The following is a 144,179-nucleotide window of genomic DNA, read 5'->3' as shown; positions in this document are numbered from 1 at the left end:
ATCGCACGCTGGTGTTCCAAGATGCGCATTTTTACACTATGAATAGTGCTGCCAATGTACTTAAGTCCACAGGGACACAAGAGGCAGTAAACTACATGAGTGGTGGTACAGGTGATACATTTATCTATGGGTTTAGGTCTTTTAATCCCATCAATAGTGTAGCTCAGGGTTCTTTTACTGTTACAACAAGCTTTACATTTCCCACATGGGAAAAAACCTTTCATATCTTTCAGAACACCTTTAGAGTGACTTACAGGTGGTAGGTAGCTCTGAACCAGTTTATCCCTCAAAGACCGTGATTTACGGAAAGTAATCAATGGCACTGCCGGGATATCTTTACCCATTACGGAATCAGTTTGCAATATATGCCAATTCATTATTCTCCTCAAAATATTGGCATCATCTGAGAAGGTTGTTATCATCCGAAGTTTGCTACCTTCTAAGTTAGTACCTTTTTTGCTGTTAGTCTGGATGTCATTTCGGATCAACAGATCCTTCCTCTTAATATTGTTGACTCTCACTAATGCTGCATTAAGAACTTCCTGACTATAGCCCCTAGTTAAAAATCTTGTCATACAATTTGAAGCAGCAGACAAAAAATCAGCCTCTCTGGAGCAATTTCGTTTAAGCCGGAGAAGTTCCCCATAGGGTATACTGTTTATCAGCTTGGGGGGGTGATTGCTACTGCCATGTAAGATTGAATTACCGGCAGTTGGTTTCCGATATAATTCCGTTCCAAGGTTGCCATCCCTCACCTGCACCTTCAGGTCTAGATAGTTGACTTCCGTGGTGCTAATTTCATATGTGAACCCAAGATTAAGATTATTCTTGTTGAGTTCAGAAATGAAATCCTTTGCTTGTTCAATTGAACCTCTCCAAACTATAAAAAGATCGTCGATGTAACGGTGCCACACAACTATGTGTTCGGCCCATTTTTGTCTCTCGTCACTAAGGGCCACCTGCTCCTCCCACCAGCCTACAAAAAGATTCGCATAGCTGGGGGCGAAGCAGGTGCCCATAGCTGTTCCAGAGATTTGTTTAAACAATTGCCCCTGAATTAGGAAAATGTTATTATGGAGACAGAATTCGATGAATTCAAGCAGCATGATACTGTGTTCTGCAAATTTAGGGGCCTTTTATTTAGGAAGTATCGCATTGCCATTATACCCTGGTGATGATCGATACAGGTGTATAGGCTAGTAATATCCATAGCAATTAGTTTAAAGGTAGGTTCCCAGTGAATGTCCATCAGATGAAGAATAAAATCTTTAGTGTCCTTGACATATGACTTGAGTTGTACAACAAATGGATGTAGAAAACTGTCTATATACATGGACATGTTCTCTGCCAGACTGCCCTTTGAAGAGACTATCGGTCTCCCAGGTGGATCAACTTTGTCTTTGTGTATTTTCGGTAATTGGTAGAACGTAGATGTGACTGGTTCATTGTTGCGTAGAAAGAGAAATTCATTAATGTCAAGCAACCCTAGATTATGCCATTTAGCAATCAAGGCATGATACTGGGTGATGCTAGTTTGGTGCAGTTCTTTATTGGTTTTTTCATAGAACCTGATGTCGTTCAACTGCCGGTAAGATTCTCGACAATATTGTTCTCTTGTGAGTAACACTACGTTGCCACCTTTGTCCGAAGGTTTACAAATTATATTTTCATCCATAGCCAAATTTTTAAGGATCACTTCTTGTTCATGGGTTAAGTTCCTCTGTTGTTTCGGTGTGCAGGAAGAAGTCTTAATTCTGAATTTCTGAAGATCATGAAGTACTGCATCGGAAAACGAGTCTATGGCATCATATGGCATTTGCGGATTGAAAATAGAGGGAGGCTTAAAGATGGTTGAAGGTGTTTCTTGTTCAATCCCCGCCCGATGTACTCTCAGGACTAAATCCTCACTCTGTGTGGTTGCGGTTGCTTCTTCTGCCCGTAATTCTTCCAGCAATTCAATTGTATTCAGATCCTGGACCGTTAAGACATCTGTTACCTTATGCCTAGGTTTGTGCTTCAGTCTTCTCGCTTCAGTTATGGAAGGTTTTAATTTGAAATATTTCTGTAATTTGATTTTGCGGACAAATTTGAATAAGTCGATGCGCGTCTGCGTGTATTCTAAGCGATCGCTCGGGCAGAATGATAGTCTTAGTTTCAGGGCTGCCTCTTCAGCTTCGCTTAATACACGTGGCGTAAGGTTAATGATGGTCAGATCATTTGTTTCTTCTACCACCGTTTTCCCCTGTTGCTGCGCTTCGCTCGAGATGCGCCCCTGCCTCTTCCTCTGCTTCGTGCGCCACCAGCCGCCTCTCCTTGTCCGTCTGCATTTTCCGGAGGCTTGCTCTTTCCGCCTCTCAGCCACGTTTGCCGTATCAGATCGAACTCCAAGTGAAAAGGATTTTTCGTTTTATCACTCTGAGGGGCAGTCGTGTCTTCTCCCGATAGATAGTTCATTTTCCGTGACCTCAGATTCGGAAGTTTCTATTCTATCTGACGGTACCGGAGATTTCTTCTTATGGATGGCTTTTCGTGGTTCATCAAATTTTCTTGCGAAGGTCAGGATCCTCCCTTGGGCGTAATCGCGTTCATCACGTTCAAATTTGTCCTGCTTACGTTGTCGTATCTTCAATTCATATTTTGGAAACGTTTCTTCATTTCTTCCTTTAGCTCTTCCTGTTTAGCTTTGTCATCATCGTTAGCAATTTCTTTCTCCAGATTCGCAATTTCCACCAATGCCTTTTCTCTGTCACTCCACGCGAATTTAACCAGGATTGCGAGCATGCCTTTGCATGACGCTGCTGTATATTCAGACCATTCTTCCAGGAGACAGGGATCCGGGTTTTCATAAGCGGGCACAGTGTAGATCCGTAGGCCCCTAGGCACTCTGTCGACATCCATGTAACTTTGGAGGGAGGTGGCTTCCCACCATTTTCTCACCTCTCTTTCATAGAGTCTTTCGAGTTTGGTGAAAAGTGTGCGCAAGGTTTTGCGAGTGTTTGACTCATTCGATACAGCCTGTGGGTTCTCTAATGACGATGTTGTGGTTTTCTTGAAAATGTCATGAGCTGCCTCGCGACGATCTGCTTCGTCAAACATTGCTTGTCGTTTGCTTGAATGTAAGGAAGAGAAGGTGTACTCTTCCTTTTAACGGACTCCCATACGCCTGACGTGGGACTCGTAATGCAGTGATTGAGGAGGATTGAGATAAAGATAGGAGCACGCCTTACCCGATCCCGTTGCTTTCACTGGAAGGGACGGTCCGTGCTCATTCTGCCCCTGCGGTTGCAGTCCTCACTCCTGTGTAGATGCACAGCTGCGGTGTCCTCACGCGGTGCCCTGGAAACAATTATCGCTACCAAGTTGCACCAGAAGCCAAGGCACTCGTAGGCGGGTGCTGTTACGCGGTGGTGCCCGCGTTCAAAATCAACGCTACCAACAAAGTCCACACTTTCGGACAAAGTACAGCACTCAGGGAGTATTCCGTAGGTTTGTTTATTCAGCAACAAACAAAAGACAGACGCGTTTCAGGTTATCCTTCTTCAGTGTCTAGTTGCGCTAGCCGCGCGAGAGCATTTTGAAATCAAAAGGCCATTGACGTCACTTCCCCCACCAGTACAGCTAATGCAATATTCATCTATCACATGGCGGCCATCTTAACAGGGTGAAGTTAACGTACCAACTTATATGGATAAACACATTTTCTTGTTTATCGCTCGACATTCAAGAGTGAAATCAACAACGTCAAGACTACACAATTGTTACACATCGTGAATGCAATCAAGATATGGTTAACTAAACATATTGTAAATGTCGCTTGACAATTGTGTGTCATGAAAAGCTACATATGTACATAAAATTATGTACATATGTAGCTTTTCATGTCGAGCGATAAACAAGAAAATGTGTTTATCCATATAAGTTGGTACGTTAACTTCACCCTGTTAAGATGGCCGCCATGTGATAGATGAATATTGCATTAGCTGTACTGGTGGGGGAAGTGACGTCAATGGCCTTTTGATTTCAAAATGCTCTCGCGCGGCTAGCGCAACTAGACACTGAAGAAGGATAACCTGAAACGCGTCTGTCTTTTGTTTGTTGCTGAATAAACAAACCTACGGAATACTCCCTGAGTGCTGTACTTTGTCCGAAAGTGTGGACTTTGTTGGTAGCGTTGATATATATATATATATATATATATATATATATATATATATATATATATATATATATATATATATATATATATATATATATATATATATATATATATATAAAGTAAATCAACAAATGCCCTTGAGCTTCGAAAGAGCACTCGACGCTGTCTCACACCTTCCGGCATGCATGCCACGGAGGGACTGAGCTTACTAAGGCAATAATGTTACTCGTCGCTTCTTGGACTTCATTTACCAGCATGCCTATGTGCGTCCAGAATGTGCCACGCCCACAGGGCGGTCTCATTCCCTTAATAAAGAGTGAACGAAGCGCTGAGTTGTCAATCCCTCTGTGAAGCTATCCATGAACACGGGGCGTTCTAGCCTCGAAACGCGTCGGATTTGGCACAATGTAATTAGGATGTCAGGAAGCAAGCCACAGCGAGGCATGCATGCCGGAAGGTGTGAGACAACGTTGAGTTCTCTTTCGAAGCTCAAGGGCATTTGTTGATTTACATTATGTGCACGGCCGCCCTGGCCGTGGGAAGATGCACCAGTTTCTTCTAGGACTGCAAAGTCGGATGGGAAACGGCCTCGGAGAGGAACCCTTCCTTTCAGTTAAGCACGCTGTCTCAAGGGTGATGAATGCTTGCTGACTGGACTCCTTATCCTACTCAAGGAAAATATAATTTTAGCCCAAAGGATCACAGGGGGACTGAGCATACTAAGGTAATAATGTTACTCATCGCTTCTTGGACTTCATTTACCAGCATGCCTATGTGCGTCCAGAATGTGCCACGCCCACAGGGCGGTCTCATTCCCTTAATAAAGAGTGAACGAAGCGCTGAGTTGTCAATCCCTCTGTGAAGCTATCCATGAATACGGGGCGTTCTAGCCTCGAAACGCGTCGGATTTGGCACAATGTAATTAGGATGTCAGGAAGCAAGCCACAGCGAGGCATGCATGCCGGAAGGTGTGAGACAGCGTCGAGTGCTCTTTCGAAGTTCAAGGGCATTTGTTGATTTACATTATGTGCACGGCCGCCCTGGCCGTGAGAAAAGGTGCACCAGTTTCTTCAAAGACTGCAAAGTCGGATGGGAAACGACATGGGAGAGGAACCCTTCATTTCCGTTAAGCACGCTGTCTCAAGGGTGATGAATGCTTGCTGACTGGACTCCTTATCCTACTCAAGGAAAATATAATTTTAGCCCAAAGGATCACAGGGGGACTGAGCCTACTAAGGTAATAATGTTACTCATCGCTTCTTGGACTTCATTTACCAGCATGCCTATGTGCATCCAGAATGTGCCACGCCCACAGGGCGGTCTCATTCCCTTAATAAAGAGTGAACAAAGTGCTGAGTTTTCAATCCCTCTGTGAAGCTATCCATGAATACGGGCGTTCTAGCCTCGAAACGCGTCGGATTTGGCACAATGTAATTAGGATGTCAGGAAGCAAGCCTCAGCGAGGCATGCATGCCGGAAGGTGTGAGACAGCGTCGAGTGCTCTTTCGAAGCTCAAGGGCATTTGTTGATTTACAATATATATATTATATATATATATATATATACATGGAAATACTATCGATATAAGAAAACGAATAACCTGTAATACCAAATTCGCCATTTATATCATCGAGTGCACCTGCGGTCACAAATATGTAGGCAGCACCATCTGCCCACTCAAAAAGCGTATTCTAGAGCACATCCGTGCAGTCAAAAACAAGGATACTGCATACGCAACTGCCAAACACATGATATCATGCCAAAAGGGTGATTGGCGAGCAATGTGCTACTATGGAATCGATACCATCATGCCAAATGAACGCGGTGGTGATAGAACTAAAAAGCTACGGCAGTTGGAATCCCGCTACATTATCAGATTACAAACCAAGACACCGAAAGGGATTAATAACGATGAAGAACTTTACGTGCACCTGGAATAACGAATTAACAATTGAGATTTCCTTGGCCACCAATGACAATTTGAAATACTAGTATTTCTCCCATCTCCTTTATCCCCCCCTTCCCTTTCTCCCTCTTTTTCTCTTCCCCCTTTTTTTTCCCTTTTCTCACATACTTTATGTACTGAATTCTTTTTGACACTATATAGTGCTCTCCTTTACTCATTTTCATCTTTTGACCTCATACATCCCGCCGATTGTCCAACTTTGTACTATACAAAGACACTAGGCTGATTAAGCTGCTTTTTGAAAAAGTTTTTTGAAAAACCTTTGCGAATCAATGACATCACTTTGTGAAAATTAACCTTGTACTAGACTATGACTAAGTTAATATATCACTAGGCCGATTAAGCCCTTTGATTTGTTTTTTGAATAAGCTTTTTGAAAACCTTTGCGAATCAATGACATTACATTGCAAAATATTTTTGTACCAGACAATGATGAAGTTATTATATGTCATTATGTAACTCTTGGGTACTATACCATGATGTGTTGATGCTAATTCATCTTTTCTGTTAATGACAGTATAAGATCAACTTTCTTTTGGTTAAATAGCACAACTTTGTATTAATTGCACTACATCCCCCACAATGCCATATTCAGGCTAATTGGGCGTATATATAGTGCGTTAGAAGAAGGACTCACTAACCGTGAGCAAGGCCGTGTAGGCTGAAACGCGTTGGTTGAGCTGTGTGATTAATAAACACGTTGTTTGAAAATACCTCCTTTCCGAGTGCCGCATCTTTGGATTAATATATATATATATATATATATATATATATATATATATATATATATATATATATATATATATATATATATATATATATATATATATATATTATATATATTACATGTAGGTAAAATATATTACCTACTGGCGATTGCCTACTTTCCATAGGAAAAGCATTTTTTGATTTGCCAATAACTTTGATGCGATTTGACGAATCTTCAGGTCCTGTCTTGAAAGTTTCGGGGTGATTCGTCAAGGTGGGGGCCAAGAATAAAGGGGGGTCTCCAAATGTGTTTTCTCCATGTTAATTTCCATAGGAAACTTTAGACACAGCTACAAACTGAAATGCTGAATGGAATTACACCAAATTTGGCAGAGAGCTAGCTCTTGTCCAGAAAGCACGCTTTTTTAATGGTGTAAATCCGTTCAGTAGTTTTTGAGATATTTAAAGATTTCCAGATATCGATATTTGAGAATTGTGAGATCTCATTGGCTGAGTCCTCCTGAGCACGAGCTTGCCTCTGATTGGCTGCCAACACTTCAAACCAGGAAGTGTTGGCAGCCATCTTGTGCCTCTGACCAAGTGAAAAGGAAAAAGGTGAGAGATGCATTACAAACAAGAAAGGAGGGAAGGGTAAAAACACCTTGACCCCCCAAGCAGGCCCCAATTTTATTTGATTTTTTTTAATTTTCAGGCTGGGTCGCGTCGGATTCGCAAATCCGTCCAAAAATGTAAAGAACAAAGCACTGCCCGTGCGCTTCGTTTTTGAAAGCCCCCGGGTGGGCCAGGTCCTGGGGGCAATTTCATTTATGTAGCAGGGGCCCACGGGGCCCCCGCATCCCCGGGGGCCACCACCTCCAAGGGGCTTTATAATTTATGCGGGGGGCACATGGCCCTCAGCAGTCCCAGAGACGTCCACCACCCCGGGGCTTTATTTAAATAGGGTGGGGGGCCTCACAGGCCCCCGCAAGCCCTGGGGACTGCCACCTCCCCAGGGCTGAAATAAATAATGTGTGTGGAGGGGCTCAACCCTCCACACTGCTCTGGGGACCACCACCTCCCTGGGGCACTGTTTATTTAAATTCGAGGGTATGTTACGGCCCCCCGGCCCCGGGGAACACCACCTCCCCAGGGCTTTACAAATGATGAAAGGGTAGCCCCCCTCCAGGAGCCCTGGATATCCCTGGGGACTGCCACCCCCAGGGCCAGCTCCTGCAATGTCCCGGGGTGCCCATCCCCAGACATTGCCGCTCATTATGACCTCACAGGCCCCCCCAAGCCCCGGGGACCACCACCTCCCCAGGGCTGAATTAAATGATGTGTGTGGAGAGGCTCAACCCCCCACACTGCCCTGGGGACCACCACTTCCCCGGGGCACTATTTATTTAAAATCGGGGGTCTGTTACGGACCCCTGGCCCCAGGGAACACCACCTCCCCGGGGCTTTACAAATGCTGAAAGGGCGGCCCCCCTCCAGTAGCCCTGGATATCCCTGGGGACCGCCACCCCCCAGGGCCAGCTCCTGCAATGTCCTGGGGTACCCAACCCCGGACATTTCCGTTCGCTATGACAGGGCGGGAGCACCGCTCCTGCCCTCTCATAGCAAACTCCTGCTTTACTTTTTGGACGCGAGAGCAGGAAACCTGATCTTGCTTCCAAAAAGCAAAGTAGTATTGCTTTTGGGCAAGGAGAGCTGCATGTCACTAGCTCCCTTGGCCCAAAAGCAATGCCGGCTCCCACAGGAGGTGAGGAGCCGGCTGGGACCGTGGGGGCATTAGGGCTTCCCCCACGGTCCCCAAAGCTAAGCGATGGCCCCGGGGGATGGGGTCACTGGGGCCAGAAGTGGCCAGGGAGGGGGCCAGGGAGGGGGCCACTCTGCCCCCTCCCACTTAATCAAAGAACAAAAAAACGCAGGCCGGCCCGGGGGTATGGGGTCCCCGGGGCCAATAGTGGCCTAGTGAAGGGGGGCCATGCGGCCCTCCTTCCCAATAAGTAAATTTAAAAAAGGAGGCCATGCCCTGGGAGATGGGGTCCCGGGGCCGAAATTGGCCTCAGGAGGGAGGTCACACTGCCTTTTTGTTTATAGGGTCTGGCCCAGAGGGATGGGGTCCCAGGGCCCCAAAAATACTAAAATAAAGGGGGCCACACAGCTCCCCTTCTAAAAAAAAATATGTTTAATAAAGGAGGCATCTCGCCGGAGGCCCCGCCCCCTCCCTGCACCACTTTGTAAGTTGGGGAATTAATTCTCCTTGAAAACTGCTGGTGGGCGATGAAGTCCATCTGTGTCCTGAGGTCCTCAGGACAGAAGAGGACCTCATCACCCCACCAGCAGTACACCAAGAGGCGCGTTTGCAGAGAGGTGTAAAAAGGGCATGGCCTCAGACCACCTCTCTGCAATCCAATTCTGTGGCGCTTACTGGAGGTACCCAGTGGGCTAGTTGGCCCCCAGGAAGCCTCAGGATTCAAGGGGACTTACTCTCCCAACCCAGAACATGCTAGGAGGTGCGTCTGCAGAGTGGTGGAGAAAGGGGGCGTGGCCTGGAATGAAAAGTTAACAATCCTGCTGTGTGGGACTTACTGGAGGTAATAGGAGGGATAGTTGGCTCCCAAGGTTGACGTTGGGGGCTAACTACCTCTCCTGTTACCTCCAGTAAATTCCACACAGTGGGATTGCTAAGAGGTGTTCGGAGGCCACGCTCACCTTTCTCAACCACTCTGCAAACGCAATTGCTATGTTATAGTTAGAAATTAGCATTTAAAAAACCTTAGCAATTCACTGAAAAAACCATAGGTTTCAGGAGTGTTATAGTTAGAAACTAGCATTTAAAAAACCTTAGAAATTCGCTGGAAAAACATAGGTTTCAGGGATGTTATAGTTAGAAATTAACATTTAAAAAACCTTAGCTGCTCCAACGTATGCCAGTGGGCTGCTCCAACGTACGCCACTCCAGCGTAGGAGTATGAATAAACACGCCCGGCCCTAGGCGTGGTTCACTTGTAGGAAGACCAACAAGTCTGTCACAGCGGCAGCCCTCACCCTGGCACGTAATTGCCACCATAACCATGGGCCTCCTCGACACAGGCCGCCTGCGAATCCAGCGGCACAGCACCACAGACTTTTGTCTGTACTGACTACTGCCTTCGATCTACACTGCGGACAGCAGGGCTCACAATTCCGATGCAGTGGCAATTGCAAATGTCGCAGTCCAGTGCGCCAGACACGTTGCTCCCAGTGCAGCCCGCCCAGACCACGCATCATCGCAGGGTGCACACGCGCTGTGTGCTTCAGGTGCTACTAACTCACTGCACCATAAGTCATCGCCACGTGGCCTCATCAAGGCAGAATTCATTAGACAAAACACATTGCTCCCAGTGTGGCCCGCCAGAACCACGTATCATTGCAGGATGCGCACACGCAGAGTACTCCAGGTGCCACTAACTGTGCAGCTCAACTTAACGCCACGTGGCTGTGCGCCCATCCTGACCGCTGCCTCCGCCCTACACTGGGGTTACATGGTTCACAATTCAAGATTAGTAGCAACGCAAATTGTGTAAGAGACTATAATGGGTTAAGAAGACCAAATGCTCCCAATCTGTGCAGCTCAAGTCAACGTCACCTGCCTGTGGGCCTTTGCTGACCGCTGCCTCCGGCCTACACTGTGGAAGACTGTCAACACGTGGTGCCAACTAACCCTGTTCAACACAAGCCGATCCCACATGTGTAACTGTGTCCTGAGTCCTGAATGGCAGCGACCACAGCACCAGACTCCCTTCAATCAGTGAGGGGTATTTCCATATGGAAGGCCGGCGACATGTGGTGCCACTGAACCTGCACTACGCAGGCCGGTGTGGCCACCAACTTATGCATGTGGCTGTGAGCCCTTGCTCACCGCTACCTCTGGCCTACACTGTGGAAGACCGGCGACAAATGGTGCCACTAACCTTCTTCAACACAAGCCGATCCCACATGTGGAACTGTGTCCTGAGTCCTGAATGGCAGTGACCCCAACTCCATGAGACAACCACAGCACTAGACTCCCTTCGATCAGTGAGGCATATTTCCATATGCAACGGCGGCGACACGTGTTGCCACTAACCCTGTTTAACACAAGCCGAACAATCCCACATGTGGAACTGTGTCCTGAGTCCTGAATGGCAGTGACCCCAACTCCGTGAGACAACCACAGCACCAGACTCCCTTCGATCAGTGAGGCATATTTCCATATGCAGCGGCGGTGATACGTGGTGCCAATAACGCTGTTCAACACAAGCTGAATAATCCCACATGTGGAACTGTGTCCTGAGTCCTGACTCCTGAATGGCAGTTACCCCAAGTCCATGGCAGCGACCACAGCAGCATACTCCCTCTGATTAGTTAGGCGTATTTCCATATGCAAGGCCGGCGACACGTGGTGCCACTAACCCTGTTCAACACAAGCCAATCCCACATGTGTAACTGTGTCCTAAGTCCTGAATAGCAGTCACCCCAAGGCCGTGGCAGTGACTACAGCACCACACTACCTTTGATCAGTGAGGGGTATTTCCATATGCAACTACAGACTCCAGTAGGCAAGTAACTATCACAGTCCTACACCCTACATATTATCCTTCTACTATCCTCGCTTCAAGAACTTTTTTTTTTATATCAGTTATAGCTTTACTACAATGACCAAATTAATCTTCAAATGCAAACTAACATGGAATAGCAGTCTACAGTGCAGGCAGCACAGCTTGCAATTCCAATTTTAAATACTAATTTCTAAGTTGTACTCAGAAAATCAAACACTTATTTCATCTTTTCATCATACGCCTACACTGCACTCAGTAGGGCTCACAATGAAAATGATTTCTTCATTTATTAACTACAGAGTCCACTAGGCAAGTAACTATTACAGGCCTCAAATCTACATAATATCCTTTCAGTATCCTTTCTTCTTGAAAATTTTTATATCTCTTATAGCTTTAGTACAATCACCAAATTCATTTTCAAGAACAAACGAACACTCAGCAGTCTACACTGCGGGCAGCAGACCTCGCAATTTGAATTTTGGACACGTGGTACCAACTAACACTGTTCAACACAAGCCGATCCCACATGTGTAACTGTATCCTGAGTCCTGAATGGCAGTGACCCCAAGTCCATGGCAGCGACCACAGCACCAGACTCCCTTCGATCAGTGAGGCATATTTCGATATGCAAGGTCGGCGACACGTAGTCTCACTAACCCTCTTTAACACAAGCCGATCCCACATGTGTTGTGGAAATATGGATTTTTATGGTCGGTTATGTCCCCTATCTTGGACCCCAACGGTTTCATGTATAAGTCACAAGTACATGTATGTTCACTCCAGTTCCAGTTATGAAGACGCAAATACATGTGCGTCCACCGTCAACATGTCCTCTTTCAGATCCGCCATGAATGGGCCGGATATTCTATTCCTAAGTATGAAAGGCCACCGGCTTTATATGGTTCATTTATCCCATTTTACAGTCCAGGCGAGTAGGCCCTGATTCTGCCACCAAGCCTTTTCCTGCCTTCTGCCTCTGAAAGCTCCAGTCTGAGCCCGCATCTGTGACCATGAACTTTGTCTTACTCCCTGCGCGGCTAACGGTGCCTGATCCAGCCCGTCGCCTGCCAAAAACTGTATTTCACCTTCGAGATTATCTCCTTCGCTCCTCATCCGATGCATTCCTGTCTAGTAGTTTAGGTAAACATTCCTCCAGCTACCGCGCAAAGGGCCAGGCCTCGCTGCCCTCATGCAAGTAATTCATAGCCCTGTTACCATGGAATATTCCTACCCCCTCGCATCTAGTGTAGACACTTAGACGCTTGTACACGCACTAACAGTCAGTATAGTCAGTATAGAATAAGATTCTATCCTAAGAGACCTCTCTTTTTGGATAACACAGTTCTTTAAACATAGGATGTTAGATATGATTTGGGATTAGGTTGACTTGACCCCCAGACTTTTGTCTCCACATGTAGAGCTACATGTCAAGTCCCCTTCACCCTCTAGTTGCACGTCAATCACACGTCATGCCGCTGCGCGCGCACCTCTGCCAAGTATTTTTGCTGACATTGCGAAATTCTTTCATGGAACCACCCATTTGTGACATCATACCTAATGACGTTCTTTAGTTACGCCTAGTTGCACCCATTTTAGTTACGCATGTATGTTTTTATCTCTGTTATCAACTGTTACGCCTCCTGCATCTGTTTCACTGTAATGCCTATTCTATAAAAATGATTACCTGTCAATAAAGTATTGTTCCTTCCTTCCTGAACTTTCGTGGTGATGGAATAGAAGGCCCATAATTCGAATTATGTTCCTTTGTATAGGAATAAAGCCCGTTCCGAACCTCTAATACCACGGATTCTGCCTCTTATTTTATTGAGCTATTCTTATTAATGTTCCGCATCAAATTAAGTTCCGGTAATTAAATTATTTACCACATATATGGCGCCCGAACAGGGACACTTTCTCATCTCACGCGCCGGAGGTGCGTTGCAGGCCCGGTCTCCTGCCACAGCTGGACGGACAACAACGCGTACCCACAGGATTTCCTGTATCTCCCTCCTGCCGAGCGGGGGTAACTGAGGCTGCGATCAACACCCAGACGAGGCGGTGAGAAGTGCGAAGTATCCCGACCAGAGCCTAGCTGAGAGAGCAAGATCCGAGGTATACAGAGGCCCACCAGGTTCCGAAGTTCCGAAGTTCCGAAGTTTCGAGTCGAGTCCAGTCTGGTCCAAGTCCAGTTCAGTTCAGTTCCGAGGCCTTCCGTTCCGAGCTACCCGGTGAGTACCATTGCCGGGGAGGCGTTCTGACGTGCACATAGGTTGTGCCGGTCAAGACGGGTTTGGGTACACAAATCCGGTCTGCACTGTTTCAGCAGTGTATCTGTACTGTTTAGCAGTATATCTAGTATGTCTAGTATATAATTCAGAATTACCTAGTTAGTGCCGAGTATTATGCTTAGTGACTAGTTTCCTAAATGGCCATCACTGCTGTTCATTATTATGTTAAATGTTAGATGTTTTAAATACGTTCTGCATATTGTGGTGTGAATGACTGTTCATTATTGTGTTTTGTTGTATTAAACGTGTTCAAAATTAGGTATCAGATCAGTTCTCAATATGCCGCTCTTTTCGAAATTAAGACAGATCAAAACTAGAAAAGGGGTACTCGAAGAAGCTGTTCCCATTCCTCCTAGGGACACTCCAGGGTACTTCATGTATCATAAACATGGCCTAGACGCCATATTATTTCTTGATTTATGGGTAGACTACACCAAGGAATTACCAGAAAGTCAGAGGTGGCCCGCAACTGGGACCTGGGATGCAGATTGCATCATGAAAGTAGAGGAAGAATTATGGAAAAAGAAAGCTAGACAATCACAGAAAGATGCCATTGAATTATGGCGTAAAGAATCGTATAGACGTACAGAAAAAGCACGCAGACAGGAAGAGAAGAGTAAGGAGAATTCAAATAAAGTCCGAGAAAATCTATTAATTGAAGAAGGTACCCGAGCAAAAGCAGAACAAGTAGACAGACAAAGAAATGCCCTTATGAATGGTATGTATCCTCTTCTGGCCGAAGGGTTACCTAAGGCTACTTCGGAGATACCAAAAGACTTGCCACCTCCGCTGTTTCCGATAAAAGCACATCCCAAAGGGCATCCCAGAACCGCAGAAGATGTGTTCCTTTCCTCTTATTTAGACGACGCAGCTCCCGAGTATGCTAATACTGCACCACATAGACCGCCTGCCGAGGGGGTTCAACGCCAAGACCCTCCGTCTGTACCTCCGCAACAACAAACTCCGACACAAGTTCCGGCAAGCACATCTGTTTCTACAGCTGTACCCACACCTATGGTTGCTATATCACGTTCAACGAATCCTTTCACATCCAGCACCCCAGGCGGTGCTACAGGAGGTACGACAAACATTTTTTCCACGCCACCCAGAGTAAATAAACTTTCCTTTCAAGAATTAGCCCACCAACGTACGCCCAAACTAGTAGCTCCCGACATGCTTAAGGAACTTCTAGTAGATTGTAGATATGACCCTGTGCCCGGCAAAGAGGATGAAATGCTGTTGGCATCATTACGTATCCGACGAGCTGCAATATATTTAGGGAGGCTACCAGGAATGACTACCCACTTAGAAAATATATATCACTTTGTCCAGTCAGGGCGAGATTCTGAAAGTATTAATAGAGCCATGGAGTACCAGAAAGTGGAGATACAGGGGGAACTGTTACGTTTCCTCATAAATTGTGTGATCAGAAATCAAGACCGACCAGGGGTAAATCCGGAAGAAATGCGGATTCTTACCACATGGAGTCGGAATATATCAGAGGGGAGACATGATAAACTACTAAGTATAGTAGCTATGTGCCGAAAGATCCGCAAAGAAGTAGAACGAATACACGAAGAAAGATTGGCGGTAGACCAGCCTGAACAAAACGAGGAGGAGGAAGAATTAGAACTGCCCACAGGACAGTTAGAAACCATAGCCTATGTAGGTAGAGGAAGATCTTGTAATAATACTAGATGCTTTACTGATCCGATACGTCCGATATGTCCAGAAAATAACAGAAATTTCCAAACCCCTGTAATAAATATAAGGTCCCCCGAACATTCGTTCCAAGCCGCTGACAAATTACTCCGAGAACGAAGGGGTTATCATATACTCGATTCTATGGACGAACAAGAATTAGCCAGGTCAGCCGTTCACTGGGTTGACAGTCCCGGAAAATATAGTGATGATACACTAGCGCACACGTTTTTGAACTTCACCCCAGATGAACAGCGTTTAGCTGGTATCTACATGATTCAACAACTCCTTATATTATATAAAAGCCAACACTCCGATCCTGGTCCCTTACCTGATATATTGACCGAATTACTCACGAATAAATGGAGAGGTTCAGGTACTGAGTTAATTAGAGAAATACTAGAATCCAGAAAGCAGTACATTCTTTATGTATGCCCCGAACATGTCTCACTGCCCATCAAGGAAAGAACGACGTATTATATGGATAGACAGAATCCCTTACGCGAAGTGCATCCGATAAAAGGTGATGACAATCAGTTTAAACGTGTGTTTGTATACACACCCATATCTAAAATAGAACTATTAGAAATGAAGAAAGTGGTACCCAGTCATGACAAAGACCCAGCGGGTTTCCACCGTGAAATTAAAGACATGTTGCTCATGGGAGAGTATACCTATCCCGACATTATGAAAATATTAAAGGTATTAATGCCTGCGGGCATTTACGAAAAACTCAAAGAAAAGGATTGGGAGGTGGGAGACCAAAAGATAGATTGGACAGCATTAGAAAACGAAGAAACAGCTCGAGGTCCAGGTTTAGGGCTTGGGGAAAAGACCAAAAATACTACCAGGTTTATTAGTACAGGTACTGCCACGTTTATTAACTACGAAAAAGGAAGACTGGGGTGCAATCTCAGCCTGTAAACAAAAGCAAGATGAAGACACTAGTGATTTTTATGCCCGATTCGAAAAATGTTTTGGTATAAATAGTGGAATAAAAGCAAGTAGCGAATCGTATCCACATCTGTTTGTGACAAAATTAGTTGAAAATGCCTTGCCCCAAGTTAAGAATAGAGTATTGAAATTCGAGAGTACGTGGCAAGGTAACACTCCGTCACAAATGTTACAAATGCTACAGTACCATCACAATAGAATTAGAGAGGAACAAGAACATGAACAAAGACGCATGAAAGACACGAAAATGAAAATGCTAGTTTCCCAGACAGTTCCAGCTGACGGTCATAAAAAGGGTATGACACAGTCCAGTGTTTCAGCAGGTTCTGTAAAAGGGACATGCAACTATTGTAAACAGCCAGGTCATTATGTACACGATTGTCCAGTTTTAAAACATAATATCGCCATAGGTAATACAAAAGAAAGACCACGGCCACTCAGACAGGATCAGAACCAACAAGGAGCCCCGCAGCATGCACAGGCCATGCCAGCTCCGCAACAGTCTATGCCAGCTCCACCACCGCAGCCTATTGCTGCCACACCAACAACGACACGACAGATGTACCAGACCGCACAGTATGACTACCCTGATTATCAACGATACTCATGAAACAGCCTAGAGAGGGAAGTTGGCTTACCCCTTATCGAGGTCCCTGTAGATCAAGAAGGACCTTATGTACACAGTGAACTATTAGGCCAGGATAGAAAATTTTTACTTGATACAGGGGCAAGCCGAACAACCATAAAATGTAGTGAAGTTCCAGGGGCACCCCTCTCAGGCTCACAGAATATTTCCCTTGGTTTTTCAGGAAAACCTATCATTAACGAAGTGTCACAGCCTCTTCCACTTACGATTGGTCCCTTGACACGGACTACAGATTTATTGCTTACTAAATCATGTCCAGAAAACCTGTTAGGTATAAAAACATTGAAAGCTCTAGGAGCTATAATATGTTGTTCTCCGGAAGGAGTACGACTATTTTTACGTGACTTTAAAGGTCACTACGTGTCCCGAGACATGGATCACCGACTGCAGACTTTACCCACACATTTATGGGCGCAAGGCCCTACAGATGTTGGTTGCATGAACATTACACCATATCGAGTCACACTAAAGACAGGAGTGGTACTACCACGTATGCGACAATACAAGTTACCACCAGATGCTGTAGTGGCTTTACTGCAAATCATTGACGAGCTTATTATCCAAGGAGTGGTTGTGGAAACCGACTCCAATGTATGTAATTCCCCGATAATTCCGATCCTTAAACGAACTGATCCAAAAGTCCCGCCAGTATATCGATTGGTTATTGATCTGCGCGAATTAAATAAATGTATTGTACCACAATACCCCGTAGTCCCAGACATTTCTTCATTACTGACAGCCATTGATTCCGAAGCAACATTCTTTACTGTAATTGATCTCAAGAATGCCTTTTTCAGCGTCCCAATAGATCCGGAAAGCCAATACTTGTTCGGATTTAGTTTAAATGGACGAAGCTTTAAATTCACGCGCGCACCTCAAGGATTCACAGAAAGCCCCAGCATCTATAGCCAAGCACTGAAATGAGAACTTGACAGTATCCACATGCCAGTCAACACTGCCCTGCTTCAATATGTCGATGATCTGCTGATCACCGCTAGAAGCGAAACTGAATGTGAAAAAGCTTCACTGACGGTTTTACAATTTTTGGCCGAAAAGGGGCACAAGGTGTCCCCTTCTAAGCTGCAATTCTGTGTCCAGCGAGTTGTTTACCTTGGGCACTCGCTGTCCAAGGAGGGAAGGCAGCTTACGTCAGATCGCATCCAGTTAATTGCTAACATGCCAATACCCAAGACACAAAAGGAGGTACGGGCTTTTATAGGCCTCACTTCATATTGTAGGCAGTGGATCCCTCAGTATGCATTTCTAGCAAAACCACTCATTCAGTTGACAACACAGGAGGCGGCCACATCGACTGTCCTCCCTTGGACTCAGGAACATACACAAGCCTTTGAAAGTTTAAAGAAAGCTTTATGTCAAGCACCTGTCCTAGCAACACCATGTTACAGTAAACAGTTTACACTCTTTGTTACAGAACGCGAAGGTACTGCTTTGTCAGTACTCACACAGGAACAAGCAGGATCACACAAACCATGTGCTTATTTTTCTAGTACATTAGATCCCGTAGCTCAGGCTCTGCCTGCGTGCCTGAAATCAGTGGCAGCGACAGCTTTAGCAATCAGACAAAGCGATGCCATAGTGTTAGGACATCCATTGACAGTACAAGTACCACACGCAGTAGAAGTTCTCTTGAACCGCACACAGACACAACACTTGACTATAGCGAGACTTACCGGTTACGAATTAACATTGTTTCAGCCACATATAGAAATCAGACGTTGTAATACGTTAAATCCTGCCACACTTTTGCCAGTAAACGGAACAGACCCACTAGCACATGATTGTATTGAAGTTATTACTATCACAACGAAACCCAGACAAGACTTGACAGACGTCCCATTGTCAGATCCAGACCTGACGTTGTATGTAGATGGTTCATGTATGAGAACAAGTACAGGAGAGCTAGTGGCCGCGTATGCAGTCACAACAGACACTGAAGTCATTGAAACAAATCGTATTAATACCTTGTTAGCTCAAGCAGCAGAGCTCATCGCTCTGACACAAGCCTGTATTCAAGCCACAAATAAGAAAGTCAACATATACACTGATTCACGTTATGCATTCGGAGTTGTACATGACTTCGGCGTGCTGTGGCGAGAGAGAGGTTATTTAACTTCTCACGGTGCCCACATTCAGCACGGACCCCTCATTCATGCCTTATTAGATGCAATACATCTACCCACTGCAATATCAATTATGAAATGTAAAGCTCATACGAAAGTTACTGATATCATTTCCCAAGGCAATGATCTAGCTGACAGAACAGCTAAACAGACTGCTCAAACTCACACAACTGACATGACAAAGACAATAGTTCCGACACCAACACATTGTATGACGGTTAAGGATCCCGCTCTTGACGTAATTGACATACAGACACATGCTACACCAGATGAAATAAAGAAATGGACTGAATTAGGAGGGATCCAAACAGATCAGGGATGGATGACGAAGGAAAAATCTATATGGTTTCTTCCCGACTCTATGGTCCAAGTTATCATTAATACAATACATAGTCCAGCGCACCTAGGAGAAAAGGCTATGCTAGACAGCATTCAACACATTTGGTTCAACAAACATTTACGAGCAGCAGCTAAACAAAAAGTTCGTACCTGTATGATCTGTTGTCAGTTTAACCCAGGTAAAAGCATTCCCGTAGAACAGGGTGGATTTCAGCCTCCTGATCACCCTTTTGAAGTCCTCCAGATGGATTATATCCAGATGGAACGATGTCGAGGATTCAAATATGTTCTTGTAGTTGTCTGTGCTCTTTCCCGTTGGACAGAAGCATACCCGGTTTCAGATTACACTGCCCCGACTACTGCCAAACAGTTGGTTCGAGAATTCTTCCCACGGTACGGTTTACCACGTGTTATCTACTCAGATAACGGCCAGCCGTTCTCATCCGAACTAATGAAACACGTTTCACTTTTGTTAGGTTATCAATGGAGATTTCACTGTGTCCGACACCCCGAGGCAGCAGGTCTCGTGGAACGACATAATCAAACTCTGAAAATTAGATTGTCCAAAATATGTAGGGAGAAAGGTGTCGATTGGGTAGTAGCCTTACCAGTTGCACTCTTTTACATGAGAATGGTAGCACATTCTCGAACAGGGCTATCCCCGTATGAGGTGATCTTCGGTAGACCACCAAATATGTGGGGGACGCCTATACCTCGTAAAATCACTGACGTTGACTGTAATATGCTGACAGATTACCTGGCTTCCTTGATGTCTGCACTACAATCTTGTCGTTCACAGGTAGCTGCAGCCTTTCCCGACAACACCGAGGTGAAACCCCATGACGTAGTTCCCGGGGACTTGGTGTTAGTGCGGAATTTTGACCGGAAGACTCAGCTGGATCCTTGGTGGAAATCGCCTCAACTTGTACTGCTCACCACGAGGACAGCCGTGAAGATCGAAGGTCGCAAAGGTTGGATACATTCAAGTCATATCAAGAAATTTCATGGACTACCATCTGATGTAAACGTTACACCTCGCGTGTCTTCACCGATTGACTCAAAGCTTCCTTTGGTTGAACTAAGCGATAAGGAACTATACAAACTAAAATTACGGTCTAAGAAGTCAGACAATTTGATTGTTTAAGTCCTCTCCAAGGTGAATCGGTTGAATTTGTCTCTGACATGTATCCTCTGGACCGGAATAGAGAAAGAAATAATCAAATGCAGCTCAAGAAACATGCGTACTGTAAATCACTGCGTAGTCATTGCACAGTGACGTTATTAATTTTGTTTTTCTTAAGTCTTTTTATAATCACTGCAAGTATATTGTTGCACATATATTATCCTATTTCTAAACATGTTTACAATGTTACTGCTGAACATTCTTTTAGTGAATTACCCCCGCATGAGTTGTCCTATAGATTTGCGCTGCGCAATAACACTTTCATTAGTATGTTGCATCATTCCCATCAGACGAGCAATGCTACAAATTGTTGGATATGTGGCCGACTCCCTCCCTATCAGAACTATAAGGGAGTTTTGCCCCTCTTTCCATATCCGTTCACACACAATGGCTCCTGTGGAGCATGGTTTAGTTTAATTAATTCCTTAGATTCAAACTCAGTAGCTTATCAAGACAACTGGGTATGGGGAAACCTGAACTTAGTTTTGCCTAAAGTCAACTACCCTAACAAGGAGGGACTTCCCAAAAGAACAGGAACTGATCTAGAAAATGAAGTATATGGATTAGGTAATTTTACACTTAACCTCATGATCCTGAACGTTGAATCTGAAGCTACACCAATATTGCCCGCCATGTCCGTATTCCCAGTAAAAGGGGAACTATGCATAAGGAAGAATGGCTCCATACACATGGGCCATAGTAAATGCACCACTGTAATAAAATTCAGTGATCAAGGCAAATCTACATTTAGAGCTTCTCGTCATTCCTACTTTATATGTGGTCAGACCGCATATATACGCCTACCTCTAGATTGGGATGGTACCTGTTACATAGCATTCCTTCTACCACCTGTTTTCCTAGCTCCTCCTGATTATCATAGAAATACTCATTTAGTACACAATAGACAGCAGAGAGATCTCCCAATAGTCGATTACACTGAAACAGCATGGGAAAAATACACAGATTTCAATAAAGGTTTCTTCCCCTATATAGGTACAGTCACTAATAGTAAGTTGATACGTAGATTAACCAGAACCCTTGAAGCAGTAGTGAACGAAACTATTTCCGCCTTAGGCAATTTAACAGAAGAGCAGTCTGCTATGCGGATTGTTGTGCTTCAGAATCGTCTTGTCCTTGACGTCATCCTGGCCGATAGGGGCGGAGCTTGTAGGGTCATCGGATCAAGTTGTTGCATTTTCATACCAGAAAATTCACCGTCAGTATATAAAGCCATAACCCGCCTTCATAAGATTGTAAGCCAGATACACCAGAGTCCAGGCACCTGGACTTGGTCCGGTTGGTTCTGGGGCGTGTTGTCAGCCTGGGGATGGAGAATGCTCTCCTTCCTAGGTATTGGCTTTCTCATACTATTCAGTTGCTGCTTATGTCTACAATGTGGGCCAGCGATTTGTGGTCTATGTGCCACCTCATGTATCCCACATCCAAGTTTTCGTTCGAGATCCCGGAAGAAGAAAGAAGAACAAATGATGTTATATGAACAGATCGATGGATTGATGAAGATTGATATCTCCTAAGGGCAAGTAGGGGACAAGGAGGGAATGTGGAAATATGGATTTTTATGGTCGGTTATGTCCCCTATCTTGGACCCCAACGGTTTCATGTATAAGTCACAAGTACATGTATGTTCCCTCCAGTTCCAGTTATGAAGACGCAAATACATGTGCGTCCACCGTCAACATGTCCTCTTTCAGATCCGCCATGAATGGGCCGGATATTCTATTCCTAAGTATGAAAGGCCACCGGCTTTATATGGTTCATTTATCCCATTTTACAGTCCAGGCGAGTAGGCCCTGATTCTGCCACCAAGCCTTTTCCTGCCTTCTGCCTCTGAAAGCTCCAGTCTGAGCCCGCATCTGTGACCATGAACTTTGTCTTACTCCCTGCGCGGCTAACGGTGCCTGATCCAGCCCGTCGCCTGCCAAAAACTGTATTTCACCTTCGAGATTATCTCCTTCGCTCCTCATCCGATGCATTCCTGTCTAGTAGTTTAGGTAAACATTCCTCCAGCTACCGCGCAAAGGGCCAGGCCTCGCTGCCCTCATGCAAGTAATTCATAGCCCTGTTACCATGGAATATTCCTACCCCCTCGCATCTAGTGTAGACACTTAGACGCTTGTACACGCACTAACAGTCAGTATAGTCAGTATAGAATAAGATTCTATCCTAAGAGACCTCTCTTTTTGGATAACACAGTTCTTTAAACATAGGATGTTAGATATGATTTGGGATTAGGTTGACTTGACCCCCAGACTTTTGTCTCCACATGTAGAGCTAAATGTCAAGTCCCCTTCACCCTCTAGTTGCACGTCAATCACACGTCATGCCGCTGCGCGCGCACCTCTGCCAAGTATTTTTGCTGACATTGCGAAATTCTTTCATGGAACCACCCATTTGTGACATCATACCTAATGACGTTCTTTAGTTACGCCTAGTTGCACCCATTTTAGTTACGCATGTATGTTTTTATCTCTGTTATCAACTGTTACGCCTCCTGCATCTGTTTCACTGTAATGCCTATTCTATAAAAATGATTACCTGTCAATAAAGTATTGTTCCTTCCTTCCTGAACTTTCGTGGTGATGGAATAGAAGGCCCATAATTCGAATTATGTTCCTTTGTATAGGAATAAAGCCCGTTCCGAACCTCTAATACCACGGATTCTGCCTCTTATTTTATTGAGCTATTCTTATTAATGTTCCGCATCAAATTAAGTTCCGGTAATTAAATTATTTACCACAGTGTAACTGTGTCCTGAGTCCTGAATGGCAGTGACCCCAAGTCCGTGGCAGCGACCACAGCAGCATACTCTCTTTGATCACTTAGACATATTTCCATATGCAAGGCCGGCGACACGTAGTCCCACTAACCCTGTTTAACACAAGCCGATCCCACATGTGTAACTGTGTCCTGAGTCCTGAATAGCAGTCACCCCGAGTCTGTGGCAGTGACCACAGCACCAGACTCCCTCTGATCCGTGAGGCATATTTCCATATGCAAGGCCGGCGACACATGGTGCCACTAACCCTCTTTAACACAAGCCGATCCCATATGTGTAACTGTGTCCTCAGTCCTGAATGGCAGTCACCCCAAGTCTTTGGCAGCGACCACAGCACCAGACTCCCTCTGATCAGTGAGGCATATTTCCATATGCAAGGCCAACAGCACGTGGTTCCACTAACCCTGTTCAGCACAAGCCAATCCCACATGTGTAACTGTGTCCTGAGTCCTGAACGTCAGTGACCCGAACTTCGTGACACCGACCACAGCACCACACTCCCTTCGATTAGTGAGGGGTATTTGCATATGGAAGGCCGGCGACACGTGGTGCTACTGAACCTGCACTACGCAGGCCGGTTGGGCCACCAATGTATGCAAGTGGCTGTGGACCCTTGCTCACCGCTACCTCTGGCCTACACTATGGTCAGCAGGCCTCATAATTCAGATAGAGTCCTGATTCCACATGATGCAGTCCAGTAGCCAAGACACATTGCTCCCAGTGAGGCCCGTCCACACCAAGCATCATAACAGGCTCATACAGTCTCAATGCTTCTGGTGCCACTAACCCTCTTTAACACAAGCCGATCCCACATGTGTAAATGTGTCCTGAGTCCTGAATGGCAGTGACCCCAAGTCCGTGGCACCAACCACAGCACCACACTCCCTTCGATCAGTAAGGCATATTTCGATATGCAAGGCCGGTGACATGTAGTCCCACTAACCCTCTTTAACACAAGCCGATCCCACATGTGTAACTGTGTCCTGAGTCCTGAATGGTAGTGACCCCAACTTCGTGGCAGCGACCACAGCACCAGACTCCCTTCAGTCTTATTTGTTGTTCTTTTCTTTAAATCATTTTTTTTATATGTAAATCTATACATGACTAAGATTCTTCTTTGTCCAACCGCACAGGGACACTTCCAGGCCCAAGAAGGGTGTTGTAGTATGATGGTAATGTGGGAAGAGGGTGCGTTACCTGCTGATGTGGGGAGAGGCAGCGTCAAAGGGGTATCTATCACAGAAAGAACTCCGATATGTTTTCACAAATGCCTCGGACAAATGCCAGCTGACGGACTGAATCACAAAATGGTTTTTCAATGCTTATGTAGTGTGAGCAATGAACAATTTGCACCTAGGCTCACAGAGGGACAGCTGCGGCCAGTCCGCTTGACTTACAGACGCAGTACTATGAGCCGTCTGCGTCATTGTAGCTATCCCTGCCCTGTGCCGACGAACTCCATGCCACGCCACTCCGATTACGTTCCGACGTTGGCCCCTCATAGCTACCTGACACAGGCGTGCTCGCTGTTGGTGTGCTGGTCAGTGGTCTAGTTCTCAACATCTCACGGCCACTCCCTGAGGGCAGGTTTGCACACACATCACACCCATCAGGCACATGCGTCACAGGCCATGTGACCACGCAAATATAATAGATCAACAACGTCACATCCTTTATTGCCGGTGCTGACTAGATGGCAGCCGCTCCACGTGTCTCAATCATAAAGAGTCTTTGAAAAGTTGCGCAGAAGGTTAGTCGCACCATGATCTGTATAGCCATCAGGGGCCTACCACCCCCTTGGCGCGGACTTTAGATGCACAGGGTTAGTGCCACCCGAAGCTCATATGGCCTTCAGGGGCCTACCACCATGTGGCATGGACTTGAGTTCCACAGGCTTAGCGGCCCCAAAAGTTGATGTGGTCTCCGCCATTGATGACTCAGGACTCAGCGACATGTGTGAGATCTGTCGGGCCGCGGAGATGCTGGTGTGGTCTCTGCCATTGATGACTCATGACTAAGCGACATGTGTGAGATCTGCCGGGCCGTGGAGAAGATGATGTGGTCTCCGCCATTCATGAATCAGAACTCAGCGACATATCTGAGATGGGCGGAGTTTTGACGGGCACGTGGAGTGCTCACTGCTACACACTCCGGTGGTACCAGGTAATTATTTGCTCATGGATGCGCAGGGGCGCAGTGTCTGTCTGTCTGTCTCTCTCTCTCTCTCTCTCTCTCTCTCTCTTCCTTCTTTTCCTTCTATCTCTCTAACTCTCTCTCTTCCTTCTCCCTTTCTCACTCCCATTGTTTCCTTCCCTCTTTTTCACTATGGCTTTTTTTTCCTTCTCTGTTTCTCTGTGTCTCTCTCTTTTGATATGCCCATTACACAAGTCTTTATTTTGTGCTTTATTTTCCAGGCTCTGTCGTCGACATCCATGGTCCCCACAGGAGTGTTCCGCCTTGTTGTTTTGTATTATTTTTGATAAATTTTGTTTATTAGTTTATCGTTCATATATATGTTAATAAAAAAATAAAGTTTGAAAATAGTTTATCGTTTACATATTTATGTTTATAAAAAAGTAAAGTTTGAAAAAAAAATTAATAACGTTTTTGGTTGTTCTCTTAACTGCTGTGTGACTCTTTCTTGTTCTTATTACTGTTATTTGATGGAGTCCACCATGGTGTTAAATTTTGGGGCACTTATCACGGAAATACTGGTGATGTCTGCAGTTTGCACCAACTTCTGAATAGTGTGTTAGATTTATCTCAACTTTACTTCCATTAAAGTGCTGATAATGAAATGCAGACTAGCTGTTCCCATGCAAAAATACACGAGGTAAACCTTTCCGATTTATTCTAAATACTAAAATTCTGTATTGAATTGCTCTGAGGTAGTGTTTGCTCTTACAGTGTACACACAAAATCAATTAAGAATTCTCGTTGTATTTATATTGATTGGGAATAGTGCGTCAGGTGCTGGATCGTGACGAGATACACTGCTCAGTTCATATATTGTTCTGCACACGAAAAAAATCACATCACAACTTTCACACCAACTGCAATGCGAAACAAATTCCGGCGATAAGCTACGTTAGCACCAGGAATTTTACACCTGCTTTCTGCTAATGTTAAGCAGGATGACTACCTGCACCATGAAAGATAACACAGCCAAGAGCCACACCAGAACACCCACAGGTGCCATAGAGTCAATGAGCATGATACAGGGATACCCATGAGGGCCACAAGACTCATTGCAACAACTCCAGGACCGCCAACGCCCCCCAAACCCGCATCTGAGCAAGTGTGTCCCTGTGGTCATTGTCTTAGCATGATAGGCACAAGCCCTGCAACATCACAGTGTGCTGTCACCTCAGCGTTGGCTGTGAGCCTGGACATGTAGCTATGCACGCATCCTCCTGCATGCACAACCAGCGTGTGCTGGTCCGGGGTACACAGGTCAGCGCAGGGGTGTGCCTATCTGGCAAGGGGAACAGGGTGTCTCAGACATGTCCGTGTACAGGAAGTACAGTAAGTGTGTCTCTGTGTTCTGGGGTGGCCTGCCACAAGGGCCGCAGCAGTCGATGTTGTAAAGTGGCATGCACCACCTCCAAATAGCACTGTGATGGTGTAGTTGAAATGTAGCAGGACATGCGCGAATAGGCATTACAATGGTGTGCCGTACGGGTGCACGAGATACAACAGTGCACCTTAAAAACGTGTGGGGCTAATGGGAGGGAGCAGCATCTGTTTGGCAACATAACACACAGTGAACTCGCCCATGTGCCATGTGCTGGGCATCTCATCCATGATGACCACGGTCGCAGACATCCCACAACACCAACAACCAGCCTTTGTACACATCCTGTATGAATGCAGCAGTGTGATGTTGGCGGGTTGTGTGACTTGTGCTCCTTGTTAGTGTGTTTCATTTTGGCCATTATTTGTCTATACTTGTGCTGTACTTAATTGTGCATGTGTGCCATTGCCCATCTCCCCCCGTCCCCCCACTCCCTGCTTCTTCCTCTTCCTGGTGCTGTTGTGTCTATAATTGTGTTGCTCCACACATAAATACATGTAAAGAACAAATTAGAATAGTTCCTTGATTCTTTTAGGTTTCAAATCTTCTCTCAATTAGTTTCTTTTTAATTTTCCATATAAACCATTTTTTTAATATTCAACAACACATAGAAGTCAGAAGTGCAACGTATTCTATCAACACACTTTCTAGAACATTCTACAACACGTGCAGGTTAAAAGTTCATCAATTTTTTTAAACTTAACGATATTTCTTTGCAACATTTTCTCGATCATTTAACGGCCCGTGCAGGTTAAAAGTTCACGATTGTTTTACGTTCGAACAGTGCCTTCCAAATGCAAGTAGCAGGTGAGGTTGAGTTGAGCAAATTTTATCCTATGATATGTACTCCACGTTGAAACTGCTGTTTCTTAAACAATCACAAAAACTTTAAAAAAAGAATTCTCTTCATCTCCCAATGATGTATCGTTTTGTATGGCAAAAAAAAGTATTTCCCCATCTTTAAACATATCTCTTATTCTACCAAGGAACTGCATGAGCTACAGACATCTTTCCATACCTTCCCGCCATACCTTCAAAATGCTAGTATGGATCGTAGGACATAGCTATATTTTCTGGTGCAAGAGGTATGAAGAACACAGATGTATTGACTTAGACCTAGGTTTTCAAAATGTGGACATTAAATGGTTTGCACAGAGAAGATTGAAGTGGCACCAATTGCTACCTTTGGTTAAAACCTCTTTGCATCTTCCACACCCTGACCTCATGATTGTGCATTTTGGTGGAAATGACCTAGGCATATTGACTGGGGTAGATTTGGAAATGCTTATGAAGGACACCTTTGGAAACCTCAGCTCAGCACCATGTGACTCTGGACAATAGCTCACTTAATAGCTCACATAATTTCCATGCCGGCCTCAAGGGTCTTCAGACCCATAGGGGTGAGTAGTTTGCGCTTTACGAATACCGTATTGATTTGATACGTGTAAATGTACCTTCGCACTCCCTGTATAACACCCCCTAAGCACCATACACAAGTTACAATGTTCGAAACAAAAGTTCCTCCGAGTAGGTATAACTACATGCTGACACTACTTGACAGATGTGGCACAGCGGCCAGAGCACATGACTTCACAGCATATGACACACAGTTTGGACTCAGGCTTTCATCCCCGACTCCGGCAGCACCTCACCTTAGCACCATGAGGCTTTAGGCAATACCTCACATATTTTCCGTACCCCAGGACTTTCAAACCAGTAGGAGTCAGTAGTTCGTCCTAGTAGGTATAAACACATGCTGACACTACTTCCATAGGTGTGCTGCAGCGGCCAGGGCACATGACTTCGCACCATAAGACACACACTTTAGGCTCACGCTTTCATCCCCGACTCCTGCAGCAGCTCACCTTAGCAGCATCAGACTCTATGCAATAACTCACTTAATTTCCATACCCAGCACTTTCAGACCGGTAGGTATGAGTAGTTTGCTTCGCACCCCCTCTATAGCACACCCTAAACACCCCACAGAGTTTATAGTGCTCCTGCCCTCCTCTTTCCTACTTTTTTTGCCCTTTTTTCCCCTTACTCACTTTGACAGAATCACAAAATGGCGGCCAACACTTCCTAGTTGCAACCGCTCACAGCGCTCCCAATCAATAAGCAGCAAGCTTGTGCTCGTAACGCCTCAGCCAATCAGATGGCAAACTTCCCAAATATTGATATCTGTAAATTTCGATATTTCTCAAAAACTACTGAATGGATTTACACCAAATAAACATAAGTGTGCTTTCTAGACCAAGACATTTCTCCCTGCCAAATTTGGTGTAATTCCGTTCAGCAGTTCGAGCTGTAGCCGTGTCTAAAGTTTCCAATGGAAATTAACATGGAGAAAACACGTTTTTGGACCCCCCTTTTTTCTCGTCCCCCCCTTAATGAATCACCCCAAATCTTTCAACATAGGAGCTGATATAAACAAAGAATTAGTTTGGAAAATTTCATGAAGATTCATCAAACGACGCCAAAGTTATAAGCAAATCAAAAAATGCTCTTCCTATGGAAACTTGGTCCTAACTATACCTACCTACTATATATATATATATATATGAAGATACTCCGTCGTTCCTGGCTTGACTCGCACAGACGGAAACGGACCCTTGTATTGTGCTAAAAGTAAATCTTTATTGCTGCTTCGGCCTGACGCGTTTCGGCTCCAAAATGAGCCTTTATCACATGACACGGAGGGAAGTAATTTTCTCATTTTTAAAGTGACAGTGCTTAGTGATGTATACCACGTGATATTCACAACATCATAGACATAAACAAAATTTTCTATGTTTGGATACATTTCGTAATTAATACTTATTAAAAGTCCATTATAAAAACGCAATACAATACCATATAAATTCTTTTAAGATCAATTTAAAACAATTTAAAACAGGTTAAATTCTATTTATATCCTCGGTATATGATTATTATTTTGGCCACAATGTCAATATTTTTTTCCTTTTTACTTGATCCCAAGTAGCTGTATATATAATATCTTATGTGTGGCCTATCTCAATGTATTGGCACATAATGGCTAATGACTTGTCAAATACGTGTTGTGAATAAAAAATGTGAAAGGTGATTACGTGTATAGTGAATAAAGTGCTAGTGCCTTCACAGTATAATATTCAGTTTCTAGTCAGAAAAGATGTTAGTGTATTGGCATAATACTAGTATTAGCCTTATTGAGGTAAAATACCCAGATTTAAAAGCTGTCGCTAACAGAATGTAACATCAATTGTGAACTATGTATGGTGTATTGTATCAATATTAGTCAGATCTATTTTCTTTCTCCCTTCATAGCTGTCTTCTCTGGTTGTCCCCGTTAGGATTCAACTATAGATATAGGATTCATTACTATATCGAATTCATTGTGTAATTGAATATGTCCTAATTTTATGGATATATAGGATGAATTTGATGTAATATTGTTGTGTACAAATATATTAGTGTAATGAATAGCTTCCTATAAAGTCAATGTCCTGAATTCCATATGTCCCTGTACATTGTTTAAAAAGGAGAAAGATAAAATATGTCACAGACATTTCCTCCTAAAATGTAGATAATAGTAATTCTAAAATCATACACATACAATTGCATAAATATATAAATATATAAATAAATATAAATATAATCACAGTCAAAATTGGACTTGTTCAAATAAATAATTTAGATATTAATATACGTTATAGCACTGTGTGTACTTGTATGGGACATGTAAATATATAGTAGGCTTAGGGGACAAAACCTCATAATAAATCTAGTATCATCGAATCACCATTGCATAGCCACATCAAGACTAGGCCTGGGCGGTAAATTCCGTCCCGCTCGCGGAATTTGCGGAATTTCGGTAATTTCGCGTTCCGCGGAGAACGCAAAATTGCCCAAAATTCTGCTTTCCGCGACTTCGCGAAATTTTTTTTTGTTCGCGTTCTCAAAATGCGTGTTCACGAGATATTTCTCCCCGAGCACGCAAACAGCAACTGTGAACAGGTAAAAAGCATCGCGAACAAGCAATTCCACGTGTTCGCGGAATTTCTGCATGTTCGCAGAGATTTTTTACCGTTTCGCGGAGATTTGCGTAACGCGATTACGCAAATTCCGCCCACCCCTAATCAAGACAACATGTTGATCTAATATCAAGTAGTGTTGGAGATCCTGTATATTTGTATGTAGTTGTTTTTTATATATGATGGTGGGGCTGACACGCATACCCTTTTCAGTCTGTGTTAATTCATAAAAATAGGGCTCAGTTCTGAAACATGTTATAAGCCATCTCTGATAACTTCATTTTGTACTTAATCACCTGATCACGTTTACTAAAAGAATCTGGAAGTCTTTACATATAGGATATTACAGGCAAGTATATAGATCCTCTGATATATTGAGGCCATTTGGATGTTTAGTGTCTAATGTAATGATGTAGCATGTTTCCAATTTTCTCAGTGTTTTTTCTTGATCCCCACCACGTCTACTAGGTGGGATAGCGTCAATTGCATAGTATTTAAGGTCCTTGTTGTTGGAATTGTGGATTTCCTTAAAATGACGTGCCACCGGGTAGGTATTGTCCTGATTGCTGATAGCCCTGAGATGTTGGAGTATACGCTTATGTACCGCTAGTTTGGTACTGCCTACATATAAGAGGTTACAAGGACAAGAGAGGACATATATTACATAATCTGTCTTACATGTAAGCAGTTTGTTAATGGTGTGTTTTTTACCACTAAAAGGAGTGCAGAATTCTGTCTTATTTTCTCCATGTTGGCAAGCTTTACAGGTCCTGCAACGGACAAAGCCTTTTCTATTTTGCAGCCAATTAGTCTTATCAATAGTTTCAGGGCTTGTGGTAACTAGTTGATCCCTCATCGAGGGACCCCGACTATAAGTTAATGCCACTTTCTGGGGTAAATCTGGGCCAATTATAGGATCACTGAGTACTAATGGCCAGTTTTTTTGTATAATAGTCCGTATTTGTTTATGTTGGTTACTATATTGGACTATAAGTCTGAAGCTCTTGTCCTTGGCTGTCATATTAGCACTACTAGGGTCTCTGTCCTGTGCATTGTTCAGGTCTCTATTATTAAGTAACTCCTCTCTGGTTTTACTCATAGATTTACTTATAGCAGACTCAATAATCTTGTCAGAATATCCTCTTTGTCTAAACCTTTTCCTACATTCTGTTTGTGCCCTAATGAGGTCCTCATGATTACTGTGCAGTCACCTCATCCGCAGCATCTCGCCATAAGGGATACTGTTGACGAGGTGCCGCGGATGTGCACTCTCTGCATGTACGGTGGAATTACCTGCAGTAGGTTTCCTAAAAAGTTTCGTTTCAATTTTATTCTCCAAGACATAGATTTCTATATTCAGGAAAGATATTGATGTTTTACTCAGTGTAACTGTAAACTGTAGGTTGATCTCATTCTTGTTGATGTTCTCTACAAATTCAAAAGCTGTATCTTTGTTACCATCCCATATTACAAAGAGATCATCAATGTATCGTAGCCACGATACAATTTTGTTATTATCTGCCATTAATGTATTGAGGACCAGCTCCTCCCAATAGCCCATATGTAGACAGGCATAGCTTGGGGAAAAGCTGGCCCCCATAGCTACACCCCTGATTTGCTGATATAGCATGTTATTTTCAAGGCAAAATGAAATCATTTCTACAATCATTTGTTTATGGTCTTCTACATGATCTGAGTCTTTGTTCAAGTAATGTTTTATGGCCTTGATGCCGTCAGCATGTCCAATACTGGTATATAACGAAGTTACATCCAAGGCCATCATTAAATATGTATCTTTCCATTGGATATTCGTCAACTTGTTCAGGAAATCACTTGAATCTCGGACATAGGATGGCAAGGCTTTGACATGTGGTTGCAAAAAGTAATGAACAAATTGTGAAGTATGTTCTAATAATCTTTTATGGGCCGAGATTATGGGTCTGCCTGGAGGCTTATGAATGTCTTTGTGAGTTTTGGGAATGAAATACAAAGTTGGTATTACTGGATAATCATTTTTCAAAAACCTCCATTCCAGTTTAGTTATTAATTCCTTCCTCTGCCACCCATTGAGCATGTGATGGTATTTAGTATGCACAGTTTTATACTCTGTACTGCTTATTCTGGCATAACAGGCTCTATCGTTTAATTGTGTATATGCCTCTTTGTTGTAGTCGTTTTTGCTCCAGATTACAATGTTGCCTCCCTTATCGGAGTTTCTTACAATGATCGTATTGTTCTTTTTAAATTATTGATTAGATCATAGTATTTGCGATCCTGCCATTTATATCGGTGTCTTTTGCCTTGAGTTATGAAATTGAATTTCTTCAATTCTTCCGTTACGGATTCATGAAAGATATCAATAGAGTCCCTTAACATCACAGGATTAAACGTCGATCTTGGTTTAAAATTAGTTAGCTGTTTGTTTTTATGGGGCATCCCAGTGTCCACTGTCTGATCCGTTGTCCGCAATTCTATTTCTGTTACACTCTGTGGTTGCATCCATAGTTCGTGTAAAGTATCAATCTATGGCAGATCTGACTGGGTCAGAGTTCCATACGTTGCTGTAGTTGAGCTAGAATCTTGTTGTTTTTGACCTTGTATGTCTGTCTTCTTAGATAGTATATGAAAATGTTTCAATTTTAGTTTTCTCACTGCCCTATATATATCCAGTCTAGTGTTGGTATAGCTGAAATCTGTTTTGGGACAGAAGGACAGACCTAAGCTCAAAGTACGTTTTTCTTCCTCATTCAAGTTCATGTTGGCCAAATCAATGATAGTATTGTTCAATTCTTCCGTGGTAACATTACTTATTTGTTTTGCCATCGACCCCCTCTGGTTTTCTTCGGTTTCTTTCTTTTTGTATATATATCCTATCTACTGGCGGTCCCAGTAGATAGTTATAGTTAGGACCTAGTTTCCATAGGAAAAGCGTTTTTTGTTTTCCCAATAACTTTGGCGCCGGTTGACGAATCTTCGTAAAATTATCGAAACTTATGGCCCGCTTCGGTAAGCTCCTATGCGGAAAGTTTCGGGGTGATTTGCCGAGCAGGGGCCGAGAAAAAAGGGGGTCCCAAAACATGTTTTTTCTATGTTATTTTCCATAGGAAACTTTAGACATGGCTGCATCTCGAACTGCTGAACGGGATTACACCAAATTTGGCAAAAAGGTAGCCCTTGGTTCAGAAAGAGACCTTTTTGTTAAATGGTGTAAATCCGTTCAGTAGTTCCTGAGAAATTTTTAAAAAAAAGGTCAAAAAATGCATTTCCCATAGGAAAGTTTAGACACGGCTACAGCTCGAACTGCTAAACGGAATTATACCAAATTTGGCAAAAAGGTAGTGCTTGGTTAAGAATGCGTCCTTTTTTTAAATGGTGTAAATCCGTTCAGTAGTTTTTGAGATATTAAAGGAAAAAAAGCCTTATATATCTGGGCAGGACCTAACTACACAAACACAAGCTTGGCTCTAATTGGCTGCTAACACTTCAATCCAGGAAGTGTTGGCAGCCATCTTGGTGCAATGCTTTTTAGGTCTCGTCTAGCAATGCAGCACATGCGCTGCACACTACACAAACACCACTGCACTACCCTAAACACTAAAACAATACCCCAGCATGACCCCCTACACTACGCAAACACTACTGTACTGCCCTAAACCCTAAAAAACTACCACAGCATGACCCCCTACACTACCCAAACATCACTGCACTACCCTAAACCCTAAAACACTACCCCCAGCATGACGATCCCCTACACTACCCAAACACCACTGCACTACCCTAAACCCTAAAACACTACCTGCAGCATGACCCCCTACACTAACCAAACACCACTGCACTACCCTAAAGCCTAACACACTACCCCCAGCATGTCCCCCTATACTACCCAAACACAATTGCACTACCCTAAACCCTAAATCTACCCCCCACCATGACCCCCTACACTACACAAACACCACTGCACTACCCTAAACCCTAAAACACTACCCCCTACACTACACAAACACCACTGCACTACCCTAAACCCTAAAACACTACCACCAGCACGACCCCCTACACTACCCAAACACAACTGCACTACCCTAAACCCTAAAACACGACCCCCTACACTACAAAAACACCACTGCACTACCCTAAACCCTAAAACACTACCACCAGCATGACCCCCTGCACTACACAAACACCACTGCACTACCCTAAACCCTAAAACACTACCCCCTACACTACACACACACCACTGCACTACCCTAAACCCTAAAACACTATCACCAGCATGACCCCCTACACTACCCACACACAACTGCACCACCCTAAACACTAAAACACGACTCTCTACACTACAAAAACACCACTGCACTACCCTAAAATCTAAAACACTACCCCCAGCATGACCCCCTACACTACACAAACACCACTGCACTACACTAAACCCTAACACACTACCCCCAGTATGACCCCTTACACTACCCAAACACAACTGTACTACCCTAAAGCCTAAAACACTACCCCTACACTACGCAGACACCACTGCACAACCCAAAAACACTACCCTCAGCATGACCCCCTGCACTACACAAACACCACTGCACTACCCTAAACTGTAAAACACTACCCTCAGCACAAACCCCCAAACACTACCCAAACACCACTGCACTACCCTAAACCCTAAATCTACCCCCAGCACGACCCCCTGCACTACCCAAACACCACTGACCTACCCTAAAACCTAAATCTACCCCCAGCACGACCCCCTACACTACCCAAACACCACTGCACTACCCTAAACGCTAAAACACTACCCCCAGCATGACACCCTATACTACCCAAACACAAGTGGGCTACCCTAAACCCTAAAACACTGCCCCCAGCACGACACCCTACACTACCCAAACATCACTGCAGTACCCTAAACCCTAAAACACTACCCCCAGCACGACACCCTACACTACCCAAACATCACTGCAGTACCCTAAACCCTAAAACACTACCCCACCACGACACCCTACACTACCCAAACATCACTGTGGTACCCTAAACCCTAAAACACTACCCCCAGCACGACCCCCTACACTATGCAAACATCACTGCGGTACCCTAAACCCTAAAACACTACCCCCAGCATGACCCCCTACACTACCCAAACACCACTGCGCTACACAAAACCATAAAACACTACCCCCAGCACGACACCCTACACTACCCAAACACCACTGCGCTACCTTAAACCCTAAAACACTATCCCCAGCACGACCCCATACACTACACAAAAACCACTGCGCTACCATAACCCTAAAACACTACCCTGCACGGCCCCCTATACTACCCAAACACCACTGCGCTACCCTAAAACACTACACCAGCATGACCCCCTATACTACCCAAACACCACTGCACTACCCTAAACCCTAAACATGACCCCCTATACTCCACAAACACCACTGCACTACCCTTAACCATAAAACACTACCCCCAGCATGACCCCCTTTACTACACAAACACCACTGCACTACCCTAAACCCTAAAACACTACCCCTTACACTATACAGACACCACTACACTAACCTCAACCCTAAAACACTACCCCCAGCACGAACCCCCAAACACTTCCCAAATACCACTGCACTACCCTAAACCCTAAATCTACCCCCAGCACGACCCCCTACACTACCCAAACACCACTGCACTACCCTAAACCCTAAATTTATCCCCAGCACGACCCCACACACTGACCAAACACCAGTGCACTGCCCTAAACCCTAAAACACTACCCCCAGCACGACCCCCTACACTACACATACACCACTGCACTGCCCTAAACCCTAAAACACTACCCCAGCATGACCCCCAACACTACACAAACACCACTGCACTTCCCTAAACCCTAAAACACTACCCCCAGCACGAACACCCAAACACTTCCCAAATACCACTGCACTACCCTAAACCCTAAATCTACCCCCAGCACGACCCCCTACACTACACAAACACCTCTGCACTACCCTAAACCCTAAATCTACCCCCAGCACGACCACCTACACTACCCAAACACCACTGCACTACCCTAAACCCTAAAACACTACCCCCAGCATGATCCCCTACACTATAATAATAATCCACATTTGTAAAGCATGAACACTCACCCGTAAGGGTCTCTAGGCGCTGGGGGTCGTCGGGAAGATTAAGCAAGCTATTGCCCAGAGTCACATGGTGCTGGGCTAATCTGCCTCTGGCGCTGGGGATCGAACCGTGATCCCCAGATTCCGGAGTCAGTTGCCCTGGCCGCGACACCACACCTCTTCCTACACTACACAAACACCACTGCACTACCCTAAACCCTAAAACACTACCCCCAGCACGACCCCCTACACTACCCAAACACCACTGCACTACCCTAAACCCTAAAACACTACCCCCAGCATGACCTCCTACACTACCCAAACACCACTGCACTACCCTAAACCCTAAACCACTACCCCCAGCAGGACCCCCTCACTACCCAAACACCACTGCACTACCCTAAACCCTAAAACACTACCCCAGCATGGCTCCCTACACTACACAAACACCACTGCACTGCCCTATGCCTTAAAACACTACCCCCAGCATGACCCCTACACTACACAAACACCACTGCACTACCCTAAACCCTACATATACCCCCAGCACGACCCTCTACACTGCCAAAACACCCCTGCTCTACTCTAAACCCTAAATCTACCCCAGCACAAACCTCTACACTACCAAAACACCACTGCACTATCCTAAACCCTAAAACACTACCCCCAGCATGACCTCCTATACTACCCAAACACCACTGCACTACCCTAAACCCTAAATTCTACCCCCAGCACGACCCCATACACTACACAAACACCACTGCACTATTCTAAACCCTAAAACACTACCCCCACCACGACCCCCTACACTACCTAAACACCACTGCACTACCCTAAACCCTAGAAATGTAACCCCCACCCAATGCCCAATCCCCCTTACCTGTCACTCCTCATGGTTCCTGCTTCACATCGTCTCTGAGGGACGGTGCATGTCGTTGTGAGGAAATGGAACAGCCTATGTTTCCTTGCAACGATGTGGATCGTCTACATTTTTTTAGAACGCATGGTCATTTAGCATACATACCTTTACAACGAAATTCGTTGTAAAGGCATGCGTGGTAAATGACCATGCGTTCTAAAAAAAATGCGTAGTAATGACTTCGCAATCTACAACGCATGCGTAGCAATGCATGTGTTGTAATGGTATCGTCGTAAAAGTCGTTGTAACAGCTGTTTACCGATCGAAGCTGGCCCCTGTTCTTCCGTGAGTCTTTTATTTGATTAGGAGGAAGGAATGTGTTTTTTTACCGAAAAGTGCATTCCCGGCTATTGTATTGTGAAAGTGTCCACGTGGCCTGGTTTCACTTCCGTTGAGAGAGTGGAAGAGCCGGTTTCGAACTAAAGGAGTTCTGTTGTTGGACGGGGCCGGCACGACACGTCATCAAAAAACACTGCTTATGGAAAGTGTCCTCCCCGAAGTGTGGAGCAGTGCCATGAGAGGTCAACGAGTGTGCGACTCACCGCAGTTTGACCGTACTGTGCCGTTCTAGGTTATGGGAGGCAGAAGCAGCATCCATTGCAGGTCCTCTTGTACACTAAAAAAGGACCAAACAATGCTTTCCTTTCTTTTCTTCTTCTGCTGCACCATCTGTTCTTCCTCTTCTATTGCAAGTGGATCAACTTCGGCAAAACTAGAAGCCATAGTTGTATTAAAAATAAACAAACGCACAAAAAAGGTATATTAATATAAAGAGAAGCAAGAAGCAGGTCTTCTCTCTATCAAGGTCAAAAAGTAAGGAAAATATCAGAAGGATGGATCCTCCCTCTTTCACAATTAAATTGATTTCAACCAATCAGATTCCTTTTTTTTTTTGCTGTCATGAAGTCTCATAGGGTGCACGCACTCGTCACGGACCCTTCGCGCACTTGCGAAAATCATATATATCATTATACAATATAAATAAAAATTTCTATAAACTTTTAATAAGTTTATTAGCAAAACTGTTCAGTCTAATATCATATTCAAACTTTCTATAGTCATTTTTTCAACTTTAAAAGTTTGCCGAAGTCTCTACTTCGGCTCGATCTCAGCGCGATCATTGCACAACCCCGGAAATACGCGTGGGGAGATGTTGCGCACATTAAGCAGCTACACCACGCATTTCGTAATTTTACTTTCGTCAAAATTATATTGAAAATAATAATTTAAAAATACTTTTATTAATACATTTAGACAAACATTTAAAGGAAAACTTTTATTTAGAATTAATTTAAAGATATTTCATACTTTACAAACTACGCCAAAGTCGTGACCCCAGCGTGACTTTTCAAAATGGCTACCGGAATGCGAATATAGTTTTGCTAAATAAAAATTATTCACAAGTTTTTTAAAATATATATATATGTATAGAAAATAAAAAAAACATAGGATTGAGGTATATTAGACTTACAAATTTTCATTTAAAAAACCTTTGAAATTTACTGAAACAACAATAGGTTTCAGGCACATTATAGTTAGAAATGAGCATTTAAAAAACCTTTGAAATTCACTAAAAAAAAACATAGGTTTCAGGCACATTATAGTTAGAAATTAGCATTTAAAAAACCATAGAAATTCACTGAAAAAAACCATAGGTTTCAGGAACGTTGTAGTTAGTTGGACATTTCACTCGTACAAAACCATAGAAATTCCCCCGATATAATTAGTTCAGCTAACTATAACTCGCGCCCCCGCAATGCACTGCTGATGACGTCACATATTACATCACTCATGACATGCTCAGTAACATCACTGATGATATCACTCATGACATCTCAAATGACATCACTGATGACATCACTGATGACATCATCCAGTGACTGTTTGTTTCTGTAAAGTTTAAATATGTTTAATATATATAGGGAAAGGCGTATTGAAGAATGAGTGGGTGTATAAGTGTCTGAATGGATGATTTAGTAGGTGCGTGACGGACTCTATAAGTGAGTGATTAAACGCATCTTACTGAATGCATGAGTTAGTGACTAAACTGTGTGAATGTCTGTATCCGTCTGTCTGTTGGTGTGTAAGCGACTGCATGGGTTTGTGAATAGCTACATGAGTGTCTATATGGGTTATTGATTGGTTGTCTGAGTATCTGTATGGCTGAACTAACTATAACGGAGGAATTTCTCTGGTTTTGTATGAGTGGAATGTCCAACTAACGATAACTTTCCCTAAAACCTATGTTTTTTTCAGTGAATTTCCAAGGTTTTTTAAATGCTAATTTCTAACTATAACGTGCCTGAAAGCTATGGTTTTTTCAGTGAATTTCAAAGGTTTTTAAATGCTAATTTCTAACTATAACATGCCTGAAACCTATGGTTTTTTAAGTGAATTTCAAAGGTTTTTTAAATGCTAGTTTCTAACTATGCCTACAGAGGTAGGACATGTGAAGAAAGAAGAAAACACGGACAGAAAGAAGCAAAAGAAATGCAGAAAGAAGCAACAGAAGTCCACAAAGACGAAGAAAAGCGCAGGAAGAAGCAATACATGTGGAGAAAGAACGAACAGAGGAGCAGAAAGAGGCCTTGTTGCAAAATCATCCTATGGCCACAACTTTTTCAGATGGGTACTGGTGGTAACTGACTCTGACTAACCAGGCCTAGAGCCAGTGATATGCTAAAAAACACTTAGAATACAGTGAAAACACCTACATACACTAGGGAACACTATGCGTTGGGGTACCCCTGTGATTAGCATGACATCCTCTGTAAGGCCCTAGTACATAATAGGGCAGGGGGATTAAACTACCTCTAAGTCAGAAGTGCGGAAATATGCTACTTTAACTAGTAGTCACGTTTGCAGAGTGGTGGAGAAAGGGTTCTGGGCGTCCAACCAACACTCAGGAATTCAGCTGCGTAGGACTTACAGGAGGTACCAGGAGGGATTCTTGGCCCCCAAACTCTCTCAGGACTAAATTGAACTTCATCCCCCATCCCGTAGCCTGCCACGAGGCACGTTTGCAGAGTGGTAGAGAAAGGGGGCCATGGCCTCCAAAGACGCCTTAGCAATCCCACTGTGTGGGACTTACTGGAGGTAACAAGAGGGATAGTTGGTCCCCAAGGACATCCTTGGGGGCCAACTTCCCAAACTATTAACTCCAGTCAGTCCCACACAGCAGCACTGGTAAGTACTCGTACCAGACCACGCCCATAGTAATATATATCTCAGAAAAGAAAAAAAAACGGAAGATATATCAGAAAGGAAAAAATTAACTGAACATTTTCATCTCGGAGGCCCACTGGAGGGCATTTAAATTAAATGAATGTCTTACTACAGCACAGAAACCTACTGAAAGGTAAAGGAATTTGTTAAAGGGCACTACTGATACCAGCATGCACCACTTAGTTGAACTCAACTGTGAGGCCCACTGAGGGCTATTTAAATGGACATGCAGAGGGGGAGTGCCCTTTCACCATTTCTGTGTAATGAGTGATGTAATATGTGAGGTTAAAAGCAGTGCATTGCGGGGGCATGAGTCATGGTTAGCTCACTAACTATAATGGCCGAATTTCACTGGTTTTGTACGAGGCAAATCTGAGCCTAACTATAATGTCCCTGTAACCTTTGTTTTTTTCAGTAAATTTCTAAGGTTTTTTAAGTAGTAGTTGTGTTTGCAGAGTGATGGAGAAAGCGGGCGTGGTGTCTGACCAGCTCTCAGGAATCCTGTTGTCTAGTATTTACAGGAGGTACCAGAAGGGCTTCTTGTCCCCCAAGGTCCCTCAGGAGTAAAGTGGACTTCATCCCCCAACCAGTAGTGTGTCAATAGCAACATTTGCAAAGTGGTGGAGAAAGGGGGTGTGGCCTCCGGAGACCTATAGCAATCCCGCTGTGCCTACTACCCCTCCTTTATAGGAGGCCTGTCCCATTTGTAAAACACATTTTTTTAAAGGAAGTAGGGGTACGCAGCCCCCCTCCCGGGCCGATTTTTGCCCCCCATGGACCCCATCCCTTGGACCTGGCTAAAGTACTGGGTGCCCTGGTCCCACCAAGTCATTTTAGTTTTGTACTGCAGGGGGGCCTGAATGCCCCATGGACCCTATAGGCTCCCCTCCTCGTGTGGGAGCAGGCATTGCTTTTCGACAGAGGGCACTGCTAACATGCAGCTCCCTCCGCTCCGTGCAAGCCAGAGCATTTTCTGCTCTTGCTTGCACTAAGCAGAGCAGAGTTTGCTATGGCATTCCCAATGTCCAGATGCAGGCATGCTGGGACATTGCTGGAGCTCTAAGAGGGGGGCGCCCTCCTCCGTTTATATTTGCCCCGGGGAGGTGGTGGTCCCAGGGCTGCGGATGGTCATGCAGCCGGGCTCACACAATTAAAAAAAAACCCAGGGAGGTGGTGGTCCCTGGTGCTGCTGGGGGTCTACGCAGTCCCCTGCATTTATATGTAATAAAGCCCCTGGGAGGTGGTGGTCCCAGGGGCGGGTGTCCACAGCAGGCCCCCTTAATTTTTCAGTCAGTGCCATTGAAGTGACAGTCCCTGAGACAGTAAGGGAGCCATGTGGATCCTCCGCAAATATCTTAATATAGCCCCGGGCAGTGGCAGTCCTTGGGGCCCTAGAGCCTCCCCACAGGGGATCATTTACAATATGTTTATATGCCCTGGGGGAGTGGCAGTAACCAGGGCAATGGGAGGCCGAGCAGGCCCCCACATTTCTTCGAATCATTGCCCTGGGGAGGTGGCAGCAGGGGGACCGAGCGGGCCCACCCATATTTCTACTGTTCACATTGCCCCAGGAAGGTGGCAGTCCCTGGGGCTTTAGAAAAGCCCAATAGGGGTACTTCATTACATTCATGCCCCTGGGATTTGGCTCACCCGGGGGCTTTAGAAAAATGATTTGTCAAGTCTGCGCGTCTTATTTTTTTTTTATTGTGCCGCAGATTCACAGATCTACCCACACATTTGCAGCAACATTTAAAAAAAATGCTCTTTAACCCCAGCTGGGTCCCTCAGTGACCCCTCCACCATATCTGGGTCATGTTTTTGGGACTCTGCTTCAATCCCAGTCCCAAGATGACTGCCAACACTTCCTGGTTGAAGTATTGGCAGCCAATCAAATTTTAGTAGGATCCTCAAGTCCACTGCAAGTACTCAAAGCCCCTGATATCTATATTTTTTAAGTTAAATATCTAAAAAACTACTGAACAGATTTACACTAAATCACAAAAAGCGAGCTTTCAGGCCCAACATTTAGCGTTTTGTTAAATCTGGTGTAATTCCATTCATCAGTTTGGGCTGTAGTCGTGTTAAAAAATCCCCATAGACATAACATGGGGAAATCGCATTTTGGAACCCCTCTTTTTTCTCGGCCCCAGCTTGATGGATCACCCTGAAACTTTCAACACAGGAGCTGAACCAAAAGGGGAGTTTTGCGAACATTTCGTGAAGATTTGTCAAGTGGCGCTAAAGTTATTGGCAAAGCAAAAAAAGCTTTTCCTTTGGAAACTTTGGTCCTAACTATAACTGCCTACTGATGACCAGCAGTTTGTATGTGTGTATTTGTGTGTGTGTGTTTGGCATTTTTCAACTGCCTCCATTTTCTACCTTTGCCACTATACATAGAACAGTAATCACCATTCTTACATCTTAATTTCATGATTTCATGAATGCTGGCATATCAAGAACCTTATCTGAATTCATGAGGAGCCCCACATGCTTTGCTTTTTGAGCGTTTCTGATCTCCATGGAGAGCTAATATATGTATACCATTTGTTAGCCTGTATGTGCTATGCTATGTTATGTTACATGCATTTGTGCTGGGCATTTGTACCACACCTTTGATCCTGTATCTGGGAGCCCTTTACCATTCTGGAAGACTTGTTGAGCCAAAGTGGTCTTTTGCATTGTATATGGTTGTGTTTCACATAGTTTAGAGGTGAGCCATATGGGACTGCAACCAGCTAGATTGTTATAACTCAGTGCAGAACATTATGTGCATGGATATGTATGTCAAAGGACCATGCTTCTATTTATGTTTTGCTTGGCTACCCAGTTGTCCTTTGCTCAGCTCCGCTAGCTGATATGATATCCCAAGTATGTGGATTTGATGAAATGTTATGTGCATGTCAATGTGATGCCTAAAAATTAAAAATCTTCTGAATGGTTTGTTTCTGCTTAAATGGATCAACCTTTTCCTTGTTTACCGATCAGCTGGTAACAAGTGTGCCATGGTGCTTGCTAGGTCTACTGCTTTGTTGATATGTACAATAGGGCATCTTTTGCAATTGCACATTGTAAATGTATCTGGCTGATGGGGGCCACAACTCCTGCATAGCAATGTGGCCTTTTTGAGGTAGGCTGGAAATAAATAGTACATTCTCATAAAGTGCCCTAATTATACCACTCTGCTAGAATGAACTATTCCCATAAAGAACAGTGTCCATATTGATTTGCATAATGAGGGCCTCTGTCTAAAGTGGCAGTATGGAGAAAAACGATTGACAGGAATGCAGCCCCGCACCATTGCCAGTGGCTGAGATTATTTAAAACATTTGATCCTACATCTCATTTCTTGAAGTTGACACCCTAAGTGCTGTGACCTAGATGTGGATCCAATGCTCCCTGTGCCATAGGACTAAATCTACGCCCTACTATTGAGGCACAAATAAGCCAAAACTACTCTGGGCTGCTTGTGCTCCCTTCTGGAGGGGTCCTCATTGGACAGTTTGGGATGGACTGGTCACATTAGTAGCAAGGTCAGAACTGACTTGTGTAAAGTGGGCCTCTGTCTATAGCGGTGCAGTGGGCTAAAAAGGATGGACTTGAATGAGGCTCCACATAATTGTCAGTGGTGGAGATTAACTTAGACATTCAATCTATAACCATGTAACTAATAGTAATTGATGCCCTAAGTGCTACGGATATCCCAGACATGGATCCCATGCTTACTGTGCCATAAGACTCAAGCGGAACCCTACTGATGTGGCCCAAATATGCAGAAACCAATGTGGGATTCTATTTGCTCTACTCTGTTGGCACCTTGCACAACATCAAACAATAGCAAAGATGCATTTTTCCTCAGAAGTGCCCCCCTGTTTATGCCCTGAAGAAGTCCGTCGGTCTGGATACGCGTCGGCTGTTCTTTTTCAATATGACTGGTTTTTAATACAATTTTGATTAAAAGAAGAACTTGAAGAAAACTGTTATGGACATGGATCTGATAATTTGCTGTGTGTCTTTCTTGTTTTTCTGTTAAGTGGTGCAACTTTGATATTGTTTAAAATTTTCAAAATCCTGAATTGGATTGCACCGTGAAAGTGGGTGCATCAGCAGTGTGCACACATGATCTTTTGAGGACTCTAAACATATGTATATTAATTAGGGATAGTCGGTCATGTGCTCGGTCCCTATAGGGTCCACTGGAAAAGTTTGTTTTTCTAGCACCTTGCACAACAGTTTAGGATGGACTGTTTCCAAGAGGGGCAGGGGCTGTAATGATTTGTATAGAGCAGGCTTCTGTCTAGAGTGGCATGGTAGGTGAACAACAATGGCCTGGAATGCAGCCCGAGTGATCATCAATGACTAAGCTTAATTCATATTTTCTTACTGTTTGTTGTACTCTGCTGGGCTCATTCAGCACAGAGGCTGTCTATTGTACGCTATTATTGATAGCTTCTCAAACTGAATAAAGCATACATTTATATTTTAATTGTGGTGTTACCATTGTCACCAAAATGAAATGATATATTCAACATTAATAGAATAATCTGAAATCATAATTAGTTCAGATGAATATTGTTTTCAAGTTCTCCTTTTATTTGAAAATATAAAACATTATTTTAACACAGTCATCTGCAGGACAATTCACAAACTCGGGGCTGGGAATACATGAATACGCAGTAGACATGAAATAAGCTTGCTTGGGTAATGGCTTGTTGACAGAACTTTAGGCTTGTGATTCCTGGGTATGTAGAGCAATAAAGAACATTAGGATTAGAAGAACACAATAACTTGATACACTGTAATGTGGAATATGGAAAGGATTTGCAGATTGCTGTAGGAGTATCCATATAGTAAGTATTTCACTGCTAGACAGTTGAGTGGTAAACTTTCAATGCTTTTATGTCTCACATCTCTGAGCAAGGTATCCAATGGGTGGGTGCTTGAGGTAAGTTAAGATTGTATATTCCAGATGGAGTATTTTTCTAAGTAACCACAAGATCGAAAACAATGAGCAAGTCAATTTTTTTATCTAGGTTGCAGTGAACAACTAAGACGATGCATGGAGAGATGCATACACGCATACGAGGAAATCATGCAGTATTCATACTATCAAATTGACAATTCTCCTAAGCAAGACAAGGCAATCTAGATTTTATTCAAGACATGGAGGTGGACATTATCCAACACCCAAAAAGGAATGATTGAACAAAGGGAAGAGATAGAATAAAGGAGTTAAAACTATTCGAGTTGGAAAAATGTATGCAGAAATAAATGGGGAACTGTTTTAGAGGCAAAAGTATATTTTAGTGGATATTTTACATGATAGGAGAAAAACAATAGAAAAGGTGGCGAGAGAAGTGTCTATCAACAAAAAGAATTACTATAACAACCTGTCCTTGTAGCAGTCAAAGAGAAAGACTGCTGAAAGAGCGAAGAGGCAAGAGATATGGACATTTTAGTGTTGAAACGTCTGTTTGTTCTATGTTGGTAAAGCTTTAAAGGTGTTGCTAATGCATGATATTAAAATGAGTTTTTGTGTAATGCTAGCCTCCCTGTACTCAGTGTAGTGTAGAAAATATAATTATTCTAGTAGCTACATGTGTTCATGTATTCAGTTTTTTAAAGGCAAGATTTAAAATTGAAGACCACGTCTTCCAACCACATTTTCTCACTTGTCTCATATGTCAGTGACAGTTCAGATAATATTTTGAAAGTGCAGGGCCTACCATGGGGAGAATATCTCTTTATTACAGTTGATGTGGTATCCCTAAAGAGTTCTATGAGTGATCAAGATGGTACCAAAGCATGCAAACAATTCTTGAGCCGAAAACTAATAGGATTTGTTTATGAAAATCGAACAATAATAGAAATGTTGGATTGTTGCCCAGAGAACAATATTATTTATTTATCCCCAGCTAACATATAAAGAAATGAGGAAATAACTATGGAGTTAGGGTCTGATTATGGGTTCAGTGGCCCATTGGACTGCCGAACCAATGGCAGCGGTCCCTGGACTACCAGAATGGCAGTCCGCCTGCTGTATTATGAATACGGCAGTGGGGCCACCACAGGCATGCTGCAACCACCTGGCATCATTGATCCTGCAGTGGTGGTGCAGCGTGAGAGGCTCTAATATGTAGGCAGTGCTGCTGCGGTACCACTGAGCATATTAGGAGTTTCCTCAATGCCACAGTTTTCATTGTGGTGAGGCTGCCATGGAAACTGTGGCAGTGAGGAAACAATGGAGGCCCTACAGGGCCCCCTGTTGCTTAATCCCCGTGTGCAGTCACCTCCTTTCCTCTATGGCATGCAGGAACAAGCTTTGGCATTCCCACTGCGGTGCCTTTTTGATTGAGAACCGCCATGGGAACACCAAATGGGCCGCCTGCCAGACCACCAGATTACTCGTGATCTGGCGGGGCAGCGGTCGAGTTTGGCAGTCCTGGAACGGGGTGCTGGTGTGGCCGCCCACTCCAGGACCACCAAACTCACAATCAGGCCCTATAACTGGCATAAAAAGAAATTGCAGTGCAAATGAGGACTTCCAAAAGGAAAAAGATGTAGACATCAAAGATTTGAGAAAGAGAATACTTGGAGCCAGTATTGAATAAAGCAGATAATAGAATGAGAGACAAAGCAAGGAATGAACTGCTTTAAAAAACGTTAACTGATGATAAATTTCAAAAATTATAATATAGATTACAGCTTGATTCAGAGGAAGATTGTCAAGAAGGTAAAGAAACATTGGAACATTCTGATGATGGAACCTGGTAGAAATTAGCAATCAACTCAATTATAAAATATGAGTTGGTACAAAGCCATTTATGTGATATAATTGATACAAAATGGTTGGGTATCATCAAAAATGTATTTCTGTATTAGAAATGGAAGGTCTGCATGAACAGCACAATTAAAAGGGCATGAAAAAGTACCATACCAGAAGTGAAAGATAGAAACCCAAACTCACATCATATGCCAAACAGACCATGCAGTATATGTGACTGAGTGCTCCTGAAAAGTAAAGTATTTGAAAAGGACAATAATGCCAGTCAAAGACTGTATATTTCCACATAAGACATATGTTAGAAATGGGGGTCTCTAGTTGGCAGAGGTAGGTACCTTTGTCCTTGTAGGGGCCTTTGCTTCTAGTCAGAGTAAGGGGGATACACTTCTAAAATAACCCCTGCTCACCCCCTTGGTAGCTTGGTACGAGCAGACAGGCTTACCTCAGAGGCAGTATGTAAAGCATTTGTGAACACATACAGTAACACTGTGAAAACACTACAAATTGACTCCACACTAGTTTAGAAAAATAAGTACCCTTTATCTAAACCAAAACAAGACCAAACAACAAAAATCGACAATACAGTATTAAAAATAAGGCTTTCAAATGGTAGAAATGGTTCAGTTCAATGCAAGTTGTAAATGCAACACTTTTCTCACAAAGTACCTTAGATGTGTCATGCAAAACAAACAAAAGGGTTGCAGGGAAGGTGATGTGTCAGTTCCTTGTTTCGGGGGAGATGATGCATCAGTTCCTTACTGCAGCGCAGGGGATGGTGATGAGTCGGTTCCTTACCTGAGATGAGGGGATGCGTCTGTTTCTTACTGCATTCCGGTTACGATGCGACAAGATGGCGCCTCGATGCGTGGCGAAGATCCGGTGCGATGCTAACAAATGGTGGCTCGATACAATGCGACGGTCCGGTACGATGCGTGATCTTTTGCAGCCGAATGGCAGGTGCTGCGACGGTCTTCTCGGCGATGCACCTGGACCCGGTGTGGATGTGGCGCCCTTCTTCCTGGTTGCTCAGCGAGGTGTCAGAACCAAGTGCGGATGTTTATTTAAGAGGTCTCCAGACCTGAGGGTATCGGAGCTCTTTACAACATTTATCATGTGCCATTGAATACAAAGTATAACAGTAGTAAACACATTGATTTGCAACGAGTCCTGTTTGGGGAGGGGGTCCGGAGGAGCGAATCAAGAGGTAGGTGCTGTAAAAGTCATTCTTATCACAGTGACTGTCTGTTCCAATGGGCAAGATTCTGTGTTATGCGTCAGCTATCCTTTCGGAAGTGTGCGGTTGAGGAAGAGGTCTTTGAGTTGACTTTTGAATATTTTGAGGGAAGGGTTAGACCTGATATGGACTGGGATGGCGTTCCAAATTGTGGGCATATTTCCAGAGAAGGAGCACGATAGGGTTTTTTGTTTGTGAGTTTTCAGAGGGATGAGAAGTAGAGTGTTCGTGCTCCTGAGATTCCTTGTCTGTCCAACTTTGTTGAGTTTGGATGCCAGGTAGGCAGGTTTGCCCATGTGCAGAGCTTTTTCTGTGAGACAATCAGTTCTGAAGCTGGCACGCATTTAGATTGGGAGCCATTTTAACTCTCTAAGAGCTGGGGAGATGTGTTCGTATTTCTTTACTCCAGTGACCATTCTGGCTGCTACATTAAGAGTTGATCTGAGGGAAGCTAGGTGAGATTTTGCCGTGCCTGTGAGGGTAGCATTCCTGTAATCCAATCTGGACAGAACCAGGGATTGAGTGGCCTGTTTAAGGTCATTGAGCGGGATGAAGGGTTTTTTTGTTTAGTAGTCTTAGGTTGAAGAAAGCACTCTTTGCGGTGGTCTTGATATGTTTAACCATGTCTAGGTTAGGGTCCAGAGTGATTCCTAGTGATTTTACGGAGTCGGCCGGGATGAGATTGCAGTTGAGAGCATCAATGGTTTTTAGCCATTCTGTGATTTGGGTAGTCTGCTCCTTGTTGGATATGGAAAGGGTTTCCGTTTTATCTTGGTTGAGTTTCAGGTGGTTGTGGAATAGTCAGTGTTGGACTTCACTTAGAGTGTCATTAAGTCTTTGAATGTCACCAATGGAGGAAGTTTCTAGATATAACTGGGTGTTGTCTGTATAGAGATGGAAGGGAATTTTGGCTTTTTTGAGTATGGTGGTGAGTGGCTCCATGTAGATGTTGAACAGTGAGGGTGAGAGAACTGATCCTTGTGGGACGCCTCTGCTTATGGGGCGTAGGTCCGATGTGAAGTTTTTGATTTTTATTCTTTGGGAGCGGTTACGCAGAAAGGCGGTTAACCACTGTAGGACCACCTCATCTGCTCCAACCCTATCTCGGAGTACCTTGATGAGCAGTTTTGTGGTCTACCATGTCGAAGGCTGCTGATAGGTCCAGGAGTATGAGTAGACAGCATCGGTCTTTATCAAGTGATTTGTAGACATTATCTATGACATTCAGGATCACTGTCTCCGTGCTGTACCCTTTTCTGAAACCCGATTGATGAGGGTCTAGAAGGAGATTGGTGTCCATTTGATGGGTGAGTTGAAGGAGAACAAATGTTTCTAGTATTTGGGCTAAGAATGGGAGATTGGAGACAGGCCTGAAGTTTTTGAGATCGTTTGGGTCAGTGCCCGGTTTTGTTCAGTAATGGTGTGACTTGGCCAATTTTGAGACAGTCTGGCATGATGCCGGTTTTCAGGGAGCTGTTTATAATCTTTGTCCAAACCGGGGCTAGAGTGGGCTTGAGTTTTTTGGCTAGTTGGGCAGGGATAGGGTCTTCAATGTGTGACAAGAAATTGGATCTGGTAATCAATTCAATGATTTCTGTTTCAGAGATGGGTTTGAACAATTTCCAGTTGTTGGGGGAGTGCCTTGGTGGGCTGTTGTCTTCTTTGCAGGGGGACAGGCTTACGTTTGGTGGGCGGAGGTGGTCATCCAGGGAGAGCTCAATCTTGGTGATTTTATCATTAAAGAAATTGGCAAAGCTCTCACATAGGTCTTTGGAAGCCTGCACTGCAGTTGAGGGGGGCTTGGATGTATGTTGTCTAATGAGATTAAAGAGTTCTTTGGGATGATTTTTAGCGTTGTTAAGTGCACCAGAGAAGAAGGAAGTTTTATCATTTTTTATGTGCTTTTTATATTTCCTGCGTTCAGTTTTGAGTTGATCCAGATGTATTGTGGACGGCGTGTTTCACCAGAGTCTTTTTGCAGCTCTTAGTTGTCTTCTTTCAAAGTTTAGGTCTGTATTGAACCATGCTCTCGATGGAATGCTCCTGACATTTTTTTGTTTCAGGGGAGCTATTTGGTCAAGTATGGAAGTCATTGTTGCATTGTAGTATGCAGTAAGTTCTGTTGTGGAAAGGTCGCAAGCGGTGGATGGAAGGAGTACACTTACCCTTTCTTCTAGGTCGGCGAGGGGTTTCTGTCTTAGGTTTCTTGCCCAGTGAGCGGATTCTTTTGTGCGAGGAGGGCATTGGATCTTATGATTGATGTGAAATAGAATGATGTTGTGGTCTGACCAGTCGATGGGGAGAATGTGGTCAATAGTGATTGAGTCTTCGTGTGCTATGATGGCATCCAGGATTGAACCTCTGTTATGTGTTTGCTCTGTGCAGTGTTGGATAAGAATATTATTGCGCAGAAGTTCATTCATGGATTGGATCAGAGAGTTATTTTCATCATTCCAAAGTAGGTTGAGGTTGCCTAGTATTATGTTGTTTGAGTCCAAGAGTGAGCAGTGTGTTATCAGGTCGGAAAGGTGTTCTCCAAATGAAGGGGTGTTGCCTGGCAGATGGTAGAGGAGATGGCAGCATAGCGTTTTTTTGTCAGTCGTCTTAATGGTGGAGGTTAGGTATTCAAATGAGTTATATTTGAAGGAGTCCGTTTCCGTTATGGAGATGTTGCTCCTGTAGATGATTGCAATACCGCCGCCTTGATGGTTCTTTCTGTCTTTATTAATGATTGAGAACCCTGGGGGCACAAGCATGTTGATTATAGGTGGTGAGGATTCATTCAACCAGGTTTCTGTGATGAACATGATGTCTATGTCATGGGTGAGGATCGTTTCTGCTAGTTCTGTTGGGTGTTTGGTAGCAGATCTGCAGTTAATGAGCATGCAGTTGGTCGCCCCCTTGATGTTGCATTTTTCCTTTGGTGGAGCCATCGGGATGTTAGTGAGGGAGACTGGAGGCCTCAACGTTCTTGCTACAGTGCAGTCTCTTTTAACTCCAGTGATAAACTTGATCTCAGAGCTGGGGATGACAGCTGGAGTTGCTTCATAGGATTTGTCGAGATCACTCGCCTCGCTCATGGACATTGCGGCACTTGTTCTTTTGAGTTTTCCGGGGGGGGGGGGTCGATCAGTTAGAGGGTAGGGTGTTGTTTGAGTGGGAGTAGAGTAAATGAGTGAGGGAATTGCGTAGCGTGGGGGAGAGGGAGTCAAATAAGTCAAGGTTCTCATTGTTGGCTTGGATCAGGACTGTGCCATTGCTCTATATGGTCGCAAAGGTGTTGCCATTGCACGTAGGACGGTTTGAGATTTAGAACGCCATTTTGCAGCTGGGGGAGGGCTAGTTGTTTTGGATATGTGAAGGTGGGTTCTTAGAATGGTGTTCCATTTCACAGAGCTCTGGGTGTCGAAAATGAGATCCATTTTTTGCTGGCCTTTGGAGGAGCTGTGGTATATATCAGTGAATAGTGTTTTCTGGTGTTGTCTTATCAGCCTGTGTTTGAAATTTTGTTTTGCTTTCATTGAGAGATTGGGGGGAAGATCATGGAGAGAGAGTTTGGGCCATGGGGTTTCACGCTGTTCGATGCAGAGGCGCGGAGGTGAGTTAGATTTGCCAGTATCATTTTGTCTCTGTTATATGGGTGGGTTGCCACCTGGGCTCTCACGCTTCTTCCCTATGGCTCAGCGATGCGTCGGGAATCGGTGCGGATGCAACACACTTCTTCTCATTGCGTCAATATTCCAGCTCGCAGCAACAAACAGTCTCTAGAGGTCCTAAACAGCAGCAAGCACCTCTTTGCAGGTTAGAGTTCCCAGCAAGGAAATTCAGGGGAGCTGGTGGTGAAATCTTTGTGTCCCTGAGACTTCAGAACAGGAGGCAAGCTCAGTTTCAAGCCCTTGGAGATCTTTTCTTCAAGCAGGTGACAAAGCAAACAACAAAGTCCTTTTCTCATTTCCTTGGCAACAAGTAGCCACTGCAGGCCAACCCCAAACAGCAAACAACACAGGGGCAGTAATTTGCGTAATCGTGTTACGCAAATCTCCGCGAAACAGTAAAAAATCTCCGCGAACATGCAGAAATTCCGCGAACACGCGGAATTGCTTGTTCGCGATTTTTTTTTGTTTCCTGTTCACAGTTGCTTTTTGCGTGCTCGGGGAGAAATATCTCGCGAACACACATTTGAGAACGTGAACAAGAAAAAATTTCGCGAAGTCGCGGAAACCAGAATTTTGGGCAATTTCCCGTTCTCCGCGGAATGCGAAATTACCGAAATTCCACAAATTCCGCGAGCGGAACGGAATTTGCCGCCCAGGCCTAGTCCTGTCACTCGCAAGCCAGACATGCAATACACAAACCTAGCAGAGGCACACTGGATGGTTAGGCAAGAAAATACCCACTTTCTAAAAGAAATGTAAAAATCACCCTCACTAAAAGATGCACTTTAACATTCTGAGTTCAGGCATACTAAACTTTATTTTCCTATCTTGTTCCTAGGGCCAGTTCTGTTTATAAGATGTTATAAACTAACTGCCCATTCTGGCCTATGGGAACAGATAGGCTTGCAATAGTGAAAAAAGACATTGGCATGATTTCACTATCAGGACATGCCACATACATCAGGGCATGTCCTACCTTTCACATACAATGCACCCTGCCCACAGGGGTACCTTGAGCCTACCTAAGGGGTGACTAACATGTAGAAAAGGAAAGGATTAGGGACTGGCAAGTGTGTGCACTTGCCAAGTCAACATGGCAGTCCCAGACTGCACACAGGCTATGCAATGGCAGGCCTGAGTCACATTTTACAGGCTGCTTCTGTGTGTAGCACAATCAGTGCTGCAAGCCCACCAGCAGCATTTGATTTACAGGCCATGGGCACACATGGTGCACTGTACTAGGGTCTGACAAGTAAATGAAATAACCAATGATGGAGTCACTAATCCATAACAACAATTTACACAAGAGAGCACTTGCACTTTGGCACTGAACAGCAGTGGCAAAGTGCCCAAAGCATCTAGACCAGCAAAAACAGATGAGGCAATAGCAAATAAATGGAAGGGAGACCTACGTCAATGGTGCCAAGTCTAAAAACATACATAAAAATAAGTATTGCAAATATCCTCTAGGAAGGCATTTCTTTCAAAAACATGGATGGTATACAAAACCTGTTACATTCTATGGCATAGATACTGTGACAATGAACATCTGAGGGGGCAACAGAACGTGGAACAACTTTGTCTGGAACCACAGTACATTATTTCATTTGAAACAAAACACCTCTCATACTTAAAAGTTATGAGGAATTAAGTGTCCATTTGGAAAACTGATGTATTAACTAATGCAAAAGAAACAAATTGATGGACGGAATGCTGGACAATGCAAACATTCACCCCCAGTCACAAGGATCTAGGTTTAATCCATCATTCTTTTGCTCAAAAACTAATGTGGCACTGAAGCTGATTAGTAGTCATTATTTGGGGTGCCGATTTATGTCTTATCTCTTAGGCACTCCGCACTGCCACCAGTCCTTCTACCGTAATTTGAATTGTACAAGATGTGCCCATTTTCACTGTTTATTTAGATATGGAAACATGTTTCCTTAGGAGGTGAAATGCATTAAGTGATTAAAAGTCACATGCTATGCTAGAGATAATCCAATACGATTAGAAGAGATACAATGTAAATGTAGCAGAGATACAATATAAATACCTCTTATAAGTGAATAGATGAGAACTGTTTGTAAATAGGTGCTAGCTAGTTTTGACACATGCCATATAATTTCAGCTCCCTCACAATAGCCTTAACCAATCAAATTAGAATACTATACAGCACACTGTGAGATGGCCTTCGAGTATTTAATATGTAAATGTTCCAGTTGAAATAACTGAATTATTTCCTCTATTGTGGGCTATAGTACATTCCACTGTGACATAACATTTTATATACAATGAATTAAAGGCACCAAGACTGTGACAGTATATATGAAAATATTTTGCTTGGTCACCCCTATTTTGTGCTGAATTCTATTGCTGGCTTTTAGATTCTGCACACTGCGGCACTGCTGTCCAGTGTTTGTGCTTTTACCTCTAAAACATTTAGCAATTGTCTAATCCCTGATTTGATTATTTAAACATTCTACAGAGGTCATAGTATAGTGTGTGTACATACACTCATAACATGAAAAGTTAAATGTGACCTTTGGACTGCAGTACTTACTGTGCCATCCACTAATTTATCAAAGGAAAGTATGTCTCGTGCCTAGCATTATCACCTGACTGCTGCAGTGTAAAAATCTGCATTGTGACCTGTTGAAATAATCTTTTTTAACATGTAAAAACCTTCATTTTATATATCAATAAATTAGCCCTCTGTAAGCCCACAAGACAGGTAGAGTGCATAGAATTTAAAAGTGGAACATGTGGAAAATGAATATTAGTATGTCCCTACAGGTACACAGCCCTAAAACATATTTTCACTGTGGCATGCCTTGCTGTCCTATGTAGGAAACCAAAGTACAGATTAAAACACTAATACTGCTATCTTGGGACATGGACAAGTTTAAAAAATAAATGAACCACTATTTTACAATAGTTATTTAAAAGCCAAATCAATGGGGAAGCCAGAATTTCTATAAATAAGAAGGAACACTAACTTCTAGAAAGTTAGCCTGCTTGAACTGTCGCAAGGCCAATCAGCATAAGCCTTTGCTAGCCCCAGCCTGTGCTCAAGTCTGGGAATAGGTGTGGAAGAGGTGTTTCACAGGAGTAAACAATAAGGTAACCTAAATTGGCAGAGATCACTCCTTTGAATTCCTCAGAGTATTCAGAGTGGGGGCTGTGGGCATCCCATTGACACCACATTGTCAAATCCTGATTGACAGGTCTATCAAGACACATTTAACACTTGGGGTGCACTTAAACCCGTGAGGCTGAAGACTATTGCCAATTGGAAAATACCTTGGTACGTGACATGTTGACCTATTGCACTACTGTAAAAGTGGGTAGGGTTGCCTTCAGAACATTAACCCCATTGGTTAGGGAGAACCCTGAAGTCAACCTCCCCAATAGCTGGTGCCAATCATAAATGTGGCACCCCAAGGCACCTTCATCAGAATACTGATGGGCTTACAAAAGGACACTAGGAGGACAGAACCTGATAAGCTTGGCATCTGTGAGCTCTGAGAAGTACCTGAGGAGGTTGGACCCCTTTCTATTTGGAAATCCAAGGACAGGAAAATAACCAGGTATCTAATAGGTTAGCGCTTAGGTGGCTCCAGTAACATAAAAACAAAGCAAAATAGATAATTTCTGTAAAGAATCCTAGCTGAAGAATGAAAGCTGAACCTGGACTGGACTTTGTGGTTGCCATCTGCCTGACATGCTGAGAGTCTCTAAGTGTTCATTGTGAGGGCCTGGGGTCATTTGAACTGCACTCCCAAGGTTGTCTGGCGACCAAAAGAAGTTTGGGAACGTAATCAAATCATTTGCTGCACAGCTTCAAGGGGACTGACTGCAAAAAGTATCCAAGCAGCAGTCCACAGTATTGTATTGAATGACAGGCTTGTCCCGCTTAGGCAAGTATTTTTTCTCAGCAAAACAACAAAGTCCGATTTCAGACTGGGACTCAAAAATGTTGTTCTAGGCTCTAGCAGTGCCAAATTAAATGGTATATCTTTCCATCATGGCTGGCCTCAAACCGCTCCTAGGTCCCGGTCTACTGCGATCATTAACTACAATGGGCTCTATTTGCTTTTCGGCACTAATTTCTATTACATCTTTAAAAAGAATGTTATCTCTCATTCCCCATATATGATTTTTATTATTTTGGTGCCATTTAGCGTATGATTATTTGCTCTATTTTTGTACATTCGTGTGGGATTTATTTTATGTTTTGGTACTTATAAATGGTACTTCTAAATGCTTTACATATTTTCCTTCAGATAACTCTATCTACTCTGTGCCATAGCTACTATGAGTTGAATGCAGGTTTAAATTACTGAAGCCTATTACTGGACCTAACAAGTTAAGGGCTTTATTAATTTTGGTGGACTGCCACTACAGACCATAGCTTTTAAATTTAAGTTATGAAAACTGCTCCCTCTGCCTAGGTTCATTAAATTAGTCTTGAATATATAGATATATCACACATATACAGGTCACCTGGATATGATTCTATAACTACAGCACTTAATAATAAAGACAATAAAAATCTCCAGTTTGCAGGCAATAGCACTTCAAAAACAACCTACCACCAAAGCTTTAATGAATATTGGTTTATGTGACTTATATGCACTGTTGCACTCCATATAATATCCTGATATTAGATATTAGACACATGGGTGTCCTCAATGACGGTGATACACTTTTCATGTATCTATTCCAAGTTTGTTCAACAATAAGGGGCATGTGTAATGATTAAATATACAATAATGCATTCATTTATTATTGATAATTTTAACTGTTAAAAATCATGCTGAAATGCTCCATAATGTAATGCAGGAACAACATGAACAAATGCTTGATTCTCTTTTCTTCAGATAACAAAGTTACTTGATGTTAATTTCTCCATGTCTATATAGAATCACATATGCTTTCAATTTTTTAACATCCTCTCAGCAGCAATGTGTTACAAGGTGCTGCATAAATATCACATATATATTTTCCATATTGGATATTGGATTACCTTATTACCTGTGTGTGTGTGTGTGTGTGTGTGTGTGTGTACACACACACCATTCTCAATACAATTATTTGAATCTAGACTCGTACAGCCACTTACACAACCAGTCACTCACCCATACAGCTACTCACACACCCATTTATTTACCTACATGGTCACTCACACACCCACTCACTTACTCATACTGCGTGTCAAAACAGCCACTCACTCACCCATACAATGGCTCACACATTCTCTCACACACTTACACAACCACTTACATACCCATTCACACATCCATACAAAACACTCACATATCCACTCACTCACCCATACAGTCATTTACACAGACACTTACTCGCCAATACAGCCAGCTCACTTAAACAACAACCCAATCAAACAGCCAGTCACTCACCCATACAGCCACTTACATACAGAGTTGGTGATCCTGGAGCTGCGGGGGTCACTCGGCCCCTATTTTTATTCTTAATATTTGCCCTGGGGAGGTTAATAATACAAAAAGGTTGCTTTTTGGACCGACAGCTACCTTTCTGCCAAAATTAGTGTAATTCCGTTCAGCAGTTCTGTAGCTGTGTCTAAAGTTTCGTATGGTTTTTCAGACTCTGCTTGACAGATCACCCTGAAAATTTCAAGATAGCAGCTGCAATAAGTCACAAATTAGTTTTCAATATTTAGTGAGGATACGTCAAACAACGGCAAAGTTATTGGCAAATAAAAAAAGTATCCTCCTATGAAAACTAGGTCCTAACTATAATTACCTACTGGTGACCGATAGTAAGTAACACATATATATGTGAAATGAAAGAAGTGGCCCCCAGGCTAAATGCACTCTTCAAAACAGGGTTTTATTCACAAAGACTGTGTTAATTAATTTTCAAAAACAAAGCAGAGAGTGCCTGATGCCTGACTCATTTCGAATCCATTTTCCTTTCTCAAAGGCAGGTCGAGCAGCACACAACAAACTTTCCATGCTGATTCTTTCCCTCTTTGTAACACACATCATTATCCTCTGGTGAGCAAAAGCATGTGCTAAGCATTATGGGATTGGTAGTCCATAGACCATATATGTATGTGTATATAGATGTTTGCTGTGTTGGGTGAGGTTGGGCAAATGGTGCTCAAAATATTAGTGGTGCGAACCACACTGGTAAATCCCTCACTGATACCGATCTAAGTGAAAATGAAAGGGAGTGTACTGAAATCTAGTGCCAAGAACACAGAGAGCACTTTTTTATCGATCTGAGATTAGCCCTACAGCAAAAACAGTGGGACAAAACAAATGACTTTGCAAGAAGAAGAGGACGTGGACTGGGAAATTAGAGCAGACAAGGAAAGCTCACAGGGGCCAAAGAAAAAATAGGAGTATAGACAACAGGAAGTGCAAAACAGGGCAAGGAGTAAAATCCGAAATTCAGGCATTAAGTATAATAAACCTTTCTGACAAACAAATAACAGATGATGAATCAGAGTTATTGAAGAAATGTTTAAACTTTTGTCCCACAATACACATAGATCTAACAAAAAAAAGAATAGACAAGAATAGACATGTATAAATACATCAGAAAAACAAAGTTAGCAAAAATATTTGCAGAGAAGACAACAACAAACGTACAAGGATCCCCAAAGAAAAAAATCTAGTAGTCTGCTAGCTGTAGATAGACCTAACATACATAATTTGCTCACAATGGAGGATGACCTTGAGCTAAGTGATATGAAGAATGACGTTCCTGCCTTAAGTGCAGGGGAAAGTTGAAAAAAATCCAAATCATTTTATTATCCAACTCTTCCACCTGGGAATAAAATTGACATGTTTCACGAAGCAATAGTGCAAGATCTTTATATGATTAAAAATACAAAATGTGGAAACAACTTAACTCCAAAAGAAAAAACAGCATTCAAGAGATTACAAAAGGGTAGTTCAATCGAAATACAAAGGGTGGAAATATTGTCATATCAAACAAAATAGATTATGTTAAGGAGGCCAATAGACATCTTATGGATCAGGAGTGCTACAGTTGTATAAACATCAATCCATCAAAACAAATTCAAGATGACTGAAGGAGTAACTTGAAGAAATGGGGGGGATAAATGGATGATGATGAGTGTAAATATTTTACCACGGAACATCCCATTGGGGCCACGATATATTCTCTCCCAAAAATACACAAAGATAAAAAAAACACCAGGGAGACAGCAAAAGGCTCTTGGAACCAGTTTCAAATTACAATCGCCATTTCTTTACGCCTCTTGCAAACGATCTCAATTTGTATCTAAAAGATACATCAGATGTGTTAAAACGGCTGGTTGGCATACCATAGCAACCTACAACCTACATATAAACTTGTGACAATTGACGTGATATTGCTCTATACAAGTATTGAACATCGAACAGGCCAAAAAGCCTGTCAATACTTTTTGGGGAAGAGGAACATTCAATTTCATAAACACAATAAAATGCATTCAGAAATGATATCAATGTCCCTTCACAACAATGTTTTATGTTTATTATGGACATTTTTAAACAGCTATGTGGTACTGCCATGGGTTTCTCTTTCTCACCAAATTACGCGTATCTAGTAATGGGATGGTGGGAACAGAAATTTGCCTGGTCAACTGAACATGATGAATATATTTTAAAAACGATAATGTGGTTGTGTTTTATAGATAACTTGTTTTTAATCTGGGATGGCACAGAAAATGAATTTGAAGAGTACTTTAAACTACTGAATAACAACTCGGAAAATCTTAAACTCACATATGAAATTAGTCCCAATAATGTAAGCTTTTTAGATACAGACACATTTGTGCACAATAACACGCCACAAAATAAACTACATAGAAAAGAACAGCAACCAATGCCATTTTACATATGGAATGTTTTCATCAAAAGAGTTTGAAAAGGAGTATCCCATATGGAGAGTTTTTTTAATCCACAGAACTTGCACTTTGGATGAAGATTTTGAAAAATACAGTCAAGAAGCTCAAAATTGTATCATAAATAGAAATTATCCAAAGAAAGTAGTCATGGATGGTCTCCAAAGAGTTATATCAAAGAAAAGAACATAAATCGTACATGGATTAGAAAAAGACAAAGAAGAGAATCCTTGGGATGTGGTAAGATAGATAACAAAATACTCAGCAGAGACAAACAGACCAACAAAAATTCTGTAGAACATTGGGGAATTCTAGAACTTTATCCTACGGTGGCCAAAATAGATGGGGATCATCCAAACATCACTTATAAAAGAGAGGCGAACCTGAGAGATAAACATATACACAGTCACTTTAAGATGTGTCAAAAAAGACCATGGTTCAAATCGGAAGGGTTTTGGCCCTGTAAAAAATGCAAAGCATATAAAATTGTGGAAAACAAAAAGGAAATTGATTTGACAAATGGTACCATGTGGAAAATAAAACAACATATCACATGTAAGAGTAAATTTGTAGAGTATGCAATGGAATGCCCCTATTCTTTGAAATATGTGGGAAGCATAACATGTGAATTGAAAAAGAATTTTAGAATATATTAGAGCCGGAGTAAACAAAGATGGGAGCTATGTGGTTTCTAAACAAATGGAAGAAAAACATAACGGCAATTGGGAAGATCTAAAATATCATGCAATCAAACAAATCCAAGTTTTAGAAAGTGGTGGACATCGAAAAAAGTTGTTAAAACAAAGAGAATCAAGATATTTTCTGTCAATGAGAAGCCTAACCCCGAAAGGCCTTAATGAAGATGAGAAGCTTTTTGTTCATTTATAAAGAATCAAAAGAAAAGAACAATCACAAAATAGGTCCATGAAAATCCAAAGGTATGAAAAAATAAAAATAAAAATCAGATGCGAAATTGTAAGTTTAGTGTCCCAAACAAATCCGGACAAAAAGACAGGGACTAAACCGCTGGATGGTAATAACTTATAAACAAACATAAGAAGAGAAAAAAAAGAAAAAAATAGAGAACAAAAGGAAAAAAACCAAGAAAAAGAAGAAACTAAAATTGAATAATACAACAGGAAGGAGATCCATTAATTGGCAAGAATTCATTTTTTTTAAACTGTGATATCTACACATTAGAGGGCAAAAGTAAAGGAAACTAAAACAAAATAATAACAATTGAGTAACTGAGCAACTCTGTACATACATTTTCTCTATTTACAACAAATTTCAACTCTGTATATTTATTGTGAAATAAGTATATTTTCACATCTGCACTTTACTCACACTAAAAACACTTTAATATAACAAATTGCACTAATTTGCACATTCACTTTAAACATTGCAGAGCTACATAAATGATGGCAACCACCAGTACTATCATGCAATGCAGATGATGAAACGACGCCACTTGTAAATAGAAATAAATGTTATGCTGAATGTGGTTTGAATCAACCCATGATCAAGGTCTGAAGGAAGACCGAAACGCCTTGGGTTTGTCAACTGTGCTCCAATAAACAAATCAACATAGAAATCTTCCCTGGTGAGTGCATTCCTTTTTCTAGTGGTGTGGTGCTAGGTTTGGAAAAGTTATAGTTATCTTGTGCCCTAAAGCAACTATAAATTTCCCCCAGCCATGCACTGCTAATTACCCCACATTTTCCAACACTCATAACATGTTCTATGACATCATGATAACATCAATGCAACATCTGATATTACATCAGTGATGACAGCACTGCATCAACTTGTTGTATTTCCCGAAAGAGATGTGTGGTCCAAAACCTTACGAAAGTGCTCGTGTGATGGGAAAGCCACCCAACCTACAATTCATTTTATTTTCACCTGTAAGTTTTATTGTGATATCAGATAGCGTTTTATACCACTACTATTTTTATCAGAGAGGTTTTTATTTTGTCAGGCAGCTAATACATTTTTGTGTAACCTTGAGTCAGATAATGTATATCATGCCATCTCAACTTTTATTACCTGTGCCATCATCAAAAGAAAGTTATTTGCAATGTATGATAGCCTGGTCAATAAAAATCGATTGAGGATGCCTGTATAAGAATACTGTTTAGATCTAGTTTTTAAAGTAGAGATAGTGGACTTTGCACACTTATGCTCTTTTAAGACATTTTTTTAACTTGCATATTTTACAGAAAGAGAGATCAAGAAATTGATTGTGTGCTCTATTGTAATGATTATCACACTGTGCATCAATATTCCATTCTGATGTTTCTAATTAATATTTCATTGATATTGTATTGAAATAATCTTAGTGACTTTTTTGCAACTATGACATTTTATATTTTGGTAAAATATGAAACTCATTCTCTGTTTTCTTTTACCAGTCTTATATGGATTTTAGTAATCTGAATAAAGATTTATTTGACTTGACAACACTGTGTTTGGTGGGGTGCAGGTTAGAGCTACTTGTGATAACTATAAGTGGTGAATTTCAGTAGTTTTGTTAGTTTAAAACAGAATGTTTTACATCACATTTTCCCCTAATTATCAGGTCCTTTTAACCATTGCGTATATATATATATATATATATATAAATATATATATATATATATTACCTACTGGCGGTCGCCAGTAGGTAGTTAGAGTTAGGACCCTGTTTCCATAGGAAAACCGCAACATTCTATTTTGAATAACTTTGGCGCCGGTCGACGAATCCTCGCGAAATTTTCAAAATAGGTGGGGCGCTACGCTCCGCTCCTACCCTGAAAGTCTCGGGGTGATTCGTCAAGCGGGGGCGGAGATAAAAGGGGGGTCCCAAAACGCGTTTTTCCCATGCATTTTTCCATAGGACCTTTAGACACAGCTACAGCCCGAACGGCTGAACAGAGTTCCTTGAAATTTGGCAGAGAGGTAGTCTACAGGTCAAGGAAGTGCCTTTTGTAGGTTTGGTGTAAATCTGTTCAGTAGATTCTGAGAAAATAGCCTTTAAATCACTATATATCTGAGCCAGCTTACGGTGCGCTTACGGTGCGCTTACCGTACGCGTACGGTGACGTGCGCGAGCGCGATTCTGATTGGCTGTTCGATCTAAGTAAACATTCGAATCGGTCGAAACCAGGAAGCGGCGGCCGCCATTTTCTCTCTCGCACTCTGAGGGGGGCAGCAAAAACAAAGACAAAAAACATCTAAAGGGGCAGTATATTCAGTTCTTAACCAGCCAGCATCGATATAGGTGTCCCCAAACAACCCCCAAGCCCAAAAAAACAATTTTATTTATTTTCGAAAAATCGCCGATTACGCTTAAAATTATTTTAAAAAAAAAAAAGTATCCACACTATCCCCACCCCGTGTGCAAATGGTGCCCGAAGGGCATATAAGTAATTTGAAAGTACAAATGAATACCTTTCACAACGAAGCGCATAATATGTCCCCCATGTGCTCACGGTGCGCGAAGCGCATCGTGCGTACATGGCCCATCCCGCGTAACGTGCGCGTGACCACCGTGCGTGCACTAACTGCGTAAAGTGGGCGCGCGGTGCGCGAAGCACACCGCGTACTCTGTGTGTGCACGGTGCGTGAAGCGCACCGTGCGCGCACGGAACGAACTGCGTTAACTGGGCGCGCACGCCACGAATGGCGTAAAGTAACTTAGCATTTAAAAAAACGTACAAATTCACTGAAAAAACCATAGGTTTCACACACGTTATAGTTAGGAATTAGCATTTAAAAAACCTTGCAAATTCACTGAAAAAACCATAGGTTTCACACAAGTTATAGTTAGCTGTACATTTCACTCGTAAAAAACCAATGAAATTCCCCCGTTATAGTTAGTGCAGGCAACTATAACTCACGCGACCGCAATCCTCTGCTGATGACATATGTGTCTTTATGAAAAAAAAATATTTGTAATATATGTATAGCTAAAATTTGATGGAAGAAGACATGGGCAAATAAGTGTCTAAATACAGTATTAGCATCAGCAGAGGATTGCGGTCGCGTGAGTTATAGTTGCCTGCACTAACTATAACGGGGGAATTTCATTGGTTTTTTACGAGTGAAATGTACAGCTAACTATAACTTGTGTGAAACCTATGGTTTTTTCAGTGAATATATATATATATATATATATATATATATTCATCACAAACTTTTGTATTGTCAAAAGAAATCCAGGACACGCAGGATTGTATGTTGCAAGGTTTAATGGGCAAGGTAGCGCCTCACCAACGCGTTTCGCTTTGCAGCTTTATCACTAATTAAAAGTTCCCTCAGGACAAGGTTCGTTTAGAAAATAATCAATGGCGAAAGAAGCAGCGCTCACTCACCCACCGGGAAACAGTACCGGGTGCCAAAAAAAAAAAAAAAAATATATATATATATATATATATATATATATATATATATATATATATATATATACACATCAAGAGTTTGGGTTGCTGCCGCACTTCCTGACTCCTGGAGGTGCAGGCTAAAGAAGCGCTACTGCAAGCGCTTTAAAACATAATCAATCTAACTTTCCATCAAGAGAAAGCCCTGCACTCAGCGCATGAGAAATCACTGCTTTTAATTCAAACAGCACACAACTCAGAAAATGTGTTTCGGATGCTTAATCAGCCTTTTTCAACCCAAGAGTGCCATTTTTAAAACACTTTTATATCCACTCACATGATTGCATTTTATCAATCAACAAAATACAATATCCTTTCCGCTTGCACCTATATATTACTTAATAAGTATATACAATCTCACAATCAGTATTGTATGAATTAATTTCATGAGGAAGCTTGTGGATGTGCAAGGTATGAAGTGCTAAAGTCATGGAGGAATGAATCAAGTTTGACTAGTTCAGCTAGTTAGGAATCTGGTTGTTCATTGGGATACTGTTGAGAGGCAGAGGCCAGGGGCACGGACTCTGAAATTTGAAGGCAGGTAGGAGAGTGCAGAGGCAACAATTTGACCACACTGGGCAGGCAGGAAGGGCAGTGGCAGCACAACAGACTATGGAGGGCAGTGGAAAGGGGGGCAGGGGCAACAAACCAACAATACAGGACTGGCAAGAGAGGCTGTGGCAATATAATAGACCATTGTGGGCAGAAGAAAGAGGCAGTGGTAGTACAACCATACATGACAACAGACCCGTTTCAGCCAGGAAACGTACAATGTTTTAAAGCTCAAATGGGCTTTATTTGATCTGTCTCCTGTCTACAATCTCCTCTTTTTCAATGTAACTCAAATGGGAAAGTCTATACCCCAGTTTTTTTTTTAAATCTCCCTCTTACCAAGTTCAAAATGTTCGCAAGTATGGTAAATTGGATCATGGTAGGCAGGAGGAATTGGCGTAGAGACATGGACTCGGATAACAGAGGACAGGAGGGACATGGAGAGGTGCACCAAACTGACTCTACAGGGCAGGCATCAGGGTTTGCAGAAGCACAATACACCACACAGGGCATGCGGGACGGGAGTGCAGCACAACAATCCATAGAAAGCAATAGGCAGAGGACAGGACCATGCACATGGACAACAGAGAACAGAGGGGAAATAGGCAATGGTAGCTAGCTGACCATAATGGACAGACAGGAGAGAAAGCTGCAGCATAACAGACCATAAAGGGCAGGAGGGACAGATCAGGGGCATTACAATGGAACAGACAAGCCAGGAGGGAGGGAATGGGGGTCTGCACATGGAAACAGAGGGCTGGGGGCAAGGGGGCAGGGCAGTAGCAGCAAGATGACCATGGAGGTCAGGCAGGATGGGCACTAGAAACAAGACACACCATGGAGAGCAACAGTGAGACTATGATGGCATACACACAGACCATGGAGGGAAGGTGGGAGGGGGTCAGGGGCAGCTAGCTGACCACACAGGGAAGGTGGGAGGGGCCATGGCAGCACAGAAGATCATGCATGGCAAGTGGGAGGATTAGTGGCAGCATAATGGCTATGATGGGCAAGAAGGGGGGTGCAGGGGCATGCACAAAGGACCATGGAGGATAGAAGGAAGGGTCAGGACCTGGGCACAGACAACAGAGTTCAGGGGTAGGGGCCTCACAACAGACCGCGTGGGGCAGGCAGGAGGAGCAGTTGCAGCACAACAGACCAGGGAGGGCAGAAGGGTGTGGCAGTAAAATGGACCATGGAGGACAGGAGGAAAGGGATAGGGGCATGGCATGTGGACAGGCAGGGTGGAGGTGGCAGGGACATGTTCCAGTCATCTGACAATGCTAGGCAGGTGGGAGGGGAGTGGCAGCTCAACAGAACACTCAGAGTGGATAGGAGTGGCAGGTCCATGGAACATGGTGGGCAAAAAGGATGGAGCAGGGGCATGCAAAAAAACATCGGAGGGCAGGGGGAAGGAGAATAGGGGCAGCAAGCTAAGCACAGAGGCTAAGCAGGAGGTCAATGATGGGCCATAGAATTGGGCAATGGAGGGCAGGAGGAGTGGACTGGTACATCATGCTAAATGGAGGGCAGTGGCAGCCCATCAGACCATGCATGGCAGGAGGGAGGAGGCTAGTCCATGGATTCAGACAACAGAGGATAGGGAGGAGGTGGATGGGGCAGCAAGCTAACTGTTCAGAGAAGGTGGGTATTAGGAACTTTATTGTTTTTAAAATGTGTGTCTGTGCGAACTACTTAAAATATGAACTAGTATGCAGCATAATCTCATTTTTATTTAGGAAGAAGAGGACGTTTGTGACTGTGACTCCGGGCTCACTTGGCAGAAACACCCCCTGACCCTCCACCCGCCAACGCAAAATGTAATGCCCGTGAAAAGGGTGGGTGGATGCAGTGTTATATAGAACATAGTACTGAGAGCACGATTGAAAATGAAAACTAGATATAGTATATGGTATAAACTATGCACCAAAAAGTGTGATATAAGATGAACCGGGGCGTGAAATATAATATGCAATACATTGTGCGCAAATACAGATTCATTGGAGAGCGCGAGATAGCACAGACACTAGCGCGTGCTATGCGATACGCGCCTTGGAGTGTAATATGCACGGGGCAGTGTTGTGTAACCTAACTAGTCTCTAAAGTTGTAATATAAAATATGTGCTGGGGAGTGTAACGTTGCATATGCACTGTGACAAAGAGATGGATCCCAGATTGTAATATGTATGGCATAGCGTTGTGCGTTATAACATAGGCATCGAGGAAGGCACGTTAGATGGGGCAATATAACCCGTGCGAAGGCAAGTGTGGCAAGACATATTCACGGGGTGGTGTTACAGTCCACATGGGCTAGAGAGTGTCATAACATACGCACTAGGTGGGGGGAATACAACACAGAGGTGTGTGGCACTCAGCGGGCACTGGTGGGTGTAACACAGCATTGGGCTCAGCCAGGAGCACGCTGTGACTCTCAAGTGAGGTTTGTCTCCTTTCCAGAGAGTAAAATAAAAAGTATTACACATCCGGCGGTGAATGTGTGTTTTATTAACCGTGAGGGGGGTCTCTTGCATAGTTTGGTCGAATTTTTATTGAATCCCCTTTGAATGGCTTGGTGTGCGTGTGTATTAAATGTGCCCGTCAATAGCTACCCATGTTTGTATAAATAAACGACAAGGGTGTCTACTTGGAGAGTACCCACCGGCGGGGGCACCGGGATTGGGCACGGTAGGGCGTCAGACACGTCAGAGCGTCACTAAAGGTGTAAATACATTCCACGTGGATTCATAGTATGCATAGTCGCCTTTTAATGAATATCACGCAAATCGTCATGGTGATAGGTACATACGGTTTGTCCAGCATGTCCTAGGTGTTTCTATAAATATGTATTTTTTTTAAATAATAAAAAACAAAGGCTGGCCCCGGGGGATGGGGTCCCCAGGGCAATAAGTGGCCTGAGGAGGGGGGGCAACGCAGCCCCCCTCCTAAGGATTTTTTTTTTTAAATGGCCATGACCCGGGGGTTGGGGTCCCTGGGGCCGATTAAGGCCTTGGGAGGGGGGGGCCACGCGGCCCCCTTCCAAATGTATTTTTTTCAACAACCAAAAATAAGGGTGCAGGCCCTGGGGGATGGGGTCCCCAGGACCAATAAATTAGAAAAAGAAGGGGGGCCACAAAGCCCTCCTTCTTAAAAAAATAAAATAAATAAAAGACCGGCATCGCGCCGGAGGCCATGCACCCTCCTTGCAACACTCTGCAAACGCGCCCCCTGGCCAGTTGTAAGTTGGGGAATTGATTCCCTTTCAATACTGAGGGACCCTAGGGGCCAACTAGCCCACCAGGTGCTTCAAGTAAGCGCCACTGCTCTGCGTTGCAGAGAGGTGGTGCAGGCCGTGCCCCTTTTTACACCTCTCTGCAATGACGCTTACTGGACGTACCCAGTGGGCTATTTTGCCCCTAGGGCCCCTCAGGATTCAAGGGGACTTAATCTCCCAACTTAAAACAGCCACAGGGTGTGTTTACACAGTGGGGAAGGGAGGGGACGGGACCTGAGGTGACGTGTGCAAACACGCCCTATGGCGCGTTTTAAGTTGGGAAAATAATTCCTCTTCAATCCTGAGGGCCCCTGGGGGCTAACTGGCCCACCAGGTGCTTCCAGTAAGCGCCACTGAGCTGCGTTGCAGAGAGGTGGTCCAGGCCGTGCCACTTTTTACACCTCTCTGCAACGCAGCTCTGTGGCGCTTACTGGAGGTACCTAGTGGGCTAGTTGGACCCTAGGGACCCTCAGGATTCAAATTAACCTAATCTCCCAACTAAAAACGGCCACAGGGCGTGTTTACACAGTGGTGAAGGGAGGGGACGGGGCCTGAGTTAACGTGTGCAAACAAGCCCTGTGGCGCATTTTAAGTTGGGGGAATAATTCCCCTTCAATCCTGAGGGACCCTGGGGGCCACCATTGCACTGCGTTGCAGAGAGGTGGTCTAGGCCGTGCCCCTTTTTACATCTCTCTGCAACGCAGCTCTGTGGCCCTTACTGGAGGTACCTAGTGGTCTAGTTGGACACTAGGGACCCTCATGATTCAAGGGGACTTAATCTCACAACTTAAAACGGCCACAGGGCGTGTTTACACAGTGGGGAAGGGAGGGGACGGTGCCTGAGGTGACGTGTGCAAACACGCCCTGTGGCGCGATTTAAGAGATAGTTTTAATCCCCTGCCCTATTATATACTAGGGGCTTACAGGGGAGGTCATGCTAATCACAGGAGGGCCCCAACACATAGTGTTCCCTAGTGTATGTAGGTGTTTTCACTGTATTCTGAGTGTCTTTTAACATAGCACTAGCTCTAGGACTGGTTAGTCAGACTCAGTTACCACCAGTATGCGTCTGAAAAAGTTGAGGGTACAGGTTGATTTTGCAACAAGGCTTCTTTCTGCTCTTCTGTTTGTTCTTTCTGCACGTTATCCTTCTTCCTGCACTTTTCTTCGTCTTTGAGGACTTCTGTTGCTTCTTTCTGCATTTCTTTTTTTTCTTTCTGTGCGTTTTTTCTTCTTTCTTCACATATCCTATCTCTGTAGGCATAGTTAGAAATTAGCATTTAAAAAACCTTTGAAATTCACTGAAAAAACCATAGGTTTCAGGCATGTTATGGTTAGGAATTAGCATTTAAAAAACCTTAAAAATTCACTGAAAAAAACATAGGTTTCAGGGGCGTTATAGTTTTCACTCGTACAAAACCATTGAAATTCCCCCGTTGTAGTTAGGTCAGCTAACGATGACACGCGCGCCCGCAATGCACTGCTGATGACTTCACATATTACATCACTCATTACATGGTCAGTGACATCACTGATGACATCACTGATGACATCCTAAATGACATCAATGATGACATCACTGATGACATCATCCTTGTGATAGAGTGGCAGACCTCCTCTCCCCCTAATATAACCTTTGATACACACATTCAAAAATAGAAACTAACATTTTCAAAACAATGGACATACCAATACCAGTTACAACAACCTATTCGGTAATTCTAAGATCGACATACACATCCACCCATTCACCAACAGTCCTATACAGTCACTCATACATGTACTCACTCATTATATATACTCATACACCTATACATCACGTTACACAACGCCACTCATCCATAGAGTTACTCACACACATAGTCACTCATGCTAATAAAGAATCAAACATCCATTTACTTGCATATACAGTTATACACACACCACCACACTTACTTCTACAGAAACTTACACATACTTAGTCTTTTAAACAATCACTTATAGTAACACATACATATTCATACAGGAACTCTTCCAATCTCTCACTCTCATATATACTCACTTATATACACCAATAGTCACATATACTAGTTTAAAACATATGTAGTTACTCATAAAGACACTATTGAGACAGTCATTCACTCACTAACACACCCATGCACATACTCATGGACCCATACAGTCCTGCACACATGCTGTCTTCAACACATACAAACAGTGAGTCACTCATTCATGCACCTATGCACTACGTAATACCCCCCACCGAACCATACAGACACTCATACTGATACTCAAAAAACCAACTAATAACCTATATAGACACTCATGTAGCTACTCACCAACCCATGCAGCCACTTATACACAAAGTGAGAGACTGATACAGATATTTACATATTAAAAAATTACTCACTAAGCCATGTATTCACTAAGATACACTTAATCAGTCAGTTATACAATCAATTTTTCAAAAACAAATCATCCATTTAGACACTTATATACCCATTTATTCTTCCATCGACCTTGAGATATACATATATAAAACATATGTCATTTTCAGAAAAACACACATTCACTGGATGATATCATCAGTGATGTCATCAATGATGTCATTTGAGATGTCATCAGTGAGGTCATGAGTGATGTCACTGACCATGTCATGAGTGATGTAATATGTGACGTCATCAGCAGTGCATTGCGGGCGCGCAAGTTATAGTTAGCTGAACTAACTATAACGGGGGAATTTCAATGGTTTTGTACAAGTGAAAAGTCCAGCTAACTATAACGCCCCTGAAACCTATGGTTTTTTCAGTGAATATATATATATATATATATATATATATATATATATATATATATATTACCTACTGGCGGTCGCCAGTAGGTAGTTATAGTTAGGACCAAGTTTCCATAGGAAGAGCATTTTTTGTTGTGCTTATAACTTTGGCGTCTTTTAATGAATCTTCATGAAATTTTCCAAACTAATTCTTTGTTCATATCAGCTCCTATGGGAAATTTGGGGGTGATTTGTCAAGAGGGGGCCGAGAAAAAAGGGGGGTCCCAAAACATGTTTTCTCCATGTTAATTTCCATAGGAAAATTTAGACAAGGCTACAGATCGAATGGGTTAAAGGAATTACCCCAAATATGGCAGGAAGAAGGGTCTTGTTGTAGAAAGCACGCTTTTGTTTATTTGGTGTAAATCCGTTCAGAAGTTTTTGAGAAATATTGAAATTTACAGATATCGATATTTGGGTATTCTGCCATCTGATTGGCTAAGGCGTTATGAGCACGAGCTTTCTGCTTATTGGCTGCGAACGCTGCGAGCCGTTGCAACTAGGAAGTATTGGCCGCTATTTTGTGATTCCGGCGAAGTGAGTAAGGGGAAAAAAGGGGAAAAAAAGTGGGAAAGAGGAGGGTAGGTGCACTGTAACCTCTGTGGGGTGTTTAGGGTATGCTATAGACGGGGTGTGAAGCGAAGTATTCACCCCTAGCGGTGTGAAAGTGCTGGGCTACAGAAATTAAGTGAGGTATTGCCTAGAGTCTGATGCTGCTAAGGTGAGCTGGTGCGGGAGTCGGGGATGAAAGCGTGAGCCCAAATTGTGTGTCTTATGCTGTGAAGTCATGTGCCGTGGCCGCTGCACTACACCTGTGGAAGTAGTGTCAGCATGTGTTTATACCTACTAGGACGAACTACTGACCCATACTGGCCTGAAAGTGCTGGGGTACGGAAAATATGTGAGGTATTGTGTACAGTCTTACGGTGCTAGGCTGAGCTGCTGCCAGACTTGGGATGAAAGCGTGAGTCCAAACAGTGTGTCATATGCTGTAAAGTCATGTGGTTTGGCCGCTGTGCCACATCTGTCCAAGTAGTGTCAGTATGTAGTTATACCTACTCGGAGGAACTTTTGTTTGGAACATTGTTAACTTGTGTATGGTGCTTAGGGGGTGTTATACAGGGAGTGCGAAGGGAAATTTGCGCGTATCAAATCAATTCGGTATTTGCAAAGTGCAAACTACTCACTCGTACGGGTCTGATGGACTCGGGGTAAAGCCGGTGAACTACTGATCCCTACTGATCTGAAAGTGCTGGGTACGGAAATTAAGTGAAGTATTGCCTAGAGTGTCATGCTGCTAAATTGAGCTGCTTCTGGACTCAGGTATGAAACCGTGAGCCTGTGTTTGCTATGCTGTGTAGTCATGTGCTCTGGGCGCTGTGCCACACTTGTCCAACTTGTATATGGTGCTTAGGTGGTATTGTACAGGGAGTGCAAAGGTAAATCAATACAGTATTTGTAAAGCGCAAACTACTCACCCCTATGGGGGAGTAGAGGTGGTGATCAAAGTGAAAGCGCTGTGCTGCAGAGTCAGATGGTCTGGCCTCTGCGTCAAAGCTGTGTGGAGAATAAAGTTTGGCGAGGGTTCGGGAGTTGCCGTTACCTGGCCCTAAAATAGCGGGCCTAAGTTGTCAGTTATAGGGTGGCTCTAAAAAGAGCCCTTGTGTTGATTAGTTGGAGCTGCATATAAGTGCGGATGCACAGCTTCAAGTTATTCAGGAAAACTCGATTTCCGTGATCTGTGAAGTGTACTTCATCAATTCTGTAGATTTCAGCCATATCAAAACGTATGTTGTTGTTGTAGATGGACCCCATTTTGTTGTCTCTGAGGTATGCAGAAACAGCTTTGTTGAGTTTCTTCCTAGATTTTCCAATCTGAGGACACAATTGTTTTGACCATTTCCACTTCTGTCTTTGGAATATATTGGAATATACAAAGACGGTTTGAGGGAAAAGTGAATTCAGTTGTCCAAAGGTGTCCTTCATAAGCATTTCCTAACCTACCCCACTCAATGTGCCTAGGTAGTTTCCGCGACAGTGCACAATCATGAGGTCAGGGTGTTGGAGATGCAAACAAGTCTTAACCAAAGGCAACAATTGGTACCACTTTAATCCTCTCTGTGCAAACCATTTAATATCCACATTTTGTAAATCTAGGTCTAAGTCAATACGTCTCTGTTCTGCATACCTCTGCACCAGAAAATATAGGTATGTCCTACGATCCACACTAGCATTTTGAAGGTATGGCTGGAAGGTATGGAAAAATGTTTGTAGCGCATGCAGTTCCTTTGCAGAATAAGAGATATGTTTTAAGATGGGGAACTACTTTTTATTGCCATACAAAAAGATACGTGATTGGGAGACGAAAAGCATTCTTTTTTTAAAGTAGGGTGCACATTCGTTTTTTGCAAAAGCATCTTTGTGATTGGTTAAGAAAAAGCAGTTTCAACATGGAGTACATATCATAGGATAAAAGTTGTCAACTCAACCACACCTGCTACTTGCATTTGGAAGGCACTGTTCGAACTTAAAACAATCGTGAACTTTTAACCTGCACGTGCCGTTAAATGTTCGAGAAAACGTTGCAAAAAAATATGGTTAAGATTAAAAAGATTGATGACCTTTTAACCTGCACGTGTTGTAGAATGTTCTAGAAAGTGTGTTGATAGAATATGTTGCACTTCTGACTTCTATGTGTTGTAGAATATTTTAAAAAACTGTTTATATGGAAAATTAAAAAGAAACCAAGAGAGAGACGTTTTGAAACCTAAAAGAATCAAGGAACTATTCTAATTTGTTCTTTACATGTATTTATGTGTGGAGCAACACAATTATAGACAGAACAGCACCAGGAAGAGGAAGAAGCAGGGAGTGGGGGGACGGGGGAGATGGGCAGAATGGCAGACATGCACAATTAAGTATAGCACAAGTATAGACAAACAATGGCCAAAATGAAATACCAACAAGGAGCACAAGTCACACAACTCGCCTACATCACACCAGTGAACGAGCATAGAAGTGAAAACCACACGGCATTCACAGAGGATGTGTACAAAGGCGGGTTGTTGGTGTTGTGGGATGTCTGCGACCGTAGTCATCATGGATGAGATGCCCAGCACGTGGCACATGGGCGAGTTCACTGTCTGTTACGTTGCAAACAGCTGCTCCTCCCTCCCACGAGCTCCCACAATTTTGTACGGTGCGCTGTTGTATCTTGTGCACTCATACAGCACACCATTTTAATATCTATTTGCGCATGTGCTGCTGCATTCCAACTGCACCATCACAGTGCCGTTTGGAGGTGGTGCATGCCACTTTACAACATCGACTGTTGCGGCCCTTGTGGCAGGCCACACCAGAACACAGAGACACACTTACCGCACTTCCTGTACACGGAGATGTCTGAGACACACCGTTTCCGTTGTTGGATAGGCACACCCCTGCGCTGTCCTGTGTATTCCGGACCAGCACACGCCGGTTGTGCATGCAGGAGGATGCGTGCATAGCTACATGTCCAGGCTCACTGCCAACGCTGAGGTGATAGCACACTGTGATGTTGCAGGGCTGGTGCCTATCATGCTAACGCAATGACCAGAGGGACACACTTGCTCAGATGTGGGTTTGGGGAGCGTTGGCGGTCACGGAGTTGTTCCAAAGAGTCTTGTGGCCCTCATGGGTATCCCTGTATCATGCTCATTTATTCTATGACACCTGTGGGTGTTCTCGTGTGGCTCTTGGCTGTGTTCTCTTTCATGGTGCAGGTAGTCATCCTGCTTAAGACCATCAGAAAGCAGGTGTAAAATCCCTGGTGCTAACGTGGCTTATCGCCGGAATTTGTGTCGCATTGCAGTTGGTGTGAAAGTTGTGATGTGATTTTTTGCATGTGCAGGACAATATACAAACTGCGCAGTGTATCTCATCAAGATCCAGCACCTGACTCCCGATTCCCAATCAATATAAATACAATGAGGTTTCGTAAATGATTTTGTGTGTACACTGTGAGTGCAGCCACTACATCAGCGCAATTCAATACAGGATTTTAGTATTTAGAATAAATCGCAAAGGTGCCACTCGTGTCTTTTTGTACAGGAACGGCTAGTCTGCATTTCATTATCAGCACTTTAATGGAAGTAAAGTTGAGATAAATCTAGCACACTATTCAGAAGTTGGTGGAAACTGCAGACATCACCAGTATTCCAGCGATAAGTCTTCCAAAATGTAAGACCATGGTGGACTTCATCAAATAACAGTAATAAGAACAAGAAAGAGTTACACAGCAGTTAAGAAAACAACCAGAAACGTTATTCATTTTTTTTTCAAACTTTATTTTTTTATTAACATACATCAACAATAAAGTCAAATATAAAATAACAAGGTGGAACACTGCTGTGGGGACCATGGATGTGGACGACAGAGCCTGGAAAATAAAGCACAAAATAAGGACATGTGTAATGCGCATATCAAAGGAGAGAGACATAGAGAAAAAGAGAAGGAAACAAAAAGCTAGAGAGAAAAAGAGAGCAAAGGAAAGAAAGAAAGGGAGTGAGAAAGGGATAAGGAAGAGAGAGTTAGAGAGATAGAAGAAAAAGAAGGAAGATAGAGAAAGAGAGAGGGAGAGGGAGAAGGAGAGGGAGAGAGAGGGGAGAGAGAGAGAGAGAGAGAGAGAGAGAGAGAGAGAGAGAGGGAGAGAGAGAGAGAGAGAGAGAGTGAGAGACACTGCCGCCCCTGCACATCCATGAGCAAATAATGACCTGGTGCCACCGGAGTGTGCAGCAGTGGGCACTCCACGTGCCCGTCAAAACTCTGCGCATCCCAGATATGTCACTGAGTCCTGAGTCATGAATGGCGGAGAACACATCAGCTTCTCCGTGGATCTCACAGATGTCACTGAGTCCTGAGTCATGAGTGGCAGAGACCACATCATCTTCTCCACGGCCCGGCAGATCTCACAAATGTCGCTGAGTCCTGAGTCATTAATGGCGGAGACCACATCAGCTTCTCCGTGGCCTGGCATATCTCACACATGTTGCTGAGTCATCAATGGCGGAGACCGCATCAGCTTTTGGGGCCACTAAGCCTTTAGAAGTTAAGTTTGTGCCACGTGGTGGTAGGCCCCTGATGGCCATATTAGCTTCGGGTGGCACTAACCCTGTGCATCTGAAGTCTAAGACAAGGGGGTGGTAGGCCTCTGAGGGCTATACAGATTCGGTTGCGAGTAACCTTCTGCGCAAGTTTTGAAAGACTCTTTATGGTTGAGACACGTGGAGCGTCCGGCATCTAGTCAGCACCGGCAATAAAGGATATGACGTTGTCAATTTGTTATATTTGCGTGGTCACATGGCCTGTGACGCATGTGCCGGAAGGGTGTGGTGTGTGTGTAAACCTGCTCTCAGTGAGTGGGCGGGAGATGTGGAGAACTAGACCACTGACCTGCACACCAACAGCGGGTACGCCTGCGACAGGTAGCTATGAGTGGCCACTGTCGGAACGTAATCTGAGTGGCGTGGCGTACGATGGAACAGTGTAGGGATAGCTACAATGGTGCAGACGGCTCGTAATACTGCGTCTGTGAGTGGATGGGATGGGCCGCAGGTGTCCCTTTGCGAACTGTTCATAACTCACACTACATAAGTATTGAAAATTAATTTTGTTATTCAGTCCGTCAGCTGGCATTTGTCCGAGGCATTTGTGAAAACATATCGGAGTTCTTTCTGTGAAAGATACCCCTTTGACGCTGCCTCTCCCCACATCAGCAGGTAACGCACCCTCTTCCCACATTACCATCATACCCCCAACAACCTTCTTGGGCCCGGAAGTGTCCCTGTGCGGTTGGACAAAGAAGAGTCTTAGACATGTATAGATTTACATATAAAAAAAATATTTAAAGAAAAGAACAACAATTAAGACTGAAGGGAGTCTGGTGCTATGGTCGCTGCCACGAAGTTGGGGTGACTGCCATTCAGGATTCAGGACACAGTTACACATATGGGATCGGTTTGTGTTAAAGAGGGTTAGTGGGACTTGGTGTCGCCGGCCTTGCATATCAAAATATGCATCACATATCGAAGGGAGTATGTTGTGTGGTCGCTGCCTTGGACTTGGGCTCACTACCATTCAGGACTCAGGACACAGTTACACATGTGGGATTGACTTCTGTTAAAGAGGGTTAGTGGCACCAGAAGTATTGAGAGTGTATGAGCCTGTGATGATGCTTGGTGTGGACGGGCCGCACTGGGAGCAATGTGTCTTGGCTATAGGACCGCGTCATGTGGAATCACGACTCTATCTGAATAGTGAGGCCTACTTGTCGTAGTGTATACGAGAGGCAGCGGTTATCAAACGCTCACAGCCACGTGCATACGTTGGTGGCATCACCGGCCTGCGTAGTGCAGCTTCAGTGGCAACACTTGTCGCCAGCCTTCAATATGAAAATACTCCTCACTAATCGAACTTTGTTATTTCTTTTTCAAACTTAACAACAGTATTATTTTCCATTTGTTGATCAACACCTAGACATATCCAACTATTATTTTCTGTACAGTTCTCTTGACTAGCAAAGAAATGTAAGTCTATATCATCACAAATTTGTTTTATAACATTTATATTAAAACTAGATTTCGTGCCGCAGGAAATCCTAGACTTATCCAGATGGTTCCTGTTGACTTTGAATATAAACTTGCAGATGTCTATCGATCCGAATTGGTAGGATCCAAATTCTCGATGTGAAAGTATCTTCAAACTGAAGCTGTACATTTTTTTCCTAAGTGTCTTCTCCTGTGAAATTTCTTCCCATATTTCTTTCAATTCTGTCTTCTCAGAGTTGGTAATATATGACGTGACATAGTGAGAAACAGCAATTGAGTTATGTGCATCATATTGTATGTTCATATTTGCATTTCACAAAATCTCCATATTGTAATCATTATTGTACTTCGATGCTTCTGTTCTTTTTAAATTATAAGTATTTTTGGGTGATTTTCGAGTGATGGTATGTCTAATTGCTGACATAAAACTGTTCATTTTTCCTTTGGAAATTACTGGACGTGGAAAAGGAAATCGACAGTTTGTGTAAAATTTATCTTTTGCGTTATCTTTTCGTTTGCTATACTTTCCACATTGATGACTTCGATATGCAAATACGCCATACTAATCGAAAGGAGTCTGGTGTTGTGGTCGCTGGCAATAAGTTGGGGTCACTGCCATTCAGGACTCAGGACACAGTTCCACATGTGGGATCTGCTTGTGTTGAAGACGTTTAGTGGTACCATTTGTCGCCGATCGCCCACAGTGTAGGGCAGAGGTAGCGATGAGCTAGGGTCCACAGCCACGTGCATACGTTGGTGACCCAAACAAACCTTGCGTAGTACCGGTTTAGTGGCACCATGTGTCGCCGGTCTTCCATGTGGAAATACCCCTCGGTGATCGAAGGGAGACTGGTGCTGTGGTCGCTGCCATTGAGGACTCAGGACACAGGTGCACATGTGGGATTGGCTTGTGTTGAAGACAGTGGTACCATTTGTCGCCAGTCGCCCACAGTGTAGGGCAGAGGTAGCGGTGAGCTAGGGTCCACAGCCACATGCATACGTTAATGACCCAAACAAACCTTGTGTAGTACAGGTTCAGTGGCACCACGTGTTGCCGGTATTCCATGTGGAAATACCCCTCGGTGATCGAAGGGAGTCTGGTGCTGTGGTCGCTGCCATTGAGGACTCAGGACACAGTTACACATGTGGGATTGGCTTGTGTTGAACAGGGTTAGTTGGTACCACGTGTCACCGGTCTTTCACAGTGTAGGCCGGAGGCAGCGGTCAGCAAAGGCCCACAGGCAGGTGATGTTGACTTGAGCTGTACAGATTGGGAGCACTTGGTCTTCTTAAGCCATTTTAGTCTCTTACACAATTTGCATCACTACTAATGTTAAATTGTGAACCATGTAACTCCAGTGTAGGGCGGAGGCAGTGGTCAGGATGGGTGCACAGCCACATGGCATTGAGTTGAGCTGAACAGTTAGTGGCACCTGGAGTACTCAGCATGTGCGCACCCTGCGATGAGACGTGGTCCCGGCGGGCCGCACTGGGAGCAATGTGTTTTGTCTAATGAATTCTGCATTGATAAGGCCACGTGGGGATGACTTAAGGTGCAGTGAGTTAGTAGCACCTGAAGCACACAGCGTGTGCTCAGCCTGCGATCATGCGTGGTCCATGCGGGCCGCACTGGGAGCAATGTGTCTTGCGAACTGGACTGCGACATTTGCAATCGCCACTGCATCTGAATTGTGAGCCGTGCTGTCCGTAGTGTAGATCGAAGGCAGTAGTCGGTAAAGGCGTAAGTCTGCGGTGCTGTGCCGCTGGGTTCGCAGGGGCCCTGTGTCGAGGAGTCCCGCCGGTTATGGCGGGTGCAACGTGCCAGGGTGAGGGCTGCCATTCTGACAGACTCGTTGGTCTTCCCACAAGTGAACCACTTCTAGGGCCTGGTCTATTTATTCATACTCCTATGCTGAAGTGGCGTACGTTGGAGCAGCCCACTCCGCTTCTGCTTCCAGGGGGGACAACACAGCTACATGACCGAGATCTTCCCCACTGCCTGAGGTAACATGGTTGCGTCCACTGTGCACTACACTACAAATATCAATAGTATATCTACACATGGAGAGTTTTGCATAGTGAGGTCTGTACAGCACATGAGCGTTACACTTTATCAATGATGGGTGCTCATCTCCCAACATTTAGCTATTGTGTGGCTGAGGGGCATGGCATTTTTGGAAGGTCCGTTTTTTAAAGGAATTACAGCAATTTTGACTGAAAGCTAGATCTTGGTCCAGAAAGAGGGCTTTTTGTAATCTGGAGTACATTTGTTCAGTAGTGTTGGAGTTATTAAAGAAAAAAGATTCCTGTATATCCAGAGCAGTGGATGCATGTGCCAATACCAATGCCGTGATTGGCTGGCCGCAATTTGGGAGAAAATGTGCAGCTGCCATTTTGTCAATCAGACATGGTTCCCGGGGAGGGAAATATAGTGTAAATAAGATGCAAAGGGTCAGGATAGAGGTATTCTGACCCCATCGGTCTGTGTAGCACCACTCATGGGCAACACATTGTCCAAAAATTGTTTTTTGGGTTGAGCCACGATCTGCGGATCCACCGCAGCACTCAGCATGGACCCCTGTTTCAATCTGTGGTGGATCTGCAAATCCAGATTCCAATTACAAAAAATACACCCACTCACATACCTGCTAACACCCTCACTCACTCATATACCCACTTACATACCCACACAACCACTCACACATGCACTCACACATCCATACGGCCATTCATATATCAACTCAGAGACCCAGAACACCACTCACACACCCATACAGCCATTCACACACACACTCAGAGTCCCAGAAAACTGCTCACATAGTCACTCACAAACCCACACAGGTACTCACACACCAACTCAATCACCCACGTACATACCCACACAACCACTAACACACCCACTCAGACACCTGTACAGCCACTCACACACCAACTCACAGACCCACACAGCAAGTCACCCACATACTCACATGCCAACTTACACACCCACACAATACTCACACACCTGTACAGTCACTCACATACCCACTCAGAGACCATGAAAACCACTCACATACCCATACAGTCCCTCACAGACCTACTTAGTGATCCTGAAAACCATTCACACACCCACTTACACACTCATAAAGCCAATCACACACACACTCACAGATCCAGAGAAACACTCACACACCCACTCACAGACCCACAGAGGTGCTTACCACCCACATGTACACCCATACAGCTACTCACACAGCCACTCACAGACCCACACAGTCACTCACACACATCCAGCTAAACAACCATTGGCACTCCCACCACACACTCACACACCCGCTTACACACCCACACAACAACTCACACACCCAGCTTATAGGGACAAAGACATAAACATAGAAATTCACAGAAAAAAACAAAGGTTACAGGGACATTACAGTTAGGAAATAACCTTTAAAAAAGGTAGAAATTCACAGAAGAAAACAAAGGTTATAAGGACATAATAGTTAAGAAAAAGAATTAAAAACACCACAGAAATTCATTAATAAAACCAAACGTTACAGGGATGTTTAGTTAGGTTCAGATTTTACGCACACAAAACCATACAAATTCAGCAGGTATAGCTATAGTTATCTCAGGTAATTATAACTTGCGCCCTAAGGTAACTAAAACACATGTCCTTGCCATGCACTGCTACTTACCCCACATTTTACATCACACATTAAATCTTCTATGACATCATTGATAATTTCGCTGCAACATTGTGGTGAAAGTATTGATGAGTGCATGGTGTGGGTATGAGTTATAGTTACCTTAGGGAGCGAATTATAGTTACTTGAGATAAGTATAACTGCTGAATATCTATGGTTTTGTGTGTGTAAGATCTAAACCTAACTATAATGTCACTGTAACCTTTGTTTTCTTTCAGTGAATTTGATATGTATACATATCCATATAGGAAACACACACACACACACACACATATATATGTATATATATACACACACACACACATACATGTATATAGACATTTACAGATGAAATGAGTGTAATTTGCCATTTGTGCTTTTTATTACAATTGGTGCATAATCATCACGGTACACACAACTTAGAACCAGTGCATGGTGTGTGCATGCTCAGTATGATGATGCAGCATGTTTTTTTCCTAATGCAACTGTGAAGAAACTGGCATCATATCTTCAAGATTCTAAGGATGCCTTGAATCTACCGCAAAACCTACCTTTAATCCCAAAACAGAGATCTTGATGAGCATAGATGTCAAAGCCGAACGGAAATACTTAACACCAGTTTGGTTTGTTATGACATGTCCCATTTTGGTTCTAAAAGAAAATACTTTCCAATTTGAGGGAGATATTTATCATTACATTGAATGTACTTTGATGGGCAACAATTACACACAGCCTAGCCTGTTTATATACACACAACTTTGAGAAAACATATATATTCTGTAACTAAAAATCTATATCAAATATATTTGAGGCTTTGAAATCTTTTTATAGATGGCATTTAATAATGAGGACAGAAGCTACTGCTTTGTACCCAGGACAAACATACAGGTTCCACATTTCAGATTACTAGTATTTTCAATAAAAAATTACTAGCATTCTTTGATGTACTAATAATTCCAAATCAGGGAATATTGATAATTGAGGTCTATACCAAACCGATAGCCTGCAATGTGTTTTTTCAATTTGACAGACACCATCCTAGATCCCTGCGAGAAACTCTTCCATCTCAGCTATATCTCAGACTGAGATGCAACTATACAGAGGTTTCTAGATTTGAAGAACAGGCCAGTGTAATTCTTATGAAAATGCTAGTAACAAATTACTCAATATTTGAAAAAAAGAGCAGGGAAAAATGCCTGAAATAGCAATAGAGACACCCTACTAGATACAATCCCAACCACACGTAGTAAGCTGACAGGAGTGACCACATTTTATATTCATTCCAACAACTTACTGAAAATAATCAACAAACATTGGTGACCCTAAACACTGGTAACATGCATTGCAAAAAAATGCCTTTTAAGCGGTCCTCAACATGTAGGAAACACCAGATCGAGAAGAAGAACATCAGATGCACATAATCAACTTTATGGGGTCTTCTGCCAATAGCAGGCCACCCCAGGTGTGGCAACTGTCTTGCATGAATACTGATGGGAGGCTGATCAGGTTATGAAAGCTACCTATGGAACTTCATAAACACAATAACTGTATTAGTGAAAACAGAATGTAGCTCCTTAAATGCCTCTCTATGCTTCTAGACATTAGAATGACTACCATAAAAATAAAAATACATAAAGTTAAGATCATAAGACTATAGGGTGCCGACGAGTGAATAATTAAATGCGGTCACTTTTTTTAAAGAAGGATCACAGTGAGGCTGATCACCAGTGGGTGATTTTGTAAAAATGATAACATCCCATAGCAAATGACACAGCCAACAAAATCCTTTTCAAGAAAAACAACCAAAGTGGATTTTCAGGCTACAGACCGATATAGGAGGTCTTAACGATGAGATTCTTTGGCAGATCCTAAAATAGCGAGAGTCCTGATCTATGCACTTTCTTTTTTTAAAATATCTTTTTATTGAACATCAGCTCAGCATTCAACAAGCAAAATTGGTTTATCACTTACACTATAGGCATCATTGGAAAACAAAGCAAATTACATCCTACATGGCCAATAGGATAAACTGAGGAAACAACGACAGATATATTGTTAAGCATTACATTAGGACAAATCCCCATCGGAAATCCAGAACAAAGTCTCAAGGTAGCAATCATCATACAGATGGACAGACTCTCTATCCCCTGTAAGCGAGTGTTGGGTGTTCTAGCCGAGTGTTCTAGCCGGGTTCTCTGCACGGAACCTGGAATGTAGGTTCCGTGCAGGGAATGTGGAACAGACTGGGATGGCAGTTGCTGCCGGGCGATCTGTACTGCTGGGCTGTAATAAAGTAGTTCCGCAACATCTACCTTGCCGTCATCCTTTCATTGGCGACGGGCTGGTCCAGCGTCCAGTCTCCCTTCATGTGGGTTCTGTGATTCTGCCGTCTTTCTTGCCTGGATCGGCGTTGATGCGGCAGACACGAAGTAAATGAGCTTTGTTGAGCTCGAGTGTTGGTGGACCCAGAATCTTTCCCTGTTGCTGTTCCTGCCAGCGATCTTCTTGGGTGAGACGTCTTTTAGTCATTTCCCGTCGTTTCCTGCTTTTCTGTGTGGTTTGTTCGGCGCGTATATCGACGCGCGGCGTCAGCGCGAGCGTCACTGCGTGTCCTCCTCTTGTTTGATCCTGTTGCTTACTCTCACCTTGGCAACCGTTGCGCTTTCAAAGCATGCGCTTCGATCAAAGGCTGCATAAGGATTTCAGTGTTTAGGCGTTTCAAGCGCTACAGTCTATCATCAATTTCAGCTTTCATTGCAAAAAGGAAGTGATACTAGTGGATATTTGTGGTTATTTCAAGCTGGCATTTGCTGGACAGAGGTTATCTTAAGTGGCAGCAACTCACCCACGCAAGATTAACAATGGATAACATTGCTGCTCCACCTCCATTCTTACAGTCACCTGGTCCTCCTCCTATGCTATGGCAACAATGGAAGGCCACATTTGAGGCTTATCTGGAGGCAATCGATGGTGATACTTTCACCTCTAAAAAAAAGAAGGCTTTACTTATGTACAATGTAGGTGCTGAGGCCAGGTCAATTTTGCAAACTCTACCTCTGGAGTCAGTGTGGACGTGCACCAGCGGAGGTGAAGATGGCGATTCACTAGTTGTTGATGACTATGCTTCGTTAGTAAAAACTCTTGACAAAAGATTTAATCCCAAGCGCAACGTAGTTCTGGAACGGCACACATTTTTGCAGCGCGCACAGATGCCTGGTGAATCTATTTATGACTTTGTTGCTGCTCTCAGAATTTTGGCTCTCAAGTGTAATTATAGGGAATTTCGTGATGAAATAATTCGCGATCAACTTATTGAACGCACATGTGATAAGAAAGTTCAACAGAAACTTCTATCCTCTGATGATCCTGACCTAGAGACTGCTCTTATCTTGGCAAAGAGTGTTGAACATTCTCAACTCTGTCTGAAGGAGTTAAATACACCTGTATTGACATCCGAATGCACATCTTCATCTGAAGTCAAGCTGGTTACCACAAAAGCTCCCGTCAAATCAGTTAGGGGCACTAACATTAATGCTTCCCGGTCACCATCCGTGCCAAATTCCCCGAAAACGAGAGCTGAACAACATCCTTCATGTTATCGTTGCGGCAGCGCTTCTCATCTGGGAAATTTCAAGTTTTGTTTTGCCATAAACCAGACTTGCTTCAAGTGTGGGAAGAAGGGACACTTGGCACGTATGTGCAAAGCAACTTTACCCCACAGGGTACCCCCACGTACTGTAAGGGCCATAGAAGAGGACTGCGTGTATGAAGATGATGAATGTTATGAACTATTAATGCTATCCTCGTCATCCATACAAGAAGAAGGGGTTGTAGAAATAGCTTCCATTGGAGAGGGTTAAAGAAGGAAAAGTCCCGTGTGTACTATAAATGTGAATGGAAAGGGCATGAAGTTTCTTGCCGATTCCGGTTCCCCTTTTACTCTCATTAATGTCAAAGATTTTAAAGGTTTGGGCGACATTCCGGTAGCTCACTCCAGTATAAGGATTTTTGCTTATGGTGGCAAAAGAGTGAAGGTATTAGGCAAATTTAAGGGGAACTTAGAATTCAAGGGTGATTGTATTTTTGGTACTGTATTCATCGTGGAAGAGGGTGCGAATTTGCTAGGATGGCATGAACAAGGTAAACTAGGAATCATCCTTGATCCGAATCATGCTGACATGGTTTTATCCAAACGGGAAGCTAAACAATACTATGCTAGTCTTTCGGATGTTGCTCCGGTGCATACTATCACGACTGATGTGTGTGTCGAGAATGATTGGGTCAAAAATTACCCTGAGGTTTTTAATGGAAAGTTAGGCAAACTTAAAGGATTTCAACACCGCATTGTTCTTAAAGAAGGTGCTAGGGCTGTAGCGCACAAGGTACGGAAGGTACCGCTTAGTATGCGCAACGAATTGAGACACGAGTTAGAACGGTTATGCGCATTGGGGGTGATTGAAGCTATTGAAGGGTCTGAGTGGTTGTCACCCATTGTTTTAGCGCGCAAAGCCGATAAGTCTCTTAGGATGTGTGTGGACTAGCGCGATCTGAATGCTTGTATCTGGGTGGACCGCCAACCTCTACCGAACATTAATGAGATGTTGTCAACTTTAGAGGGTGCCAAGTATTTTTCTTCTCTTGACATATCTTCTGCGTACCACCAAATTGAACTGTGCAAGGATTCCAGACATCTTACGTCATTTGTGACTCCTGATGGAGCTTTCTGCTATTTACGTATGCCGTTTGGGTTGGCATCAGCTTCCGCAGTGTTCCAACGTCTCATGGGAAACCTGTTCAAGAACACTGCGGGAGTGGTGTTCTTTCAGGACGACATTCTTATTCACGGGAAGACCATACAGGAGCACAATGCAAGGGTCAAGCACGTACTAGAAATAGTCAAGTCTAGTGGTTTGACGTTAAGAAGAGACAAATGCAGATTTCTTCAAGAGGGGGTAGATTACCTTGGTCACCATATCTCTGCTAATGGTGTAGAACCAAAAATGAAGTTACTTGATGCTATTAAGGATGCACCTGAATCTATGAACAAGGATCAATTACGCTCTTTTCTGGGGCTAGTAGAGTATTACGCAAAATTTGTAGCCAACTTTTCAGATAGAACTGTATGTCTGCGTGGTCTTCTCAAGAAAAATGTGAAGTATGTGTGGTCTGATCAATGTGCGTCTGATTTCAAGTTACTCAAAGAGGCTATAGTACATGCGCAGCCACTTAAACTTTTCAACATCAATGATCAATGCATTGTTGCCACCGACGCCAGTAATGTTGGTCTTGGTGCTGTCTTAATGCAGAAGAGATCGGACAATAGGGAAGAAATTATTGCTTTTGCTTCTAGAACACTTCGTGGTGCCGAAGGAACCTATTCTACCATCGAAAAGGAAGCTTTAGCACTATGGTGGGGTGTACAGTATTTTCGAAATTTTCTGTGGGGAAATGGTTTTGTTCTCAGGACTGACCACAAGCCTTTGGTAGAGCTACGCCTCGTATTGCTAAATGGCAGTACAGACTAAATGAATTCAATTATCGTTTGGAATATGTTGCTGGTGTGAAGAATTGTGTGGCTGACTGTTTGTCAAGGTTGCCTCTTTCTGAAAATGTTATTGAACCTGCAAATGATCATTTGGAAATGGTGTGTGCGGTCAGCACTGTAGCTGATACGGGAGCTGCTTTATCTGAAGTTGATTGGAAACTGGCTATTTCTGAGGATGTTGAGCTCTGCAGGGTAATTGATTTTGTAACTCTGGGTTGGCCCAACAGTACTACTATTCCTTCGGAATTAATTCCTTATTCGAGAATTAGTGACGAGTTGTCCCTGGTTGATGGGATTTTGCGCAGGGGTGGGTTGCTGGTAGTTCCCTTGTCATTACGAAAGAAGGTTTTAGACTTAGCCCATGAAGGTCATTTGGGTATTCGGGCAATGAAGCGGAGGGTGAGGGAAGATTTTTGGTGGCCGGGGGTTGATAGGTCCATTGAACATTGCGTTAGAGATTGTGGTGCGTGTGTATTGAGTGACAAAACTCAGATAACTTGCCCATCCTCGGTCAGTCCCATTCCTGTTAAAGAATCACCTTGGTTTAAATTGGCTTTTGATGTGGCTGGTCCATTCAGTGGTTTGGGGAGTTCTCCCAAGTATGTGCTAGTTCTAATTGATTACATGTCCAAGTGGCCAGAAGTTAGGTTTGTGGATGGAATCAACTCTGGTATCATTATCAAATTTCTGATGGAGGTGTTTCTTCGTGAGGGATTTCCAGAGGAATTAGTAACGGATAATGGTACTCAGTTAGTGTCTGCTGAAATGCAAGATTTTCTGAGGAGGCATGGCATTAAACATATACTCACCTCCCTTTATCATCCACGTAGTAATGGGTTAGTTGAGCGTTTTAATCGTGTTATCAAGGAACAGTTACAGTTGGCCTCCATAAATGGTCTTGATTGGAAGGTAGTGATTTCGGACATGCTGTGGGCAATGAGAACTACTCCGCACTGTAGTACTGGAATGTCTCCATTTTCCTTGTTAAGGGGGAGAGTTGCGGGTTCCAAACTCAACAAAGATTGGATGCTAAGGAAGGTGGTAGATTCACAAAGATTAGGGATGGTGGCGGATGTTAGAGCTGCTACTCAAGCCAAGTATGGATCTAATTGTCCCAAGCAGTTTTCTGTGTGTCAAGGAGACTGGGTAAGGATCAAGAAACCAGTGCTTGTTCGTAAAGGTTTTTCCCGGTTTTCTGCTCCTGTTAAGGTCAGTAAAGTGAGAGATCATGTGGTTGTTCTGGAAAATGGTAAGGTCTGGAATAAGTCTGCTGTTTCAGTTGTGCCTAAGCCCAAAGTGGAGTTTGTGAAAAACAAATTTGGTGTCAACACTTATGGTACAATTCTAGCTCCCAGCATTGATACTTCTAGGGATCGTGCATCGGGAAGCAACCTTGCTCCTCAACAGGGTCCCTTGAAGACTAAATTTCTCCCTGCCAGAGCTAGGTCATCTCCCGTCAAATTACAGGACTATGTTACATTTTGATTTCCTGTATTCTGTGATTAATGCAGTTTCATGTGGGTTGTAATTGTTTTCATGTAATGAGGGGTGTGTGTTTTTGTGAAGGGAGGGGGGTGTGTTGGGTGTTCTAGCCGAGTGTTCTAGCCGGGTTCTCTGCACGGAACCTGGAATGTAGGTTCCGTGCAGGGAATGTGGAACAGACTGGGATGGCAGTTGCTGCCGGGCGATCTGTACTGCTGGGCTGTAATAAAGTAGTTCCGCAACATCCACCTTGCCGTCATCCTTTCAGCGAGCCAGCACCCCAGTCCTTCTCCAATTTCTTCAGGCAACCTCGACTCTGGTACACCGCATGCTCTGTGCTATGACACCAATCTAGATCAGTTTCCCAATCTGAAACTTGTGGTGGCCCAGTCACCCCCCAACCAAACCCACGCTGTATTTCGCTTGGCTACCCCCGAAGCCAATGCAAGCCATATCTTTCAGTATTTAGGCCACACCTCTTCGCCAGTTATATACAAAAGGTGCCATCTAGCCATCAGTGGCACGTTGAGTCCAGTACCTTGGGTAATTATGTGTAACACTACCTGCCAACAAGGCTGAATTTCTGGGAATTCCCAGAGTATATGAAAAAAGAGCCCAACTATCCCGTAACCCCTGGCACGTAGGGCCGTGTCGCACCTTCCAAGGTGATGCAGGAATGTTAAAGAATAGTATAACCTGTGGAATATGCCCTTCTGGATTATACGGAAGCAGGCACCTTTAGCAATCTATCAGGTCGGTCTGTAGCTCCTCCACTCAGTCCTCCTCCTCTGTAAGACCAATATCTCCCTCCCACACTTCTTGCAGCTTCAGCAGGGGATCAGGGGAGTTGTTCATTAATTTCAGGTAGGTAATGGTGACGGCCTTATCTACCATTGGTTCCAGCTGGAGTCGATCCTCCAGGGGAGAAGATTCAGGCACCTGCTTACCCTCAGTAAGTGGTGGCACAAGGCGTGTCCCAATTGCATATATTTAAAGCATTCTGACTTAGCCATCTCCTAGTCATGTTGCAGGATCATGAATGGTAACAGGGCCAGTCCCCTCCACACAGCCACAAGGTGTGTAATGCCTATTAATTCCCACTTGGAAAATCCCTTCAAGCCCCTATTTACCGGAGGAGGTCAATGCCCCAATACGGGGTCCTATCTGTTAATTTGTCCCCTAACCCAGGTGTCTATTGGCTTCTCTCCAGGACCTCACTACTATTTGGATGTGAATCAGTAGAGCACCATCCCTCCTCCTTCTATAGAGCAATGACAAATTGCCCAGAATGCCCATAGACTCTCGATCCATTCAGTATACCGACTCATTTCTGTCCGTAAACAGCCAATCATTTATGACTATCAGTCGCATTGCCCAGTAGTACATGTGTATGTTTGGAACCTCTAGCCCCCCTTATATACTCATCTCTGAATCTTACAGAGAGCAATGTGCGAATTGCCTCCATCCAACAGGAGTTGATGCATGTGCTGTAGACTCTCCGAAAGAAGTCGGGAGGTATTGTATAAGGGGCACTCTGCAGAACATTTAGAAGGCACAGGAGGGACAAAATCTTAAAGAAAACAGCCCTGCCCATCAAAGAAACTGAAAACGCGTGCCAATGGATGATATCATTTTGGTGACAATTGAATTATGGGAATAAATTTCATTTCAGGAATACATCAGCATCTCGGGTGATGAATATACCTAAATAGCTAAATCCATCCTAACCACAGGAGCTATTCATCACAATAACATCCCAGGGATGCAACCTGAGAGGGAAAAGATGAGGGGTTTATCCCAGTTAATTTGATAGCTGGAGTAGTCCCCAAAAAGATGGAATATATGCAAAAGTCTATCAACCTTGTGGTAGGACTGTGTAGCATACAGCAGGATATCATTGGAATATCTCCCCCCACTGATGCACCGTACAAGAGGGTGACTCCGAACCCATGCTGCCAAAGGCTGGAGTGCAAGAGCAAAAATCACTTGGGATAGTGGAGAGCCCTGTCTTGTACCATTATGCAAGGATAAGGAGCGAGGCAGCACACTGTTGACCTTCACTTTGGCTAGCGGGTCCCGGGAGAGGAGCTTGACCCACCCACAAAAAATGGGGCTAAAGCCCAGCTTGGCAAGAGCCATAAAAAGATATCACCACTCGAATCTGTCAAATACCATACTAGTGTTCAAGGAGAGAAACACAGCCTGCTCCACCTGAGAATCCATGGTCATAAGCAGCATTCCATAGAGCCACCAAAGGTTTAATCTCGTTGCCCTATGTGGCATAACGCCTGACTGGTTTGGATGCATCACTGTGGTTATCACTGAGCACAATCAGTTGGCCAGGGTGTTGGTAAGACCTTTGCCTCCAGGTTCGACAGCGAAGTAGGCCTGTATGAACTACAGGCTGTGGGTGACTTCACCCTTCTTAGGGATGATTACAATGGTAGTGGGTCCCTGATCTACCAGAAGGCACCCCTCTTCCCTGGCCGCCCTGAACATATCCAGCATATGTCCTGCTACCTTATTTGCCATACACTTGTAGAGTTCCATAGGCAAGTCGTTAGGTCCCGCTGCCTTCCTGGGTTGCAAGTTCCGAATGGCGTGTTCGGGCTCCTCCACTGTCAAGTCCTGGTGCAGCATGTCTATTTCCTTGTCTGAAAGATTTGGAAAAGAAAGGTCTCTCTGAAGAACAGAAAATCCTCCTCAAACCACGCAGCCATGGACCTGTATATTTCCTCATAGTAGGCAGTAAATGCTTTTGCTATTGCTGCCCCAGTCGTGTGGGACTCCCACCGCATCCTGAATTTTTTAAGACCCAGTTCTTCCCTCCGTCTATCCTGTCTAGCCAGGCGTGTTTGGACTCCTCCACTGTCAAGCCCCAGTCCAGCATGTCTATGTCCTTGTCTGAAAGGTTTGGAAGAGAAAGGTCTCTCAGAAGATCAGAGAATCCTCCTCAAACCACGCAGCCATGAACCTGTATATTTCCTCATAGTAGGCAGCAAATGATTCTGCTATTGCTGCCCCAGTCATGTGGGGCTCCCACCGCATCCTGAAATTTTAAGACCCAGTTCTTCCCCCAGTTTCTCCTGTCTAGCCAGGCTATCAACTTGCTGGCTTTATCGCCAATATTGTATAGACTGTACTGTGTTGTAAGGGCATACGCATGAGATTTATTTCCTGCTAACTTCCTCAGCTCATCTTGTTTAAGACGGAGCTGATGATGGAGTTGGGGGTCGGATTCTCCTGTCTCCAGAAGTCAGGCTTTGAATTCAACAATCTCTCATTCTAACTCCTCATTTTGTAACTTCTGTTTCTTCTTCTTTCCACTGAACACTGCCTGTAGCTGGCCACGGGGCACAGCCTTAAATATCTCCCAGAGGACATAGGCTGACTCAACCGTCCCCTTGCTCTCCTCGAAGTATTGATCTACTTGCTCCCATAGTTTGTCTTGAAAACGCCTGTCTTTCAAATGCCAGGGGTTTATTGGTCGATCGTAGAGGGCAGGGTCATGTCTCTGGTGGGGCTGGAGGGTCAACTTCCACTGGCGAGTGGTCTGATATGCCGTGTGCCTTATGGGTCACATTACAGAACCGGCCCGCCAATCAGTGTTGGATAAAAACATGATTTAGTTGGGAGTAACTGCCGTGCCCTCTTGAGAAGTAGGTGAATTGTCTCACGTTGGAGTTGTGGTCATCCCACAGTGCCTCTGCAAACCCCCACAACGGACTGGACTCAGTACCAATTGTGGATCTAGATTTTCTATCTAACGTGGGATCCATTGTAACATTAAGACGTGCTCCTAAAATAAGGAGGCATCTCCATCAACTGGGCACAGAGTGGGTCTCCGCGTGAAGGCAAATATTAAGCGTGTGGCCGTCCCACATACCCGTCTATGCTGCAAATTGTCTGAGTGGGTCGGTCCATGTGTGACGTGGAATATATGGCACTGAGGTTTCAATTAGTATACCTGTGCCCCTGGAGCTAGTGGAAGCCTGCATGAACCAGCAAAGTATAACCAAAGAGATCTAGGGCATTATACGGATTACCCCTCCGGTGGGTCAGTTGCAGAACTAAGTCTGGAGCATGGCAACAGATATATTGGTTGTCCCTGTGTATGATGGAGGACTGTCCATACCTTGTCCACCCAGTATGTCCCATGTCCATTCCCTCTTGTGCCTACTACCACTGAACCAAAGAAGAAGAAATTGAAAAACAAACAACAATGTATCAGAACCCTCAAACTAGAAAATTCCCCCACCATGGTACACTAAAACGTAGGCTCAAAACTGCCCCCCACCCCAACATTTCAACTTAACGGTAAGATGCAAACTATCTAGGGTTGGCCATACTTGCTTCGATGAGCCAACCTGTAACAAACATTTCACCGCACCCTGTTAGTACATCTCAGTGCTCCCATATCCACATCATTTAAGACTACTTGAATCTTCCCTTTCCCCCAGGAGTCACCATGTCCTACGCCTGGATAAGAACGCTCGGCCCTTGAATACCTAGTGGTTGACATTGCAAACAGTGTACCAGTTCACTTCTTCAAGTCCGATCAGCCACCGCCCTGACTGGTCAGAGCACTGCAGTCAAAGGGCCTTTGTGTCAATATCTCAAGAGTTGTCAGGAGCCCCATCTTCATTTTGTTCCGTATTGGTGAGCTGGACGTTCGTCTCCCAGATGTCCGTACGGCTGCCCCTTCTTTGCCTCTCATTGTGATCGACAACCAGGAGTGCGCCAGCCCTCCAACCAGTGCCATGCCTCCTCTGGCAGGGAGAGTGCCATGATTTGCCCTTAGTCACAACCCTCAACTTAGCTGGGTAGAGACTCATATATCCAACTCTTCAGTTCGCAGCACTTTTTTGACTTTGTCAAAACATATTTTCTGGCACTGTACTTACAGGGTGAAATCCATGAAAAAAATGAACTGTTGCATTCTCATACGACAAGCCAGCATGAGAATGGGCTTCTTGCTGGATAGCATCCCTATTGCAGTATTTGAAAATCCTGGCTATAATTGTTTGAGGGGGGTTCCCGGCTTTAGCATTGGGATGGGCGCCCCATGTGTTGGTTAAAAAAGAGAAAAGGTTCGAGAGGCGTGGAGGGTATTGATTATAAGGTCCTCAAGAAATAGACCGGGTATTTGTCCATCTTGTTGGATTCCGAGAGACCCGCCCTTTGGGCCTTACTATAGGCCCAGGAAAGCATGACCAATGGTACCTGCTGAGAGAGGCTAAGCTGCACCCTCAGATCCTTCTAGGTTCCCCACAGGTCGAATAGGGTGCAATTATCTCTTTGTGCTCTGCCCTCAACACTCCAAGTTCATGCAGGTCTCTCTAGTAACACGCTTCACACAGGGCAGGCACTTGGTTCCCACCACAGTCTTTCCCAACAGTCCATCTCCAGGCACACTAACGTTCTCAGTTCAGTGCCTGCTGCATGGCCAATAGGACTGCAAGTTTCACCACAGTGGGCTGATGTTCCCCCACTGCAGCATACCTCAAACTGCAGGGCAGTTTTCCTCACAAGTGGGGGGTTCAATATACACAGTGAGCGACCAAATCAGCTGCAGCCACTCCCAGCCACTCTGCGGCAGGCCCATTGGAGCTATTACTCTCTCTCCTTATAATATCTAAGTGCAGCATCAGCGTTTAGTCGGGGGCCCCCACCATTATCTGAAGCATTCCGGCTGTAGCCAATCAAAGCTCTTAAGCCTTAAGGGTCTCCCCCCTTTTGAGTCCGGGACAGTGCACCCAGGGCACTCCCAAGCCCCCTGCAGCCTCCCAGCTCAGTGCACAGGGTTGGCTGACAGTTGACAGTAATAAGGGAGAGAGGCACAGAGAGTGAAGGATCAAAAAGAAACACTCACTGTCCAGGCCAAGATGCCACCCCAAGCTCTGGTCTTCAATGAGTGCACCACCTTCATGCAAAAAAGAGATGATCCCCATAGGGCACGGGGACCGCCATTCATTGCCTCTCAAATTAGTTGCAGTCTCCCTGCAGGCACTCTACCACTCCGCTGCCCAACTTCCAATAATACGCGACTGGCTCTCTCGGGCCGCTGGCCCCCGTCTCAGGACAGGAGTGCCCCAGCAGCAGCCACTCAGGTGTGCCTGTCATTGCATTGTGCAGGCTGTTCCCCATGCACTGGCATTCACGGGCTGCACCGTAGGCTTTACTCCAGCCTGTTCCTTACGTCTGGGCCTCCACGGTCTCCAAAAGCTGCTCTGGGGGGGACAAAGAGAAATGTGAGCGCTCAGTTGGGGCAGAGAGGAAGGAGGATAATGTCCCTGCTACAGCAGAGTCGACTCCCCCTAGGGAACGGCGGTGTCAGTTAATTGGGGAACAGCACGCTATCTGGGCCTCCGACATGTGGCAGCCCCCTAAGCGTATGCTGTCAGCTGTGTAGAGGTTGTTGTAGTTGCTGGGGTGGCCAATCACACCTCTTGTCAGGGCCTGGGTTGCCACGATGTATGTCGAGACTCTTGTCTTCTTGGTTGGATCAGAGTTTGTGTTGGATTTTGAGGGTATATGGAGCGGCTCCATGGAGCTTACTTAAGGTGCGGCCATATTAGCAGGGTCTAATCTGTGCACTTTCAATATGGACATAGTAATTTCTTTACTTTGATAGGTTTAATAACATGGGCTGCATGATGACCTACCGAGAGGGCAAGATGATTGAGCGGGGCTTCTTATATGAAACCATAGTATGTTTGACATGGACATGGTGAGTTCTCCACTGTTATAACTTTAAAAATATGGGAACCATGATGACCTTCCTAGAGTGCATGGTGTTCTCATAGAAGTTTAGACTTGATCTTTCTCAATAACTTCACAGTACAGTAACCTTTGAACTACGTATAACTTCACTGTGTCAATTCTGCCACTAACCTCTTTAGAGCTGCACCCACTCCCAGTGAGTAAGTCGGCCATTGGCCCACACTCGGCAGGCCTGGAAAGGATCTTCTTGTGCTTGCACCGGAAGATTCCTTTTTTTTCTCCAAAGGGCAGGGGAGAAGGGTTTTCGCTTCTGCATCATCTGTGATGTCAGCGTGCCCCAGTATGCACTGACTTCACGGTGTCCCCACCACAGTGGCATAAGCAGAGAAGTGAGTGCTCTCTTCCTTTCTGGTGGGGAATAGATGCCTAAAAATACCTCCCCAAATTTAAGCAGGCATCATTGGAAAAGGGAAAGTCTTCCCTTTACAATGAAGCCTTCTTGAAAGATTTCTGGCTCTGGATCTTGGTCGCTCTGGAAATCTACTAGACTATGATTGCACTCCCATAGAAAGTAAAAAATTATTTTGAAAAGTGAAAATGCTGAGGGGGTTGGCTCTCGTAGTAAATGGATGAAACCCTCACTCCCTCCAATTGGGGCCTAATTATGTTTAAATGTTTCTTTCCTTTGGGGTCGTGATCGCACCCATGTGGGAGGTCAAACACCTTTTTTTAATAAAAAATGTGAATTTGTCAGAGGGTCAGCCCTCCTGACATCCCGGCTGACCCCCTGTTAGGCCCACTTTTTGTAGGTAAATCTGCTTTCCTTGGGGGCCAGTCAGGAGGAGGTCGGCACTAAGGGCATTGGTTGACTCTCTTTGGGGCTCATTTGGTTTTATAAATGTGTGTTTTCTACTGATGGGGCGATTGAGCCTCCTCATGGGAAAACATGCATTTATATTTATTAAAAGCCACACAACACACATGGCAACATTTTATTGCGATGATGTCGAAGACACTGCACAAAGTTATCAGGTCATTTTTCAGTTGGTTATTGCTGTATTTGCTTGCTATACCTTTGATAAAATGAGGTGAAGTTTTTGCCTAGGCAGTATTATCATGTTTTAAAACCACAAAATACTGAAGTAATACTATGAAAAAAATGTGCTGCATTATGCTACATAATTTGTCTTTTCTTGCCACAAAACGCAGTCAACCCTGTTGCATAATTGGGGGCTCTCCATGCTGCATATTTCCAGTGACTGTGGTTATAGAAGTGTGTGTTTTGACAAGGAGTACACCTGTGCACAAAGTTGCAGGGGATACTAAGTGAATGTGTGCTTCTTGAGTTCGAAGGTAGATTTTTGGATTTAGAAATTAGTTTTATACTGACAAAGGCCCAGCAGCTCCACCAACAATAAAGATTAGCATACGCCATGACAAAGGTATGCTGTGGTATTGGGTATGTGGCAAGGTGAAGTAATAATGTGTATTTTTTATGCTTTTTGATGTCTTTGGAGAACCTGCAGATTCAGGGAACCAGAAAAGTAATGTTATGTTTGTTTACTGTTGCACACATCACACATGCACATACCCACTGACTGATTTAGAACAAAACTTTTGCCTACTTAGGATAGTGTTTTAGAAGGAAGGTTTAAGACAGTCTGCAGAGATGGCGTTTTCGTGGATGACTGCTGGTCAGGCCCTAACTCGGGTTCTGGAGGACAACTCTGAAGCAGTATCAGAGACTGAGGCAGCAGATACGGAGATAGCATCTAAGGGAGAAGAAAATGGACCAGAATCCGGAAGTGAGTGGGAGTTCCATCCGATGACTTGTCTTCCAGCGATTCTGAGCGACACGATGATAGCAGTCGTACTATCCCTTCGTAAGCACAGTCTTTGCAGCAGAAGGATCTTTGCAGGGTAGAGCAACCCAGAGAGTGGGCATGTGTTGTGGCAAGCAGAGACAGAGTGCTTTTTCCAGCACTCCAATTAAGTTCAGCACCAAGTCCCGCCGGTCACTGGCGACGCTAAATGTAAAGTTGATACGGCCAATTTTTGGCCATTTGGCTATGTCCATCTCTTTTTGGATATTGATTTCCTTGAGAAAATTGTAGAGCAAGCACATTTGTGTGCTGAACAATTTGTGAGGGAGTGTGCAGGCACTCCAGGGCCTCATTCTAGGGCACCCCAGTGGACCCCCACTTCACTTGGGTTGAAGATATTTTTGGGCCTTATACTCAAAATGGGGTTAATGCACAAACCAAGCTTGCAGTCCTACTGGTCTACTCACACGATTTGTGTAATACCCATCTTCACCCCATACATGAACATACATGAACAGAGATCAGTTTTTGGTATTTCAGCATATGCTGCATTTTAATGACAATTCTGCTGTTTTGTGCCAAGACCATCCAGACCAAGACAGGTTTTTCAAAATTCAGCCTGTCGTGGAACATTTGTCTGCTAGGTTTCCAGAGATTTATCCTCCTGGAAAGAATATAATGATTGATAAGTCCTGTTCAGGCTGTACATTCCCAGCAAAAGAACACACTATGGAATGAAGCGGTACATGCTACATGGTAGAGCTCCAATGGCCTTGTATACAGCTTGTGAGTGTATACTGTGAAGGACACTACTCGAAACCATGTAGTATGCCCTCCCACACTATGAGTCATGGAAAAGATTGTATGGAAGGTTGTCCAGCCACTCCTTCACAAATTGTTAAAACCTTTATGTGGACAACTTCTATATGGAAGTAGAGCTGATCAGTGAGCTGCACAACGCTGGCACTGTGGCATGTGGTACAAATCCTTGTCACAGTAAAAGATTTGCATATGAGCTTATTTATAAGAAGCCCCAAACATCCCAGAGCACTGTGTTGCGTTCCAATGAAATGTTTGCAGTCAAGTTCTCTGATAGGTGTGAAGTGCAAGTGCTCAATACAATTCATGATGGGAGCACTTCCACCGTCACAATTTGGAGTCAGATAGTCGAAGTTCACCAGCCCACCTCTATAATTGATTACAAGTACATGGGTGGAGTGGAAAAGAATGACCAGGTTCTTCAGCCATACGATGCAAGTTGTAAAACTTGCACTTGGTATAAGAAGCTGCTTACCCAAATGATCCAGATGGCAACATACAATGCATGTGTTGTTTTTCATCAGACCACCATGGGAAGACTGTCATTGAAAGTCTTACTCTTACAGAAGCAGCAGACTCCACTTCATATGCTTTGGAGGATGCACATGGCTGCAGGATGGACACTTTTTGACCGCATTCCTGAAACAGCTAAAAAGATGTGTCATATTTACTGCCCCATTCGCCCATCTCAGCCAGTACTGTGTTTTCCTGAATCGACTTAGGTGGAGCCTTTCAATCGCTGTGCATGAATACCTACCTTTCATAGGCCACTACTTCACTAGGCAAGCAGCCATAGAATTTATTTTTGCTCTGTTTGAGGGAATTATTACCTTAGGGAGGGGATGTCTACAGTTCGACCTGTTGCTGGTCTTCAGGACTCATCAGGACAAAATTTGTCTGACTAACTGTGTAATCTTGGGACCTTCAATAAGGCCTCCTGTAAGCAATTGTCGCAAGGATTCTGCTGGTAAACAGAAATGTGTATTGGGATTTCAGGACACCAGAATGTAGGGACTGTGTCTCAGAATGTAGAGACAGTGTCTCTCTCTACCACTTCAGTACCTGGCAACCCAAATCCAGGCTAGCTCACAGTGCCTCTCCTGAACTCCTAACCTTCCCAGAGTAGCGGGTGAAATTGACAAACCTAGAACATAAACATCTAGTCCCCAAGGAAACCGTGGAAACAGATCATCACCTTTCTTATCTCACTTATGCAAGCCCTTAGGAAACAAAGGAAAGACATGATGAAAGCTTACAATATATTTATTGAAACTATCGTAGTCTAATTTGAAGCAGGTGTACTGAGATTAGTAGACAAATACAACTAAGCAAAGTAATAACATTACTAGTAGACTGTACAATGAACAACACACCACAGCAAAGTATCTATCTGCCTAGGGCTATTCTCACTATGTAAGCAAATGGATATATTAGAGATCTCTGGGATTAGCAATGGACCCCATACCTGATGTGCATTTGTTTCAGGACAGGTCACTCTCCTGCATTCTCCTCTCTGCCCACAAAGGACCAAAACACAGTTTATATGATAAAACTATTGTGTTGCAAAGCTTCAGCTGGGCTACCGTGTTATGTCTAAAATAATAGGAGCTATTGTTGACAGAGCAGAAAACAGTACAACATGTTGTTATGTATTTTAAATGTCCTTGTATGAAATGTGCATGCGAAATCCCAAGAAGAGTCACTGAATAACAAAACAACATGTACAGCGTGTTTCTAAAATATTGTCACAAAAACAAAAGTGTTTTGTGCAGCTTTGCTAGCAGAAGCACCCTAAAACATCTAGGGCCTCATGTAGGTAAATAAATTTTACCGTTTCTTAAATACCGAGCCGTACCGAATCGGTAAATTAGAATCGGTAAGTTATATGTAGGTAAAAATTCGGTAACAGTTACCGATTCGGTAACATTCGGTAATCACGAATCGGAATTCACCGAATCGGTAAATACCGAGGTGGTATTTACCGAATCGGAAAATACCGAGGTGGTATTTACCGAATCGGAAAATACCGAGGTGGTATTTACCGAATCGGAAAATACCGAATCGGTATGTACGGAATCGGTAAATAAAATCACATGACTTGACGAAACAGCTAATCCTGTGCAACCACAGCCCACCCAACCAGGAAGTGGCCACACCCAGGCAGGTGTACATAATTAGCCGACCCTGGAGAGGCTTGGAGTGCAGAGGAGAGGCAGGGAGCCGGTGCCTGTGCGAGCGGGAAAACGAACATCATGTCCAGCCAGAGAACACAGAGAGACGGAGGGGAAAGGAGGAGGAAGCTGAAATTTAGCCCCAAGGAACTCCAGGTGCTGGTGGAGGAGGTGGTGAAGCAGCACCAGAAGCTGTTTGGAAGGCAATCCCTGCAAGTGCCTGAGGCTGAAAAGCGCAACATATGGCTGGCCATCCAGGCCCATGTGAATGCTGTGGGAGTGACCCACAGGGACATAGAGGTCCTAAAGAAGCGCTGGTATGACCTGAGGATTGTAACCAAGAGGAAGATGGGCGACATCCAGAAGGAGGTCAGCCAGACTGGAGGTGGAACCAACAGGGCACCTGCCCTCACCGAACTGGAGGAGCTGGTGGGGGCCACAATCGAGCAAGAGAGCGTCGTGGGTCTTGGGGACGCCGACAGCTCTGCCAGAGCCGCCACACAACAAGGTAAGACGAAAGCACAGCAATGTAGCACCCCCTATCCCTATCCCACATCCCCCATTGTGAAACGAGAATCACACTGCAGTCCACACGTGTCAGTGCAGACAGGCAATGCATTCCGGGAGATGTAGTCAGGGAAACATCAACCATGACATAAATGTCACAGGGCAACAAGGCATGTCACGCACTCGAGGCACAAGGAGACAGAGGACATTTTGGAATGTGAAATTATTTATTGTGACGCTTTCAATGCAGCCCTTCGGGGACACTGAGCCAATGTTGTATTTCTGTCCACAGATGTGACATCATGCAGGACAGGGCATGCTGCAGGAGAGACGGCACACCGGCCACAAATATCACCTCTAGCCAGCACAAGTTCAGACCAGGGAGCAGGCCCACTGGCAGCCGCACCACCAACACAGGCAGCCTCGCCGCAGCCAGAGCCAGCATCACCTCACCCAGAGCCAGCATCACCTCACCCAGAGCCAGCATCACCTCACCCAGAGCCAGCATCGCCACTCATGTTTGAATCACCGGCCACATCTCCGCTTGCAGGTGTGGGAATGAGGAGGCGTCCAGCAGCCAGGCTACGAGCCTTAGACACCTCGTCAGACGACAGCATGGGCCCTGAAGAACTCACCAGGCCCCAGGAAGGGAGCCATGCCACTGTGCCCCACACCTCACAGGCAGCACAGACGGGAGCAAGAGGGCGCCGCAGGTCGCGTGTCCAGAGTCCACCAGCACCCATTGACGGCCATGGTGTCTTCTTGGGTCTCGAGGGCCAAATGTTGAAACAACAGCGCCTGCAAACAAAGGCAGTCATGACAGTCCAGAGGCACATGCGGGTGATGAAAACTACATTAGTCAACATGGACAATAACATCAGCGGCATGGCTGCGGGCATTCGGGACATGTCCCAGTCAATCCAGCAGTTGTGCAGCAAATTAGATGCTGACATCGAGGCACGGCGCCGGGAACGGCAGAGAAGGGACACTACCAACAGGGCACTCAACCGTCTGGCAACTGCGACTTCTCTACTGTGCCGGCGCTCTGTGACGATGCAGGAGGGCCTAACACACTGCTGCAGCGACCTGTCTCGGGGGATGGTGCAGGTGACAAGTGCACTAGGGGTGCTATTTACTAGTCAGGCGTCGACAACTGCTGCAGGGGATGCTGCGGAGAGCATCGACACCAGCAGCAGGAGCAGCATCACACCCCCCGTCCCAGAAGGACGCAGGAGCAGCAGGCGGCTTGGGGTTGGCTCTAGTGAGGATGCACAGGCCGTGCCATCCACCACTGCAGCGCGTATGCGCAAACATTGATGTGGCCCTGCTTAGCCACTTCCCAATGGGTGACGTAACCCTGGACATACTCCTTGTATAGATGGTATATTGCCAGATTGGCTTGTTCATGTGTTCATGGCGTGGTGCCACATTAAAACTACGTCATGACTAATCACAACTGGCTGTGTCCCCTTACTTACTCAGAAATAGTTGCATGTGATCTCTGTCCGTCTCTCTCTCCCATCGATTGCAGTTGGCACTCTAGCTGCGTTGACCTGTGGCTGGCCTGACTCATCCTCGTTGTCCTCAAAATATGTTAGTTCCACATCTGTACCTTTTTTCGTGGCAAGGTTGTGCAGCATTGCACAAGTGGCAATAATCTTGCAGCAGGTGATGGGTGTGTACTGGCGTGCGCCTCCGCTCTTGTGGAGGCAGCGGAACCTGCTCTTCAGTAGTCCAAACGTGCGCTCCACCACATTGCGTGTTGTTTTGTGTGCCACGTTGTATCGTCTCTCACTCTGGGTTGATGGGTGTAGGTAGGGAGTGAGGATGAATGACCGGCATGCATATGCACTGTCGCCTAGATGAGTTAAAGGGAAACATCAGTCACATGCTTCTTTACACTATGATTTGCAGGTTGCAAGGGGCGTCACTGTTACTCACCTAGCAGGTATCCCTCTCCAAATTCTCCGGCACTCAGTCGTGTGTAGATCCCACTATTCTGGAAGATGTACGAATCGTGGGTGCTCCCAGGAAACTTTGCAACAATATCTGTGATGATGTTCCCTGCATCACAGATCACCTGCACATTGATGGAGTGGGTGGACTTCCTGTTCCTGTAGATGTGCTCTGTGTCAGCTGGTGGACAGATTGGGATGTGTGTACCGTCAATACAGCCGATGACATGGGGGAACTGTGCCATGTGATAAAAGTCTGTTTTTGTTTTCTGCAGTGCAGCCTGTGTGTTGGGGAAGCTGATGTAGTGGTGCATTCTCTGCATCATGGCATCCAGGAACTTCCTGAAGAAACGTGACAGGCAACTCTGGGATACACCACCCACCGCAGCTATCACCACCTGATAACTGCCGGATGCCAGCAGATGTAGGCTGCAGAGCACCTGCACATGTGGGGGTATGGCGTGCGCCCTTCTTATTGGCTGGTCCAGGAGTGGGTGAAGGTCCCTGATTAAGTCCATGATGGTTTCGGGGTGTAGCCTGTACCTCTCATGTATCTCTGCATCAGTCAGGTGGAATAGTGTGATGCGCTGTCTGTAGATGCGTTCCTCCCGTCGCCAAGCCCTCAGTCCTGCTGCCTGTAGACGTAGGCGCCTTGCAATGACATACATAGCGGCCATGTTGTCCACGCTGTTGCATTTTGGGATTGCTTATATGCACTGTTGATGGTTACCACCTGCTTTCAATCCGTGTTAATTACCGACTCTTATTTACCGATTTTCTTGGATTTCTTATTTACCGAGTGCTCCTACATGTCATTTTCATTTTTACCACTTCATATTTACAACTTCATATTTACCGATTCGTTAAGTATGTATTCGGTAAATCTGATTCGGTATTTTAGAATTCGGTAAATATGATTCGGTATTTACCGCCTCATATTTACCGAAAAGTCGTTTTTGGACTCCTACATCTCACTTGTCTGAATACCGGTCGGTAACGGCATATTTACCGACAATCGGCCGTTACCGACCGGTATTTGGCTACCTACATGAGGCCCCTAATATGCTAAATTAAGGGAGAACCAAGGTGGGCCCATAAGGGACATCTCTGCTCCATTTCTGCAACAATACTTCAAGACAAGACAGAGTATACAATGTATATCGGGCTGCTTGGTTAGTCTGACAGTACTTGTTGGTAAACACATTATTTGGGAGAAGTACACTCTTGTATTGTGTGGAGAAAGTAGTCAAAACTACATTACCCATCCTTCTTCCATCAATGACCACCCATTACCTAGTGGCAGAGCACAGCGTGGTGAGCAGTGCAGGAGCAGAGCACGGAGTGGTGAGCAGGACATGGAACAATGAGAAGACACTGCGAACAGAGCACAGAACTCCTGAGAAGGAGGCGGCAGTGATGCTGTGAGGCTGGTATGCATAGTACTGGCACGAATGCGACAAAGGGAGCGTGACCATTTGCGAGCATGGGGGAGCGTGGAGGGGGCGATTAGGAGCACGCTCATCTCCAGCTACTTCCCAGCTCCTTCCCAGCAACGGCACCCTGAGGCAGCACCACTTTTACGTTTTACCATTCACTGACTCAGTGGATTGAGCTGCAAATCTGACAGGACAGTTGCGGGGAGAGGCCCCATGGACTTCGGTGGTCAACAGCGCTGCAGAGTGTCATAAAGGTGAGGCACATGTTGGGGGGTGGCACCATCTAACTCTCCATTTGAGGATTTTGCAACCTCTCCTTAGGGCAGTGTGGTCACAGATTCCACCTGTTGCCCGCTTTTACTGTTGACATAGGCAGCAGTGGGAGAGTAGTGGAAAGTAGAAGACTGAAGTCTGAGAGCAAAATGGAATAAAAGAAGGGCACAAAAGGTTGGCGCTTAAGGCCGCACAGTGTGGTTGTGCCAGAGCACAGAGGTGGCCACTCTAGACATCTGGTGTGGCTTGTGTTCTGAGTCGCCTTGTCCCATCCGATACAGTTGGTCTGGTCTGTAAAAGCAATTGAAAGCCATCAACGCTACCAATGTAATCAACTTCACCATTTGACTATGTAAGAGTGCCTATTGAGGCTGAGAGCAGGGGAGCTGGGGTGATGGCCCCAATCAGCGTAAGGGCTTGAGAAGCATGATTAAAGAGTGCCTTGGGCATTGGAGCCCTCAGTCTCTGTCTCCTCCTCCTACTCTTCCACTGAAGCACATGTGGACCTTGCCCAGAACCAAGTTGAGGTATCTATCTCTGGGGAGCCCAGCATGATGGATTGTTTAGAAAAACTGCCAGGGGTGCTAATACTCATGCTATATACCCCACACCTCACCCAATTATAAAAATAGTGGAGACGGTTGGTTCGATGTCACCTTTACAGACAACTATAACAGTTACTACTTCAAAGTGGGTAAATTAGGACCATGAGGATCATCTGATAGGTGTGGTGTCCTCCTTGGGTTCAGAACCTGACCATTGTAATTCCTTCAGCAACCCCACTGGCCCCACTAGACCCAGTTGCCCTGCATAGGGGGCCGTGTTGTTTCTCACCTTCTTGGTCAAGACAAGTCCTCTGGGATTGGCCTATGAATCCTCCAATGGAGTCAATGACGAAAGCAATGTTGTCCTCATCTAAGAGGCCGATGAGTATATCCATCACCTAGTCCCCCCCCCCCCCCGGCTTACCTTCCTGGGATAAAGGGATCTCTGGAAATAAGGTACAGACAGAAGTCTGCACAGTCTATAAGGATCGTTGCTGGGTTGCCTTCCTTCCTATGAGATTTTGTTACAAAGTATTTAAAGTAAAAAGTCCAGTCTTGGAGAGGAGTGAGGAGGCAAGTAATTTGAGCTTGGGTTAAATCAATATTGATGATGATAGGAATGGTTTTGTCAGTGTGGAGCGGTCAAAACAAGTGGGGTAGAAGGTAGATTTAAACCATGTTGACACAAAGTATTCCCATCAGGCAATTGAATGTGCCAGATAAGGCTTGGGAGAACTGGAGCTATCAAGTGTGAAGAACCTGACGGGGGGGGTTTCAATGCCAAGGAGAGTCACTCAGGAGGAAGACTACCAAGGTCTTAATTCTTGCCAATAGCCATGATGGATGCTGGGCCTGGTATAATCCTAACAGAGCTTTGTAACAGTGCTCCTACCAAACAGATACCCCGCACAAGGCACAAAGAATCAACTGCCAGCTTAGTGAGTGGGGCTGCAGGTGATATGTATGAATAAACCTACGAGACCAATTCCCTAGAGAATGCATCTGACTTTGCACAGGATTTGTTAATCTAGAACCTGCTCTCCCTCTTGTAAGTAACTTTTCAGATAAAGTTAAAGGCTCTTGTTTTGACTAACATCCAAAATTTTAAGCTCATACAACTGCTTTAAACTATCAGTAAATCACTAAAGGATGGGGCCAAAGATGCTACTTTGGGAGGGGGCATAAAAAGGGTTGCCCCTGGTCTGGACATCACTCTATCCCTCAAGAGGTGATGCCTGTTACCGTTCCTGATGCAAATGACAGGACGTATATTTCAAGATGCCCCTATTTAGTTTTTAAAAGGGGGAGGATTTTTGGGATACAAGAGCCCTGTATAAGTTCAGTTTTGCTCAGTTATAGAGATCATGACTGGGAAACAGGGTTTCTGGAAGGGGGAGTAGCGGAAAGGGCATAGGTCCATTGAGGTTGCGGGGAGCAGGGTCTCCCAGACAACGCCCCGAGACTCCAATCCCAGTGGTAAGCCCTGTGATAAATAAGAAGTTAGTCGTCAGGGGAAAGCCTGGTAAGTAAGACATAGGGGGGTTTGAGAAAAATACCAGGGAAAAGGAAAATCCAGGATTGTCTAATCATAAAAGAGGCCACAGGGTGTAAAAGTACTAAAGGGAGACTACCCCCAATTCTGCAGCACGTAGCTGCAAACTTGATGAAAGAGAGAACAAGGCTGTTTAAAAAAGAGTCCACCAGTTCGAGTGGGAGACGACCCTAAGCCAATAGCGTTGTTTAGTCACTCTTAAAGCCACAACCCAAAAGGAAAGTACGGGACTCAGCCAGCCGACCCCTGAATAGATCAAAGGATCTACTACTGGTCGGCTTTTAAATTGTGGAAGGAGAAGAACTAACCAGCGTACTGTTCACCTTTGTTGAGACAAAGAGCTTAGTAGATGCTTCTTCGTCAGTCTTGGCAGCAAATGGCATTAGCCTCTCTGAAGGAATGAAGGTACAGCGCGAGGCAGTTGGCAACTTAGAGTAGGGTTGCTCCACCGGCCAGCCCCATTTTTATGTGAACAAGGAGGGTTGAAACACAATCAGGTTATCTTTTCCACGTTCTTATGTATAGGTCATAGATTGGTGTTGAAAGTAGTTGGTGGGAATGTGATGGGTCTCAAGAATGAACAGTTACTATCACGTTCCAAAATGACAGAGCCCCAAATATGAGAGCCCAGATGTTATGATGGTTGCATGTGTCAGGGACACTGTCTCTGGGGAGTGGAGACTCACTCCTTTCAAGGCATGCATGGTTGCGGTTTTCCTACCTGGAGCAGTGGAGGTGCTGAGGAGATTGATTTGTAGGAGCTAGGGCATCTTCAGCCAAGTTGTGTGTAGGTGTGGAATGTACATGGTTTTAAATTGGTTATGGAAATGGAAAACTACAGAGACGTTTTGACCAACTACCCAGTATTGTTCCTCCAGGAGACCTGGCTGTTGGAGTGCCCAGTAACTGAGGGGTTTGTCTCTATAGTACAAAAAGCAAAGGCCTTGGCAAGAGGTAGAGCAGTGGGTAGATTGCTAATATTGGTATAAGTCTACTATGGGAGGAAGGTTACAAAGCTTCAAACCACCTGTGTAGGGGTCCATGATTGTTCAATTGGTCTGTTCTCCGAAGATATGGGGTTAAAGCAAATGATTTGTCTTGACATAAATGTTCCACCAATTCACCCTTTACCTGAATGTGAATTGTCGAACCTGCCCAACGATGTGGAAAAACAATTTATTGGACTATTCTGATGCTTTGTTTGTGGTAGGAAGGGATTTTAATGTAAAATAAGCATTTAAAGAGTTTGATGAGCCAATGAAAGTTACGGTGTGCATTAACTAGGGGTGGGCGGAATTTGCGTAATCGCTTTACGTAAATCTCCGCGAAACGGTAAAAAATCTCAGCGAACACGCAGAAATTCCGCGAACGCGCGGATTTGCTTGTTCGCGATGCTTTTTTCCTGTTCACAATCGCTGTTTGCGTGCTCGGGGAGAAATATCTCGCGAACACGCATTTTGAGAACGCGAACAAGCAAAAATTTCGCGAACTCGCGGAAAGCGGAATTTTGGGCAATTTCGCGTTCTCCGCAGAACGCGAAATTACCCAAATTCCGCAAATTCCGTGAACGGAACGGAATTTACCACCCAGGCCTAGCATTAACCATTCCTGACTGTATCTTCTCAACAAGTACTAGGGAAGGGGATGTAAAGGTACTGCCCTGTTCAGTTCAGCAGAACTTGATTAATGTTAACGGTTGGTGCAATGATGACATTCCTGCCTCCAGAACCTTTAAACATTGCAATAGTAACATGCCCATTGACTATGTGTTTGTTCCAATTAATCATTTTTATTGCATGAACGTTTTTAGACTTCTTGATCTAGGGCCCAGTAACAACTTTGCTTTTTTGCTTTTCAGTTTGGAGTTTAAAGATCCTTTTCTGTCTTGTGCATGTGACACCCATGGTTTACCTTAGGAGAAATTGATTTGTGATCACCGAAGATGCTCTGCAGGCTTTCTAATCAATTGATTTTGAGGTTTTAAATTGGAAGCAGGCCACGATGCGTTCAATCAATCAATCAGGATTTTGTATAGCGTTGCTACTCACACCTGAGGGACCTCAAGGCACTGAGGGGGGACTGCTGATCCATCTGGATGTGGAGGTTCAGTCAAAGAGCCAGGTCTTGAGATCGATCCCAATTTGGGTCAGCAATGGGGATTGCCAGAGATGGAGGGGCAGGGAATTCCAGGTCTTGGCCGGGGGTAGGAGAAGGATCTTTTTCCGGTTCTGCTCTTGTGAATACGTGGGAAGGTTGCCAGGGCAAGTTGGGCGGAGCAAAGTTGTCTGGTAGGTGCGTGGAATGAGAGGCGGTTGTTCAGATATGCTGGTGCTTTGAACGTTATGTAGTTTCCTGAGCTATTTCAGGGTGATGCCGGCATAGAGTGCATTGCTGAATTTGGGTCTGCTGGTGATGAGAGCGTGGGTGACTGTCTTTCTAGATTCGATGGGGATCCGTTTGAATGTCTTTCGAAGCAGGCAGAGTGTGTGGAAGCAGGATGAGGATGCGGTTTTGATCTGGTGGTTCATTGTGAGCGAGGAGTCCAATATGATTCTGATGTTACTTGAATGGTCCGTGGGTGGTGGGAGGGGTTCCCAACTCTGCGGGCCACCAGGAGTCATCCCTGGTTGAGGGGTGGGACCCAGGATGAGTACTTCGGTCTTGTCCGAGTTGAGCTTGAGGCTGATTTCGCTCATCCAGGTGGCAACAGCTTTCATCCCACTGTAAAAGTCAATTCTGGCGGCTGTGGGTTCATTGGTGAGGGAGAGGATAAGCTGGGTGTCGTCAGCATAGGAGACAATGTTGAGTCCGTGGGTTCTGACGATGGCCTCGAGGGAGACCATGTAGATCTTGAAGAGGGTGGGGCTCAGGGAGGAGCTCTGGGGCACTCCACAGCTGATTTCTGTAGGTTCTGAGAGGAATGGAGGTAGTCTAACTAGCTGTGTCCTGCCAATAAGGAAGGAGTAGATCCAATCCTGGGTCTTGTTGTAGATGCCAGCGTCATGGAGTCTCGTGATTAGGATGCGGTGGGCAACGGTATCGAAGGAGACCGAGAGATCCAGAAAGATGAGGGCTGCGGTTTTGTCCTAGTCAAGAATGGAACGGATGTCGTGGGTGGCGGGGTGGAGTGTGGTCTTGGTGCTGTGGTTACATTGAAAGCCAGATTGAGAGATGTCCAGAACGTAGTTCTCATTGATGAACTTGAAGATGATGGCCTGCTCAATGACCTTGTCTGGGAAGGGGAGGAGGGGCATGGATCTGAAGTTCTTGAGGTCTGTCGATCGTGGGATGGCTTCTTCAGCAGGAGGTTGATCTTGGCATATTTCCAGTCATTGGGGAAAGTGGCTGTTTCGATGGAGCAATTGATGATGCAGCGAAGCTCTGGGGCGATGGAGGTTGCTGCTCTATGGGAGATGTGATACGAGCAGAGGTCCAATGAGGCTCCAGAGTGGATGCTCTTCATACTCTTGAGTGTATTGTCTGTGGTGAGCGAGGTCCAGTTGACAAGGATCTGTTGAGGAGCAGTGTGGTTACATGCAGTGGTGACAGGCATTGTGACAATGTCTTGAGTGTCGAAGCTGTCATAGATTTGCCTGATCTTGGGGTGGAAGAAGGTGCTGAGTTTATTGCAGAGTTCTTGGGAGAGTCGGAGGTCTATGGTCTTGCTGTTGGGCCTGGCGAACTCCCTGGCTATAGCAAAGAGTTCTTTGCTGTTGTGTGCGTTGGTGTTGATTCTGTCTTGGAGGGCCATTCTTTGTGGTTTTGAGGAGGAGGTGGTGTGCATTGACAGCGGTTTTAAAGGCTGCATGGGTTTCCAGGGTTTTGTTGTTGCGCCATCTCTTCCCAAGTCATCTGCAGGTGTTTCTGGACTCATGGAGGGGGGAGTGAACCAGCTGACTTTCTTGATGTGTTTTTTGTCTGGTGCCTTCTTGAGGGGTGCCAGAGTGTTGGCGCAGTTGCAAATCCATCGGTGGAGGTTGCTTGCTGAGGTGTTGGCATCTGTTGATGACAGCAGTGTGATAGTGCTAAGGAAGGTGATGAGATGTTCTTCGGTGGCCTTGTTACAGCTACATGGGGGCAGTGAGAGTGGTGGTGTAAGGTGGAAGTGGTGAAGGCGAAGTGCACGCAGTGGTGGTCAGTCCAAAGGAATTTAGTCGTGTTAGTCTAGGTGATGTTCCCGCTGGCGGAGAAGACAGGGTTGCATGTGTGTCCAGCTGCTTGGGTCAGAGCAGTGACTAGCTGCTTGAGTCCGATGTTGATGAGGTTCTCCAGAACGGATGCAATGTTCTGGTCGCTGGGGTTGTCCAGGTGGAAGTTGAGGTTGCCGAGTAGGATGTAAACGGTGGATGTGAGAGCCTGCGGTGCAATGAGGTTTACAATCGCATCAGTGAAGGGCGGACAGTAGCTGGGAGGCCTGTAGACGAGGGTGCCGTGGAGGGTGGTGTTGGGGTTGGTCTTGTTCTGGAAATGGTGGTGTTCCATGGTTGTCGTTGGGTCATTCGAGTGAGTGGTCAGGTGGAGGGTGTTTTTGTGGATGATGGCAATGCCTCCTCCTGGTCGTTTGGCAAAGTCCTTGTGGGTGATTTTGTAGCCATCATTGAGTTGGCATCGCATTGCGTTGAATTGACATTGCAGATTAACAAAGCAACTATTAGCCCATTTTAAGCTTGCAAACCAATTGGACTAAAGAAATGGGGAATAGCTGGTTTGATCACGATTGTCGGGCAGGTCGAAGAATGGTGAATAGTCGCCGGTGTTCTAATTTAAATCTAAAGAGTTCCAGCTTAAGAGCAGCCATGGTGGCGTAGAAAATTGCTTATTGAACTCTATGTGCCCATAAAAAGAGAAAGATTTAAAAGTTGAATTGGAAACAAATGCTGGCAGTCATTATGGAAAAGAATAGTAGGAATGTTCTGGTATCTGGTTAATTCTGCAACCCTTTCATCTCCATCTTCTCTTGAGGCACTGATAAAGGAAGACTGGTACACCTTTATCTATAGTGGTGGAGATCCTGAGAATTTTCTATTGATTCTGGCATGTTCTCAGGCAGATACAGAAGGAATTGCAAATAGACAGCAGTTATTCTGTCTGAAATAATCTGTAATATAAATGCCTCTTGGGCGGGTGGCCCGGATGTATTGTTATCCATGATATTCAAGAAAAACCCTAGGAAGTGGAGTCTAGTTCTGGGAGGGTGCACACATGGGTAATGTACATATATCCCTCCCTGATTCATGAAAAGGAACCATAGTGAAACCCATTTAGAAAAAAGAGAAAATGTACCAGCCTGCTAATTACCATTTGATCTCTCTACTAGACATTCCATCCAAACATTTTGCTCAAACAATGCTGAAGCATCTAGCTGCCTGGGCTTTTGGCTATAGACTGATCCCCGTGGAACTATTGACCACTGTCTCATGCTGTAGGTATTTGCGAGGAGGTTAATGGAGCTGGCAGGTGGGCTTTGCTGCTGCTTAATTGACTTCCCAGTGGCATTCAACAGGATGGACAGAGGTAAGCTCTGTAGAAAACTCCATCACTGGAATATTTCTCGGGCCTCTTAGGTCTTCGGATGAAGCTCCAAAGCGTTAATTGGGTTCAGATTGACCTGGATGGATTAGGTAGCCTGTCGAGGAAAATCCCAGTAGAGACTGGCTCATGGCAGGGGAGCAACCTAGCACCCCTGCTATTTAACCCGTTTATTGCGGACCTTTGCCAGAATTTAAGTGCCACTCGGAGTTTGTTTCCGAAGATTGGGAGCAGGTATAATATCTGCCTTATGTATGCAAATGATCTGGGGCTGTATTACGTATGCGGCGCATATTCCTGGTTATCACTGGGTGCACCTCTCAAATGGTGCGCCCAGTGCTAACCATGAAAATGCTCTGCACTATAGTGGATGCCCTGCTCTGGGTGCAGCTGAGAACTCATGGGGTGGGCAGTGAATTCAGGTGAAAAAAGGAGTGGCTGCTTTTAAGCTGCTCCATGTTTCACTATGCAGGCGGCAACCGATCTGCACTTTGAAGGGGGATTAGAGATCCCCTTTGCATGTGGGTGCAGTGAGTGACTGCTCATGCCTGTAAGGGAATGTCTGGTGAGGATCCATGTGGCCCCCTTCCCCCTCTCCACAGGGCTGCTATCAGGGCACGCCTCCTGACAGCTTCTTTGCCTCTGCACCCCGTCTGTAATATGGCACGAGCACACAGGCACAGGAATTTCCTCATTTGCGAGGGGCCACACCCCCATGCAAATGAGAAGGGGCCGCACAAGCGTCTTTGGCCCCTTCTGTAATACCAAAGTTCCCCTGGGGTGCGCAAAGCGGGTGCAAATGCCTGTTGTGACCCTGGGTCCCTCCCGTAATATGGCCCCTGGTGGTGATGGATCTCACGCCTATTGGGCTCTAACAAAAATTGAATATACTTCACTCCTATTGTCTTGAAAATAAACTAACAACCAATGTTGATAAGACTAAAACATTGCTCTTCGCAAAAAGGAAAAGGCAATTTAATTAGCTCCTAAGGAAAGCAAGGTTGGAGCAGATCCGAGAATTTAAGTATCTTGGTATGATCTTTTCAGATAATCTAATTTGGGATAAACCTATAGCCTCCTGGAGACTGGTATTGTCAGCAGAAATGAATGCGTTGAAAAGGTTTGATCATAGATACAGCGGAACCTCACGTGCATGTGGTCCTTCAGCTACTCCTGATGCTGGGATCGGGCTCTTGCCTAGTCTTGTGGTTCTATAAGGCTCTGAATGGACTGGTTAATACACCATTGGATGCCCTTCGAGCTCGCTGGGCTGCTGACTTGTGCCAGGACATGACTGACGCTGAATGGGGGAGGGTGCTTGCATATCCACAGAAAGTCTCTCGTAATACACGCCTTAAATATATACAATTCAATTATGCTCACAGGAGATACTTTACTCCTCATAGGATACAGACTATTTGTGGCAGGGATTTTAGTGGTTGGCCTTGCTGTGCGGCACTGGATGCTGATTTCAGACACATGACTTGTGGTTTGCCCAGGATTCACAGGGTTCTGGTGGGAGGTAATCTTGTGTCTCAATAGGACTCTGTCTAGGACTCTTACAAATATACCTGCAGGATATTTATTGGGCCTCTTCCATAGACTGGGTTCCAAGAAGGTGGGACTACATTTGTGGCCTAGAGACGAGTGGCCCTGGCCTGGAAATCACCTTGGGGACTTAGTGTAGAAACATGGATTACTGACGTCATGCGCTGGGCACGGACTGAGGAATATGCACTACGGAGGGAGGAAACTAGGGGTGCCCATCACAGATCTATTGAACCACTTTGGAGGGAGCTGGATGATGAGTGGGAGTCCCATGAGACTGCAGTTCCCTCTTAGGGGGCCTAGACCATGGGGCCAAGTCCTGGCTCTGAAGATGAGACGAACCTTGATAGGCCTGGTGCTGTCCTGGGTAGAATGGATTGCTCTTGCTTGCCCCCTCCGGCCCTCTCCTCTGCAAATGATGTACTTCATAGATTCTGTGATGAGACTTAGGCATTCATAGACACCGTTATAGTTTGTTTATTAAATTAGTATTATTGTTATCTTATGGCATCTAATCCTCCTGAAAGTATGACCATAACCCCAAAATACACTAACAGAAGGTCTTAAGTCCAAGAAAATAAAGAACAAAATGCCGCGTGATGCTACATACACCGTGCACCCCTCTTCAGATAATTAGTACATCACTGAGCCAGGAGATTAAGAGTCCATCAGCCCACCCTTGTTGGCGGAGCTTCGTCATTTGAGACTCTAAGGGGTCAAGGTCAGGGCCCACATTATCGAGCCAACCGGCCCTACTGGGTACCTGACCCAATGATCCCAGGATAGAAAAATCTCCTGCCAAAGTATGTAATACAATTTTGGAAGACTCAAAAAAACATATATGCAGTGCTCTAACGTGATAGTGCTTTAAAAATGACTACGTGGTCAAAAAATATGTTTATTGCAAATTGACCAGGTGTCATATCTAAAAACCAAATTAGTCTTAAACAAATATGACTAATTCCTGACTTGGTCTCTTAAGGTCGACATGTTTCAGCCGATATGGTTGTCTAACCCGGCTTTCTTCAGGACCTAATTACGATGATACTCAAGGCTACTACAGGATCTATTTGGTAAAAATAGTGTAAAGAAACATCGATTCTCAAAGATAATTATGATATTGTCATCAAAATAGGTGTGTGGCTGTAGCCACCCTACCAGACTAGCAATGCTTTTGCTTTAATACTGTCACCTTATCTTCTTTCCTGAAAGGAGAAATAATGAGAATCAAAACATTTTTGAAGGTCTAAGCACAGACATCTACACCATCAACGACTTATGTTCAATAGTACCTTTTGTGCACTATATTCAGTCAATTAAAAAAAAATATAACATTTTGTAAAACAAACACGCAGCCAAACTAGCTCAGTAATGGTGAAAAAGCTGGATATCCCTCTTCTTACCTGTCCGTCGAGACCTCGAACTTGACTACGAGCAGTCTGGGAGGTGACGGCAGGAAGGCAGGGAATCTTTAAATAGCCGCTCTGATTGGTCAAATTAGGCGCTAAAGCACCAGGTGTTCCTATTTGTCCTCGCTCTGGGTGTACAAATGAACACATGCATGCGCGGGAGCGGCGACGCTCATCAGAACGCGCGTGCGCAGTCCAAAGTGTTCCCGAGCGGGTAGTGTTTCTCTCATGCCTCAGCGTATCCTTTTGATTGTAAACTTAAGTGTAAAGGGCCGAAGGTTCAAAGGTACCCCTCCAGATACATGACCAAGTGTATCGCTGTTCGCGAGACAACGCGGATGAAAACGCAAGCCTCTATGTGTCCACAGAACCCAGGCTTGTTATACTGCTCACAATAACATTAATAATAACAACAACATCCTGTTTCTATGTAGAGCACCTACATCATGTGCATCCTCCTTTGAGCGCCATCAATATAGATTATCATACAGAGGACGGTCGAGGCAGACCGGATAGCGAAGGGTTGCTGCACTACTCAGCTTAATAGAGGTAGGGCGAAACAAAATAAATGAATAAGCACCCATGTTCAACGTGTTCAGGCCAGCCAAAACATGATGGTGTCTGGCTGCCGCCTTTAACTGCTTGGTGAGTATCAAATAAAATTCACATTGGAAAAAACACTTCGGAGAGGACGATACGCAAGCATTGGCACATTTTGAATGTGTCCGCCGAGAACATTCCATCTCCTCTATTTGCATTCAAAAAGGGTCCGAGTTTGCGTAATAGCCTGGTGCACACACGACCATTGATTCCACCTACACACACCGTCAATACTTTGTGGTCACTACCCCCGGTACGAGGTCACTACCCCTGTGGGTCTTGTAGTGTTTGTCCTCAGACCACCAAGACCACATCAGTTGACATAGGAACTAGTCGCCCATGGATACTCAACAGCCATACTAACTGCAACTCAGAGTGCGTGATTTACATGATTACGTGCCCTTGCTCTTTACATTACATCGGGTACACGACACGGAAAATCAAGCTCCGAATCAGTGAGCACAAGAGCACGATCCGGTGTAAGAAACAGTCCACTTGCCTCACAGATCACTTCTTGGCTAAACAACATAGAGCTGATGATATGAGGTGGATCGTGCTCGAACGACCTTTGATTCTCCAACATGTAAGTGATACCTCCAAGTTTCTGTTCTCAAGAGAACAAAGGTGGATTTTCAAAATGAAAACGCACACACATGGTCTCAATGACAGCATTCCTTGGACTTCCATTTGAATTGTATTATCTTCTGATATGTGTAGTTTATCATTGTTTCTGCACTTTGCCTACAATTCATCCACTTATGAGAGTGTCCCTCCACGAAAGTCCTGTCCTTGATTTGTACTAAATCTACTGGAATTGCAGTGACAAGGACCCCACAGTAGCAATATCTGACAGCTCCATGCTATTCCACATCTTATCATAGAGCCTGACTGAGTACTGATAATATCGTTTGTCCCAGTTCCCATTGGATAGGGATTTCAATGTCATATGTGGTGTAGACTTGAACCAGATTAGGGTTGACTGCCCCTTTTCTCATACTGTTCATGTCTACAAATACCATCGTACCTGCCCCACGAGATTCAAGTGAAAAATGTTGTTCACACTGTTCATCATCTTTGCACGATAACCCAGTGACAGAAATTTGCTAATGATTGAATTATATCTCAAGAAAACTTAGCCAGTCCTGGGACTTATTCGACTGATTCTTCTTGGTGGACCTATATTATTTTCACTTTTTTCTCTCTCCTGGTCTCCTATTTATTTTAACGTAAACTCACCTATTTAGACGAGCCTCATTGTATTAGGCTTTGATGTCGAGATAAGCAACTAAACACCTATTCTGTCACAACATTCTATTATACGGTGGGTCAAATGGGACAATAGGGGAGAGGGCCTCTCCGAAGTGTTTTTTCCAATGTGAATTTTATTTGATACTCACCAAGCAGTTAAAGGCGGCAGCCACACACCATCATGTTTTGGCTGGCCTGAACACGTTGAACATGGGTGCTTATTCATTTATTTTGTTTCGCCCTACCTCTATTAAGCTGAGTAGTGCAGCAGCCATTCGCTATCCGGTCTGCCTCGACCGTCCTCTGTATGATAATCTATATTGAGGGCGCTCAAAGGAGGATGCAGGTGATGTAGGCGCTCTACATAGAAACAGGATGTTGTTGTTATTATTAATGTTATTGTGAGCAGTATAACAAGCCTGGGTTCTGTGGACACATAGAGGCTTGCGTTTTCATCCGCGTGGTCTCGCGAACAGCGATACACTTGGTCATGTATCTGGAGGGGTACCTTTGAACCTTCGGCCCTTGACACCTAGGTTTACAATCAAAAGGATACGCTGAGGCACGAGAGAAACACTACCCGCTCGGGAACACTTTGGACTGCGCACGCGCGTTCTGATGAGCGTCGCCGCTCCCGCGCATGCGTGTGTTCAATTGTGCACCCAGAGCGAGGACAAATAGGAACACCTGGTGCTTTAGCGCCTAATTTGACCAATCAGAGCGGCTATTTAAAGATTCCCTGCCTTTCTGCCGTCACCTCCCAGACTGCTCATAGTCAAGTTCGAGGTCTCGACGGACAGGTAAGAAGAGGGATATCCAGCTTTTTCGCCATTACTGAGCTAGTTTGGCTGCGTGTTTGTTTTACAAAATGTTATATTTTTTTTTAATTGACTGTGGGTTGGTCTGGAGATAATTAGACCCCTAGGTTTTGCAATTTTGAGATGGATGTTATTCTGTTCTCCCTAGGATTAATGGTGCTAGCATTATTTAGACATCTCATTGAGTATACGAAGGGAGACAATTCCCCCTGACTTGACTGCATGAGGTGGCTCAATGAATGATCCCCGTTTTGACCAAGGGGCACGAGGATTCGTATTGGAGTTGATTTATAAGTAAACCATTTGCCTGGTATATCAGGCCTGTCACGCATTTGGTGCATGTTCTCTAGAGTCAAGGGTTGAACGGTTTTAGTTGTTGAATTAAGTGTAGGGACAATATGAGTACTAGTATCTGTGTGCAACTTGTCCTTTTGTGTCCCTACTTTTTAACAGAGCGGTGCCTCCTTCACCGAGCAGTCAGCCGGGTGAGGTGAGGCTTTCCTCCCACAGAAAGCTGGGTGAGTCAAAATTTATGTTTCAAAAATTCCATTGATTTGTGGACTACTTTTTGGGTTATTTATAAGGAATATAGTGCACAAAAGGTACTATTGAACATAAGTCGTTGATGCTGTAGATGTCTGTGCTTAGACCTTCAAAAATGTTTTGATTCTCATTATTTCTCCTTTCAGGAAAGAAGATAAGGTGACAGTATTAAAGCAAAAGCATTGCTAGTCTGGTAGGGTGGCTACAGCCACACACCTATTTTGATGACAATATCATAATTATCTTTGAGAATCGATGTTTCTTTACACTATTTTTACCAAATAGATCCTGCAGTAGCCTTGAGTATCATCGTAATTAGGTCCTGAAGAAAGCCGGGTTAGACAACCATATCGGCTGAAACATGTTGACCTTAAGAGACCAAGTCAGGAATTAGTCATATTTGTTTAAGACTAATTTGGTTTTTAGATATGACACCTGGTCAATTTGCAATAAACATATTTTTTGACCACGTAGTCATTTTTAAAGCACTATCACGTTAGAGCACTGCATATATGTTTTTTTGAGTCTTCCAAAATTGTATTACACACTTTGGCAGGAGATTTTTCTATCCTGGGATCATTGGGTCGGGTACCCAGTAGGGCCGGTTGGCTCGATAATGTGGGCCCTGACCTTGACCCCTTAGAGTCTCAAATGACGAAGCTCCGCCAACAAGGGTGGGCTGATGGACTCCTAATCTCCTGGCTCAGTGATGCACTAATTATCTGAAGAGGTGTGCATGGTGTATGTAGCATCACGCGGCATTTTGTTCTTTATTTTCTTGGACTTAAGACCTTCTGTTAGTGTATTTCGGTGTCTTTTGGGGATTGAAGGTGCTGTAGTCCTTAAACTAGTTCCCCTAGGACCCTTGTATGGATTATTGTAAAGTTGACCATAACCCCATCCTTAGTGGGTGTTTTTTTGCTCCTGTTTAAACGCTATGGTCTAAAAGCTGAAACTCCAAGTCACTGATTCTGTGTTATCATGGTACAGCATTGTTGAATAATTTGAAATGCCAATAAACAAAAGTAGGAATAATAATACAGCAGCTATTCATTTGAACCATTAAGTAAAGTCATTCTGGGCAAACCTAATCCCCAGGATCTTTATGGAGGGGAGATGCTGGCAATGGACAGATGAGTCTCATAGGAAAGCTTATTGCTCTTGGATTTACCTAAAAACCCGACGATCCAAGCGGCCAGGAGGGAGTTGGGAACAGTAGCCTGGAGTGCTCTGGCAGATGCAAGAGCTGTGTGCTGTTATTTTTTTCTGGTAGACAAGCTATTGGTTCTAATCTTAGCCTTGATAATGTCAATCTTCCCCAGCAAAAGGAATCCTGTGACAGGGATCCTGCAGCACCTGGGGGTACCTGGTATGCTCCTGGAGGTAGGCAAAGCAATGCAAATCAGTCAAATAAAGTATATTCTCAGGATGAGCTTTTGTGAAATGAAATCCTATGGGTGAGGGTTGGAATCGACCCTGGTTGGCAGATGCCAGGGCAAAAAATAAAAATAGCTTGGAACAAAGGTCAGAGTTCCTGTAAACAGAGTAGAAAGTACTCAGTGACCCACCTATTGATGGACTGTGTACTCCGAACTGCTTTTAAAAAATATGGGATACGGTCGTGAGAAATGGGTCTAAATTTGATATGCAGCCTTAGGTTCCAGGATGTAGCCATTGCCATTGGTCAATTTCTATGTAGAACTCTAGCATCTTATGCTAGGCTCTCTACCACTTGTGTTTTAGACCCCCCTCAGGTCTGTAGTAATTTGTACCTTACAGGTAGGCTGAGGTTGATCATATTAGGTGGATTCCATGTTTAGGGGACTGGTCTTGAGATAGGAAATCTAGCACTTTTATGGAGGATGGCCGAACGGGACCCTTGGGATTGTGATAGTTTGGCCTTGCACATTGCATTTCATAATGTTTTAGTCTGCAAAATTAGCTGCACACCGCTGGTCAATTTGTCACTCTTTATAAATGTTTTCATAGGTATATGATAGCAGGCTGTTGACCTTTTACTGAGTTTTAGTGAGAAGAAATTCTAAATATTACACTGCGTTTGTTTTCATTAGGTTGATGACATGTGAGGGTGGAATTGATTCAATTAAGTGCTATGTATTGCTGAATTGACGCATTTTTGTTTGTTGTGTGTGTTAATGAATTGGGAAATGTGCAATATTTCTGTGAAAATGTACTCTTAGAAATAAAGAATTTTAACTAGACACACCTACACATGGAAGAATACTACTAGACAAAGCCAACAATGCAAAATGGCCCGCTTGGTTCCTTAGACAGTTCTGTAGAGGTAAATGGATTACTCTAATAAAGCACACCTTTGCATTGTGTCACACCACCAACATGATTACCCTAGCTCAGCTGGCAACAAGGCAAATCTAGCACATCTGCACATTTTTAAAACTAGAAAACTAGGGAAGTCCAGGGATGCATAACTTGCATGGCTTTTCACCACCTCTTTCTGCAAACACTGAATGAATGTGTATAGTGGAGGCCAGCTGCCTGGAGACAGCTAGGCTAAGCCACTGTAACGGCTCACCACTCTACACTCTATCTTACTCTCTTCCTCACTTTCAAGGTTTCCTTCAATCATTCACTTGTTCTTCCCATCCCTCCCAATTTCCATTCACTACACTCACACTTATTGACATACAAAACAATTAGAATATATTTTTTCTTTCTTTTAACCATTAAAGTTGGTTCTGCAAGGAACCTTTTCTGTGTTTGTTAGACCTTTTTAGTTTGCTGTTTTTCACCATTTTTTAGTTTTTTTTTTCTTTTTTGACAAAAACAAAACAAAAACAGAGCAGGAACAAAGGGAGAAAACTGGGTTAAACAAAGACAACTCATTTTCTGAATTGCTTCTGAGGAAGAACCACCAGAATCATATGTGCTGCTGCACTTTGTTCACTACAATAGATTACAGTGTGGTACACCAAACAATGTGACACAGCATCCTGTTCATCTGCACAACAGTCTCCCGTATCTTTAGGAGGGATGATGTCCTTTAAAGTCATGGAAGATGTGGAGGCCACTTTAGCCTCCTGATTTCTTTTTTCAGCATTGAACTGTCACTTATGCCATGAATTCAGATGTTTGTGCATCAATGAAGCTTTATTTGCTTCGGCTGCCCCTTTCAATTTTTTAGGGGATGTACTTGTTTGGCTAATCCTGGTACTCCTTAGTAGGTCCCCATTCGCAGGGCCCGATCATTTTATTCGTGGTCTGATCCCATTGCTCTTCATGGCTCTGGCTGTACTAGTTTCCCTGATCTTCATCAGTCTCTTCTGATTACCCCAGTTTCTAGTCCTCCTGCTCCACTTGGAACTTCAGGTCCTGGTCCTTTTGTTCTGACCACTCTGGTCCGCCTAACCCTATTTTTAGTCCTGCTTATTCTGATCCTTCTAGTCCACCTGATCCTCCCCCATCTGGCCCCAGTCTGAATGGCCCTAGTACACCTATTCCTGACCTGCATAGTTTTCTGCGTCCACCTCCAAGATGTCATGATACTCTTGGCCATGGTCCTCTGGCTTGTTGTCATCTTGAGCTAACTTTTTCACATTGTCCTGATCCCCCTTGTTCACATAATCCTGTTCTTAGTCACCGTGTTTGGTCATCATGGCTCCTGTCATCCTGACCTTCCTTGTCCTGGTCCTCCTTTTCCTCCTCATCCTGGTTGTACTTGTCTTGGCATGCTAGATCCTGATACTTCTGGGTCTCTGTGACTTGAGCTTGGTTGTGTACCTAAGGGTCCTCATTTTCCTGATCCTCTTAACTCTTGTCCTGTTGGCTCTATTTGCCTGGACATCTCCTCTTTTTTCTGTAGGTCCTGTTTTCCCATTCTTCCTCACTCTCAGCCTGGTTTGCCTAGCAATGGACTTCCTATTCCTGGTCCTGACAGTCAGTGTTCTCTTTCTGTTGTTGTGCCCACTAGAGATGATACTTTTGTTTCTGGTCCTCTTTTTTGGGATATTTACATGCCTAATTATTTTGGGTCTGGGTCTACGGCCATTCTGGTCATTTCAAGGTCCCATTCTCCTAGTTCTTCCTCTTCTTTCCTGATCCTCTTTACCCATGTCAATTTAACCAAGTACTTCTGATCCTTCTCACTCTGGTCATCTGATTCACAGTACATCAATTTCTGGTTCTGATGGTCCCCTCAGTCTGCCAACATCTTGTTTCCTGGCCCTATTAGGCCATGCCCTCTTAGCTCTTATCTACCTGCTTTGAATCATCATAGTCCTCTTGGCCCTGAACCTTGTCCTTGTGGTCCTTCTGGTACTGCACCCAATGGTTTGGGCCTGTTTGATCCTGGTTCTCTTTGTTTGGATACTTCTGAGCCTCAGCATTTTGGTCCTGATCCAACTGGACATCGAGTTCGAGTCCCTTTAGTCTTCCTGGCTGTTATTTTCCTCCTGATCTTTTTCACTCTGGGCCTGCTAACTCCAGGTCAGGGTCATTCTGCTCCACTTGGTACTCTGGGCCCTGGTCCTATGGTCATGGCCCCTCTGGCACTCCTGAGCCTGTTCCTGATCCTCTTGGTGCTGGTCCTTCTAATCTTCCCTGCCCTGGTACCTCTGTCTCTGGTCCTCTTGGTATTCTTGGTACTTATATGGTTTACGAGATTTTAGTAAGTGCTGCTTTGTTTATTTCATACTAGAGCATATATAAAAGGGATATTTGCGTTTTGGTAATCACCATGTATGGTGTATATCTGAGTGAATGGTTTGGGACACCTTTTGAAGGTCCCATCCATCATCCATGTCTGATATTAGCTAAGTTTAGTAAGTTACCTGCAGTTACCATGGTGTCATTTAAATGGACATGTTCCACATTATATGTAAGCCTGGACGGAGTGACAAAAAAACTCTGCCAAGCTAATCGGGATACAGCGAGCGGCGGAGTGGGTTACCTTGCATTGTTCGCACTGATGTTTAGTGCAGGTGTTTGCCACGCACTGTAAAATGTAATTTTACAGTGCAAATGCCATCTTGCACAGTGCAAGAGGGTTGCTGCTCCTTTCTGCTGCTTAAGTAGAAATTCTACTTGTGCGGCAGGTTCCTCAACATGAACAGAAGGCTTATCAATGCGAGCAGTAGTGACCATCCGGAAGCAATCGGGATGAGAAATCTTGCAGGGAAGTGGTCTAGCATTGGATATTCCTCACTCACGCTTGCCAACTTAGCATTGGCAAGCATGAGCAAGGCAAAAACTCTGCAAGCTCCACGGAGTGCGAAAAACTCTGCAAACTCCACGAACGAAGCGGAGTTCACCGCCCAGACTTAATTATATTTAATTGTTAAAAGTTCAGTTATGTGTCTTTCTTGGTATCTTCTAGGGGCAGATGTGGTATTAAAGGTAGTTTTTTTAGTTTGTGCAGTTAAATGTTTTATAGTGGAAATAGGTGGTAGTTGGCCTATCATGTGTTTGGGGACTTTATCTTTAAGGATTTTGGCTGTGGTTAAGTGGGAACCAGTGCGTTCCTCTCTTACATCCTACAGTATCTCCCTTACTTCTACTTCTGTCACATTTGGGGGATGGTTGTGCTCTCTTACCTGAATTATAACATAATTATTTGTAGCTGCCATCCCGTAGCATGCATTAGAATAAAATTTAGTACTTTTCCAGTTTATATTTTCTGATGATGCACTTTCTTGGCCGTAGGTATAGAGCATGTGATTTAGTAACTGCTTTCCTTTTTGTGAAATGATATATTTTTCACTTTCTCTCACTGTATCTGAAAGAAGTGTAAGAGCATAAACATAGTTAATATTTTAGAGTTTGTATGTTTGGCATTTACATGAAAACATATACAGCTGATTCTAATTTATATAAGTACATGTATGCTCTGTTTAGATGTTTAACACGGTAATGTGGAGCAGGTGTTTTCTTTTATGTTGGTTTGAAAAACTGTAAGTTTCATTTTAAATATTAATTTGTTAGTAGTTTATAGAGTTTGGGATCATTAGGTTTATTTTTGTTTGCTATTTGGGTGAGTTTATAGTCTTTTATTAATTTATGTATACTTAGTTTCTTAAATCTTTTTGCTGGTTTTTGATAGATGTTATTTTCTGGCAGTTTTTTGATTTTTGACTTTATGGTGTTTTCTTTATTAGAAAGTCTATGTAAAGACAAAGAAGGTGGAGAGTGCTTTAATATTTATTTCCTAGTTTACTTTTTAAAGTTTAATAATAATTTTTCAGTTTGAATATGAGTGACTTACGTGATTTGGTTGCAGGTTAGATGCTTATATTTCTTTTTTGATGGTTTGGTGAAAGAATACGGCAGTTTCCTCGTCTTGCAGCGTTTGTCAATTTTGCATTATTTAGTTGTTTATATTAGTGTGCCTTTTATATTGTTGACTTACTTGTTTGATTTTATTGGTTATATTTTTATTGCATTGGTTAGTCTAGTTTTAATTGTAATTTTTTATATAAGTTGAGTCCTTCTACAGTTAAATGGGGTTTTAATTTAAATTTAAATGTATGTTTTATAGTTTGGAATATCTATTTTTTAATATATATATATATATCACTTCAAGAAATATATGTGTATATATATATATTTGCACCAAGCTCTACCGCAAACCCACCGCAGGGAATTCAGTCTTACATTTCACCAGTCAACATCCACGGTCACTCATTAACAGCATTCCCTATGGGGAGTTGTTGCGTCTTAAAAGGAATTGCACACTCCCCATAGATTACACCCAGGCAGCAAGTGAATCGCTCAGAAGGTTTAGACAAAGAGGTTACACCAACACCCTCCTGAGTGAAACTGCCCTTAAGGTGCAATCAATTGAGAGACACTCCCTCCTTGGTTTGGAACAATCCAAATTGACCCAAGCAGAGGACGATCCGGGTGGTCCCCGACTTATTCTAGGCTTCTCAACCAAGGCTGGTATCATAAGAAAGCTAGTAGAGAAGAATTGGAGTATATTGCAGACTGACAACATTATTGGTCAAGATACACCATGCAAGCCTGAGGTGACTTATCGTAAAAGCAAGTCGTTAAAAGACCTGCTGGTACGCAGTCACTTTACTGATAAGGTTCCCAAAAACACTCCGTCAGGTTTTTACCCATGTGCCTCTTGCAAAGCATGTAAAAATTGCAAAAAGGTAAAAGAGTATACTGTTCCAGGCAGAACAGGAACACGCAGCATTAACAAATTCCTCAACTGCAATACCAGTTTTGTTGTTTATTGCCTGGTGTGCCCGTGTGGTCTCCAATATATTGGGAGTACTATCCACCCTGCTAAGAAACGTGTTTTGGAGCACACACGGGCAATCACTAATCATGACACAACATACCCTGTAGCCAGGCACTTTGCAGACAAGCATGAATCCCGTAGTGATAAACTCAGCTATTTTTGTTTGGACCATGTCCCCATCACCGAAAGAGGTGGTGATAGAGTAAGAGAGCTACGCCAATTAGAGGCGCGTTTCATTATCGAATTACAGACACGCACCCCTGGGGGCCTCAATATGGAGGAAGAATTATGGTCCTTCATTGGCTGATTTTCTTTCCAGTTTCCATTTTTCTATATAGCATCATCATGTAGGTATGAAATTTCTGTGGATTGAATGTTTACCTCTCATTTCCTGATTACTGTATGCCATTCGTGATTATGCCCATTGGAGGGCTCAATTTTGTGTTCTTTGAATTACTGATTTATTTTTGTATATATTCTGTGTAGATTGAGTGAACGCCCTTCATTTTTTGGTGTTTCTCTTTTCTAACATTTAGTTTGATATAGCACCATCGACGGGACCGGTAGTAAATGAATTTAGGTCTGCACCGTGTCCATCTCAGCTATGGCTACGCCCATTGGTGGGCGCTATTGTGTATTCCATGCTTTTGGGAGCCAGATCTTTTTTGCCACAGACACAGCAAATCATGTCATTGCATGGTCACAAAATTAATTTGATTGACAATATGGTATATTAATGGCATATGTTTAATTTCGTGAATGGTTATCGCCGATTTACTGCATATTTACAGTTGCCAACTGGGATCAAATGACGTGCTGTAATGTATTATACTTGATTTTCATGTCTGTGTGGTAATTCAAATATGGCCGCTGTGGTTACGATGAATTGTGGTTAACCCTCAGCGAAGTCCCTCGTCGATGCTACTTGCTAGTCCTATTGACCAATGACCGTACTTATTATTTATATGTGTGTTTTGAACATGACAAACTAACACTGACGAAGGCCAGGGTGCCGGAACGCGTGTGTTAGTCTTCACGGAGAAGAATGAATAAAGCAAATTTCTTCTGATTGAGCCCGAGTGCGCCGCACGTTTTTTCCAGAGACGTGGTGTTTGGCAATAATTATTTGCGCTATCGCCCGCGCAATTGGTGCACCCGCACTGCAGAGAGCAAAGGAGTGGGGCGGTGTTGTTTTTTGCATATATATATATATATATATATTCACTGAAAAAAACATAGGTTTTCAAGGACGTTATGGTTAGTTGGACATTTGACTCATATAAAACCAGAGAAATTATCCAGTTATAGTTAGTTGAGCTAACTATAACTGCTGATGACGTTACATATTACATCACTCATGATATGGTCAATGACATCACTGATGACATCACTGATGACATCTCAAATGACATCACTGATGACATCACTGATGACATCAGCCAGTGAATGTGTGTTTCTCTGAACTTTAAATATTTTTCATATATATCTATGCCAAGGTGTATTGAAGAATAAGGGGATTTACAAGTGCCTGAAGAGATTATTTAGTAGGCACATGACTGACTGTATAAGTGAGTGATTGAATGTGTCTTACTGAATACATGTCTTACTGAATGCATGGGTTAGTGACTAAACTGTGTGAAAGTCTGTATTAGTCTCTCAGTTGGTGTGTAAGCGGCTGCATGCGTTGGTAAGTATCTACAAAGGTGTCTATATGGGTTATTGATTTCTTGTCTGAGTATCTGTATGAGTGCCTGAGTGTCTGTGTGGGTCGGTGGAGGGGGTGTGACTCTGTGCACAGATGTCTGAGTGGGTAATTCACTGGTTGTATGGATTCAAAAGTGCATCTGGGAAGAGCTGTATGGGTGACTTAGCGTGTGTGTATAGGTGTGTGGTGAGTGAATGAATGTCTCAGTGGTATATGTGTGAATAACTACATATGTTTTACGGCAGTATATGTGAGTGTTGGAGTATATAAATGGCTACATGTCAGAGTAAGTTATTTGAAGAGTGGGTGTATAAATGAGTGTCTGCTTGTATCACTGATTGCATAAGGCAATAAGTATGTCTTAGTAGCTGCATAAATATGTGATGTGGTGTGTGTATAAATAACTCCGTTGGTGTATATAACTGTATACATGAGTAAATGAGTATGTAATTCATTCTTTGCATGAGTAACTAGGTGTGTGACTAACGATATGGATGACTGGTAGAGTGTGACTATGTATAGGTGTATCAGTACATATTATAGTACTGAATTGATGAGTAACTGGATGTGTAAGACACTGGATGTGTGTATAGACCTAGGAAATAGTCGGTGCTATGTAGTATCTGGCATTCTTGGGTGTATGGTTTCAAAAATACTAGTCTGTATTTTAGAGTGCGTGTATCATAGTTTATATTAGGGCATCAGTATGTGCATCAGATTATCACATGGATGATGTCATCAGTGATGTCATCAGTGATGTCATTTGAAATGTCATCAGTGATGTCATCAGTGATGTCACTGACCATGTCATGAGTGATGTAATATGTGATGTCATCAGCAGTGCATTGTGGGCACGCAAGTTATAGTTAGCTCAACTAACTATAACTGGCGAATTTCTCTGGTTTTATATGAGTCAAATATCCAACTAACTATAACGTCCCTTAAACCTATGGTTTTTTCAGTGAATTTCTAAGGTTTTTTAAATGCTAATTCCTAACAATAACGTCTGTAAAACCTCTGTTTTTTTCAGTGAATTTCAAAGTTTTTTTAAATGCTAATTTAATATTTTAATATTAATAAAACCTATATTTTTTCAAATAGTTTTTTTCATATTTTGCAACTCTATTATCCTTTTTTTAACTTTAAAAATTATGTAATGTTTTATATCTTCCCCAAAAATATGCATAGCAAACTTTTTTTTTTTTTTACAAAACTTCAGTCCCGTACCGGTACTCTTCCAACCTCGATCAGCATGTGAATCCTATCCACCACATTTAAATGGTGCGCATTTTGTATCCGACAGGTTTGTGACACCATGTCCCGCGTAACAACATGTACGTATGAGGTCACGCCAGCTGCTACTTTAATATGCGACGGGTACGCACTACCAAGCCATGTGTTACGTCATGTTCATATGGGGCGTGCCCGCGGCGCGTTGAGAATGCGACGAATGCATGCTGCCACACCCTGTGTTACATCATAAACATACGGTTTTGTGCCGCGTATGCCATTCCCTCATTTTTTGTCTCAAAACTATATCTAAATAAGTTTAAAGTGTATATGAGAGCAAGCGATACTCTAACATATTTGAAACATTTATATATCTCTAACTCTAATAAACTTATATTTTAGCAATTATATTTTCTCAAAATCACGTTGGGTGCGGTCTCCTTGCGCACTAGGTGCGCGATTGCCATGTGACCTTAAAAAGAAGCACTTCATTAGTTCATAACATTTGGTGCGCGATTGCCATGTGACCTTAAAAAGAAGCACTTCATTAGTTCATAACATTTCCCATTGTAACAGTTGGAAAACGCCACCCATTTTAGTCAATCTCTGTACTGCATTTGATGAGACACACCTCTTCTGCTTAGAGAGCTTTTTTCTGAATTTTTTGCAATGTATACATATCTTACATTACACACAACATGCAACCATCATCTTCATCAATATTCATGGTCTGTAAAGTCACCGTCCACCTGTGATAGCCATACACCTACAAATTACATAACCAAAGTTTTCCCCACTACCAGAGGTAACATAGTTACATACACTGCCCACAGCACAATGTAATATCATACCGCCCAGGGGCACTATCAAGCATAGATAATGAACACACAGACACAGATAGATAGTGGAAGTGGGTATGAGCACATGCTCTTGACACCTTTTTATTACTAGGGTCACATATCCAGTAACGTCTGTGGTGGATACGTGTCGAGTCAGTGTAAACCATTCCTCAAGGAGTAGTTGCTGCTATCGTCTACTACAACAGTAATCATTGGATCACACACAGACATTCAATAATAAAAGAATCAATAGTTTGTAATGCAGTAAGGTAGGAACAGTAGATGTGAAGTAATACAGAAAAATATTCTATCGTTAAAGAAACACAACTTATGGTATACTGAGACACAATTAATAGATCAGAAATAATACACAAAAAGATTTTATCATAAAGGGTCCATCAGTTTTAGTGCACTCAGAAAGCCACATCAAAATCATTTAGCATGTCAACAACCAGCAATGATGTGTGCTGTAGACGGGCAGGCCGTATTTGGAGTAATATCTGTTGCCATCAACAGAACATCATCAGCAATAGCAACTCAATCTAAATTGTGAACACTGCTGTCTACAGTGTAGGCCAGAGAGAGCGGTCAGCAAGGGCCCACAGCTACGTAAGGTGTAATTCAGCTACACAGTTTGTCATACGCGAAGCAACAAAAAGCATGTCTGGAGCCTGTAATAATACGTGTTCATGGTGTAGACAGAGCGCACTAGAGCAATGTCTTTTCCTACAGAACTGCTTCATCTACAAGACCAACTCGATCCAAATTGTGAACACTGCTATCTGCAGTGTTAATTGTAAACAGTACTCACACAGACATTCATGAATACTTTCTCTCACTTCATCTTAACAAAAGACAACAACATAAATTGCACAAAAATCTGAAATAAATAAAACAAAACAATTCAAATACTATTTCTGCTGTCTACAGTGTAGACTATTCAGTGTTCCTTTGCACTTGCAAATTAAATTTGGTCATTGTACTAAACCTATAACTCATTTAAAAAAATGTCTTCAAAGAAGTATACTAAAAACATAATATGTATATTCCAATAGAAGTTGTAGTTACTGGACTACTGGATTCTATAATTAAACAATCAGCACTCGATCTGAATTGTGAACACTTCTGTCTGCATTGTAGGCCAGACTCACTATTCATTAACACCTGACAGCCATGTACCATTCAATTTGAAAGCATGGACTTGCTTGGATCAGAAGGGGTACACAGAAATAATATCAAACTTCAACTTCTGACATCCTCAATCATAAAATCAAGACCCCATTTCACTGTTCGGACCTGCTGTACCACAGTGTACTCCACCGACTAGTGTCAACCAAGCACAATAATAATGTGCAACAGTTAGCTACGGAAACACCGAGTCTGATGCATCTCAACAGAGGGAGTTCTATGAAAACCAAGCAACAAGTAATATCGGACATCTTCCATTGTGGAATCAAGACACCATTCCACTGTTGGGACCTACTGTTGCTTGCACCTGGTCGAAGGGAGTACCTTCATCTCCACTCTCAGATGAAGTTCAAACATCCTCCATTGTCAGATCAAGACCCGTTCCACTGTTGGGACCTAGAGTTTGATGCACCTCATCGGAGGGGGTACCACAAATCATCACAAACTGTAACTTCTGACATCCTCAATCATAGAATCAAGACCCCGTTCCACTGTTCGGACCTGCTGTACCGTGGTGTACTCCACCAACTACAGTCAACCAAGGCCATTAATCATGTGCAGCAGTTAACTATGGAAGCACAAAGTGTGATGCACCTGAACAGAGACAGTTCTGTGAAAACCCAGAAAAAGGTTATATCGGACATCGTCCATTCTAGGTTTAAGACACCATTCCACTGTTGGGACCTAGAGTTGGTTGCACCTGGTAGAACAGAGTACCTTCATCTCCACTCTGAGATGCAGTTCTAACTTCCTCCATTGTGGGATCAAAAGACCGTTCCACTGTTGGAACCTACAGTTCGTTGCACCTGATCGGAGGGGGTACACAAGAATCATCACAGACTTTAACTTCTCACATCCTTAATCACAGAATCAAGACCCCGTTTCACTGTTCGGACCTGCTGTACCACGGTGTACTCCACTGACTGGTGTCAACAAAGCACAATAATCATGTGCAGCAGTTAACTACGGAAGCACAGTGTCTGATGCACCTTAATGGAGGAAGTTCTATGAAAACCAAGCAACAAGTAATATTGGACATCTTCCATTCTGGTATCAAAGCACCGTTCCACTATTAGGACCTAGAGCTGGTTGCACCTGGTCGTAGGTGGTACACAGAAATAAACACACACTTTAACTTCTGACATCCTCAATAATAGAATTAAGACCCCGTTTCAGTATTCGGACCTGCTGTACCGCGGTGTACTCCAGTGACTACACTCAATCAACCCCAATAATCCTGTACAGCAATTAGCTACGGAAGCACAGAGTCTGATGCACCTCAACAGAGTGAGTTCTGCGAAAAACAAGCAGCAGGTAATATCGGACATCATCCATGGTGGAATCAAGACACCGTTCCACTGTTGGGACCTAGAGTTAGTTGCACCTGGTCGAAGGGAGTACCTTCATCTCAACCCTCAGATGCAGTTGTAACATCGTCCATTGTGGGATCAAGATGCCATTCCACTGTTGGGACCTAGAGTTGGTTGCACCTGATCAGAGGGGGTACACAGAAATTATCACAGACTTTAACTTCTGACATCCTCAATCATCGAATCAAGACCCCGTTTCACTGTTCCGACCTGCTGTACCACATTGCAATTTCAACTTCATGCATAGCAATGGCTGCTTCATTTTCCAGTATTGCTCGTCAAAGAAGATCGTGACTACATAGACCACTAGTTTCACTATCTTGAGAACTTTCATTACTAATTTCAGCTGTAATAGTATTTTTCTGTTCAACTTCATCATTCAACATTTTTAAATATGCAGCAAAAATTGTACATGCAACACTACTTTTACATGTATTACAAGAATCTTCGTAACAGTCAATGTCTCCAAATAATTCACTTTCACTACACCATGGCTTAAACAGTTGCAGAAGTGCTAAATAGTAAAATTCTCCCTTATCTAAACTTTCACAACTAACTTTCTTGTGGTTTATGAGATTACTCTTTGCATGTTTTACTATACAACCATGACATCCAACTACTGCATATTTTCCTTCTTTTACATTCTCTTTAACATTTCAAGCTGTGATGTTGAAGTACTTCATACAGACATAGCTGCTCCAGATGTTGACTCCTTTTCGGTTAGTGTGTGTCTAACATATTATTTTTAAGATTGTCTGTACTGTCTGCTTCATTTACTGCTAATTCTTCAATTTCTTCAAATCATTTCAAGACTCCATTTCATTTGCAGGCAAGACCTAATCTTACCCAAATGATTCCTCGTGACTTTGAATTTAAACTTGAAGAGCACAATCAGAATGAACATCCATACAATCCAATTTCTCGGTGGGAAAGCATTTTCAAAGTAAAGCTATACAATTCTTTACTAAGGCTTTTCTCTTGTGTAATTTCTTCCCACAGTTCTTTCATCTCTATTTTTTCTGATTTTGTTATGTAAGATGTAACGCAACATACAACAGCAATTGAGTTATCTGCAACATACTGAATGTCCATGTTCGCATTCCACATTTTTAAAATGACTGGATTGTAACCATTGATATACTTTGACACTTCTCTTCTTTTTAACTTGTAGTTATTCTTTTGAGATTTCTGAGTTATTGTATGCCTTACAGAAGAAAAAAAATAATTTACTCTTCCTTTACAAATAACTGGACAGGAGAAACCAAACCGACATCTGGTGTAACATTTTCCTTTAAAGTTGTAGTTTCTTCTGCAATACTTTCAACAACTGTGACTTTGGAAACGTAAAACTTGCTATCTCAAGCTTCTACCTCCTTCTTCTCTTGGTATCTCACATGTCACATACTATTCAATGAAAGACAATACTGTTTCATCAGAAACATTTCCAAATTTAGGTTCATCATTCATCCATAGTAGCATATGTTTATGAGGTGCACCTCTTGCTTGATACTCCTTTCTCCAAAAGAAATCGGTAACCTCTCAAAGAGCTGTATTCTTTTTATTGCAGATAAAAGACATTATAGGTTGAAACCTATCATTACAATATCTGCACACGTATACAGGATCCAATGAACACAGTTCACCGCGAGTCTTTATTTCAACATTTTTTATATTGGAATTCGCTTCTCTTAGAAAGTCAAGCAAATCTTCCCATGCATACTCTGCACAGCTAAGTGAGACAAACCATGTTCTTGTACCTAAGTTCCGTAACATACACTTGTGTTCTTCATGACGACAATACCAATACTCATTTGTTCCACGTTGACATGCCATCAAATTAATTAAGTGTCCTCCTAAATTTTCATCTCTTTCTTGAAGTTTCTCCACAAGTTCTTTCGCAGAAAGAACTTATTGATGAACTTTAGTTTTAAGTATGTGGTTCACTGCATATGACAAAGAAGACAGATCACTTTCAAACAAAAAGGTTAAATATGTATAAAATGCACTGTCGAAATCTAGGATCTTCAGAATATAATCTGAAATTTCAAGTGGTCAAACAGAGAAAGTGGACAAGTCAAGGACTGAAGATATTTATGAACATTACACAATGTGTCCTTTGTATTCAAAATAAGTAATAGGAAGCAGCATTGAGTTATTTGAAATGAAAAAAGCACAGGGAACTCCAATAAGTGTATGGGAGAAAACCTTGGAAGGTCATTATTTTCCACAGCTGTTTCCTACAGGAGAAGGTGGATGGTATAATGATCCACCTGTACCGATTGCAGCTTCAGAATATCGATCAACAAGATTCATCTTCTAAACATATTACCTGTTCACCCACATTTACAGTTTTGTAATAAATATTGTTCTCTATAAGATATAAGGTAGCCTTTTCAACTTTATTAACACCCACAAAATCTTTCCATATTTTCCGACTTTTTATTACTACAACATTTACTAGAATGACTACAGCCTAATTTTCCTCTTTCACTCCAGCAATAGTTTCAAGATTAAAATCCAAAGGTAAGTACACCACTTTTCCTTCAAACCTCTTTGCAAGTCTGTTGGTGACAGTTTACATGTTTTTGGCTCCATCTGAATTATAGTTTGAAAAGAACTAACACATTGAATTAGAACAGACTCATATGCATTCAATTTTGCCAGTTCCTCCGGAATAGCTACTAATTCTAAGTTATTATGTACTGCTCTAAAAGGCATTTTGTTCTCTTCTAATTTGTTATAACAGTATTTACATATATGGTGATCACTACGTAACTCAAATTGACCTTCCACCAACAAGTAAATTGTAAATTCTACACACTTACCATTGTTCTCCTTTTCACTTTTCAAATACAAATCAACATTCCTACTTTGACTTTTATAATCAGTACGTCGACAACAAACACAAACATAGTCTCGTATTTTACACCACACTACATTAAACTTTCCAATTTCTTCTTCAAACTGATCAGTGCTAATCACTTTCCCATCTCCTCCAACATCTGTAATTGTCAAACTTTCACATTCTATGAACTGCTCCTCTGAACCAAAATATCGCATTTCAATATCATCACACTTTTTTTGAACAACTAATAAAGAAGCATATAAAAGACGTGTACTCAGTTCACTTAAAAATAATGCAGAACTTTTTACATAGTAGACTTTCCTCACAAACTTCCGCATTTCTGAATAACATAATGCTAACATCCTCAACTGATAAAAAACACTTTTACAAACTTTTCTTCAAAGACAAGCCAGAGAATGCCCATACTTCTCAGTATATTTTCTTACGTGACATAGATCTAGTCCTTGTAACAACTTAAGGTTCTGTTTAATACTTTCTCTTCAAAATCTCAATGAATAACTTCTGTTTTAAATTGAAAGCACTATCCACTATACTTTCAATATGCTGTTTCTCTTTCAATTCAAAAACATTCCTTTTATATTTGAAGCATTCTTTCATTGAATTCTGAATCACTCTAGATCAAAAAAGTCTCTGACAATTTTCATGAAACTCCTTTTGTCTCCGAGCAACAGATACTATTTCTTTATCATCTTTCCTTTTCCTGGTATTTGAAATTGAACTCTGCTTCACCTTACTTGAAAAATTCCTATTTTTCCTCTTGTGTGATCCTTTTTTCATCTTGTACTTATAGTAGAACAACGTTTTTCTGTACTACTCCCATTTTTTCCAAATAAAAACTGTTGCCTTTTGCACAAATATATATTTTTCTTTTATTTTCTTTTTTTTTTACTTCTTGGCAATTCCAAATTTTAATTGAAACGAAATAATTTTCTGGAGAAAAAAAATAGATTCAATTATTTTTCACATTTGTTCACTATGTTAAAATTATAACATACAATTACAAAACTTCCAATAACGACTTCCACACCCAGTGCTGCAACGTGATTGAACACGACAGAGCAGCACTAACATGACAAGTAGTGCCATAGAACATACAGCAAGTATGTATTTAATTAGTTACAAACGCCTTTACAATTTATATGTAACTGCACTACCTCGTACTTTTCACCTCTCCGCTGCACCCCACCATCCCACACCACTCTCTCTGCAACCCACCACAGACAACTTTATAGATAGTATTTAAAAAAAATGTAATCTATGTACTTAAGATGATGTTATCAGCCAAATAGCACACACAAAAACTACCATTATTAGCGCACAATTTTATCTACAACTTTCCAAACATAACACTGCCCCCAAGGTTTTAAGTGCGGGGGGGTGTCTGTGGGTGTCTGAGCAACAGCACTTTATTTTAGGTGGCCTCGGAACAGGTCTTTATGGGGGTCTACTTTCGGGCCTCGCAAACCTCATGCCTTTTTTTTTTTCTTTATTGTACTGCAATGAGACTGTGAGAGCATGCACATTGCTCACTACTTAGAAGTGCAGACATCATGCCAGGTGACTCGCCTTGTAGGAGAAGGGAAATCCTTTAAAAAGACACTTTTTCTCTCAGAATTTCCCTTCTCTCTTTTTGCAACGCAGGAGCAACATCATTTTGGGGTAATTAGCAAACACACCACCAGGCGCGCATCGCCCATTGCCCCGGACTCTCTCAAACAGGTTCCCGAGCGCACACACACAGCCGCACCCGAGTACTTCACACGTTTTCAAAAGTTCATTTTTTGGTAAAGAAGACTGTTCTTTTTCACCCCTTTTTACAGCCCCTACATCTCCACTCTGCCTATTGCTGAAAAAATTAGGCTCCCCGAAATTTCGCTCTGGATGCGCCTCTTCAAACGACCACAAGCAAGCAACTCCAGCACGATCCTGCTCTGACCTTACACATTCTCTTGTTTTAGGTCTACGAAAACACACGCTTTGCCTGCCTCACTTAGTTCTCACATCCCCTCTTTAATATGAATATAAAAGCTTTCCACTTACTTTTATATTCCTATACTGTACTTCACATGGAAATATAGAAATCAAGGTTCTCACCACCCCAAATTACCTCTCTGGTATACTTTTTCAAATGTAAGAAATACAGGTATTCAGTATCTATCAGTCACGGCCACTTTTAAACAACTCGACAAAACGTTATGTTTCTAAATTAACATCTTACACTTAAAAGCTCCTTTACATTTCTTTCGCTATATGTACCTTTCTTTAAAACACCACTAGAGAAGGATGATGAAGTATGCTCCACAAAGAGCAACTCAAAGATTTGTTATTCTTTATCAAATAATCTGCCTGTCAATGCTTTTCGCAAACTTTTTCGACCTCTTAACAGGCTGGATGGATGAGTATAATACGTCCTATTTAGGATCGGGGGCGGATGATGCCTGAAAATAAGAACGTATAGTTGAATAAAAGGCGAGTGGATGCATGGCCAGATGCATCAATGCATATATACATAGATGGATGTATCAATGTATGAATGGAAGGATAAATGAATACAGGGACCAGTACTTACGATAGACAGGTGGACTGATAGATGCTTAGGATTGGTTATGGGACAGATGTATCTATGGATATATAGGCGTATGGCTGCATGATGACACAGTGCTTACAATAGGCGAGTGTGCTCATAGATGCTTAAGATAAGTGCAGGAACAGATGTATGTATGTATATAAGTAGGAATGTATGCATCAATTAAAAGATGTTGGATGGCGCAGTGCTTAGGATAGATGAATGCTCGGCTTTAATTGGGCCGGGTCTGAGGACCAGCACTTATTTTCAAGGAGCCTCCAAAAGGGTCTCTATCAGGCTCTATTTTCAGCCCTCACAAACATAGTCAATTTTATTTTCAGCCCTCGCAAACAAAGTCAATTGTTTTTTTTTATTGCACTGCAGTGAGAGCGCGCACATTGATGTACGCATGCTTATTTTGCTCACTACTCAGAACAGGAGACATCACGCTACGTTACCCACGTTGTAGAAGGACGGGAAATCCTTTAAAGAATGTTTTTTTCCAAATGTAGGATAATTGGAGAGGATTTTCTAAAGCACACAATGATACTTATCTTGATTTAGACCACGGCCCAACTTGCATAGCTCACACCCCTTTAGGAGCTTTGCCCCCCCTTTTAGAGCACCCCCACTTTCTGAAACGCTCATAAGCAAAGCGTATTAAAAGATGCAAATTTGCGAGCAAAACATACACCATGCCATAGGGCACTTTATAAGTGCTCCCAGTGGTACTACATCACCTTTATTAGCTCGACATCTTCACATTACTATATTCTGTGTTTTAATCAGAAACATACCCACCTCCCCCACACCCACAACCACCCACGCCCTTCCTTAACCGTACAAAATCAAAAAGAAACCCTCACCATTCCTAGTAGTGCCACTATACCAATACACAGGCTTAATTTTAACACTTATCAACAAAAAGTATTCAAACATGCAAATTCGCGGGAAAAACATAAACAATGCCATAGCACGGTTAATAAATGGGCCCAGTGAAACTACATTACCTTTACTAACAACACATGCCCACGTTACAAATGTCCGTCTTATAATTAGCAACATACGCACGTCCCCCACCCATACCATGCTTAACATTACGAAATCAAACAACAAGCCCCCGCACTCCCGTTACCACCACTATAGCCATAGATAGACTTAATGTCAACAGGTGTCTGCTGGAACGCTCATCAGCAAAAGCTATTAAAACTTACAATTTTGCAACTCAAACATACACCATACCATAAAACGGTTTACAAATAGTCACAGTACCACCACACCACCTCAACACCCGCCCTTGCTTAACTTTACGCAATAAAAGAAAGAGCCCGAGCAAACGTAGAAGCGCCACTATAGCCATACACAGCCTTAACTTCAACAGATGTCTTCTGGAAAGCTCATCAGCAAACCGTATTAAAAAATGCAAATTTGCGGGTAAAACATATACCATGCCATAGGGCGCTTTATAAGTGCTCCAAGTGGTACTACATCACCTTTAGTAGCTCCACATCTCCACGTTACTATATTCTGTATTTCAAACAGCAACATAACTACCTCCCCCGCACCCACCCCCGCCCTTGGTTAACAGTACGAAATCAAACAAAAAACCCCCATTCTTAGTAGCGCCACTATACCCATACACAGGCTTAATTTTAAAATGTGTCTACCGGAACACTTATCAGCAAAAACTATTCAAACATGCAAATTGGCGGGTAAAACATAAACCATCCCATAGCACTGTTTATAAATGGGCCCAGTGAAACTACATTACCTTTAGTAACTACACATGCCCACGTTACAAATATCCGTCTTATAATCAGCAACATACGCACATCCCCCACCCCCACCCATCCCTTGCTTAACCTTACGAAATCAAACAACGAGCCCCAGCACTCCCGTTACAGCCACTATAGCCATACATAGACTTAACGTCAACAGGTATCTGCCGGAATGCTCATCAGCAAAAGCTATTAAAACCTGCAATTCTGCAACTCACACATATACCATACCATAAGACGGTTTATAAATAGTCACAGTACCACTACACCACCTCAACACCCGCCCTTGCTTAACTTTACGCAATAAAAGAAACAGCCCAAGCAAACGTAGAAGCGCCACTATAGCCATACACAGCCTTAACTTCAACAGATGTCTTCTGGAAAGCTCATCAGCAAACCGTATTAAAATTTGCGGGTAAAACATATACCATGCCATAGGGCGCTTTATAAGGGCTCCCAGTGGTACTACATCACCTTTAGTACCTCCACATCTCCACGTTACTATATTCTGTGTTTCTAACAGCAACATAACTACCTCCCCCACACCCACCCCTGCCCGTGCTTAACAGGACGGAATCAAACAGAAACCCATCCAATCCCTAGTAGCGTGACTATACCCATATATGACGTTAATTTTAACAAGTGTCTGCCGGAACACTTATCAGCAAAAAGTATTCAAACATGCAAATTGGCAGGTAAAACATAAACCATCCCATAGCACGGTTTAAATGGGCCCAGTCGAACTACACCACCTTTACTAGCTAGACCTCTATATGTTACGAAATTCGCTTAAACACTCTGTAGAGTGTATAGCAGGGCATGGGGAGAGTAAACAAAGTTCTAATTCCCAAACTTTTGATATACAGTCCCTTTACTGTTTCTATATTAAAGATATTAAATGGAATGAATAAACTGACGAGTGTCTCAAAAGGGATAGTGAAGCTCACCATCATTAAAACATGAACCACTTCAACACCTACATATATCCACCACAGCGACACAGCCTGACAAATAGTATCACTTATAATCACATGTAGTTCTCTAATGTCAACAAAGTCATACAGAAAATATACCGCACATTTACATTTTTTTTATCTCTCACACATTTATAAAACATCTCTTCTAAAGAAGCACTCCCCAGCTACTTCTATTCCATAAGAAATTAATTAATACGTTTACTACCATATATTTTAGTATATCTACCTTTTTATTATTCACTAGTCAGAAACTACAAAAACTATTAACTATACCCAAATGCAAACCAGAAACCATATTCTTATTATATCTCAACTTAGGATCACATAATTCAAACTATGAGTACATATAAAAGGAACGTTTCACTTTTCCTATCTCCATCTCCTCTCCATGTAATCTCCAAACAGGGTACACGGCCCCACTGTACAACAACCTACCCTGACTTACATTCAAACCTACCTCTCAGTGTCAAAAATAAGACCACAACCTGCCCACATAACATTTCTGCATTTCGTTTTATCGCTTTTAACTTAATAACACATACGTCTCCTACCACCACCCCCCACCCCACTATTTCCACAAAAAGTATCAGTTGCAAACGTGCGACATTTTCTTTATCTCTCCAAATACATTACAAACTCAAATTAATGATGTACCTCATTTTCAAAACAATACAGTCCTATAAAGATGACAAACTACACTTCTTCTCTGTGAAAAATTCCTAAACATATATAAAATACTTATATAACAGCTCAAATTGTATGCATATTTCATAACCAATATCAAACACCACATTTTACTAACACTATATTACAGTGAAATAAAAAATACTTTCAAAATTAAAAACATCACCTCAAATACTTAATCAATACTATAAAACACATAACACACCTTGTTTATTTCTAACTCACCTTTGTAGTTGTTATCCAGATTTCAAATGACACACGCATACAATTCTCTCTTTCTCACATAGTACATGTAAAGCTCCGACTTCATCAAGAAAGAAACCAGGAATGGCACAATTTCTCTGTCGCTCCACACATAAATACATGTAAAGAACAAATCAGAATACTTCATTCCTTCAACGACATTCCAAAACTTACCTCCATTGGTTAATTTTGAATTACAGGTCACAAGTTCAAACTATTTTATCACCACACTTTCTGGAACCTTCTACTACACCTGCAGGTTAAAAGTTCATCATTTTTTTTTTAACCTAACGATACACTCTTGCAACATTTTATCGAACATTTAACAGCACATGCACATTAAAAGTTCACAATAGGGGTCAGTAGTTCATCAGCTTTATTCCCACCTCCAGCAGCACCTCACCTTACGCCCCCACTGCCATCAGACCCATAGGAGTCAGTGCTTTCTACTTTCCAAATACCAAATTCATTTCATACACACAAATTTACCTTTGCACTCCCTATATAACACCCCCTAAGCACCATGCACAAGTTACAATGTTCGAAACAAAAGTTCCTCCAAGTAGCTATAAGTACATGCTGACACTACTTGCACAGATGTGGCACAGCGGCCAGAGCCAATGACTTTACAGCATACAACACACAGTTTGGGCTCACGCTTTCATTCCCGAGTCCGGCAGCAGCTCAGCTTAGCAGCATCACACTCTAGGCAATACCTCACTTAATTTTCGTAGCCTAGCACTTTCACACCGGTATGTATGATTAGTTCACTTCGCACCCCCTCTATAGCACACCCTAAACACCCCACAGAGGTTACAGTGCTCCTACCCTCCTATTTCCCACTTTTTTAGCCCTTTTTTCCCCTTACTCGCTTCAACGGAATCACAAAATGGCGCCCAACACTTCCTCCTTCCATGAGACTCTAGACAATACCTCACATATTTTCCGTACCCAGGACTTTCACACCACTATGGGTCAGTAGTTCATCCTAGTAGGTATAAACACATGCTGACACTACTTCCGCAACTGTACTGCAGCGGCCAGGGCACATGACTTCACAGCATAAGACACACAGTGTGGACTCACGCTTTAATCCTCGAGTCACGCACAAGCTCACCTTATAAACATCACACACTAGCCAATACCTCACTTAATTTTCGTAGCCAAGAACTTTCACACCGGTAGGTATGATTAGTTCACTTCGCACCCTAAACACCCCACAAAAGTTACAGTGCTCCTACCCTCCTCTTTCCCACATTTTTCGCCCTTTTTCCCCCGCTCTCGCTTCAACGGAATCACAAAATGGCAGCCAACACTTCCTAGTTGCAAACGCTCGCAGCGCTCGCAGCCAATCAGCAGCAAGCTCATGCTCGTAACGCCTCAGCCAATCAGATGGCAGAATTCCCAAATATCGATATCTGTACATTTCGATATTTCTCAAAAACTACTGAACAGATTTACACCAAATGAACAAAAGCGTGCTTTCTAGACCAAGACCCTTCTCCCTGCCAAATATGGGGTAATTCCGTTAACCCGTTCGACCTGTAGCCTTGTCTAAAGTTTCCTATGGAAATAAACATTGAAAAAACATGTTTTGGGACCCCCCTTTTTTCTCAGCCCCCCCTTGACGAATCACCCCCAAACTTACAACATAGGAGCTGATCTCAACAAAGAATTCATTTTGAAAGTTTCACGAAGATTCATCAATCGGCGCCAAAGTTATTGCGAATAGAATGTTGCCATTTTCCTATAGAAACTAGGCCCAAACTATAACTACCTACTTGCGACCGCCAGTAGGTAATATATATATATATATATATATATATATATATATATATATCACGCTCCGTGGGGTGTCCAACAGTAGAGCAGCACTCGAGACCACAGACCGCTTATTCCCCATAAAGCCTTTATTGGTACAAGCAGTTCACACAATCCAGTCCATTAAAAAGCAGCCGACCGCTGCCTGACGCGTTTCGAGATCAACTCTTCATCGGAGGCAGTAGCGGTCGAGAGCAGTCGCATATCCCAGGGCTCACTGAGGGCTTTATCAGAGCATACATTACAGAGGGCATCCATCAGAGGATATATTGAGGACTGCATATCCCAGACTGCAACGTGTTGCTTATTCAGAGCGGACCAATCAGGTCACACGATCTCGCATAATAGGAAGTAGCAGTCCTCCATGCCTTCTCTCGACTGCTACTGCCTCTGAGGAACAGTTGATCTCGAAACGCGTCAGGCAGCGGTCGGCTGAAATGCTTAACATCCCAGAGAACTACATAAAAGTTATGAGCTATCCCAAACAGAGAATTAAGAGTAATATTTTAGATATCACTCAAAGAGCTTTGGACACTGGGAGTATCTGTATACAGGAATTTGAATATCTGAATAAAGATCATTTTCAGATCCCTGTCCTATACGGTCTCCCCAAGATACATAAAGATATGGAGAATCCTCCATTTAGACCTATAATCTCCACCATCGGTTCACTTACAGAACCTTCATCAAAATTCGTTGATGTGTTCCTGGCTCCATTAGTCAGTAACCTTCCATTTGTGAGAGATACGGGACATCTGATCAACAAAATTGAGGGCATTGAGTTTAATTCTACTACGGACCTCCTGGTCTCCATGGATATTGAGGCGTTGTATTCGAACATACCTCTTACTGGGGCTCTGGAAGCTGTCAAAAGTGCATTGACTGAAAATATGAATAACACAGATAATCTCTTTATTTTGGAGTGTCTGGCCATTGTTCTCCATGAGAACTATTTCGAATTTGATAAAGTTATTTACAA

This window comes from Triturus cristatus, chromosome 3_1 (assembly GCF_964204655.1).
Source record: "Triturus cristatus chromosome 3_1, aTriCri1.1, whole genome shotgun sequence".
Lineage (NCBI taxonomy): Eukaryota > Metazoa > Chordata > Amphibia > Caudata > Salamandridae > Triturus > Triturus cristatus.
This window is presented reverse-complemented; position numbering follows the sequence as displayed.